This window comes from Sarcophilus harrisii, chromosome 3 (genome assembly GCF_902635505.1).
Source record: "Sarcophilus harrisii chromosome 3, mSarHar1.11, whole genome shotgun sequence".
NCBI classification, from domain to species: Eukaryota; Metazoa; Chordata; class Mammalia; order Dasyuromorphia; family Dasyuridae; genus Sarcophilus; species Sarcophilus harrisii.
Genome location: NC_045428.1, coordinates 500,245,604 through 500,389,782, shown reverse-complemented (window position 1 = coordinate 500,389,782; position 144,179 = coordinate 500,245,604). Strand labels below are relative to the sequence as shown.

Below are 144,179 nucleotides of genomic sequence, written 5' to 3'. Positions count from 1 at the left end.
TTCATGCATAAATTGGATTTAAGTGAGGCGGAGGTGCACAAAGTTGTCAGCCTCACTCTCCATTCCAGAGTCATCAGTTCAGTGGCAGAACAGAGTCAAAATGACGTGATGGCTTGATGTCCTATGGCTTCTTTGATGTCTAACCAAGCCCTAAGTGCTCCACAGCACCTGCTTCAGCTGCTTCTATGGCTGTTGGAAAAATCTGTTAACATCTGTCCATTCCCCCTGGGGAATTCTTCACATGATTGAGATAGATACCGCACTAATTCACTGGTTTGAGATCCCTCAGTTATCCTAAACCTGGTTTATTCCATTTGTTTGCCAGTGTGGCCATGTGTGGCTTCTTGTAGCCATAGATGAGAGGTAGATTAGATGGACCCCAAGAAGGAAAGCAGCCCTTAAACCAGAGATATTAATCTAACACCCTATACCCAACACACTCAGCCCTTTTTTTTTTTTTTTTTTTTAAATAAACATCCAGCCTTTCAACAATGCAAGGAGGTAGATACCATTCTTATCCCAAGGAGGATAACTAAGAGAGAAGGAGATATGACCCAAGATCGCACAGCTAAAAAGTGTCTGTGGCTAGATGTGAACTCGTATCTTCCTACTCAAGCCCAGTGTTCTGCCCCATTTTGCCACCTAAAGGTCCTAATGATGAACTGATTTACCCAAAGTCTCATAAAGCTAGGATTTAAACTTGAGCCTCCTCAACCCCTCAAGAAGGCAAGCAATTATACGTGAAGCTATATAAAGCATTTCCGTATGAGCCATGTCGCAAAACAACAAGAAAAATGAAGTTTTAAAAGTATGTTTCCATCTGAACGCACAGTCCCTCAGTTCTCTCTCTGGAGGTGGATAGCATCAGTTTCTGATGTGACAATATTAAGGATGTTGGTAGCTTTTTCCCCCTTCTAGGCCTTCCGTAACCGTTCTGTCGTTCCCACAGAAGTCATTGCCGGGCCACATATTTACAGGGTTTGCTTCCCTGGCTGACATCAACAAGGGATGGCCTGTAGCAGGACCAGCAATGCGGGGGATTGCTGCCCTTCCCAGAGTTCTGGGGCTCACCTTCCCGGCCTCGATTGGTGGTCCTGTGAAGGAAGGTGGATCTCTATTCCCAGTGATTTCTCCCCATCATGATGCCCACTGTGCCTGAGCTGGAAGCAGGACTGGTGGTCTGAAGGATGTTCTGTTCCCAAGGCTCTTGGGTTCAGAGTCCCAGGCCGTTTCCACTTGGGCCTCAGGAAAGGTGGTAATGATGCTTTGACTTACCTAAGATAAGCTGCTTCTCTTCTCCCTATCCCCTAATTTTCCAAGTCTCTTTCTCTCAGTACTTTGCTGCTTTGCTGGCTCGCCTTCCCTATTGAGGGCTATTTGGCCAACAATTGATGGAGAAGAGGGTCCTTTTCCCACACAAGCTGCTTCTAGAACAGTTGTTCAGATTAGCAGAGCACTTTGGAGGTTTACAAAGAACCTGGATTTAGGAAGTAGGAGTTTGAGACTGGCCCAGTCACTGACCAGTCACCTCCCTTCTTTAGGAGGCTGTTTGCTCATTTGTACACTGAAAAATGTACTAGAACCAGGTTTTTCCCACCTTAGACATTCTGTGTTTTAAAATCTAATGTCTTTTTCAGCTCTGGCCTCCTGAGTGTATTATGTTCTTACAAACCACTTCAGCAAGATTTGAAACACAAGAATATCTTGTTAATTCTCAGTTAACCAGAAAATTTAGTAACTAGAGGGTGCCCCATCTCCTTGTACAAGTCAGTTGATTTAAGTTTTAATTTCTGAATCAGGATGAGCAGTTCTCATTGGGGAAGAAATCCACTTTTTGAAAATGTCTTTTGCTTGACCCCTTATGTGAAACTTAGCTCCCAAGATTGCCACATAGCTCACAACTCTTTACCATGCCAAGATATGGACCTGCAGGTGGAAAAGAGGCCTCAGGATACTTTCTGATGCCAGATGGCAGCAGCCCTTCCTTAGGCCATTGGGTATTCTCTATTTTTAATCCATGAGCTACTGCTTCAAAGTACATCATACATGTAGACTTCCCAGGTACCTCTGCATGTGTATAATAGTAATTCAGCAAAGCTATAGAGGCTTACTATTTTTTTTTATAACTGGAAGAGACCTCAGAGGTTATCAAATTCAACTTGAATATTGTCACAGAGGAGAATTTGATAAGCATGCCCTCTGATCTTCATTCAAGGTACTGATTTTTTTTAAAAAAGTGAACAAACAGGATGAGAAACTTGGAGTCCTGTAATATTCTACTAAAGACATCAACTTTAACATAACCCTAAAAAAGCCACTCTTTTCTATTCTACAGCATTCACTGTAAACTTTTTTTGGACTTTAGAATTCCTGACATTCTTAGAAAGTCAATTGTTTTCATCTTCAATTATTTGCCCTTCTTTCTTCAACTTAAAAAAAAAAAAAAACAAATTGATTTGGTCAGTGAGTTCCCTGTGCCCAGACCACTCCCATTTCTCTGTGTCTGTTTTGTCAAAATTTGAGAGCTTCCCACTACTACTGAGCTAACTTCCCTCGGCAGAATTTTAGACCATGGGATGTAATGCTGAATCTTTCAAAATTGGTTCTCTCCAAATCTAAGATATGCATCAGACCACATGAACTTCCCCTCCTTATCTACTTTAGCAACTAGTTATTTTTTATTGATCAAACAATTAGGTCCTCTCCTAAGTTTTGTCTTCACCAGACTACTTAACATCCCCAGCTCCTTAAGGCAAGCTTCATGAAGAATCATAGGGTTGGGAGGGACATAACTCTTGGCTCACTAATCCAAGTCATATTCAAAAGGATTTCTCATTATAATATACCTGACAGCTGGTCATCTGGTCTTTTCTTGAAGGTCTTTGATAAGCAGGAACCTGCCATCTCCCAAGGTACTCTATTTGATTTGGTCTATTCCATTTTCAGGCAGCTCTAATAATTAGGAAGTTTGTCCTGACATCAAACCTACATTTGCCTTTTCCCAGTTTCCCCTCATTGCCCCAAATTCTGTTCTTTTCTCCCTAATCTCTGTCCTTTGGAGAAAAGAATGGTAAAACAGGGCTTCTCAACTCATATTACACTTACCTCTATCTCCATCTCCTAGCTCCTTTGGGAGGAGGACTGATGTCCTCCACTCAAGGATAAATATTTTCATATTTGATTGGCGCTTCATGATCTAGTGTTTTTAAACACTTATGAGTCATCATTCAAATCCCATTCCTTACGCTTCCTTACCCTATTCCTCATTCTTATCCCCCTCAATTCTCCTACTTCAAAGTTCCAATCAAATATCACCCACCTCTTTCACTCTACCCTCAAGAATTCCTGTTCTATAGGCAACAAACTTCCCCACATCTTAGATTCCTAAGTTCTTATTAAAACCCAGCTCCCCCAATAATCATAGCCTCCTTTGTCACCCTTTCCAGCATTATAACTTATTCCCTTTGACTCACTAGTCAAGGTAGGGGACATAGAATACTTCTTGCTACCCTTCGCTGCTTACAGGTTTTCTCCCTACCTCTAATATCAGTAATTTTCTTCCTTAAAAGCTCATACTATTCATATCTACCACCAGTTAAAATTCTTGTAGTAGTTGTCTACAGACTTCCAGGTCATTCTCCTTCCTTCAATGAGTTTAGAATTTCTCTCTCCAAGCTCTCATATGAGGGGGATTTTCCCTCAAACAACTTAGTCACTCAGTTCCTCAACGTACTCACTTCCCAGGAGCTACTCCTCCATTCCATCTCAGCCAGATGCAAAGATGGTCATATTTTGATCTTGCCATCACTCACAAATGAACCACCTCCATATCCAAGAATTCTGAAATCCCTTTATCCAATCATAATTTATTAGCTTTTTACCTCTGTCTCTTCATCCACACCATGACTCCCAATTCCTTGACCCCTCAGTTCTTTCCCACTAAACCCACTCTTTTCAAAGGTACCAATGATCTCTTAGTTGCCAAATCTAATAGTTTTCCCCCTCATTCCTCATTCTTTTTTACTTCCTGGCAGCTTTTGACACTGCTCATCACCCCTTCCTCCTTGATAGCCTCTTTTCTCTAGGTTTTTTGGAACACCACTCTCTCCTAGTTCTCCTATCTGTCTGATCACTTTTCAGTCTCCTTTGCTAAATCCTCATCAAAATCACACCCTTTACCCATAAGGTGTCCAGGGTTATGTCCTGGGGCTGGCTTCTCCTTTCCTTCTATACTGCATCATTTGATGTTTATAATTGCCTTCTCTATGTTGACTTTTCTTAAATCTATGTGTCCTACTCCAACCTTTCTGCTAACCTCCAATCATACTTCTGCAATTGCCTTTTAGACATCTCCAGATGTTCAGTAGATATCTTAAACTCACTGTTTTCAAAACTGAACTTAAAAAGTTCTAAACTCTTTCTATCTCCAAAATCCCCCGTTTTTGTAGAGGGTAACCCCATCATCTCAGTCCCTCAGGCTTCCAACCTAGGAGTCAACCTGCATTACCTATCCCTTACCCCTCCCTGTCACCCCCCAAATCCAGTCTATAGCCAATGCCTATCAATTTCACCTTTGTCATATCTCTCCAATATAGATACCCCTTCTCTCCACTGACATTACAGATATGAAGATCCACTCGATGGCAGATAATGAATCAGAATTAAGAAATCCCTTGATGAGAGTATCAAAACTGGCTTGAAGTTTAACATAAAAACTCCCTAAGATCTTGGCAACTGGTCCTATCATTTCCTGGCAAAAAGAGGAAGAAGAAATGGAAATAGAGTCAGATTTTATATTGTTGGGCTCAAAGATCACTGCAGATGGTGACTGCAGTCATGAAATTATAAGATGTTTGTGCCTTGGAAGGAAAGCAATGGCAAATCTGGACAATATATTAAAAAGCAGGGACATCAAAGCAATTTTTCCAGGGTTTTTTTTTTTCCAGTAGCAATGTATGGTTATGAGAAATGGCCTCTCAAGTATGGTCCAGTTAAATATTGAAACTGAAGCTTAAATTCTTTGACCACATGAGAAGATAGAACTCATTAGAAAGACCCTGATGTTGGGGAAAAATTGAAAACAAAAGGAAAAGGGAATGTCAGAATGAGATGAATAGATAGTGTCATGGTGGCAGCAAACATGAGCTTGAACAGACTTTAGGAAATAATGAAGAACAGAAGAGTATGGAGTACTATAATCCATGAGATCACAAAGAATTGGACATAACTCAGCAATAACAATGACAGAGATTAAATGACTTGCGCGCACAATAGTAAATATATAAGACAGGAGTCAAACTCAAGACCTCTTGATTCCAAACCTAGCACTCTATCCATTATGTACACTTATTATTGTTCAGTTATTCAGTAGTGTCTGGCTCTTCATGACCCTATGGACCACCCTGTCTATGGGTTTTTCTTGGTAAAGATACTGGTGTGATTTGCCAATTCTACAGTGAGTTAAGGCAAAAAGAAGCTACATAACTTGCCCAGGATCACATAGAAATCCTAAGTGTTTTATTTGAACTCAGGTCTTCCTGACTCCAGGCTCTGTTTAGAGGAATACATGAGTACAAATGTGGGACAATGACAAATGGCCTTTTGCTGCACCATCCCATAGCCAGTGTTCCATCTGGCTCCTGCCTTGGCTGTAATCTTAGTTAAACCATGGAGACTGGGATTGGTTCCACAGCTCAAAGGAGGATTCACATCAAGTCACAGAATTTAGGAGGGACGTCTGACATCATCTCATCCAAAGGGTTCTTCATTTGGAATCCACAGGGTTTGGAGGCAGGGACCCACAAACTTGGACAAGAACAAAATTCCTTCTTTATTTTTTTCTAATTTTTAGTTTTCTTTGTAATCTTGTTTTTTCTTTTATGCTTTTAAACATATTCTGAGAAGGTTCCATATATTCCTCCCATCTTCCAGAAGGGTCATGGCACAAAAAATGTAAAAAAAAAAAAATCCCTGGGCTAGTCCAAACTCTGCCTCAGTGCTTGAATCCCATCATCCTTGACAAGTGGTCAGTTTCATAGAGACAGAAGGGTATCTTTAATCCAATTTTCCTGCCTAATGCTTGGCCCTTTTCCACATTATTTCAATGAGCACAATTGCCATCATGCTTTTCCTTGAATATTTCCCATTTTGTAAAACTCACTATTTTATGAAGAAGGATATTCCAGATTCAAACAACTTTGATTGTTGCTGATTTCTCTTCTGGGGGTATATAAAATAGGATCATATCTTGTCCAACTCCAGATTGAAGACACTGAAACCCAGAGAAGGACAATGACTCACTTAAAATCACCTAGACAGCAAGTGGAAAATTCAGACTAGAACCCAAATCCTCTGACTCTAAATCCAATGTTCTTCCACTGCACCACACTGCTGCATAAATCTGTTCTCTCTTCTCTATGCCAGTCCTTCAGTGATGGAAGGCTGCCATTTTATTTTCTCTAAGTATTCCTTTCTGTAGGCTAAGCTTTAATTCCTTTAATTGATTCTTATATGACATGGTTTCAAGTCAAGTCAAGCCAATAGGCACCTTCTATGTGTTAGGTACAGTGCTAACACTGGGGATGCAAAGAAATGCCTCCCCAAATGTTTCTTGCCCTCAAGGAGCTCACAGTCTAATGGATGAGACAACATGCAAATGACTATGTACAAACAGATATAGACAAAATCAACTGGAGACAAGTCTCATAGGGAAATTATGTATGAGGATTCAGGAAAAGTTTCCTACAGAAGGTAGAACTTTATCTGGGACTTGAAGGAAGCCAAAGAATTCAGGAGGAGATGAAGAGTGAGAGAGTTCTGGGCATGGGGGATAGCCAATGGAAATGTGTCATGGGGACCCCAGGGCTCTTATAGCCCTAGGTATTCACATATATATACAAACATGTGTTGGTTTTGTCCTAGAACATACTACCTTCCTCTAGGCTGCTTTGGACCAGACTTGATGTAGACGCACACCTGGGGATCCTGCTAGAGCCCATGACTTACAAGCAAATGCCCTTTAGAAGCACAACCTCAGTCATCAGCATTCACCCAAGAGTAGTCACACTGTGATCGTACCATTAGTCACCTCCCTCCCTCAGAGACTGAGCCTTGAATTGTGTTCAGAGATTTTTTTCAGTTGTGTCCAACTCTTTGTGACCCCATTGGGCGTTTTTTGGACAAAGATATTGGAGTAATTTGCCATTTCCTTCTCCAGCCCATCTTACAGATCAGGGAACTGAACCCAAGTCACTGGGTTAAGTGACCTGCCCAGGATCACAGGTAGTAAGTGTCTGAGGCCAGAATTGAACTCAAAGTCAAGTCTAGCTCTATCCATTATGCCACCCATCTGTCCCCTAGAAACCTAGTCTAATGCTATTTAGGAAATAACAAAAAGCTCTTTACATACTTTAGTGTTTCCTGTGGGCAAACTCTTTCACTGTACCATACATAACCATGCACTTGAATGATTTTTAAAAATGCATTTTGTTCTCTACAGCACCACTTGAAGGAAATATGTAATGAATCCTATTTTTTTTAAATTGCAAAAATTATAAAATTTTGAATTTGAAGTAGTTTAATGGAGTCAGCACAAAAAAAAGCTTCCAGAGTTCTTAAGTGTCCGTGTTATCTAAGGATATGCTAGTAAATGTTTAGCAACTAGTTCTTAGAAAAAGTTTGTTTCATCTGAACCATCAACATGCTTTTTCATCATTTTCTTAGATCTAGACCACAGGTTTCAGACTTACAGTACATGCTGCCACAAAACTCCCAAGACCCAAACCAGATTAAAATATATTTGGGAAATGTTTAGCAAAATAAATAAAAATGCAATACAACACAGATAATGTTAATTTGTGGTTTTTTTAGTAGGGGTCTGTTTGTATTTGAGTTTGACATCACTGTCTGGATCATCCACGAGACAACAAATCAAGCCCTGATACATTAGTACTTGCCAATATCTGAGATACAAATGATTACACTGGGTATTTAGCAATCGATTCTCATTAGCCAACCTACCCCTGAATGTTATTACTCATTTTACAGAGGTGAAAAGTTGGGCTCAGAATGAGCAGATGGCTTAACTAAACTATCTGAGTCAGGAGTAGAACCTACTCCTCTTGATTCTTAATCTAATTTTTTTTTGAAGTGATAAGGATTGAAGTAGATGGCTGTGAAATAGGAGGAGCAGGGTTCAAATTTTTATTCTGACACTCCCTGTATAATCTTGGGCAAATCACATCACCTCCTTTTGCCTGTATTCCCTCTGAAGGGTTTGAATCAGAAGATATCTGAGAACCTTTCCAGATCCTGTAATTCTATGTACCTCAGAAGGTCTTCCAGTTCTAGACCTATGGTCCTCTAATCCTCTGTATTTCTGAGGGTCCCAGTTCTGAGTCTCCATGATTCTATGCCCCTTTGCTGCCTCCTGATACTGCAAAATTGACTTAATGGAGATGTACGAGGTATTCGAAGTGGTAGGTCTCCCTGTAACAGTCTTGATGCACTGTGTTATTAGTGCTTGGAGGTGATCCTGGGTTTTCTGAGGCCAAGGAAACACAAGCTCCAGCAGATTCTACTAACATGGAAAAGCCTTGAGTAGCATCCAACAAATCTATCATCCAAAGACCAGCCTAGCCAAGCAGAGAGTTGAATCCCCAGAAGGATGGCCACCAAAATGTGAACTATTTTTGGCTCAAGCAACTCTATTAAATCAACCAAGGTGTGGAAGGACCTGCAATCTGGGGGAAGATGGGTAAGGTCAGAATCCTTGAAGTAGGCCATAGTGACCCATCTAACCAAGTGCTAATAGAGCCTGAGTCTCCAAGCAATCAGATTATAGCAAGGCCGGTTGCCATTTAGACTGGGGCTGGATTTCCTGATTTCCCATTGGCCCATCACCTGTCATGTTCCTTTGGTGTATTAAGTTCATATTCTCCTTTCATTAAATTTCAACTCAAAAACAATTTGGAGTTTGAGCCAGTGGTCTGAATGTTAATTCTGAGTTTTGAGGGGAAATTTTCAGAATGAACCTTTGTCTACCTTCCCTTTTCATTTGATAATAGCCACATAACTATCTCTCCACGAGGAAAGCTCCCTCAGGCCCCTTCCCTCAGCGATGTATGGGCTGTTTGGATAGAGCCCTGCCTATAGTTTAAGCCCATCTGTTTTCTCCATTCCACCCCAGAGCTCTGTCCCTCTGTGGTTTGCGTCATTCCCGGAGACATGAGCCAACTCCCGCTCTCCTCAATCCACCCATTTCAGTAACTGTCTCGTTTCAACACATCTCCTCCTCCCCCCCACCCCCCGGGGTACCAGATGTGAAGGGTCAGCTTGGCAGTAGAGCTGACACAGCGACACCTGCCTCCTGAGACAAGCCAGCTGGAGTGGCTGGGCACAAGTTCTGCTGATCCAGGTCATTCCTTGGGGGACTGGGAGGGTGGGAGTTTTCACCCCCAGCAGCCTTCTCACCCCTGAAGCAGCCCCATGGGGCCCATGAATTAGGGTTTTGTTATTTTGTTTATTCAGAGCAGCCAGAGGTAGCAGAGACAATCCCTGTGGAGAACTTCTACCTTGCAAATTTGGGCTTGTCCAAATCAAGCCAACACCTTAGAAAGGACACCTTCCCTGTTCTCTGCTAAAGAGCTCCCTAGTCAAGTCAAAGCAACAAGTTTTTAAAGAGTAACAGTGGGTCAGACACTGTGCTAAGGGCTGGGGCTGTAAAAATAGGCAAAACAATCCCTTACTCTCAAAGAGCTCACCTTCTAATGGGAGAGACAACAGTGTCTATACAAGTAGGTACAGAGTAAATCTACAAGGGAGAGGATCCTTAATCTCAAGTTCTTGAACTTTTGAAATATCTACCTATCATGCATCCATCCATCCATTTATCCATTAATAAAATTTTATCTATTTATCTCTCTGTTTCTCATCTGCCCACCTGCCTATAGATAACTAGATATTATAGTTGGCATCCTATCTATTCCTATCCTATGTATTAAACTTAATGCTTTTAAAAACATGCTTTTGAGAAAGGGTCCACAGTTTTGCCAGACTGCCGAAGGAGTCTATGACCCAAATGAAGCTAAGAATTCCTGTGTCTACGATAATAAGTTTTAGAGCAGTCAGGTAGTGCAATGGATAGTGTGCTGATCCAGGAAGCCAGAACATCTAAATTCAAATCTAGCTTAAGACATTTAGTAGCTGTGTGACCTTGGGCAAGTCAGTTAACTCTGCCTCAGTTTCCTTATCTGTGAAATGAACCCCAAACAGCATCACAAAGAATCAGTCATGACTGAACAACATCGATAATTTTTAAAAACCTTAATCACAGAATTTCAGAGCCAGAAGAATCCTTAAAGGTGCTTTTGTTTAACCCTTCCTAATAAATATTCCAGGACATTATTAATATCCATGTGACATTAACCAAGTACCTTCCTATTTCAAAGTCTCAGTTTCCCTGTTTGTCAAATGTAGATTATGATATAATTGCATTCTACACCTTAATCACGAGGAAAGCATCTTTGAGAACTTTAAAATGCTATGGAAATTGGAGTTTTTATTGTTATTTCACAGAGTGAGAAACTGAGGCTTGTAAAGAGAGGGTTGTGTTAGTGAGACAGAAGAAGCCACTTATTATGCTTTGGGATCCGAGAATGTCAAGTTCTGCTGCTCCAGCCTTTATGTCTTTTCAATCTATCTCCCATGCCCGGAATAATGATGATGATGATAAGGATAATTGCTAGCCTTTACATAACCTTTTACAAATATTATCTCATTCTGTCCTCACCACGGTCATGGGTTGTTGTGCTGTTACCCCCATTTACAGATGAGGAGACTGAATCGCAGAGAGGTTAGATAGCTTGGCTGATCAGTGCCTAAAGCTGGATTTGAATTCAGGTTTTCCTAATTCTAGGTTCAGCTTTCCATTAGCGATGGCTCCCTTGGCCTGTACTTCTTACAGTCCTTAAATTGAGACCTATCAAAAACCTTAACTTAAAAAGATCAAGATCTCCCTCTATATCCAGGGCCATCTCTAGTTGTTTTGAATGAAGTCTATTTGGCTCTATCTGGCTCAGATGGACTCAGATGGCACTAGAAGGGAGAGTGAGGCAGGTGACCTTGTACAGCCTTCCCTCACTTAAATGTAATTCACTTGCATGTTGTTGCATTATCTCTCTGATGTCATGGTCCTTTGAGAAGGAAGGACAAACAACAACAACAGCTACTCAGGTGAAAGAAAAGCCCTTTGGATTGCCTTGCTTATTTCCTTACTGCTTTTTCTCTCCTCAAATTATATTTTATTTGCTTGTAATGAATTACTTAGCTCCAGGCTTACATGGACTGGAAGATAAGCCCTCAAATATCATATCTTGTTGTTTCCTTAAGCTCCCACTCAGAATTTACTCTGGAAAATCTCCTATGTCTAGATCTCCCCTGATAGGTGTAAGAGGATATCTCCAGAGTTCTTGTAAAAGTACTAAATGTGCTTGTAAATGTCCCCTTCAGGACAGCCTTTATTTTGCCTTGTAGAAAACGGAAAAAACTGGCAGAAGTCCATAAATAAAGGCAGAATTCACATCAGTGATCCTCAAGCTAGAACAGAAATAATACAATTTTATTCTTTTTGGTGGGTCCTTCCTTTCTATAGGATCCTAAAATCCTCAAGATATAACATATCACCCCATGTTTTGTAATTCCCTCAGAAAGGAACTGAATTTGAGGTTGACAGTAAGGCAATCCACAAAGCCTCTGATATTCTGCTGTCTACTTTCCCATAGGGTTGCACACTATCTTCCTCTCATTCTGTCCCAGGACTGTACTTGTAGTGCTAAATTCTTATTTCCTAGAAAACAAATACACTTTAGGGCTGCTAGATAGATAATATTGCTGGAAATAGCTAGTTGGGGCCTGAATTCAAATTTGAACTCAGACTCCAGCTGGGTGATCTTGAACAGGATCAAATGAGAGTATTTGTAAACTGTGCTTCGCACCTAGTAGGTGCTATAGAAATGCTTGTTCCCTTTCCCAATGCCTTGACATTTGGGGAAATCTTTCTCTTACTCCACAGAAATCATCTGAAGACCTGGATTTTCCTAAAAGGAAAACTTGGGGCTGCTAGACAGGCACCCTGTCCCCCCTTCTCATTAAACCCACACCATCCCAATAACACCCAGTGGTGAAGTACCAAGCCCAGACTCCTTGTCTCCATATTGTGACTTGATTTCTTTGTAACATTGTCTGGGAACTTTTCTCTAAGACCATATAAGTAAACCATTTCTGCCCCTGTGGCAAGGAAGCCATTAATGACTCTCCTGGGAGCTCTCCATACCAAAAAAAAAAAAAAAAAAAAAAAAAAAAAAAAAAAAAAAAAAAAAAAGTGAACAGAAAAAGTCAGGGAAGTCTGTTGCCTTTTATCAATCAGCACAGAGAGGACTTTTGCAACATTCCATCTTCCCAGGAATTAGCTGATTAATTTTGGGGCTAGCTCCTACTACGGGTAAAAGCTATTCTTCAGGAAATACCAAAGGGTGGCTCCAACCAATTGATGATGGAGACAATCCTAGTCAATGAGGCTTCATTAGGAGATGTCATTTCTCTTCTCACAGGGGGCCAATGAGCAAATAGGTGTGTTTGTATCCTCCCCAGGGAGATGCTTTCAGAATTTTCAAACAAAGGCTCACTACCGAATAAAGTCATTGATCTAATCAGATAATTCCATAATAATAATAATAATAATAATCAGTTTCTTATATATACGTATATCTTCTTTCTTCTTTATTATTTGTAGACTATAAGCTCCTTGAGAGTAGGGACTGTTATTGTTTAGTCTTAGTATATCCAGCCTCTAGAATGAATCCTTATACATAATGGGCATCTTATTAACATTAATTTATTAAATGGTATTATGTAATCTTGGGCAAGCTAGACTACTACTACTAGCTACTACTACCACTACTGCTATTGCTACAGTTATTGCTACTGCTACTACTAGTCACTCAAGTCACTCAATCCCCTTGTCCCTATTGTGCCCATTGCTGTTGGAGTTTAGAGCAGCTGTTCTCAAAGTGTGTTCTGAGGACCCATGGGTGTTACCCTTGTTAGGCATCTATGCGGTCAAAACTATTTTCATAATAATAATAATTCCTAATAACAATGTTACTTGCCTATTAAAATAATACTCTTCTTTCCAACTATATATCTGTGTGACACTGGATTTTCTTCATTTACTTCAACCAAAACAACAAACCGCACAGTCTGAAAGTGAAGCAGATATGAGAAACCAGCTGTCTTCTATTAAGCCAGACATTAAAGAGATTAGCAAAAATATGTAAGATGATGCTGCTCTTCTCACTACATTTCTTTTAAAAATATAGTTGTTTTTCTTTAAAAATGTTATTTATCTTAATATGCAAAGGGATTATTATTATTAAATGAATTAATAAATATATATTTAATTTTTTTTTTTAGTTTTAATGTTAAATATGGTATATATGGTATATATATATATATATATATCCCACATAAACAAAACCTCTTTGGGAAGGGTCCTCAGTAATTTTTAGAGTGTAAAAGGGTCCTGAGGACAAAACGTTTAAGAACCAGTGTTCTAGATCATTGATTCCCAACCCCATGCTGTGATCTCCCAAATCATCAGGCATCTATAAAAAGCTCACAAAAAAGCCTCTGGAAAGATTCAGAGATTGAGTTTGATTTCTAACTGTCAAAGCTCTCTGTGTGACCTCAGGCAAGGGAGCATGCTTCTATAGCTATGAAAGCTTTACAAAGTATTGTCACCAAAAATGCAGGTAAGACAAGTATTATTAACTCCATTTTCCAGATGAGAAACCTGGGACTAAGAGTAAATTGCCAACACAACTGGAAAGAGTCTGAGTCAGAATTTGAACCTGATATTCCCTCCCCCTCTCCAAGCTTACTACTCTATTATACCCTGTTGCCTATACCACACCCAGTGCTACCATCATGGTGTTGCCAAGAATCCCTGTAATGGAGTCCTTTTCAAGGCCTGCTTAGGATTATAGTATCATATGATGATTATAGGTCTGGAAGGGCCCTTACAAGTCATTGAGTCCAAGCTGAGGAATCTTATGGATACCTTCCCAGAATAATGTTTTTAATCTCATTAAATAATTTAACTTCAGGGTAGCTAGATGGCACAGTGGATAGAGCACCAGCCCTGAAGTCAGGAGGACCCGAGTTTAAATCTGGCCTCAGACACTTAATGCTTAATAACTATATGACCCTGGACAAGTCACTTAAGCCCAATCACCTCACCAAAACAATTTATTAATCATCAAATTAAATTAAACTTATAGGATAGCAAAGGGAACCAATTATATTAAAATAGTTATCAAAAGAAAAAAAAAGTTCTGAGGTGAAATCAATGAAAAATAAGTTCCCACATTAAGCAGCTAGGCAATGATAAAATGAACAGAGCCTGGAGTCAAGAAGACCTGAGTTCAAATTCAGCCTTAGACTCAGTAGCTGTGTGACCCTGGACAAGTCTGCCTCTACTACAGCTGCTGCTGCTGCTGCCACTATTGTTGCTGTTACTGCTGCTACTATTACTACTGCTGCTAGTGCTACTGCTGCTGCTACTACTCCTACTGTTGCTGTTACTACTGCTGCTATTACTATTGCTGCTGCTGCTGCTGCTGCTACTGTTACTATTGCTACCACTACTGCTGCTAGTGCTACTGTTGCTACTCCTGCTGCTGCTACTGCTACTGTTACTACAGCTACTACTACTATTGCTGCTGCTACTGTTACTACTGCTACTATTACTGCTAGTGCTAAAGCTGCAAAATTAAGATTTGGCCGAGTCCTCTTCTTATTTTTAATTTAAGTGATTTGCCTAAGCTCACATAGTAACTATATAGCTAGAATTTGATTTGAGTCTCCTTGACATCAAGTTCAGAACTCTTTACCCTGCTCTATACTACCTGTTTAGAGTCCTTAGTTCTAATCTGCCCTCAAGAAGGCCTAGTGAATAGGGAATTGGAGGCCCTTTAAAGCCTGATACTGCAGAGCCCTGGCCTGAGGAGCAGTAGAGTTTGAATCCCTACTCTGATTGTTTCCTTTGTGACATTAGGCAAAATACCTACCCTATCAGAACCTTAGTTTTCTCTTCCTCAACATGGTAGTGTTTATCTTTACATTACTGTGTATCTACATTGTAGCAATGTTATAAGGAAAGGGTTTTTTAAATCTTAAAGATCTGTGAGAAAATAGGTTTTTAAAAAATTACATTCTATGGTGAGACTAATGAAAAATGACTTTCTGTATCCCAAAGAGAGCATAAAAAAGGGAAAAGGACTCACATGTGCAAAAATATTTGTAGCAGCTCTTTTTGTAGTGGCAAGAAACTGGAAGCTGAGTGGATGCCCATCAGCTGGAGAATGGCTGAATAAGTTATGGTATATGAATGCTATGGAATATTATTGTTCTATAAGAAATGATCAGTAGGTTTGGGCTTATACCCCAAGGAGATACTAAAGAAGGGAAAGGGACCTGTATGTGCCAAAATGTTTGTGGCAGCCCTGTTTGTAGTGGCCAGAAGCTGGAAAATGAATGGATGCCCAATTAGAGAATGGTTGGGTAAATTGTGGTATATGAATGTTATGGAATATTATTGTTCTGTAAGAAATGATCAGCAGGATGAATACAGAGAGGATTGGTGAGACTTACATGAACTGATGCTAAGTGAAATGAGCAGAACCAGGAGATCATTATATACTTCAACAATACTATATGAAGATGTATTCTGATGGAAGTGGATTTCTTTGACAAAGAGAAGATCTAACTCAGTTTCAATTGATCAATGATGGACAGAAGCAGCTACACCCAAAGAAAGAACACTGGGAAATGAATGTAAACTGTTTGCATTTTTGTTTTTCTTCCCAGGTTATTTCTACCTCCTGAATCCAATTCTTCCTGTGCAACAAGAGAACTGTTTTGGTTCTGCACATATATATTGTATCTAGGATATACTGCAACATATTTAACATATATAGGACTGCTTGCCATCTAGGGGAGGGGGTGGAGGGTGGGAGGGGAAAAATCGGAACAGAAGTGAGTGCAAGGGATAATGCTGTAAAAAATTACCCTGGCATAGGTTCTGTCAATAAAAAGTTATTATTATAATAATAATAATAAAAAGAAATGATCAGTAGGATGATTTCAGAGAGGCCTAGAGAGACTTACATGAACTGATGCTGAATGAAGTGAATAATAGGGGGATCATTGTACATGGCAACAATAAGATTATGAGATGATCAACTGTGATGGACTTGGCTCTTTTCAACAATAAGGTGATTCAGGCCAGTTCCAATGGTCTTGTGATGGAGAAAGCCATCTGCATCCAGAGAGAGGACTGTGGAGACTGAATGTCAATTGCAACATAGTATTTTCATCTTTGTTGTTGTTGTAGTTGTTTATTTGCTTTTTTCTCATTTTTTCCCCTTTTGATTTGATTTTTCTTGTGAGACATGATAAATGTGGAAATATGTTTAGAATTACACATGTTTAACCTATATTGGATTACTTGTCTATGGGAGGAGGCGGGGGAAAGGGAGGAAGAAAAATATGGAACACAAGTTGAAAACTATCTTTGCATATATTTTGAAAAGTAAAAAGCTATTATTAAAAAATACAATGACCTTAGAAGAATTAAAATTACAGGAAACTTAAAGGACAATGAAAAAATTCACGGTGGATCCATATTCATATGTATAATGGTTAACTTCCAAGCTCTGTACAAATGCCAGGATTGGGTTTTTTTAAATCATTTTTATTATTTGATACTATGATGGAGCAATAGGTGACTGGTGTTGAATGAAAGGTTTTTCACTATTGAGTTGCCAATAAAATAATAAATACTTGTGGGATCATAGATTTTGGAGCTAAAAAAACAAAACAAAACCACACCCCTTAAAATCCATGGAGAGTAGACACCTCATTATATGGATGAAAAAACTGAAGCTAAGAAAGATTGAGTTCCTTGCCTAGGTCAGGCACCTAGTACATTTCTGAAGCATAATTTAAACTTGGGTCTTTCTGACATCAAGCTCCTCACTGCATACTTACTAAGTAGGCACTTAGATGGAGCTCCAGCTCTGGGGTCCGAAGACAGGGTCCTGGCTCCGGTGCTTTGTATCTGTATGACAATGAGCAAGACACTTAGCTTTACAAGGTTTCCCATTGTGACTTGTAAAATGTTGCTTGGAGTAATGGGAAATATGCTAGATTTAGAGTAAGGAGACTGGGGATTCACAGCCTTACACTTACTAATTGTGGGATGCATTAATTGTGGGATGCAAATCACTTCACTTTCCTCAGTCTTAATTTCCTGATTTTTAAAGTGGGAACAATAATACTTGTGCTATTTACTTCATAGAGTTGCCACAAAGAAAGTGAATGAATGAATGATGCATTTATTAAACACTTACTGTGTTCCAGGCACTGTTACTAAGTGTACTACTAACAAATAAGAATTCCCCAGCTTCAAGGAGTTTACATTCTAACAGGGAAAGAAGACAACAGCACCAGAGGAGTGGTGGCCAGGGAGGAATGTTTTGGACAGAGAAATCAGAGGGAGGGTGATTGGAATTATAAGATAACTGATTGAAATGTCCTTTCCAGGAATGGTTGTGTTGATTGGATTTCTGTTTTCAGAGCTACAACTGGAAAGATGGGAGGAGTATTCAGGCACATGGAAAATGTGCCTGGGAAGTGATTATGGCTAAGTTTGGCCAAAATGCAGTGAATCAGGCAGAAGCCCAAAGTCCCAGAGTGGGAGGTGAATACTGGAGCACTGGATTGTGGTACTTTAATACGTTTTTTAAAATTGATACAGGGTTTTATTTTTGGTAACTTTTTTATTTTTTGGTAGATAGTATTTTATTTTTTTCCCAATTACAAGTAAAGATAGTTTTCAACCTTCTTTTTATATAAGATTTTGAGTTTTCCTGCCTCTTGTCCTCTTTATCCAAGACAGTTAGCACTATGATGATAGGTTATCTGTATACAATCATGTAAACATATTTCCACATATTGTGAAAGAAGAAGCAGAACAAAAGAGAAAAGCCACAAAAAACAAAAACAACAACAAAAGGTAAAAGCCCTATGTTTTGATCACCACACAATGTTGCTGCTACTGTGTGCAATGTTCTCTGCTTCTGCTCATTTCACTCAGTATCAGTTCATGACAGTCCAGTTTTGTTTTGTTTTTTAAATCAGCCTTATAACACAATAGTACTCAGTTATATTCATATAAGACTCTTTCAGCCATTTCCCAATTAGTAGGCATCTCCTCGTTCCAATTCTTTGCCACCACAAAAAAAGCTGCTATAAATATTTTTGTTTATGTGGGTCCTTTTCCCTTTTTATGATCTCTTTGGGAGACAGACCTAGTATTGATGTTGCTGGATCAAAAGGCATGCAGTTTGATTGCCCTTTGGGAATTAGTGATGTGTTTTATTTTTATGTCACATTTTCCACTGTATCCCCTACCACACCTCTTTTAGAGATTAATAAAGAATAATAAAAAATGAGCAAAAAAAAAAAAAAAAAAGAATTTTTTTTTTTTGTATAACTAACCAACACATCAGTAAAGTCAGGCATTAAATATAGTATTCCATATACTCATGATTCCCCACTTCTAATAAAGGAAAGTATCCTTTTTTCTTCTTTGGGACCCAGCTTGGTCATTATAATTTCATAGCAAGATCATGGTGTTTTGAAGATAGCTAGGAAATAATATGGTAGGTCTGAGTTCAGAAGGCTTACTGACCAGGGACCTGGGTCCCCAGGGTGAGAGGTTGAGGCTGGAACACAAGAGCAATGACAGCTTGAAGATGGCGGGCCACCATGCTCAAGTGCTTTGTAAGCCTTCAAACCTGGGATTATAACACAATGGGGACAATGCTTAGAACTGGGCTAGGTGCCATGATGGTTGTAAGACATAAAGGCAATATCTCTGCAAATCTGGCTGGAGAGATTAGAAGCTGTGTGTGGAATGATGCCAGATGGTGCAGATATCAGAGCTACACTTTGTAAAGTGGAAAAAGAGGGGCTCTGTAAGGGCTTAAGAGAAAGTTTGGGGGAGCAACCAGAGCTATCTCAGGGAAGGCTTTCTACCGGAGGGGGCATTTGAGTTGAGCTTTCAAAAATAAGCAGGAATTCAAGTCTGAGGATAAGGAAAAAATGGTACCCTCAGGTCAGGAATGGTAAGCAAACATGCAGAAGTAGGTGGGAACACAGAATAAGGGGAGGACAGTAAATGTGAAAAGGTAAGTTGGTTCTGGAGCGTTCGTTGTTGTTCAGTCATTTTTCAGTCACATCTGACTCTTTGTGATTCCTTTTGGGGTTTTCTTGGCAAAGATCCTAGAGGGGATTGCCATTTCTTTCTCCAACTTATTTGACAGATAAGGAAACTGAGGGAAACAGGGTGAAGTGACTTGCCCACACAGCTAGTAAGTGTCTCAGATGGGATTTGAACTCAGTCTTCCTGACTCCAACCTGGAGCTCTCTGTATTGCACCACCTAGCTACCCCTCTGTATTGTGGTATACCTTAAATGCCTGGAAAAGGAATTTGAACCTGTAGCTAGCATTAGGGAACCAAGTAGAGAAATGATCAGCCCTATGCCTGGTGGAACCAGTACCCCAAAGAAAGGATGAGCAAGAGGATGAGTGAGAGGTAAGCCCCCTTTTCGAGGTAAGCCCCCTTTTCTTCTGCCTGCCTGGCCCTGTCCCCTGCCTTCCCCAGGAAATAACACTGAACCTAACCTGAGAGGCTCAGAACTTGGTGCTGAACTTTTCAGTTAATAATGTACATGGTACATTTAACTTGATTGAGTCTCAGTTTCTTTAACTGTAAAGTGGGAAGAACAATGCCTACACTTCCTGTACCAAAGAGCTCTGAATTTGGAATAGGGAGATTTAGGATCCAGTGTTGATTCTCCTATTTAGTAGCTGTATGATCTTGATCACTTAATCTTCCTGGGCCTCATCCATCACAGGATGGGGCTGACTAGTTCATACAGAAGATCCCTATCTTCTATGAAATGTGAGAATGTGAGAACATTGAGGGTACAGAACAGAGAAGACAAGTCAGCAGTTGTGGATTGTACCCCTAGCTCTGACAGTGACTCCCTGAATAGAATCATCTCAAAGGTCCTATTCCAAGTCAATTTATGACCGATTTGAGTGGTCTAGAACTGTGAGTCATTATTATTTTTAGATTATTATATTTTGATAGTGATTATTATTTGAGATCATAGGATAATAACATTTAGAACTGGAAGGGAGTAGAGATACCTTTGTCAACATCTAGATGGGCATTTTTAAGATTTGTAAAGAATTTCACATTCATGATCTCTTTTGATCCTCACAACCACCCCTAGGATTTAGGTGCTGTTGTTAGTTGTCCTCATTCTACAGAAGAGGAAACAAAATTAAAATGACTTGCCCAAGATCACAAAGCTATGAGAAACAAGATGGGAATCCATTATTTTATGTCTCATGCTCTTTTGATTTCACCATGTTGCCTCACATAGAAGGTACCTTGAATGGGAGGTATTTTCACTTGGTGTCCACTGATTCCTAAGGGACCTAGGGATAACTGTCAGGGGTCTGTGAGAAAAAATGAAGTCTTTGATTTTGACTAACCTCTTGCTGAAATGTAATATTTCTTTCAATTATTTGAAGTCATGATTCTGAGATGGGCTCCTTAGCTTCACCAGTCTGCCAAAGGACTCCATGGCACAGAAATGGTTTTAAAAAAATCATTCTAGCCCAAGCCTCAAATTTGACAGCAGAAAACTGAGATTTGTTAAGTGACTTGCCTGATGTGACACAGATAGGAAGTAGCAGAGTTGGGATTCAAATCTAGGTCTTTTCATTTCAAATCCGAGATTTCTCCCCCTGTAGGCAAATTCTATTCAATTGTCATAAATGTAGGAATTGTTTTTCCTGGTGTAGTGGGTAGAGTGCTGGGCTTGAAGTTGGGAAGACTCCTCTTCCTAAATTCAAAGTCAGCCTTGGATATTTCCTAGCTATGTGATCCTGGGCAGGTCACTTAGCCCTATTTACCTCGGTTTCCTTATCTGTAAAATGAACTGGAGAAGAAAATGGCAAACCACTCCTGTATTTTTGCCAAGAAAACCCCAACAGGGGTCATGAAGAATTGGCCACGACTGAAATGACTGAATAACATTCTTTCTCTGTCTCTGTCACACACACAGGCACACACTCAGATACACATAAACATACACACACCAGCAGCAGCAGTAGCAAACACTGCCAGGTGCACAGTTGAGTTTTTCCAAATTTCAGGAGCAAAGAATGAATGAGGGCCAACTGGCTGATCCCAAAAGCCTCTCCTCACTAATTCAATCTGCAAACGCTGACCAGGGACTGTTTCAGGGCCCAGGACCAGGATAGCAGGCGGCCTAAGGCGGCTGCCTTGGCTCTGGCCAGGAGTGGAGCCTTGGCCAGGACAAGCTGAGGTTCTCCATATGGCCTCAGGCCTCATCCCTAGGTCCCACTGGTTTGAGCTTCTCACAGGTCCTGCTGTGGGGAGAAAGGTTTGGGGGTCCCAGCCAGCTGGGTGCATTTGTGTTATTCTTTAGATAAGAGATGGAGAAAGCTCATTCCTAGTGTTTCTAAAAAGCACTGAATTTCAGATTTGGGTGGAACCTTAGAGATGATTGATAAGCTGACTTTTTTATAGTCAGGGAAACTAAGGAGGAGTAGCAGTTAGGGATTCAGAGGGCATAGGTTCAAATCTCAGCTCCACCTGTGTAACTTTGGACAAATCCCTTCCCCTTTTCTTCTCTGGCTTTGTTCCTCATCTGGAAGAAGAGGGCTTTGGATTACATAATCTTCAGGATTTCAATCCAGTTTTAAATCCCCAGATTCAGAGAGGGTAAGGAACTTGGCCGGAGTCACACAGCAGGGTCGTGGCAGAGCTGGGACTCCTTGTCCAGTGCTCTTTCTATTACACCATACTACCTCCCTTGCTCCCCATCTCACACTCAAAAGGGTCACCTCCAGGTTAGGCGGAGGCCATCCTGCCTCCGAGAAATAGTGCAGGTGACCTGCCAAACCTGCACTTATACAGTTCCCCAGGCGGCCGGCCTTGTTAGAGCTGTCCATGTGCCTTCTCCTGTTTATGCGTTTTGGCTTGGAGCTAGTGCTGCCAGACCCCCTTGCAGAGGTCTGGTGAATGAGAGGAAGGGGATCTGCCAGTTCTGTCCAGCCCCAGTGGGAGGAGGAGGATCGGTTTTCTGCTGGTCACCTGAGTTTCCCAATCTCCCCTTTGGACTCAAGAGGGCAATGATTCCTTCTTCTGCATCCCCTACAATCTGTCTCCCAAGGCTGGCCTTTGCTCCCTGGAATCAGCTCTCCCTGCCCTCACACCTGCTCAGCCTCATTTCAGATCCTTTGGAGGCTTTTAGCTGTTTGGAGACTGTTGCCTACCCCTCCTCTCCTCCCACCTTCCAGCACGTTCTCCAGCCCTCAGCGAGTTTCTCCTTCCTGACTCCCGGGACACATTGCTCTCCTGTTCTGACCCGACCGTCCTTCCCCTGTTTCCCCTGCTGGCCTCTCTCCTCCATCCTGAGAATAAGCACTAGTTTTCCTCTAGTTTCTGCTCTCAGCCATCTCTGATGCACAGAGTTCGATCGTCTCAAAATAAACTAGAAGAGCTACAAGGACCCTTGAGGGGTCCTTCTATGTGATAGGTGAGGAAACTGAATGATTTGTGTGGGGTCGGGCAACCAGCGCCAGAGCCCAGACTGCCCAAAGATAGCCTTCCTTTTGTTGTGCTCAGTCTTTCTCCAGCCTTCCTAGAGGCTTAGGCTGGATCCCTCCTGTGTGGTATGCTTACAGTATTTGTATGTAGGTCTAACCCTCCATTCCCCTTCAAATTGTAGGGCAAAGGCTGCCGGTTTTTTTTTTTTTTTTTTTTAAGCATCTTTTAACATACTTAATATTTGATGGCTAAACATCACACCTACACGTATTTGCTGAAGTACAAAATGTCAGAGGTGGAAGAATCCTTAGAACAGAGAATGTCAGAGAAGAGAAAGACCTTAGAACACAGAATCCTACCAAATTCTTTTTATGACGCAGACATGGTATTGATACTTAAACTAGTTAAGATCAAAACAGAAAGAAAATTATAGATGAATTTCCCTAATGAATATTGATACAAAAATCTTAAATAAAATATTAGCAAAGAATTACAGCAAGTTATCCCCAGAATAATACACTATGACCAAGTAGGATTTATACCAGGAATGCAGGGCTGGTTCAATATTAGGAAAACCATTAGCTTAATTGACTATATCAATAACTAAACTATCAAAAATCATATGATTATCTCAGCATAGATGCAGAAAAAGCATTGAACAAAATCCAACACCAATTCCTATTTAAAAACATTAGAGAGTATAGGAATAAATGGTCAATATGGTTGAACAAATGGTTAAAATGATCAATAGTATCTATTTAAAGCCATCAGCAAGCCTCAGATGTAATAAGGATAAACTAGAATCATTCCAATCAGGCCTGAAACGAGGTTGCCCACAATCACCATTACTATTTGATATTGCAGTAGAAATGTTAGGTTTGGCAATAAGAAAAGAAAAAAGAGATTAAAGGAATCAGAATAAGTAAGGAGGAAATAAATCATCACTCTTTGCAGATGATATGATGGCATACTTAGAGAATCCTAGAGAATCAATTACTAGAAACAATCCACAACTTTAGCAAAGTTGCAGAATACAAAATAAATCCACATAAATCATCAGCCTTTTTATATATTATCAACAAAGTTCAGCAGCAAAAGATACAAAGAGAAATTCTATTTAAAATAACTGTAGATAATATAAAATATTTGGGAGTCTACGTGTCACATTCCACATGCCACAAATAAAGTCAGATCTAATCTCTTGGAAAAATATTAAATACTCACAGATAGGCTGAGTTAATATAATAAAAATGACAATACTACCTAAATTAATCTACTTATTCAGTGCCATACCAATCAAACTCCCAAGAAATTTCTTCACAGAGCTAGAAAAAATAATAACAAAGTCCATCTGGAAGAACAAAAGTTCAAGAATTTCAAAGGAATTAATGAAACAAAATGCAAATGAAGGTAGCCTAGCTGTATCAGACCTAAAACTATATTATAAAGCAGTGGTCATCAAAACCATTTGATATTGGCTAAGAAATAGAGTAGTTGATCAGTGGAATAGGTTAGGTTCACCGGACAAAATAGTCAATGACTATAGTAATCTAGTGTTTGACAAACCCAAAGCCCCAGAATTTGTAATAAGAATTCACTATTTAACAAAAACTGCTGGGAAAATTGAAATTAGTACAGCAGAAACTAGGCATTGACCCACACCTAACACTGTATACCAAGATAATCTCAAAATGGGTTCATGATTTAGACATAAAGAATGATATTATAAACAAATTAGAAGAACAAAGGATAGTTTACCTCTCAGAAAAGGAAAGAATTTGTGGCTAAAGAAGAACTTGAGTACATTATTGGATGCAAAATGGATAATTTTGATTATATTAAGTTAAAAAGTTTTTGTACAAGCAAAATCAATGCAGACAAAATTAGAAGGGAAGCAATAAACTGGGGGACATATTTACATTCAAGGGTTCTGATAAAGGCCTCATTTCTAACATATATAGAAAATTGACTCAAATTTATAAGAATTCAAGCCATTCTCCAACTGATAAATGGTTAAAGGATATGAACAAACAATTTTCAGATGAAGAAATTAAAACCATTTCTAGTTATATGAAAAGGTGCTCTAAATCTTATTAATCAGAGAAATGCAAATTAAGACAACTTTGAAGTACTATTACACACCTCTCAGATTGACTAAAATGACAAAAAAAAAGATGATAAATGTTGGAGGGGATATGGGAAAACTGGGACACTAATACATTATTGGTTGGGTTGTGAACTGATTCAACCATTATGGAAATCAATTTGGAACTATGCCCAAAGGGCTATCAAACTCCATATACCTTTTGATCCAGCAGTATTTCTACTGGGTTTATATCCTAAAGAGATCTTAATGGAGGGAAAGGGATGCACATGTGCAAAAATGTTTGTGACAAGAAACTGGAAAGTGAATGGATGTCCATTAGCTGGAGAATGGCTGAATAAGTTATGGTATAAAATGTTACGGAATATTATTGTTCTGTAAGAAATGACCAGCAGGATTTCAGAGAGGCCTGGAGAGACTTACATGAACTGATGCTGAGTGAAATGAGCAGGACCAGGAGATCATTATACACAGCAGTAACAAGATCATATGATGATCAATTCTGATGGAATTGGCTCTTGTCAGAATGTTTAGATGAGTTCATTAGAACTAGCAATGTATTAATGTCACAATTTTCCCACATACCCTCCAACATTCTTTTTTATCTTTTCCAGAACAAACATTTATTGTCTGTTATGTGCCAGGACTAGTGCAAAGTGCTTTATTAATATTATTTTATTTGATCTTACAATAATTTTGGGAAGGTAGGCACTATGATTATCTCCATTTAATAGTGAAGGAAACTAAGGCAGAGAGAAGTTAAATGATTTGTCCAGGATCACATGGCTAATTAGTGTCTGACACTGAATTTGAACTCAGCTCTTCTTGATTCTAGCACTCTATCCAACAGCCCTTAGAGAATACCTGGGTCAGCTCTTTATAGGTGAGAAAATTGAGGTTGGCACAGGAAGGGACTAAGTCCCCTCATTCTAAGTCTAGTGCATACTTTGCCTTTTGTGGCCTTTCCAATGTAGATTCTAATACTTGTCCAGTTTCCCATGATGGTTGTGAAAGCATTCTAGAACACAGAATATCAGAGCTGGGAGGGCCCTTAGAACACGGAATGTCAGAACTGGGAGGGCCCTTAGAACCCAGGATGTCGGAGCTGGGAGGGCCCTTAGAACCTGGAATGGCAGAACTTTGCTGTGTGCAATGTTTTTCTGGTTGTGTACAATGTACAATGTTTTCCTGACTCTCTAGAACTCTGGAACACTACAAAAATGAATTGCTTTCATGAGGATCCCTCACATGGAGAGAGACTGCTTCTATCAGGGACCATAGAACCTGGTTCTTCAGCTGTTGGAGAGCAGAGAATAAAGAACCTTGTCTGGGTGGCAGAGAACAAGATGGCATCCGTGCAGCAGCCCAACTTTCCGCCAGCTCCTGGAGGATTTCTCAACCAGAAGCAGGCAGCTTGCCTGAACCAGCTGCCACCCTGACAGTTTTCCCACCCCTCCCCCTTTGATGGGCCTGCCCACCTCTGGAGCTCTTGCTGAGGCTAGAAGCGTGATTTCCAAATGACGTAGCCCATGTGGTCATTCCTGGGCCTTCTCACACAGTTGCTGTGATTTTACACGGCTTCATTAATCCCCCTGGGTGGGCAGTATCATCAGCTGGGACCTCGGTTCTTAGGCAGAAAGGCAGGGACAGAACATAGGCCCTTCTCCCCTGGCCTGGAATTTAGAGATCCTCACTTAGTTTTTGAAAGGACATACAAGACCAGAACTAGAAGAAACCTTAGAAGATGGAACATAGAATATCAGAGCTAAAAGGTACCTAGAATACAGAGCACTTAAATGTTAATGCTAAAGGGACTTAAGAATATAGAACATAGAATATTTATGCTGGAAGGTACCTTAAAACAGAGCATAAAATGTCAGCACTGGAATCTAACCAGAGAATGAGTCAGTTAATCAATCAATACTTATTAAGCACCAACTAAATGCCATAATCTAGAATATAGAATGTCAGGGCTAGAAGGAACCTGAGAGATCATTTGTTCCAGCCTTCTTTTGCAAAGGAGGAAATTCAGAATGACCCAAGATTACCAAGTGAATCAGGGCAGAGCCAGAGTTAGGGCCCAGGTGTCCTGGACTTTCAGACAGGTGGGGGATTTTTGTTCTTTTGTATTGCCTAGACCATAACACTATCAGGAAAAAGTTCAAAGACCTCAGCCAGACATCCAGTACCTGGTACATTATGATACCTGTCTACTTCTCCATGTGTATTTTTCTTTCCTCCCTTCCATGAAACTCTGGTCAAACTAGACTCATTGTCCCACACAATTTTGATTTTTTTTTTAAAATGCTGGCATTTATATAGCACTTCACAATCTCATTTGAGCCTCACAACAATCCTGGGAATTAAGTGCAATGATTTATTTCCATTTTACAGATGAGGAAACTGAGACAGACAGAGGTCAAATGCCATGCCCAAGTTACACAGCTAGGCAATGTCTGAGATTGGATTTGAACAATGTTCTTTCTGATGCCAATGATACTAATTCCAGTGATCAATCAATTGCTCCACCAGTCTTCTTTCTATATCTATGTTGATGCTGTTTTCCTGCCCCAGAATTCAGCACCAAAATTTACTAGGCACTTTCTATGTGTTATTTTATCTTAGTGATACAAAGATGAAAGCATCATTCTCTACCTCCAAAAGGATTACAGTTTCCTGGTGTATACTTCAGATTCTTAAATTGTGAGTTATGAATGTCTGATTTGTATACATATTTTATATACCTATATACCAGGGCCACATAAAAATTTCTTTGACAAAAAGGTATCACAAGTAAAAAAAGAAGTTTAAGAAGCTCTGATATGTACCATACAAAAATCATCATAATACCAGGTCAATGTGGCAGGGCAAAAACTGCTTCAGGTAGATAGGCAAGTAAGGAAGAGAAGGGAAGCAAGACAGAGATAGAAAGAGAAAGACATAGAGGGGGCAGAATGAAGGGAGGAGGAAGATGGAGAAAGAAGTTGGGAGGGACAGAAGAGAGGAGGGAAAGAGAGAAAGAGAGAGAGAAACAGAGAGAGACTGAGACAAAGACACAGAGAGAGAGAGAGACAAAGAAAGAGAGAGAAACAGAGAAAGAGAGACAGAATAAAGAAAGATGGACAAAAGAGAGGAAGAAAGAGGTCAAGCAAAAGGGGGGAGAGAAACAGAAAGACAGAGAAAAACAGAGTAGAAAAAGAGGCCGAGACAGATTCAGAGAGAGTAAAGGAAAATGGACAAAAAAAAGAGGGAAAAAGAGAAGCTTGTTTTCTTTCTGATTTCACACCTGTGAAGATGACACGAATGGGCCAGAGATGCTGAAGGTCAGAGGGACGTTGCCAGGTCGCCAGGAACCTGATAATGTGAAGGGAAAACTAGTCCAAAGTCATTGTGTTGTTTAATTTTTTTAATGACAGCCCATTGAGTGTGTATGAGGGGGAATGATGGAACTTTGGAACATGGTCCAGTTCACCTCATTGACTTTACAAAGAACTACATCCAAATAATTCCCCAAAGAAAGATGCCTTGGGGTTATAACAAGTTTCTGGTTGAGAACTCTCTCCCAATGTCTAAACCAAATCTCTTTTCCTGCTGAGCTTGAGAAAAATCACAGTGACTAGAGATTGATCTTTCTTGTTCTAGTCTCAGTGTTCTTTTTAAATCTTTGTATCATTTGAACTTCTGCTCCTGCCACAAGAAATTGGAAGAATTTGGGGAAGGGGAATTTCTCACAAAGTCTCTCTGGCTTGTTCTCCCTCTCCCCATGGAAATTTTGGGATAATTAAGATATGACTCATTTTGCTCTTTGCTAACAAATTCTCAGTTCCCCTGCAAGTGCTAAGGTTAACAAGATCCCAAATATAGAAAAGGTTTTATGTAACCAGATAGAAAATGCAGTATGGACTCATTCAGTCACCTCCAAAAAATCTCCTTCCTAGAGAATGTCAAGAGAAGCTAGGTGGTGCAGTGGATAGAGGACTGGACCTGGACTTAAGAAGACTCATCTTCTGAGTTTAAATCAGTATGCAGACATTTACTAAGATGGTAAAATGCCGGATTTGAAGTTCTTTCTGACTTCAAACCCAAAACTCCATCCATTGCAACATCTACTTGCTTCTGCTCTCATGAACAATGAGAGAGAACATTGAGTGGAATGGGGCTGTGACATGATCCAAAGGTATCTGGACCTTTTAGTCTGGAGAAGGACAGGGTAAGCCCCTCCTCACTCATCCACGGTGAAGGCCACGAATGTATGCACAAAGATGGATCTGCTTTCAGATCAAGAGGAAACAAATCACTTAGTCCCATTTGCCTCAGTTTCCTCATCTGTAAAATGATCCAGGAAAGGAAATGGCAAACCACTCCACTATTCCTACCAAGAAAATCCCAAATGGGGAGATGAAGAGTGAGACAGGACTGAAAATTTGTTGAACAATGACAGAAATGCATCAGACACTGTGCTAAGCATTTTATAAATGTTATCTCATTTCATCTTCACAATGTCCCTTTAAGGTTGATACTGGTAGGATCTTCACTTTTACAGTCTGGCCAAACACTGGTCCAAACAAGGAAGTCAGGAGACAGAATGTGAAGCTCAGAAAATACCTAATAAGACAGTTTGGCTGGAACCTAGAATGTTTGAAGAAGAATAGTGTATGATAAGGTTAAAGGATAGTTTGGAATCACATTGTCTAGGGCCTTGAATCCCTGGCTGAGGAATTTATATTTTATTCTAAGAGGAATAGGGATCCCTTGACGTTTCTTGAGCAAGGGAGTGGCGTAGTTAAAACTAGCTTCAGGTAGATTATTTTGGCAGCTTTGTGGAAGATGGTCCAAAAAGGAAAGGGATGTCCACATCTATGGGATAATAGTATTTGTACTAGCTATCTCCTACGGGTCATCTGAAGACTAAACAAGATAACGTGTCTGAGTGCCAGTCTGTCCAGAAGTCTCTGGGTATCAGTCTTAGGCCAGGTTGATGGATTGCTCCAGCAATCTCTTAATTCAGGCTCAGTGTTGGGATGAAATGAGCTACTGGATAATCATTGGACAGTTAAGAATAGCAAGTTTATTTTGAGCTATCACAGCACAGAAACGCAAAAACGATATAGTGACACAGCCCCTCCTCATATAAACACATCTGGTTAGCTAGAGACCTAAATGAACTGATATTAAGTGAAATGAGTAGAACCAAGAGAACAATGCACATGGCAACAACAAGATTATAAGATGATCAATTCTGATGGACCTGGCTCTTTCAACAGCGAGGTGATTCAGGCCAGTTCCAATGGTCTTGTGATAGAGAGAGACTAATACCCAGAGAGAGAACTGTGTAGCCACCGAACTCCCAGATAAGGAGACCCAGCTTAATTAGTTATTTGAATGAATGAATAAACAAATTAAAAAATAAGTAGTTAGATAAATGAATGAATGAACAAATACATTAGTAGATAAATGAATGGCTGCATAAACAAATATGTAGATGGATGAATGAATGAATAAATAATCAAATAATGGTTGAATTAAACCATAGTAGTGATTGTGTACAAGTGGAGAGGTGACAGAATCCATAAGATTTAGTATCTAATAAATGTGAATGAGAGAAGAGAATTATGGATGACTCAGAAATTAGGAACCAGGTGATAGCAGTGTGGGCAAGGGAGGAGAGTACTTTAGAAAGACATAGGATAGATGAAGAGGGGAAGGATGAGTTTCATTTTATGCGTGTTGACTTTGAGATGCTAATGAAGCATTCAGGTAGAGACGTTTAGCAGGCAATTGGTGACTTGAGACTGGAATTTCAAGGAAAAATTAGATTCAGATGACTAGATTTGGGACTCATCAGTGTGACATGATAATTGAAACCATAGGAGCTGATGAGATCACCTAGGGAGAGAGTGTGGAGAAAGAAGAGAAGAAATACCAGACAGATACTTGGAAAAGATACATGCTCAGTGGATAGGAGACAATAATGAACCAACAAAGGAGGAAAAAGGACAGGTTCCCTAAATAGGAGAGCCAGAAGAAATCAGTGTCATAAAAGAGAAAGGAAGATAGACTATCCAGGAAAGATTGGCTCACAGCCTTGAAATCTTCAGAGGTTTCAAGTGAAACAAAATATGAGAAAAGGCTATTGGATTCAAATGCCTACAAGCACTTATTAAGCACCTGCTGTGTGCCAGGCACAAAAGCTTATCCCAGTACATCAGCTCCTGACTTCTAATAGAGGAATATATAACACTTACATGGAAATGTTAGTCAGGGAAGATGGTTCTGATCTACCAAGTCCCAGAGATTGGGAGTGGAGCCAAAGGGCTCTTTTCAGTAACAATGGTGGTATTGATTTGATTATTGTTTCCAGATCTAGAGGTGAGGAGTGTTGGGTAGGGAAGGGAAGGGAACACGAGTGGTAGGAAGGCAAATGGTGTCCTAGTGAGTAGATAAATAAGAGATGAAGCATGATCTGCAGTCAGCTAGTTTGGGTGAGTTAGGAGCATGGAAAAATCCATTAGCCACCTTGGAGAGAGCAGTTCAGTCAAAAGGCAGAGTCAGAAGTAAGATAACAGAAAATGCTACCTACATTCAGAGAAAGAACTATGGAGTCTGCGGATTGAAGAATAATATTTTCACTTTTTTGTGGTTTTTCCTTTTGTTCTGTTTCTTCTTTCACAACATGACTAATGTGGAAATATATTTAACATGATTGCACATCTATAACCTATATCGGATTGCTTGCTGTCTTGGGAAGGAGAAGAGGAATATTTGGAACTCGAAATCTTATAAAAATGAAGGTTGAGAACATCTTTACATGTAATTGGAAAAAATAAAATACTTTTTTACAAAAAAAGATTATAAGGAGGAGAGAAATGTGTTGGGAAGTGAAGTGGGAGCATTGAGCATGCTTGAGAGTTTCAGTATAAAAGGGAGGCAACATATAGGATGAAAGCCTGAGGGATGTCCAAATCAACTAATGGTTTTTTGTTTTATTTGTTTTTAAGGATTGAGGATCCAGACATGTTTGTAGGCATAAGGGATGATCCAAACATTAGTAAAGATGACAGAGAAGGAGGCAATGCTCAGCGGGGCAAACTGAGGAGTGAGTTTTTCTCCCTCAGCCAAAATATCCCTGGGGGATGAGATAAGAAGAAAGGAGAGCTAGGCTATAAGAAGAGGGTTTAGTCTTTAATGTATATTTTTTCCTTTTGTGAGGCAATTAAGTGACTTGCCCAGGGTCACATAGCTAGGAGATATTAAGTGTTTGAGGTTAGATTAGAACTCCAAGAGGGGTTAGTCTTGACTAGGAGAAGATATATTTTTTTTTCTCAGAGATGAAAACAAAGAATGAGAGGAAAGGAGAAATTCTCTAGGGGTTTTGAGGTGAAAAGTAGGAGAAAGGAACTCAGTTTTCTCAGTAAAGCAAGGTCATTTAATGAGAAAGAGGGTGAAGGGGGAGGCAGATGAGAAGGAAGGAGGAACACCCAAAGGGAAGGACAATCAAGTGTGGAACAATGAAAAGATTGCTCTGCAGCAGTGAGAGCTCAGTTAAGATCAAGTAATATGAACTTCAAATGGAATATTATCTATTCTAAGTAAATGAGAAAGTCACAAAACAAAACCAGGAGGTCTGAGCAGGAAGGTTGTTACTAACTAGAGGATCTTTGTCACTTCTTTTCCTCCTCTTCTCAATTGGAGGTCACTTAGTATGGGGAGAAATATAGAGCTCTAGGAATCAGGAGTCTGAAACTGCCGTTTTGGTGGTTTCTGAACCTGAGCAAGACCGGAGTCATTAGTTTACTCAATCTGTCAAATAGATTCAGCAATTTTCATCCTCTGTTAAATGAAAATGATTTCTAGGGTCTTTCATTACTTAGGAATTTTATATTTTAAGGTCATTTCTCATTCTAGCAATGTTTAGTAAGATTTTCTATGGACCTCTTTCTCCCTCTCTTTTGTCCATCTTCCTTTATTCTGTCTCTCTCTCTGTCTCCCCCCTCTCCCTTCTGTCTCTGTCTCCCTCTTTCTCTATTTCTCTCCCTGTTTCTTCTCTCTGTCTGTCTTTGCCTGTCTCTCTCTCTCTCTCTGTCTCTATATGTGTGTCTTTCTGTGTCTCTGTCTCTCTTCTTCCTCCTCCTCCTTCTCTTCTTCCTCCTCTTCTTCTGTCTTCTTCCTCTTCCTCCTCCCTCTCTATCTCTCTTTTACTCTCTCCTCCTTCTTATCTTCCTCTAAGTCTCCAATTCTCTCTTTCTCACTATCTTTCCAACTCTGTTTCCAATTTCTCTCTCTCATTATCTCTGTGGTTTTTTTTTTTTTTTTGGCTCATCATTATCTATCTTTGTTTCTTCTTGTTTTCTCTCCCCATCTTTTGCTCTCTCTCTCTTCAGTGTCTCCCTCATTCTTTGCCTGTCTCTCTATCTCCATATCTCTCTCCAATCTCTCTCTTTCTGTTCTCTCTATACTTTTCTACAACTCTTTCTGTATCTTCTTATTTTGATCTCCTATATCTTTCTATCTCTAGCCACACTTTTTTTTCTATTCCCATTTCTCTCCTCTCCTGTTTCAACATCTCTGTGTCTCCTCAGTTCTCTCTGTCTCTGTTTTTGTTTCTGTTTTTGGCCCTGTCTCTGTCTGCATGTGTGTCTCTGTCTCCCTCTCTCTGATTTTGCCTCTTGTCTCTGTCTCTTTATCTCTGAGTGCATGTCTCTGTCTTTCTGTCTCTCATTCTCTAGTTCTGCCTCTCTGGTTCTTTGTCTCTGTCTCTCTGTTTCTCTTCTACCCCAAATCTCTTTTAAAGTTGGAAGGGATTTCAGAGCTCATTTGAAGTTTCTCTCCTTCCCCATTTCTTTTGTCCTGTTTCTCCCATCTCTTTGTCCTTGTCATTTGCTCTATCCATCTCTCCCTGATTCTCTCCCAAGTCTTTTCCCCCTCCTTCCTCCTCCATCTTTCTCCCCATCTTGCTCTCCATCCTGGTCTTTCTCAGTCTCCCTTCCTGACCCCTTTTTCCTCACAGAAGAGAGCACTGTACCTTCCATGGCTGTGAGCTCACTGCATGAGTCACAGACCTTTGCAGCCAGGTCTCCACCCCCACCCCCCAAGATCTCCACTCCCTGGGCCCAGTGGAGCAGAGCCATAAGTAGGCCCATGAGCTCATGCTGGCTCAGCTCCGGGGAGGGCAAGCTGCCAGTTTTGGCCCACAGCCCCCCAGGGGCATGACTGGCAGCAGCTGGCAGGAGCCTGGCCCGAGGGGCTGAGCCTGACTGGGACCCTAGAGGGCAGCCTGAAATGCCTGAAACCTCAGGAATAAGCTCCAGAAATAGTTGGTCAGATGGGTGAAGGGTCTCCGGCCTCTGCATCAGGAGACATGGGTTAAAGTCCCAACCCTGCCGCTCATCAGCCATATAATCTTGGTCAAATCCCTGGCCCTCTCTTTATTTCCTCGGATTTGATGCTCTTACAGATCATTCCAGGTGTGCAATTCTATGAGTGTGGGTGAAAAAGGAGAAGCACAGATAGAGCTGAAACGGGGTGGAAGGAGTCCGTGGAAGGACATTGGAAATAGGATGGATCGATAGAGGTGATCAAGCTAGAGAGAGAGAGCATTTACCAGGCACAAACTATATGCCGGCCACCACACGAGCTACAAACAAGCAAGCAGTCCCTGCCTTCAGAATGTTCATGTTCTTTTTGGGAAAGACAACACATAAAGGGGATTTGGAAAGAGGGAGGTCTCTCTGTCACAGATAAGAAGTGATCCGGAAGCCAGAGTCCCTACAAGAGAAAGCCAACACTGACTTATCAGTAAATCTGACAGAATCCAAATTAAATGTAGGGAAGTGATGTTTTTAATAAAATAGCATAACTGGAGCATCCACAAAGTGATTGCCTCTGTATTTGGGGGGGAAATTGGGAAATATTTGGCCACAATAGGCCTCCTTTGCTTCCTTTACAATTTTAACTTGTCTTTGGCCCATAGCAATTCAGTTCTGTGGCCTCCCATCTCCTGCCCCCCAGATTATCTCTGGGCCCCAGCCCGGCAGGCTGGTATGGCACTCCTCCTCTCTGCCTCCTGGCCTCCAAACAATCATCCAGTAAACAACTGTTAAGTATCTGCCGTGGGCCAGGCGCTAGCTAAGTGTGCAGGAATACAAGTGATCCCTGCTCTCAGGGAGCAATCTGTCGCTTAGAGCCAGGCAGGGGACACCGAATGGGCCTAGTGACTTGACTGGGGTAGGTGCGGCCAAGGGGTCGTAGGAAGCTTTATTTCAGAAGGCCGCACTCAAGGTGAACCTTGAAGGAAGCTGAAGAGTCTAAGAGGCAGAGGAGGAGGGAGGGTATTCCTGGCATGGCTGACGGTCAGTGCAAAGGTACTGGAATGGCAGATGGTATGCTGTGTGAGAAACAATATGAGAGCCATTTTGGCAAGAGAGCGGTGTGGGGCTTGTAGATTTGGGCCAGATTGTGAAAGGCTTTGCATTCTAACAGAGGAGTTGATATTCGATCCCAGCAGCTTCTGGAGTTTGTTGATCAGGGGAATGGCATGTAGGAAAATTACTTTTGGCATCGGTGTAGAGGATGGAGGAAAGGAAGGAAATGAGCATTTATTAAGCGCCTACTATGTGCCAGGCACTGTGCTAATACAAATACCCTTTGGTCCTTATAACAACCCTGGAAGGGAGGTGCTATTATTATTCCCACTTTACAGATGAGGAAACTGAGGCAGAACAAGGCTAAGTGATTCATCTAGGATCACACATTTAGCAAGTAATTAAGGCTGGATTTAAATTCATATCTTCCTACTCCAGGACCAGTGTCCTATCCACTATTCTACCTAGCTAGGGAGAAACAAGATAGGATGTTATTTCAGCCCAGAGGATATGAGGGCCTGAATTAATATGTTGGCTGTGTGGGTAGACAGAAGTAATCAGATGTGGACAATGTTGTATAGTAGAAATAACAAAATTTGGTGATTGAGTGAGCTAGGGGTAAGTGAAAATGAGAATCTAGGATGGCGGCCAGATTATGGATCTAGGATACTGCAAGGATGGTGGTACCTTTGACATAACAGAGAATGTTAGAAGGGAGTGATCTGGAATGAAAGAATGAGTTAGATATATTGACTTTTAGATGTCTCTGGATCATACAAGTAAGTAGACTGTTGATGATATATGACTGATGCTCAGGGGATAAACTCATCTGAATGTATGGATCTGTGAATTATCTGCACAGACATGTCATCCAATGCCATGGGAGCTCATGAGGTCAATGAGAGAGAGTGTTGGGAAAGAGAGAGAAAAAAAACCCAGGACATATCTTTGAGAAGAGTCCATGGTTGGGGATGTCATATGAATGATCCAACCAAAGAAATGGAAAAGGAGTAAGCTGGTAAAGAGAAGGCGAACCAGGAAAAAGCAACACCAAGAAATCCTGATGAGGAATGAATGAATTGGATTGAAATGATTTTTTTTCTTTGCTCCTGTGCCAGAATGTTGGAATTCAGGGGAATTCAGGGAAATCAGAAATGAATGATTCCCATGGGCAGTGAGGTGACTCATTGCGGAGTATGTCAGCCCTAGAGTCAGGAGGGCCTGAGTTCAAACTTGATCTCAGATACTTACTAGGTTTGTGATGACCTTGGGCAACTCACTTAACCCTGATTGCTTCCAAGAGAAAAGAAAAAGAATGAAAAAAGAAATAAAGAGAGAGAAAGAAAGGAAGGAAAGAAGAAAGAAGAAAGAAAGAGAAAGATAGAGAGAGAAAGAAAGAAAGAAAGAAAGAGAGAGAGGAGGGAGAGGGAGGGGAGAAGGGAGAGAAGAAAGAAGGAAGGAAGGAACGAAGGAAGGAAGGAAGGAAGGAAGAAAGGAAGGGAGGAAGGGAGGAAGGAAGAAAAACAAAGAAGGTAGGAATTAACTGTTCTCTTCCTGTCATAGTCCCTGGATAAAGTCATATGATGTAGGACTTAGAGTTGGATTTGCCTTCAGAAACAATCACTAGTTATTCTGCAGATAAGGAAACAGATCCAAATAAAAGAAGAGGCTTCCTCTCTAACTATTAAAAAGTGGCTTTGTATAGAGGGAAGAATACCAGATTTAGAGTAAGGAGAACTAACAATGATATTTACTAGCTATGTGGCCATGTGCAAGCCACATTAAGTCTCCGAATATCATTTTCCTCACCTATGTGGAAATAATAATCCTTGCACAGATTACCTCATAACACTATCTTAAGGAAAGAAGAATCTTAAAGTGTTCTAGAAATAAGACTTGTTGTTATTGTGACAGGGTCTATAACCTCAGTAGTCTCCATGTGGTCTTCATAAATAAAGATGGTAGGAGGAGAGAACCCAAAACCACAGCCAAACACTGCAAGTTTCCATTGCTCTTCCCTACTAGTCTAGAACATCTATGAAGGCAATTGTCTTTCCTAGGTCTCTCACATACATATTAGACACTCTCTAAAGGACATTTTGAAGGCTTGTTGAATTAATAATTAATAACTATAATAGTTACAGTTAACTATAATAGCTAGCATTTATATGGTGTTTTAGAATTTACAAGCATCGTACTTAGCATGACAAGTGCTCAGTCAATATTGGTTGTATTGTCAATTAATGTCAAATGAGGCATAATACAGGAGGTTATATGCTTGTTAAAGGTGTTGTCACTATCATTCAAGATGGCTAACAGAAAATTCAAGTGCAAGAGGAATTCCCTATAGATTCATTCATTTATTCATCCATCCATCCATCCAACATATGCCGAAGCTCCATGTGCTTTGCTAGTGAATACCCAAACAAAACAAAAAGGCAGTTCTTTTCACTCAAGAAATTTTTATGTGATCATGGACACGTAAGTACATAAAGTAGATATACATATCAAACATTTACTGATAACAAATCATGATTTCAGGACTCCTATATTCAATTATGAAGGAGTCAATTACAGTTTAAGAAGCTTTGCTCTAAGTCAATCCTCTTAGAGTCCCAATTTCCAAGTTTATTCCATAAACAAACCATTGTGGAGGGCTCTGAGCTAAAACAGAATTAGCTAAGATGACCTCTTGTCCTCAGGGAGCTTTCTTATCTATCAATAACTTTAGACTTTAAGACAGTTTCTTAAATGCCATAATCATCAAGAAACTCTTATTAAAGAGAACTTAGTAAATGCATTTAAATATATCGTTTTTAGGAATGGAAATTATGTTGATTGCATCAAGCCTTGGGACATCTTAAATGAGATTTCTGTCAATCTAAAGAGTTTGCTTAAATATGCACATGGAAAAAAAACAAATAGACAAAATGTCCAAATGATGATGCATGATTGGAGAGCTGGTCTACCAGTATTTCTACCTCAGACACTCACTGCAGATGGACAATTTTAGGGCTAGAATTGAAGAGGAGAGAATTGAGCTGCATTGGGTTCAAAAAAATACATAGCTTTCTCATAGACCCAAATCTTCTTGTGAAACAAAGGCTTATCTCATTAACATCTTCTGGTGATGCTTTTTGGGGGTGGACCATGGAAGACCAAACTCTCTGAAAAATTAAAATTGTTAGCCACCTTTAGGGGCAACGTGGAGAGATGTGGTAGGCATAAATGGGCAGATCAGGAATTAAAAGGAAAAAAACAGTGTGAGAGGGAACACCAAAAAGATATATGAATAGAAAAGGTAGTGATGTGCCATGAACTATGAGCATCCAATGAAATAATGTAAGCAAAGAACCTTATAAATGTTAAAGTATTGTACAAATGTGATCTGTTGTAGTTATTTCTATGTCTGCCTTTCCCTCCATTAGATTGCATTTTCCCTGAGAATAGGGCCTACATTATATCCATCTTTTTATCTTTGTCTCTGGATTTGAGGCATACTAGTTATTCTCTAAAGGACACTATGAAGGCATGTTGAATTAATAATAATAACAACAAATATTTATATAATGTTTTAGAACTTGCAAGCATTGTATATAGTTATCTCATTTGGAAATTATCATCATGCCCTTGTTACCATCAGCCCTGATGCATAACATTTGTCCTATGAATATTTGTTTATATTGACACGGCCATATGAGCTATGTGCTAACCACTGCAAATAGAAAAGTAAGACTACCTCTGCTCTCAAAAGACTCATGTTCTAATGGGGGAGATAAAACATATGGAAGGTTTTAGCTACAAGTTAGATGGAAGGGTCCCATAGTCCTTAGGAAGACAGCTGCAATGGTGGTGGTGATAGCTCATATTCGATGCCATTTCCACTGATAAAATCCTCTCCATTTCTGATATTAAAGCATCTCTTTTGTGGCAAGAACTTTGTTTTCTGGGTCTTCAGTAGCTGGGGCTGCAGCACTTGTAGGGGCCCTTACCAGGCTGCCTCTTCAACGGGGATTGCTTTCCATGACTAAGTGCTCCAAGCTGGAAACAGGGCTGTTCTCAAGCTTCCTGGGTTTAGTCCTGGGCTAATTTTATTAGTAACTTAAGGGAGATGGTAGCCAAGGTGATGATGGTGGTTTGATTTGCCTGGCATATGCTGCCTTCTGTCCCTCTCTCAGAGTCTCCTCCTGATTCAGTCAGACTGATTTGCTCGCCCTGTGTATGACAAGTGATTGGCAATTGGTGGAGATGGCTGTCCTCTTCTCCACCGCCATTGCTTCTCCAGATGAGGTCAAAGGTTTCTTAGAGGTTTTCATGTAGAAGGCTAAGGGAATTTAGGCTGTAGTAGGGATTCCAATTGGAGGTTATCTGAGATCCCTTTCACTAGCTTGCAAGGTAGCATAGTGGATAGAGCATTGGAATCAGGAAGATTCATCAGAATTCATTCTAGCCCATCTCAGTGCCTGATTATCTCTGCATAATCAGAGATTTTTTTTCTTTTCTACTTTGTCCCCATTTGGTTATTTTTCTCCATCCCCCAGTCACCTTCCAATTCTCTTGTATATGTTTTCCCCCTCCCATTAGAATGTAAGCTCCTGGAGAGCAAGACCCCTTTTTTGGTTTATATTTGTATTCCCTGTGCTTGTCACATAGTAAAGTGCTTAATAAATGTTTAATCTAATAATCTACTTTAATCTAAATCTAGTCTAATTTCGTAATTCTTTATCTGTTAAATGAGATTAGACCAGATGGTCTCTGAATCTCCTTTCAGGTCTAGATCTAAGAGATAAACTTTTCTCTCCTTCACTCAGCCAGAGACTCTGTGGGGACAGGGGCCACGTTGTCTCCTCCCACGGGGCCATGCATGGGGTTTGGCATCCCCCAGGGATGCTCATGACAAGGCGGGAGTGGAGGGAATGAGAGACTGGCTGACAGGCTGACAGATGGAGCACAGTGGGGGAGCAGGGCGGTCGGGTTAGAAGGTGCTATTTGTGCCAGGTGGGTATATGGAGCCTGGGCACCTCCAGCCAGGGCTATTTTTAGAAGTTGTGTTTGCAGGTTTCGTATTAATAGTGCCTCTGTCCTTGGGCTTGGCTCCCAGAAGCAGAAAGAGAGAGAGAGAGAAACAGAGACAGAGAGAGAGAGAGAGAGAGAGAGAGACAGAGACACAGAGACACAGACACAGACATAGAGAGACAGAGAAACAGGGACAGAGAAAGAGAGAAAGAAAGAGAGAGTGAGAGGGAGACAGAGATAGAGAGACAGAGAGAAATAGACACACACAGAGAGACAGAGAAACAGGGACAGAGAAAGAGAGAAAGAAAGAGAGAGAGAGAGAGAGAGACAGAGAGAGAGACAGAGACAGAGAGAGACACTCAGAGACACACAGAGAAAGAGACAGAGAGAGAGAGAGAGAGAGAGAGAGAGAGAGAGAGAGAGAGAGAGAGAGGTTAAAAGAGAAGGAGGGAGGGAGGGAGATGGAAGGAAGGGAAGGTGATTTTTGAGCCCTTTCTTTTTAGTACAGTATAAAAATTAGCCCTGTTCTCCATCCTGGACTGAGGGGTCTTGAGGTCAGAACTCTAAACTCTATGTATAAGAGGAAAATAACAGGGAGGAAACAGTTCCCACACTTCCAGGGCCCCCCTGAGCCTAATGGGAGACACAGGACATACACAGAATGGATCAGAATGAACTCTAACCCTGGCCCTGACTCCGACTCCAGTCCTAAGCTGAGCCTTGACCCTGACCCTGCCTTTGAACTGAACGGAGACCTTGGCTCAAGGTTGAGTTTTGACTGTGGACACAGACTGGGACCGACGGCTAATTTTAGAGAGATCCCACCTCTAAGTGTGACTTTAGACTGATCTCCTAATCTGGGCTCTAGCTCACAACATACAATATCAGGCAGATGTTTGTATGATGCTCTGACCTACGTGCGCATGTGGGATCTCAGACACTCTGGAGGAGAGTGGGGATGGTTTGGTGCAGTCCATCCTCACTGCTATTCAATGCAATAAAAAAAATTAAATATCTCCTCTGGGGCAAGCGCTGTGCCAGATAGTGGGGATTCAGAGTGCCTGCCCTCAGGAAGCTTAGGTCTAGAATGATCCCAACCCAGCCAGAGTACGTCACAGTGGGAGGGGCAGCTGGTGGCAGAGTCAAGGCCCAGAGTCAGGAAAATCTGACTTCAAATCTAACTTCAGTAACATTGATTTTGTGACCTTGGGCTTAAGTAAATCACTTAGCTGCCCTTTGCCTCAGTTTCCTCATCTGCAAAACAGGAATAATAATAGCTCTACTGCCATGAAGATCTCAAATGAGGTGATATTTGTAAAGCATTTAGCACAAAGCCTGGCACACAATGGGTGCTATATCCATCATGCCTTTGTCAGGAGGGAGAGCTGGGGGCTTAAGCCCTTGGTTGGTCTAAGGGGGTACATTTCCTTACAGCACTCAGAGAACCCAGGAGTTCAAGGAATAAAACTCTGGCAGGTGCCCAGGAAGGGCATGGGAGAGGGGGGAGGATGGAGTTTGTGGTTGTTAGCTCTTATTATTATCATGGACTCATAAGAAGAATGGTACCTTAATAGAAAAGTCCTGAAGAATAAGAAAAAAATAGTGTTTTTTTTTAAAACAGAAAAATCAGGACCTGTTGAAGTTGAGCCACTTTGCTAAGATTTTGTGATTTAGGATCGGATCTGAACAGGACTCCACTGTCTGTGGTAGTGGTCCCTTGCCCAGAAAGGATTTTTATAGCCAAGCACAGACACCTTACTTGCACCTCTCAAAGCAGGGTTTGAGATCCAAGCAAATAGTACCTCTGTGATGCCCTCTGGGGTAACCATTAAGGAACATAGACCCTCTGCCTTCACTCCAGAGCATTGCTGTATCAGAAGTGCTCATTCCCGCAACTAGAATCCTCTGTGAGGTGAGAATTCCAAGCTCTCAGGGACCTCAGTTTGGTTCAATATCCTTCCCATCATCCATGCATCCCCAACGGGAAGTCATCCGGTCTTTGGTTGGTCTCATTTAGTGGCAGGGAGGTCACTACAATTTCACAGTTCTGACTGTTAGGAAGTTCCTCCTTTGTAATCTCTCATTCCTCCTTCATCCTGATTCTTCCCTCAGGGCCAATCAATCAGGACAAGTTCTTTCCCCACACCTTCAGAATATTTGAAGACCTATGGATGTCATTCCCTTCTTGGAGCCTCAATTTCTGTATGTGTACAATAAGACTAAAGAATCTTTAAGGTCTTTTCTGGTTCTAATTCCTATGATTTAGGGATTTTCTTTTCCTCAGTTTCTTTGGATGATTCTTGCTTGACATTGTTCCTAGTTCACCATGTTGATCTCCCCTAGAGATCATCACAGAACTGCAGAATATCACAACCCAAATGCAGGATTCCAGTTCATCACAGAATTGTAAAATATCAGAACCCAAAAGAACCCGGAATGTCGCCTCACATTTTGCAGAGAAAGGAAAGGAGACAGGAAATGTTTTGCTCAAGGCCCCATACATAGCAAGCCAGTGACATTAAACTCAGGTCTCCTGATTCTAAGTCTGGTGATTTCTACATTGATCTTTGGGGTGCTCAGTGGCTAGAGCACTGGCACTGGAGTGAGGAAGAATCTGGTCTCAGAGGCTTACTAATTGTCTGATCCACTTAATTTTTGCTTGCCTCAGTTTCCTCACTTGTAAAATGAGGGTAATAATAGCACTTATTTCCTAGGGTTTTTGTGAAGATTGAATAAGAGAATATTTGTAAAGGGCCTATCTATCACAGGGCCTGGCACATAGTAGGTGCTTAGTTAAAAATGTGGCCCCAACACCCTGGGGGATGAGGGTGGGGGTGGGGTGGGGTATGGAACCTTGGCCAGTGGCCGCAGGCCCTTGCCAGTCCTCTTACCCTGCCCCCCACGCTCAGCTTTTGCTTTTTGAGTAAAAATAAACAGGTCCAACAAGCTGGCCCTGTTCTCCCCCCTCACAGCCCGCTGCCCCCCGTCAGCGCCCACAGATCCAGTTGCAGGCCCGGCCTGGCTGGCTGGCTGGTGGTAGTGGCGGAGGAGGGGGTGGAGAGGCTGGGGCGTCTGGGCCTGGGCCATTGGTTCCCAGAGCTGCTGTCAAAGCCAGCTTTGTCCCTGGCCTCAGCTCCCCCCCAAGTCCCCGAGGCCCATACGATTTTAATTAGCGTCTGGTTACAGACTGGGCAGATGTGGAATCCACAGGGCGGGAGAGCCCCAAGCGAATCAAAGCCCCCCTTCTTTCAGGGGGCAGGGAGCAAGAGCCTCACAGGGCCCCCCATCTCTCAGTTCCTCACTTTTCTCCTCACCGCATGATTCTTATATATTCCCCTGTCTCTTTTATCTTTCTCCCCAAAGTTCCCACCCTGCAATCCCTCAGACCCCTCCATAATCCACCAAACCCACCTCTGACAAAGCCCCTTCATCCTTGACCCAAACTCTAGGGAGACTGATGTACCCACTAACATCCCCCAACCCTGACTTCTTGCCATAGTTCCCCACCCACCCTGCTTCCTACTCTCCATAGCCCCTGCATTTTCCCATATCCCCCCATATCAATCCCTCTTCCACACATTCCCACGATCCCCCCCCCAACATTTCTCCTAGTTATCTCTCTTTTCTTCTCTATATCTCATAGGTACTATATCTTCCTTCATCTCTTCTCTATGAAAGACCATTCCCCCTGTAGCCCCCAAGAAGTCCCAATTTTTAGTCTCCATTCCCACTTCAGGTTGTAAAGCTTTTTGGGGAATGGGAGAACAGTGAAGAAGCTGAGGGAGGGCAAGACCTTCTTCCCCTACAGGTAAACTCATCAAGGCAGTGCCCCTTTCCTCAAGAGCCCTTGGTCTGTGTCGGGAGGGAGAGCCAGTGGCTTAAGCCCTTGGACAGTCTAAGGAGGTATGTTTCCTTACACCACCCAGAGAACCCAGGAGTTCAAGGAATAGAAATCTGGCAGACGCCCAGTGTGGGGCATGGGAGAGGGGGGAGGGATGGAGTTTGTGGTAGGGACATAAAAATGAAATCCAATCTCCATAATCGCCTGTTCTTGCTTGACAGGCATGTTTCTCTCTCTGTCTCCATCTCAGCTTCCTGCTTTGCTCTCCTCACCAATCATTCCTCTCAGGGACTGAGAAAAGCCCCCATCCTCTGATCCTAACTGGAATCCCCATCCCCCTTAGAGAATCCCCCCTGCCCCTTACAGAATCACAGAATCTGAGTTGAGAGGGCCTCTGGAGGCCATTAAGTCTTTCACTCTACACCAAACCTCCAAAGTGGTCAGTCTGCCTTTTCTTAAAGATCTCTACCACATTCTGAAGAATATCCAATTCTGGATATTTTAAATTGTTAGAAAGTTTGATGTCGCCCATATCTGTCTTCTTGCAATTTCTAGCAATTGGTTCTTCAGTACTTTGGGGCCAAGAAGCACACGTCTAGTCCCTTTGTCACCTTCAAATACCCAAAGTTAGCCATCACATCTCCCCCATCTGATCCTTAGGTGGAATATACTTAAGGCCTTTTGTCATCCTGATTGACCCTTCCTGGACACACTCCAGTTTATCGATGTCCTTTTTAAAATGTGCCATTCAGACCTGAACATGATACTTGAGGTGATCCATTTAGAGTACAGTGGGCTTTCCTAGTGATGGTTGCTATACATTAAGACCCAGTCAAAGGTCATATTAGCTCTCTTAGTTCCTTCCCCCCAATATGACACTGTTGATTCATGATGACGTTAGTCTAGTAAAATCCCAAGATATTTTTCAAGTATACTATTATCTAGTCACACACCTTCCAACTTGTACTTATGAATTTTGTTTTTGGAACCCATTTGTAATACTTTACATAGATCCCCATTAATTTTTTTCTTATTTTATTTTAAAAAGTAAGTTTTTATTGATGTCTTCTCATCATCATTATCCTTCCCCTTTCACATTTAAAGCAAATAGTATTTTTTAAAAGGAAAAATAGTCAACCCAAGTGAATCAATGCATTGAAAAAGTCTGAAAACATGTACAACGTATAATACTTATGGACCTCCATCCTCCATGAAGGAGTAGGAATGTTCTGTTGTGTCTCTTTATTTGATTCTGGCTTGATCTTTATAACTTCATTAAATTCACTTTTGATTTTTGGTATGATTTTTGGCATGAACATTTTCATGTTGCTGTTACAGTCTATATTGCTTTCTTAATTCCTTACATCTCTTTTCATCAATTCATGTAGATCTTTCCAAGATTCTCTATATTCATCACATAGACCACTTCTTAGAGCATAGTAATATTCCATTACATTCATGTACCGCAATTTGTTTAGCCATTAGCCAATCAGTGGGCATCTAATTTGTTTCTAATTCTTTGTGATCACAAAAAGTGCTGTTCTAAATATTTTAGTGCATATGGAGACTTTCTTCTCATTCATAGAATCTTTGGGATATAAGGAAGCATATTGAGGATATATGTCACTAATGGAATTTCTGGTTCAAAGGGAATGAACATTTTAGCCACTTTATTTGCATGATTCCAAATTGCCATATTCATTAAATGTTATCTTGACCAATCTTGCAGACTGCCAAGATTTTTGGGGGGTCCTGACTGGATCTTCCAATACATTTGCTATCTCTTTTAGTGTTTGTGACTTCTGCAAACTTTAGACATTTGTAAATTTATTAAGTAATTCAATTTAATCAATATTTATTATGCATCTGCAAAGTACTGTGTTATATGTCAGAGAAACAAAGACAAAAACAAAATGTTTTTACCCATCAAGGAGATTATATTCTGTGGAGCAAAGTTTTACACAAACAAAATCAGCAGAAACAAGATTAAATCTTTACAGCTAGTATTTCTGATAAAGGTCTCATTTCTAAAAAATATAAAGAACTGTGTTAAACTTGTAAGAATACGTGTCATTCCCCAATTAATAAATTGGTCAAAGGATATGAACAGACAATTTTCAGATGATGAAACTGAAGCCATTTATAGTTATATGAAAAAATGCTGTAAATCACTATTGATTAGAGAAATCCAAATTAAAACAACTCTGAGGAACCACCTCCTATTTCTCAGATTGGCTAAAATGATAGGAAAAGAAAATAATAAATTCAAACAACATCCATTTTGTTTTGCATAATATTCTCTAGTTCTTCTTTGGTCATAAATTCTTCCCTTAGATAGATAAATTATCCCTTGTTCTCCTAATTTGTTTATGATATCATGCTTTATGCCTAAATCATACACCCATTTTGACCTTATTTTGGTATGAGGTGTGAGATGTAGGTCTATGCTGAGTTTCTGACATATTATTTTCCAGTTTTCTCAGGAATTTTTGTCAAATAGTGAGTTCTGGATGATTTTCTAGGATTCTCTAAATATATCATATCATTTGCAAAGAGTGATAGTTTTATTTCCTCATTGACTATTCTAATTTCTTTAATTTCTTATTCTTTTCTTATTGCTAAAGCCAACATTTCTAGTACAATGTTGAATTATTATTCATTTATGGGCATCCTTGTTTCACCCCTAATCTTTTTGGTAATGTGTCCAACTTCTCTCTCTATTACAAATAATACTTGCCGCAGGTTTTAAATAGATATTGCTTATTGTTTTAAGGAAAACTCCTTTTATTCCCATGCTCTCTACTGTTTTTAATAGGCATGGGTGCTATATTTTGTCAAAAGCTTTTTCTGTATTTATTGAGATTATAATATGATTTCTGTTGCTTTTGTTATTGATATGGTCTATTATGGTAATAGTTTTCCTGATATTGGACCAGTCCTGCATTCCTAGTATAAATCCCACTTGGTCATAGTGTATTATCCTGTTGATAAATTGCTGTAATCTCTTTGCTAATATTTTATTTAAAATGTTTGCATCAATATTTATTAGGGAGATTGGTCTGTAATTTTCTTTCTCTGTTTTGGTCCTTCCTGGTTTAGGTATCAGTGCTATATTTATGTCATAGAAGGAATTTGGCAGTACTCCTCTATTTATTTTTCCAAATAATTTACATAGTATTGGAATTAATTGTTCTTTAAAAGTTTGGTAGAATTCACTTGTGAATCCATTTGGCCCTGGAGATTTTTTCTTAGGGAGCTCATTGATGACTTGTTCAATTTCTTTTTCTAAAATAGGACTATTTAAGTATTTTCTTTTCTTTTCTGTTAACCTGGCAGTTTATATATTTGTAAATATTTATCCATTTTGGTTAGATTTCAGACTTGGTGCCATAGAGTTGGGCAAAATATCTCCTAATTATTTAATTTCTTTTTCATTGGTGGTAAGTTCCCTTTTATTTTTGATACTGGTTATTTGGTTTTTTCTTTCCTTTTTTCTGATCAAATTAACCAAAGGATTATCTATTTTGTTAGTTTTTTCATAAAACCAACTATTATTAGTTCAATATTTTTCTTAGTTTCTATTTTACTAATCTCTCCTTTGAGTTTTAAAATTTCTAATTTGGCATTGGGATTTTAAAATTTGTTCTTTTTCTAACTTTTTTTAGTGGCACATCCAATTCATTGAACACCTCTTTCTCTATTTTATTTATGTAGCTATTTAGAGATATATTTGTCTGCATGTCATAGGTTTTGGTATATTGTCTTATTATTGTCATTTTCTTGGATGAGATCATGGATTGTTCAGTGATTTGTTTTTTGACCCACTCATTCTTTAGAATTAGATTATTTAATTTCCAATTGATTTTTAGTCTCTCTTTCCCTGGACCTTTATTGAATATAATTTTTATTGCATTGTGGTCTGAAAAGGCAGCATTTATTATTTCTGCATTTTTGCATTTGATTGTGAGGGTTTTATGCCCTAATACATGGTCAGTTTTTGTGTAGATGCCATGTACTGTTGAGAAAAAGCTGTCTCTATTCAATTGTCTCCAGACTTCTATATATCTAGGCTTTCTAGGATTCTATTAAACCTTTCTTTCTTCTTTATTTTGTTTATATTTGTCTGATTCTGAGAGAGGAAGATTGAGGTCTTCCACTAGAATAGTTTTGCTATCTATTTTTTCCTGTAATTGGCTTAAAATCTTCTCTAGGAATTTGCTTGCTCTACCACTTGATGCACACACATTTAATATCATTACTGCTTCATTATTTATGGTACTCTTTATCAAGATGTACTTTCTCTCTTTATCTCTTTTAATAAGATCTATCTTTACTTTTGCTTTATCTGAGATCAGAATTGCTACTCCTGTTTTTTTTTTTTACTTCAGCTAAAGCATAATAAATTCTGTTTCAGCCTCTTAACTTTATTCTGTATGTGTCTCTCTGTGTCAAGTGTGTTTTTTTGTAAATAACATATTATAGGATTCTGTTTTTTAATCCATTCTACTATTTGCTTCCATTTTATAGGAGAGTTCATCCCATTCACATTAACAGTTATGATTACCAGCTCTGTATTTCCATGCATCCTATTTTCTCTCCTATATATACTTTTGTTTTCTCTTTCTACCTTGTCCTTAGTCATAGGGTTTTTTTTAACCCATTCCATCCAGTACCTTATCTTTTATCAACCCTTCCCCTCTTCTCTTACCTTTTCCCTTAGTGTTTCTGCCCTCCCTTCTATCCTGGCCCTTCCTTTTCTTTTCCTCCTTTTCCAACTGAATAATTAAATTATTCCCTCTTAAAGTCAAAACTGATGAGATCAAGTTTGACACAATGCTCATCCACCTCTTTTCCCCCCTCAATTGTAATAGGTCTTTTACATCTCTTCATGTGAACTAGTTGTTCCATTATACCTTTCCTTTTCTCTTTTTCCAGTTCAGATTGTTTCCCACTCCTTAATATCTTTTTCTTTGATATCATTGAATCAGGGATCATTCATAACCACACCTTCAGTCCATGTGATGCCCCTTTCTGTCTGCCCCAGTGACAAAGTTCTTAAGAGATATAAATATTGTTTTCCCATCTAGGGATATAAACAATTTTACCTTTATATATATATATATATATATATATATATATATATGCATATATATAGTCTCACACCGCCCCACCCTCCTCCCATTTATTTTTCTATGGTTCTCTTGAGTTTCATGTTTGTATATTAAATTTCCTATTTAGTCCTGGTTTTTCAGTTAAAATCATTGAAAGTCTCTTACTTCATTTAAGCTCCATCTCCTCCCCTGAAAGATGGTGCTGAATCTTGCTGGGTAATTAATTCTTGGTTGTAGCTCAGGTCCTTTGCCTTCCAGAATATGGAAGGCAAATCCTCCAATCCTTTATTGTAGAAGCTGCCAGATCCTGGGTAATTCTGACGGTAGCTCCTTGATATTTGAATTGTTTTTATCTGGCAGTTTGCATTACTTTTTCTTTGAGATTATAGTTTTTTAGAGTTTTGCAACAATGTTCCTTGGGGTTTTCCTTGTAGGATCTCTTTGCAGAGGTGATCAATGGGCTCTTTCAATGATTTTCTAGAATATCATGTCAGTTTTCCTTAATGACCTCTTGTAGTATGCTATCCAGGCTCTTTTTTTTGGTTATAGCCTTCAGGTAGACCAATAATTTTTAAATTGTCTCTTCTGAATCTATTTTCCAGGTTGGCTGTTTTGTCAATGAGGTATTTCACATTTCCTTCTGTTTTTTCATTTTTTGTTTGTTTGTTTGTTTGATTGATTCTTGCTGTCTCACAAGGTCATTAGCTTCCATTTACCTTGTTCTAGTTTTTAATGTGTGATTTTCTTCAGTTATCTTTTGTATCTCTTTTCCCATTTGGTTTATTCTGCTTTTTAAGAAGTTGTTTTCTTCAGACAATTTTTTTCCTTCCTTTTCCAAACTGTTGACTCCCTTATGCACATTTCTCATTTCTTTTCTCATTTTTTCTTCTACCTCTCTCATTTGCCTTTTGAAGTCTTTTATGAGCATTTCCAACAAGCCTCTTTGGGCTTGAGACCAATTTATATCACTCTTTGAGATTTCCTCTGTGGACCTTCTGTCCTCATCTGAATTTATGTTTTGGTCTGCTTTATCATCATAAGTAGCTTTCTATGATCAAGGTTCTTTTTTGTTTCTTGCTCATTTTATTTCTTTCTTTTGATATTTCCTTTTTTTTTTTTTTTTTTTTTTAACTTTTAAGGTGGAACTTTGTTTCTGGAGTAAAGGGGGCTCTGTCCCAAGGTTCCTGTGTATCTGAGCCTTGGTTTTGAGCGCAGGGATCCCTTGTGTTGGCAGGGGATAACTTTGTTTGTTCTTTTCAGGAAACAGCCTGATTTCCCAAAGTTTGCCTTCTGAGCTGGAACTAGAAGTTGCCCCTCTGATTTGCTCCTCTACTGAACCAGGATTGGGGGGTTTTAGTTGCTGATTTGCTATGATTAAGCCCTCTCACTGGCTTTTCCAGAGCCTGTATGATTTGGGCTGAACACCCTTTTCACCCCAATGAGATTGAAGTTTTTTCAGTCTATCTTTATCTGGAGAGAGATTTCATTCCACCAAATTCTGTTCAGAGGCTTGATTTCAGGTGGTTTTTTGAGGGAAAGTAGGAGAGCTCAAGCAGCTTTCTGACTTTACTCTGCCATCTTCAGTGATCTGCCTTTTCAAATCCCAAATGGAAACTGACATTCTTTAGATCCATTTGAAGGCTCTCAAGTATATCAATCTATCAATAAACATGTATTTATTGCTTACTATATGACAAGCAATGTATCAAATACTGAATATACAAGTACATACAAAGAATTAAATAATCTTTATTCTCAACAAATTTACATTTTAAAGGGTGTTTAATTTTTGTATTTGGTAATACCCCTGTGCCAAACCACTATGATCTGGGCACATGACCCTCATGGTCCTATAGGCAGAGTAGTTGAAGCTCAGGAGAAACTTGACCTTTACCTTGGGGTCAGTTATTTTGAGAGTCCCTCAAATATTAGTTATACATCCTTAAGTATCTCAGAGTAATGAAGCTCCAGGATGGAAGCTTTCAGGAATATACTAAATTTAGGCAGGGCAAAAAGTCCTTATAGTCCCAATTCTGGACAACCTAATTTAATGTTATTAATAACATCGTAGTCCAATGATCACTCATTTTGTCAATTCCATGTTTTAAAAGCCACACACACAACTCTTTATGGTCTTGTGCACCCTTCCTCCTACCATCCTCGGAGTGTATATTTGCATGAACAGCTGAATTTGCCTAAAAAACCATTGGGACTATCCCGATCATCCTCCCAAATTTCACCAGTTGGTCTACTGCATGGTGGTGTGGTGGGGGAGACCCATCACAAAAGCCTGACACCACCCAAGTGAGATCTGGCCCCCAAACAGGGTCTACACAAGCTAGTCCTAGGTCCAGATTACAGCAGGACCATTACCTCCTTATTCCTGGAATTCATTCCTCTTTTAATACAACCCAAGATGACATTACATTTCTTCACAATCACATTATTCCATTGAGTTACACTGAGTTTGCAAACTACAATATTTGCCTCTTCTACCTGGGAAACTGACTTTTTAAGCCCGAATATTACACTTTTACAGTGATTCCTATTAAATTAGTTGGATAGGCCAGGTATACACAGAGGAGGTCAAAACTGTAGGAAATACAGTTCTGAAGTCATTGAAGGATAAATTCCTAGGACAAGGAGAAAATCTTGAACTTCATTTGTGCTTATTGGAGGACATGGACAAGAGTCCATGATCAGCATGAATTAATTGTGAAGTGCATCATTAGAAGGAATGATTATATAGATAAGATCATAAGTTGAATATTTTGAGTAAGGAAGAGCTTTATAATACTCTGTGCTAATCAACAGAATGAGCTGCCTCTAGAAGTCATAGACTCTTTCTTATTGGAGGTTCCAAGGTCACAGATAATGGCTTAATGACCATTTGTCTGCCATGTTGTAGAGGAAGTTTTCTGATCTAGATTAGATCACATAGCTGCCGACATCCCTTCCAACTCTGAAATTTTGTGATTTTTCATCTACTTATGGTACCCACCCCCCTTTCATTAAACCTTTGTCCCCTAATTCTCTTACTGAGCCCCTCATCTCTTTAAAACATTCTCATTCTTTCACTGTCTCAGCCCCTCCCCCTGAGTTTCTCATCTCTGCTCCCAAATAATATTTATAAAGCGCTTAGTACAGTGCCTAGAACAGATCAGGTGATTACATATGCTTATCTCCTCTCTCCCTTCCCCTCCTTAGTCCCCATCATCACTATCACCATCACTCCTACCATCACCACCTCTAAATCAAGAGAAGGAAAATGCATTTCATCATTTGTTCTCTGGAACCAAGATTAGTCATTGAAATTAATCTGAGTTTTGTTGCCTTTCTATTGTTTTTGTTTACATTATTTAAGTTCTTCTAGATATCACCCTTCTGGTTCTTACTTCGCTCTGTGTCAGTTCATAAAAGTTTTCCCATATTTCTCTTCCTTGTCCGCATTCAGTATTCTTTATAGTGTAATATTATTTCTTTCCATTCACATGCCACAATTTATTCAGCCATTCTTTACTTGGTAATATTAATAATAATAATAGTGAGCACTTATGTGGAACATGAGGTTTGCTAAATGCTTTACAAATATTTTTTTTTCCTGAGGCATTTGGAGTTAAGTGACTTGCCCAGGGTCACACAGCTAGGAAGTATTATGTGTCTAAGGTCAAATTTGAACTTGGGTCCTCCTCACTTCAGGGCTGATGCTCTATCCACTGTGCCACAAATATCTTATTCTTACAATAATACTGGGAGGTAGATGCTATCATTATGCCCATTTTATAGGGGAGGAAATTGAAGCAGAAAGAAGTTAAGGACATTAGTCAGTAATTCTCAGGTCACAGCTCGTAAGTGTCTCAATCTTCCTGACTCCAATTCAGCCTTTTATCTATCTTCACTGCCTCAGCTAGAATTGGATTCAGGAAACTTGCTGTCAAATTCTGTCTTTGATAATTTACTAGTTGTGTGTCCCTGTATCACTTCTCTCTTGTACAGCTAGGGAAATGCATTAACTATTGATAGAAAAATGCTTTTTGTTGAAGTTGTGAATATCATCCTGCTGCTTCTCATTTTACTGCGTCAGTTCCTACAAGTCTTCATCCTTTTCTCTGCATTATTCTTATTCATCATTTCTAATGATTTATTATTTACATTCCATAATTTATTCATCCTTTCCCACTTGGGAACTATCTATGGTTTTGTTTTGCTATGAATATTTTAGTGTGCATGGGACCTTTTTTCCTATCTTTGGCATACCTGGGATGTGTCCAGTAACAATAGCTAGCTCATAGATTTAAAAGTGGATGGAACCTTTGAGAGGTAATTTAGTCCAATCTTCTATTTTATCATTGAGGAAACTAGCTAAAAAGGATAAAATAGCTTGCACAATGTCAGACATGTTGTACAGTTGTCTGTCTCAAAATAGCTTATTGAATTTTCTTACATGATTTCAACTTGTTTTTCAGAATGGCTGGATCGAGTCATACATCTATCAATAGTCACAGATTTAGATCTGGAAGGTCATCAAGTCCAATTCTCTCATTTTATAGAGGAGAAAACTGAAGCCCAGAGGGGTTAAATGATTAGTCAGGATCACATAGCTGGTAAGTGTCAGGGTGGAATCCAAACTCAGAACTTCCTGACTCCAAACTCAACGTACTGTCTATCCACTATTCCATGCTGCTTCTCAACTTTGTTTGGGAGGAATACAGACCTTGGGACATCTATCTTCCCTCTTCCCTTCCTCCCCCCTCAGCTGACCTCAGCTGGCTTTTGTTCCCCGGGGCATCTTCTCTGGGATAGCAGGTGTTGCTTTGATCCCCCCAGTGCCAATCTGACATCACTGCCCTTGGCCTGAGGGGGCAGAATCAATTTGCTGTGGGGCTTGGGTGCAGAGATCACCCTGAACTGGTCAGATCAGAATCAAGGAATAATACTGTGGCCAGCCCATCTCCTCTCTTCCTCACCATCCTAGTGTTGCAGCCCCAAGCTCCCAAGTCCTGTGGACCTTTCCTAGGAGGGATAAGAAAAGATCCACCAGAACTTAAGCTATTGGTCCTATATCAGACAAAGAATAGAGGGTAAAGACCATTAGGCTATGAGTTAGAGGCTTGAGTTCAACTCCTGGCTATTTTACCATCACTTCACCAAACTTCTGTTTCTTCCTCTGCAATAAATGAAGAAATAACTATGCTATCTACTATATAGGGACAAGGGCTTTGTAAACTAAGTTTTGGTATGAAAATATTATTTGTGAAAGTGTGAGTTCCTAGCAATGGATTTCCTTAGATTCTGCCCCTTAGACTTTCTCAGATCCAAAATTCCTGCTCTGGAGGAATGGTTCAAGCTATTTCTAGACAGCATGGTGCAGAGGGAAGCTCTGTGAGTAATAAAGAAACTGGGTTCTAGCCACAGTTTTGTGAGACTTTGGGCAGACAATTTCCTTCTCTGGGCCTCAGTTTGCTTATCTGTACCATAAAGCTCTAACATAGGATCTGGAGCTGGGAGAGATTTTTAGAATTTTCTGTTCTGAGCACTAAGGTTCCTTTTAGTTCAGTCTTTCAGGGATCTAATAATTCTAGTTTTGACATTCTGTGTACATTTGTAATCTATGTGGCAATTCATTATTGGTCTCTAGCTCTTTTCTAACATTAAAAATTCTACACATGACATACATAGAAAGTCACAGGATGTCATAGATGCAATTGTAGAACACAGAATTCAGAATATTAAAACTGAAAGGAGCTTTAAAACAATATTAGGGGTGGAGTGAAGTTCATAGAAGTTTGGAGCTCAAAAGGGCTGAAGCTCAGGGATTTGCTTCTTAAGCCTATCTTTACTTTCACCTGTAGCTCCAAGAACCTGTAATATGTGCAGAGACCATACTCCAATAAAACCTCAGCAGATGGACTAAACCAGGTTGAGGATACTCGACAGGTCTCACACCCATCAGGGAGTTAGGGGAAGATGTCTACCCCCAAACATGTGAACACTTCCCCTCTCCCTCCCCAGTGGAACGAGCAGATGAGAACAGTTTGTTCCAATGGCCAAGAAGGAGGCTGACGCAGGTGCTGTGGAGTACGGAGAGCTTAGTCAGACATTGAAGTCACCAAGGTCGTCCACTGCATCCACTGCATGTCATGTTGACTTTTGTCTTGCCACTGAACTTGGACAACTCTGGGAGAGAGTGAGGTTGATGGCTTTGCACAACTCTGCCTCTTTTAAATCCAATTCATGTGCAAGTCTAGAGATTACCTGTGATGCTGTTGGTCCCCTTCTAAAGTAAAAGACAAACATCCACATACTCCTTACTATTCCCCTTTACATAGTGTTTTCCCTCATCAGAATGTAAGCTTCCCGAAGGGAAGGACTGTCTTGCTCACTGGGATTGGTATTCCTAGCACTGTAGTTTATGCCAAATAAGGGCTTGATAAATTCTCTGTCTCTCTGTCTCACTGTCTCTCTGTCTTTCTCTCTATCTCTATCTCTGTCTCTGTTTCTGTCTCTCTCTGTCTGTCTGTGTTTGTCTCTCTTCCTCCACCTCTTTCTCTGTCTGTCTGTCTTTCTGTCTTTCTTCCCCTCCTCTGGGTTCCAGTTCTTTGTGTGTAAAATGAGACAATTTACCTAAATGGTCCTTAAAATCCCTTCTAATTTTAACATTCTATATTTTGAGATTGATTGTAGAGCTGACATGCTAAACTCTAAGATCCCTTCCAGCGTTGGCATTCTAGGTTCTCAGATCTGACCTTTTCTAGGGCAATGGACTGGGCAATGTGATGGACTGAATGACAGGATGGATCTGAAGTCCAGTAACTTTGGTTTAAATTCTGACTCACAGAACCTCTGTGACTTTGAGCAAGTTACTGCTCTAGGCCATCCTCAGTTTCCTTATCTGTAATTGAGAGATTTGGATGAAATTATGCCTAAAGCCCTTTTCATTTTTAAATCCTATGATGTTATGAGTCTATGAAGAGCTGCTATTGTGTTTGGACTGGGCCCTGGGCATTTCTATCACCCCAGGCTGGCCACAAACCACAGCCCAGGCCTGGGGTTCTTGGAAATGCTTCTGTTCTTTGTATCCCTTCTGCCCCCAGGGATGTGGGGGACCAGGTCAGATAAGCCATTTTAGAGGAGCTTGAGGAGAATAGAGACACCCCCAAGAGATGGCCAGAAGCCATTGATTTGGCCTGGTTTAATAGCCGGAGCCAGGATAATTCAGGGCTTTCTTGGAGAGGGATTGTAAAGGCAGGAGTGAGTGATGTGAACATAGGGGTTTATTAATCTGAGTATCAGATCTGAATTGCTCTGTTTGTAGAAATCATTGAATTCCAGATTTGGAAGAGAACTCAAAGGTTATTGAGTCTAACATAAGTTTGTTTTTTTGTTTTTGATTTTGTTTTTAACGTCAGCAACAGCTCATAACATGGTTAATAAATGTATATTGAATTGAATTGAATCTGCATTATGTCTTCTTGGTTTCAAAGTCAATTATCCATCTACTACACCATACTGCCTCTTAAATCACGAATAATTCTAATCTCTTTTCCTCTAGGCAAACTTTGAGATCTTTGAATAAATATATAAATAAATATATATAAAAAATATAAATTAAATATGGTAGAATCCTCCAGGCATGCCAATGATTTCCTGGGAATGTCACAGCCTGTTTGAGCTATAAGATAGGAATAGTATCATTGGTTCAACTTACAGAGTAAAAGTGAATTTATTAAATTACTATAATATGTTTTTATCAAGATTGTGAGTGAAACTCCTCTAGTAGCTGATATAAAATATTAAAAACATACTTCAAATACATAGCTTTATTTATTTTTGGCATAATCTGGAAGTTCCTTACCATTCCCGCTATCTCTCTCTGGATGCACAGCTGTTGATCACTATTGTGCTTTGGGGGAAGCAGCAAGGTGCAGTGGAAATATCATTGAACTTGGAATTTCAATGGAAATATCATTAGATCTCAGGATCTAAATTCAAATCCTCCGTCCTTTGCTACCTTTGTGGCCTTGGAGAAATAACTTCACATTTCTTGGTCTTAGTTTCCTCAGCTACAAAGTGAGAGAGATTGGAGATGACTTCCAGCCTTGGAAATATGATGGAGCCTAAGCAGAGTGCAGTGGGACTATTCCCTCTCAAGTCTTGGAAACTATGTTTCTCAATGAACTCATTCAGATATTAAAAAATGTAGCAATATTTTGTATCATTTAATAGAGAGATAATATTAGGATACAATGGAGACAATGATGAAGAGTGAAAAGATCCCCTTCTGAAACCTGTTTTAATGCACCTGAAGGTGAACCATATCAGCTTTGGGGGGGTTATCATGTCACTCTGCTGACTTATGTTGTGTTTTTGATCCACTAAAATTCCCAGACAAACTAACCTCTAGCTCTTCTTCTCCCATGTTGTACTTATGAAACTTATGAAACTGATTTTCGAATCCATGTTAGGACTTGATATTTATCCTTATTAGATTTTACCTTCTCGGATTTAGCCCTATCATTCTATCTTCATGAACTATTTTTGGATCATAATTATATCCTCCAAGAGGTTAGATATCATTCCCAGATTCATGCTATCTGTGGATCTGAATGGCATGCCATCTATTCCTCTATCCAAATAATTTATTAAACTGTGGATTAGCACAGGGACAGATCTCTGAGACATTTTTACTAGAAACCTTTCTTGAATCTAAATCAGCCCATCCACACAATCTTTCAATCTGGCCATGAGTCAATTCCAAAATCTGTGCTTTTATTACTTAACCTACATCTTTCATCTTATTTATATGAATTACATGAGAAACTTCTTCAAATGATCTGCTGAAATTCAGCAAATGTCTAACATTTCCTTGATTTATCTGCCTAGTACCCCCGATTGAAAGAGATTATAGTGCAATTAGGATTAGTTTCCGGTTTACTGAATACTCTGAGTGGAGGATTATACGCCTTTTGGCTGGTCAGGAGTTTTCCTTATTGGCTGAGGGCGGATCTGGATTTGGAAGAGAGGACCAATGATATTTGTTCAGGGAGCCCAGTGAGCACATCTTAAAGGGTGTCTAAATTCCTCTGAAAGAAAAGTAACATTTTCCTCCAGGGTTTAAAAGGAAGTAGACCCTCTGGATCCAGAGAAAATTTGGAAGGTCAAGTAGGCTCCAGAGAACCTTAGTCCACATTACTTGCCCAAACTGCCTTCTGAAGTTATTTGGATAGTAGATCTGATTCACTGAATGCAAACAAAAGTCTCTCCCCTCACCAAGTTCTGATCCTCCTGGTGCTCTCTGAAATATTTCTTACTTTAAATCATTTTCACTCGGTCCTAGACATTCTCCTCCCTCAGATTTGGAGGTACCAAACTGTCCTGGTTCTCCTACTCTTTCTTTGTATGATACGCCCTTTAGGAGAGGTCCTATTCCTTAAGGCTGGAAGGTTTGGATGGCTGACTCTTAGCTAAGCTCTCTGAGATCTGGAGTTCCTGCTCAGCTTCCTAGCCAAGGCAACAAGATTGTAGAGCAATTACTCAGCCCAATTACTCAGCCCTTGGTTCACAGCGCTAAATGTCAGCATGCTCTCAGCTCCCCAGCACTGGTCCCTGCCCCAGCCCAGACATCTCCATCTCTCTCAATCTTCCCATAGGATTGAGCAATCCCTCCACAGCCTCAACATCTTGGCTAGGAGAAGATGAGTGAAAGCTCCAAGGCCCCAAGAGCGTGGACAGGAGAGGATTCTCCTGGGAGAAGAAAGATTGATCCAGAGAGAATATTATATGCTTCTCTGTTGCTGACTCCTCATCCTCCATCCCTTTCCTCCTAAGGCATATCATTCATGGTCTTCCTCTCTTTCCCTTCACTTGTCCTTTAGCAGTTCTCATCCATTCCTATAGCTTTAACGACCTACCTCTTTTAGTGTCTCCACTCCTGACCTCTCTTTTGAGTTTGAGACCCCCATCTCTAACTATCTACAGAAGATCTCCACTTATATGTCTTATGTCAAAATGACCCTAAACCTACTTTTATGCTGTTTTTTACTCTAAACCTGCTCCTCCTCCTGATTTGCCCATAATTCATTGATGCTGCCATTTATATTTAACAACTCAGAATTGTCATTGTCTTTTCCTGTGTCTTTTCTGAGCTCTGACTTTCTCCTCTGTAGAAAGATGTGAAAACTATTTGCTCTACCAGCCTGGGGGGTGGTTAGAATGAGAAAAGTGTTTTGGAGGAGGGTACATACTTCATTAAAAATAATCCCTCGTATTTCTTTGAGGTGAGTGGGGAACTTGCCCCATCCCTGAGAGGAAGAGAATACAAATAACCTTGTCTTCCTTTTGGAGATGAGGAAGTTGAAATTCAGAGAAGACAACTTGCCTATATCATTAAGTGCACAGCTGAGCCATTTCTTAAATCCAACGCTACTGGCTCTAAATCTAGCATGTAGAGATCTCATCTCAGCAATCCCAAGTCTGGAATGCTTTCTCACCTCCTGGATTTCAACTAATTATTCCATATTATTTTAACCCACCCTTCCCACTCCAAAGATTGCCTTCTTTGATTAAAACACACACATACACACATACAGAGACACACAAAACAAATAACCAAAAAATCCATTGAATTTTGGAACTGGACTTTCACTTCCTTCAATTTCACTTTCAGACTGCTCTGATCTCTAGGGCTGGGAAATGTTCTTTTGATAAGTTTACTGTCTTTGACTCTGGGCAGGAGAAAGCACAATTAGGATTAGGTTGGGGTTTACTTAAAACTCTGAGTGGAGGAGTTTATCCCTCTTAGCCTGTCAGGAGTTTTCCTTATTGACTGAGAGTGGGTCTGGAATTGGAAGAGAGACTCTCCTTTTTTTCCCTCCTCATTTTAGCCTCCTGACTTCTCTGACTTCCTTTAAATTACAACTAAAATCTCACCTTTTATAAGACGCCTTTCCCAGTCCCTCTTAATTCTAGGACCTTCCCTCTGTTGGTTTCCAATTTATCCTGTATATAATTAGCTTGTATATTGTTGTTTTCTCGAGGTCAAGGACTATTTTTGCCTTTCTTTGTATCTCCAGCACGTAGGTCAGTGCCTGAGACTTAGTAGACACTTAATAAGTACTTGTTGACTGACTGACCAATTAGATATTAAGCTTTTTGAAAGAAAAATAAAAAGGCTGGTCATTGCCTTTTATATTCCCTGAAGGAACAGACAGATAGTAGATGTTCAATAAATATAGGTTGATTAGGAAAATGTATAGTCTTCCTTAAAGTTATGCAAGACTATACAATGTTTAGGTGAGTCACTTCTTCAAACTAAATTCAGTATGGGTCCTCTGTCAGCAGAGGTCTTCAAATGGAGGTTGGATGACTGTTGAAGATGTTGGAGATGGCAGTCATACTCTGGGTTTCCTTTGAAATTCTTTTCAACTCCAAGATTCTATGACATTATTAAAGAGATGATTTGTGAGCATGTAGAAAAGGAAGCAGTGATCACTAAAAACCAGCATGGCTTTGATGGAACAGGAAGGTCTCTGCAGGTAAAACTATGACTAGCAATTTTTTGCATCCAAGATAAAATCACTGCAAATTGTGATCAGATAAAAGAGTGCAGAGGGATGAAAATGGGGCTAGGGGGTGACTTTTTTTTTTTAATGTCATCTCTGTTAAATTTTACCTTCTCAGATAATTTATTTTTGTTGTTCAGTCATTTCAGTTATGTTCAAATCATTCAGTCATGATCCGATTTAGGGTTTTCTTGGCAAAGATAATGATTTTCCATTTCCTTCTCCAGCTCAATTTACAGATGAGAAAACTGAGATAAATAGTTAAGTGACTTGACCAAGATCACATAGTTAGCAAGTGTCAGAGGCCAGATTTGAATCCAGGAAGAGGAGTCTTTCTGATTCTAGGGCAGGCACTCTATTCACTGTGCACCAAGTTTTAGCTGCCAAGATCTTTTTGGGTTAGCTTTCTGCTATCCGACACACTAGCTATTCCTCACAGCTTTGTGTCATCTGTCAGTTTGACAAACATTTCATCTCTACCTTTATCCAAGTTGTGGATAAGACTGTTAAAGTGCACAGGACAGGTATAGTCCTTAGGGTTTTCCACTAAAGACTTCTTTCCAAGTCATCATTCATGACTATTCTTTGGGTCCAATGTTTAACGAATTTTGAATTATCTACCAAAGCACTCTTTCTGACCACATCCCTACATCTTGTCCATAAGAATAAAACAAATATTTTTCATCTTCTTTGTTAAAATCTATGCAGAATATATTTGCATTACCCTCAATCCACCAGTCTAGTATCAAAAAAGGAAATTAGTTTAGAATAAAGGAAAGGGGTTGAATAAAGACTTCCCAGATTCGTCTTCCTTTATCCTTCCATGACCAATTCTTGATGAATGCAAGATGGCTCTTTGTGGTTATTGCTTTAGTCTCTATCATTTAAAAATACATTCTGGAATTTTGCTAGGAATCAAGGAAATCTCACTGGCCTAGAGTTTTCAGCCTCCCCTATCTTTCCTTCTATAGTGACTAAGAGATTAGACTAGGTGATTCCAGTTCTGAGATTCCATACATTCTGTCACTGCCACCATAAGCCTCCAGAGCCTAAAAATATCTGACTTGAATCCCTGACCCTCAGAAGTAGATAGTGAAAGAATCTGGAGCAGCATTAACTACATGGGAGAAAAACTGATGAAGAAAGTTTCCCACTAGGTAGAACACTGGACTTAGAATCAGGTTCAAATTCCGGCTCTTGACACTTCTTTTGTTAGCTCTTGGCTTCCTTCTCTGAGAAGAAAGGGGGGACATGAGAGCTGTCTCCAAGTTTTGAGTGAATTCTCCTCTAAAAGAGGGATTAAACATGTTCTTCTTGGCCCCAGAGGATAGAGGTTGCAGAGAGGCAGATTTTGGCTCTGATACAACAAAAATTTTCCTAACAATTCAAGCTGTCCAAAAGTGAAAATGGGCCACCTTGGGAAATAGTAGCTCTTGGAAGTCTTTCAGGAGGATCTAGATAACATCTGGTTGGGGATGTTGGTTGAAGAGAATTCTTTTTTTTAGGGATTATTTGGTCTCTTGCGGTTCCTTCAATACTCTGAGTTGTGACTCTGTAATTGAATGGTCTTTAAGATCTCTCCCAGCCCTGCATTCCATGCTCTCAGGCTCTTCCCAGCTCTGACATTCTATACCTTATACTCTAAGTTCTCTTCTAGCTTTAATTTCCTATGTTCCCTGGAAACTGAGTGGATGCTCATCAGTTGGAGAATGGCTAAATAAATTGTGGTATATGAATGCTATGGAATATTATTGTTCTGTAAGAAATGACCAGTAGGAAGATTTCAGAAAGGCCTGGAGAGACTTACATGAACTGATGCTGAGTGAAATGAGCAGGACCAGGAGATCACATTGTGCACGGCAACAACAAGATTATATGATGATCAGCTGTGATTATTTGGCTCTTTTCAACAATGGAGTGATTGGAGGCATTTCCAATAGACTTGGGATGGAAAATGCCAACTGCATCCAGAGAGAGACTATGGAGACTGAGTGTAGATTGAAGTTTAGTATTTTGTTGGTTTGTTTGCTTGTTGTTTTTCCTTTCTTGTGGCTTCCCCCCTCCCCCATTTTGGTCTGATTTTTCTTGCACAACAGAATAAATATGGAAATATGTTTAAAAGGATTGAACATATTTAACCTATATCTGATTGCTTTTTGTCTTGAGGAAGAGGAAGGCAAGGGAAGGAGGGAGAAGAATTTAGAACACAAAGTTTTACAAAAATGGTTGTGGAAACTATTTTTACATGTATTTGGAAAAATAAAATACTATTGAAAAAAATCCTATGTTCATGTTCTAAGATTCCTCCCATTTCTGATATTCTGTATTCTAAGTGTCTCCCCAGTTCTGACATTCCACCAGGTCTCTTCTAGCTCTGAAAGTCCTATATTTCATGTTCTAAGATCTTTCCAGTTCTAATGTTCTATATTCCATTTTCTAACAACTTTTCTAGTTCTAACATTCCATATGCCATATTCCAAGATCTCTTTCAGTTCTAGCATCTTATATTCCATGCTCTAAGACTTCTCCCAACTCTGACATTCTATGTTCTAAGGATCTTCCCAACTCTGACATACCATCCTCCTCCATGTTTTAGTACCCCTTCCAGCTCTGATAATCTACAATTCTCTCACATTGCATTAAAAGGGCTGCTCCCTTCCATTCTCTGAATATGAAGAAGGGATGTTCGGAGGCTATCCTGAAGTAGGAAAGACCACATCAGGGCTTTTGAACAAATACCAACTCTTCTCAAGGCCAGTATCCATGATAATGCAACTTCTTTATTAATATATAATAATTATATAGACTTCATATATGCAAATATCTAAGGCTCTATTATAAGGTCTTGGTCTCTTTGTCTGGGCTGGCTGTCACCTTCAGCTCTGCGGCCTGGGCTCGGAAGACGTTCCAATGACCTAGAAGAAAAAAATTGAATAAATTAAATTTAATTGACATTGATTGGTTAACTTCTTATTGCAGACAAAACCCTGCACTTGACCCTGGAGGAAAGATTCTGCTCATATAAGAATGACCTTCAAGAAGCTCGGTGTCTAGTAGGGAAGAATGGAAAAGAGAGGAGGATTGGTGGGAAGGTGGGGTAGAATCTGGGAGTCTGGAGCACCTTAACATTCCTAGAGTCGGATAGTGCCCAGGTGGTTAAGTGTCCAACCCCCATTCTCCAAGGCATAAATGAGATTGAGTTATTATTTGGATTCCAGGACAGTGGGCAAAGGAATAGATTTGTTTTTAGATCTATGTTGGAACCTTAGCAGCTTCTCTAACTGGTCTCGGAAAAGTCATTTCTCCCTGAAACAGAATGACATTATAAAAAGAAAATAGGATTTAAACGTCAGCATACCTGATTTCAAAGCCAGATTGTGTTATTTACTATATGGGTGACTTTGAGCAAGTCCCTCTATTTGTCTGGGTCTTTGTTTCCTCCTGTGTAAAGTGGAACTCATCATTTTTACATCCCTTGACTTCCTCATAGGATGGATGTGAGGAGGGAATATATATTGGTTCTCTTGATACTTCCTCTTTACTTGTGACAGGCAGGATTTGAATCCAGGCCCTTCTGATTCCAAGACTGATCTCTCTTCTCTACCTTCCTGCCTCATACAATAGCTATATGATATCAGGCAAACCAGTTTCACTACTCTGAGTCTCAGTTTCCCCATTTGTTAAATGTGCCCCTGCCCTTACAGCGTTGTTGTGTGGTGAGGCTTACAGGGCTATTTAAATGGGAATTTTTGTCATGATTTATGCTCTATTTCCTTTCCCTACTCCTTGACATGACTTTTCTGCTTCATCAATTCCACCTTTCTGTTCTAGGGCAGGTGGTTGGTACAGTGAATGGAGTGCTAGGTCTGGAGTTAGGAAAACCTGAATTCAAATCTAGACTCAGATACTTACTAGCTGTGTGATCCTTTTTGCCTTAATTTCTTCATCTGTAAAATGGGTATAAAAATAATCCCCACTTTCCAGGGTTGTTATGAGAATCCAGTGAGATAAAATTTGTAAAGTGCTTTACAAACATTAAAGTGCTAAATAAATGCTAGCTATTATTAGGTATCTCTTCATTTCCCATCAGGCTGTACTCATTTTAGATTTTGAAATCTTATAGGATTTGCTGTTGGCAAAGACCTCAGAGATCATCTAGTCTAATTCTCTTATTTTACAAAGGGAAACAGACCTAAAGAAAGTAAGTGAGTTACTTGAAGTCATACAAGGAGTATCCGAGTTTGGTTCTAACCTGTTCTTTTGATTTAAAAACAGATTGCTTTTTTTTCTACCATCCATGACTCTTTTGTACCCTTGGCCATCCCTCAGAGTTAAAACCTTCCTGTCACAGAAAAATGTGGACTGCCCACTCTTTCATTGAGAAATCCCTGGCTGGGGCCTTCTGCTCGATCTCTGTGCTGGGAACTGACGTCAGGGCCAGGGGACGGCCCACCCCCCAGCCTCTCCCCCCAGTATCCTGGGGCTCCTCCAAGAGGAAGGCCTGGGTTCCCCCCTCAGCCCTGCTTATTCTCTCAGCCACACTTCCCACCACCTGGACAGCCTCACTCCCTTCCTTGGCCAAGAGGATTCTAGAGTTCAACCTCCTCCAAGAAGACTCCTTTGATTTATCCCACCTGCTGCATATCTTTTCATTTGTTTCTCTAAATTCAATTTGCATGAATTGCTGGGGCAGCTAAAAGTGCCCTGTATAGAACATGGGGCCCAGAGTCAGGAAAACCCATCTTCCTGAGTTCAATGAACTTCAGACACTCACTAGCTGTGTGACCCTGCCCATGTCACTTAACCTGTTTACCTCAGTTTTCTCATCTGTAACATGATCTGGAGAAGGAAATGGCAAACCACTTTAGTACCTTTGCAAAGAAAACCCCAAATGGGGTCTTGAAGAGTGGGATACTACTGAAAAAATGAAAAATGTGCTGATATATTAGGACTGGAAAATGAAGATTACAATGTTTCCCCTAGCTCATGGGGCTAGGGCCTGTGGTCCCCTGAATGCAGGGACTAAACCTCCCTTCAAAGGCTGGGAGCTCTCTAAGTTAGTAACCTTCTCAGACCTTGCTAATGTTAGGGACCAGTCTCCCCCCACCCCTTGCCCCAGCCTAGGATTCCTAGAGAGCAGGAATCCTGTCTTTGGGGGCCACTTGAGAGTCCCCCTCATCCTGGGAAGGGGCTAGGAGTGGCACTTGGCCCACCTTCATTCGTCCGAGTGATGAGCCGGAAGTTTTGTGCCTCTTCTTTGAATTCTTGCTTCCGAACTTTCTTGATCTGAATCAGATGAAAAATTCCTGGGGACAGAGATGCATGAGCAGTTATTCCTTGGGGAAACTCCCCAAGCTATTCCATCCACCAGCAAGGATTAAAGACATGCGTCTGTCCCATCTCTGGGTTCCAGACCCCAACCCATTCATTCAGCAAAGACTATTAAGAACCTCCCTGGTGCAAAGCACAGTTTAAATAAGATGTGACTTCTGCCCTCATGAAGGAGTAATCACATAAAATGATTAATATTCATTGAAAGACAAATGCATTAGAGTTTCAAGAAGCATGGGGAATTTAAAAGCGTTACACAATTAATTATCCAAAGGCAATCTAGCCTCTTCTTCCTTTTCAATTCCAGGCCCAATTCATTGTCCTTCTGTCCTCTGTCCAAGATATTTGTACTCATGGACCATCTCTATGTATTGTTCATCCATCTTCACAGGATTATAAGCATTTTTCATCTGCTTAGTTTGTCCTATGTAGAGTAGGCCAAAATCAAGCTGACCACAAGTTCCTCCCTAAAACAAAAGCCCATCTTTTTTATCAATAGTATTTCCATGAAGTATATGACTAAAACTCATGGAATACCACAATCTGAAAAATTAAAATGACTACTCATCCAAAGGGCAATGAAGCACAATGTATGTGAAAAGTTGGCAAGATATTGCAGAAGAAAGCACAAAACACAGTATATTAGTAAATACTCAGCAGCTATCTCTCCAGAAAAAATGCATATATACATAAAATATTTCATATAATACAAATGTACATATATATGTATATAGACACAAGTTTATTATAAATTTTACTGATATAAAGAACTTATAACAGACAATTCATAAATTATAATAAAATAAATGACTTTTTGGTAAATTCCCATTGATCCCCACAAATGCTTTCATTGATTTTGGCTGAACTCTTGTTTCTGTAATCTATTTATGATCCCATCCCAGTAATTCTTTTCCCAAAAGTCTATTGTCATTAAATCTGATCTGTGATTATGGTTAAATGATTTCTTATTCTTTTATAAATTACATTCATTAAACTAGAATCTCTAAGCATCCATACTACTGATTACAATACCACTGTATACTTTTTTGAGTAGCTGCAGGGATTAAAACATTGCTTAACTCTACACTATCTGCAAAATCCCCCAAATCATTCAAATTAGCTTCATCTTTTAAAATCTCACTTAAATGATGTTTTTTTCACCAGCTAATCATGGTGAAGTTAACTTTTCATGTGGCCAAGAATCTGGTTCTAATAAATCAAAATAATTAAAAATTCTTTCATCACTGTTTCTGTCCGATAAAAGACATAAATTCATGTGTTGGATTATATTTTCTAGTTACATACTCCTATTAGTTTACTATTTTTTAAAATGGAATTTTAAAAACTTATCTGACTTAGTCAAATCTTCAATTTGAGGTTCATGCTTTCTAGTACCAATCTTTAAATTTTCCAGTTCTCATAGTGTGTTTAGTTTTTACGTCTTCTAAATGTTAGATGATCTTGACTGCAATGTATTTGAAATTGATAAAAGTTCTACAAGAATGTCAATTAGCAAAGCAAGGTTTTTCAAGAAATTATTGTAATTAATGAAGAAAAGAAGAAGAAGAAAAAGAAGAGGAAAAAGGAAGAGGGAAGAAGGAAGAACAAGAAAGAAGAAGGAAGAAATAAGAAAGAAGAAGAGGAGGAAGAGGAGGAGGAGGAGGAGAAATGATGCAGGTTATATGACTTTTATAGCAGCATGCAAACTATAGGAGGCCTATCTTAGACTGGACTGATTTTAATAATTTCATTTTCTAGTTCCTTAGCTACAGTTTCTAGCTTACTAGATTGGTGATGAAGAGAGCAAATATTAGCCAGAAATATTTTAAGATGATTAATTTGTTTTTCTCAAATACTGAATAATTAAGGGATGATTTAAACAGCACTGTGATGATTTTTTAACAATGTTGTAACTGTTCCAGACTTACTTCCCATCATTGTCTTAGTATCATCAGAATCAAAAACCATAACAAAATAACATTCACTTTTAAATATTTGTTATTAAAGCCAAATCCATTTAAAATAGACAAAAATGTATTGAAAACTTGTCAGTCACTTGCTGTCCACTATGAAATGGAGTCCACTATAACACTGAACATAAAGGATGCCATCAGAGAGAATATGGGACTGAAAAAGAAGGTGGACCAGTTATGATAGACAGAAAGAGATCACCAATGGATAGCTCATATGTTCCATTGGTATTCATTCATTGTCAATAGAGCTAAAGATGCTTCAAGTTAAATTGGAAGAAGCTTATATTGGGTAGATAGGTGGCCAGACTTGGAGTCAGGAGGACTTGAGTTCAAATCCAGCCTCAGACACTTACTAGCTGTGGGACCCCGGGCAAGTCACTTCACCCTTTTTGCCTCAGTTTCCTTGTCTGTAAAATTCTCTGGTGAAGAAAACAAACCACTCCAGTATCTCTGCCAAGAAAACTCCAAATAAGGTCAGGAAGAATCGGACATGACTAAAAAATGACTGAACAACAACCAAAAGCTCCAATCGGCTTATTTGTAGGGTTTTAACTGCCAAACAGAAGAGTTTATATTTGATTCCAAGAAAATCATTAGAGTTGGCTGAGATGGGGAATGATATGTACTTTAGAAAAATCACTCTGGACATTATGTAGAAGATGAGAGAGACAAGTCAGGAGACCAAGTGAGACAGCTCCTTCAAGTTACAAATCAGAAAACTGAGACTCAGAGAGGGGCACATGACTATAAATGGCAAGGGTAATATTTGAACTCAAATGAACTCTTCTCAAGGCTTACTGTCTCTGTTGCCTTCAATGGAGCCTTATATATCGTTGTGGTGGGTCTTTCACCATCCTGATTACTCTCCTCTGGCTAGAGTTCTATCTATCAATGTCTATCCCTATAATATTGAAAACTAGACAAGATATTCCAGCTAAGGCAAGTGAAATGGTCAACTGCCTTGTTTGAGATACAACCTGCAAGTCAATTTCATTCCTGATTTTTTAAATTACTGAACACACAGCAGACCTTTAGTAGTCAATGGTTGTTGGATAAATGGATGAAACTTGGGGTACCTCCTCACTCCTCTCCCATCCCTAGCATTTAGGAGGACAGACTGAAGTGCCAGATCAAGAAGGACCCCCAACTTTTATACATCTCCTATGAAGCATTTTACAGCACCTAGAAATAATCTACATGTCTATATAATATAATCTATTTTTGCCTTTTCCTGTAGCTCTTTTGAGATTTACATCTGGCCTGATGAAAAAATGAAGGCAATAATTATTTCCCCCAATTTACAGATGAGAAAATTAGAGGAAGTGACTACTGGATATCTAATACAAGATGAAGCTCCCAGTAACTGCTTAATATGAATTAGCTCCATATCCTCCCTTCTCTTCCCCTGTCAGCTTCCCTTTCTTTGTACTCATCACCCATTCCTTTGTTCTCATTTCCTTTTCATATGAGTACAAAATACTTTGTATATCACCTTTTCATTTTTCCTTCCTTTTTACTCAACTTCTTCTTCCTTCCTTTGTATAGTCAGCATCATCCTCTGGGATCAATTCTTGAGACTCTGATTTTGAAACTCTCTTTACTTAGTACTCTGCATCCTACAAGCAATTTACAGGCATGTGGTTCTTCTCTCGGAATCTGGGCTAAGAGCAGGAGCTAGCGAAGAGGTAGAAGGGACTTCAGTCAAATTAAGGGATATTCACAACCTTGGCCCTAGATTCATGGAAATTACAAGGAAATGAATGTGGGGGAAGAGAATCTTTAGAAAGGGTGGAGGGGAGAGCCTTGGGCTTCAGCAGGGGATAGTCTAGTCTCTGCCACTTTTTAGCTGTGAGACACTGGGCTAGTTACATCAGCTATCCAAGCCTTAGTTTTCTCATCTCTTAAATTGGGAGTAATAGTATTTATACTACCTAACAGAGTCATGGTTAGGATCAAAGTAGATACTGAATATAAATCACTGTGCAAATCTTAAAGGCTTTACAGAATACTGCATTAGCTTATCTCTGTCCTTTTTTTGTGTATGTTTTACCCCCTTTTTTAGTTACAGGGTGCCTGTGACTTAGATCAAAGTTTCTTAAACTCTGGATTGTATTATCCTACACATTTTTTCTACATCTCTTATAAGACATCTTATATGGAGGTCATAACTGAATTGGGGGGAACGAAAAATTTGGCATCAAATATTCCACCAAGATTTAATTCTTTATATAAAAATTAACAATCATATCCATCTAATTAGCATATAAATTTGCTTTTATCCTTAATACATGGTAAAATTGTAGATATACCAAAAATTGTTTTAAAATAAACTTCTTTATAATTGAATGTAAATATTTGATTGCATACCTATTTTTGTGTCTGTATACTGGGGCTAAGTAAAAATTTCTCAGGCAGAAAGGTGTTGAGAATGGAAAAAGTTCAAGACTCCCTGGCTTAGACTGTGTGTCTAGTCCCTTATAGAATCACAGCTTCATAGACTCTCAAGAAGTGTATTTCTCTCACAGAGAAGGATTCTACACTATGCTATTCTGGACAGAGGAATCATCTAGTATATATTTGAATACTTCCAGAGATTGTGAACTCACTCCTTGTGGTAACCCACTCTATTTTTAAAAGTGAATTTATACACATTCATTTGAACAAGAATTACTCTATAACATACGCTGTTCATCTTTTTTTTTTTTTCAAAAAAGACTGATGACATCACAGGATGATATCCTGACTTGAAAGTGAATCAGCTTGAAGTGAAACAGTGCTACACAAGGTGGTCAGCCTCTCTGTCTCCTCCAGAGTCATCAGAGTCCAGTTAGCCCATTCAGTTGTGGGACAGCTGGTGGTTAAAAAGTTCTTCCTTTTATCTACAACTGATTTTACAGCATTACATTCCATTCTAACTAAGAGAAAAGATGATACATACAGAATAGATCAAAGCTAATCCCAGAAGAGAAGTCTCTGGCTACTGAGAACCGGAAAGACCTCTTTCAAAAGGGTGGGATTTGAGTTGAGTATTAAAGGTAGTCTGGGCAGCTTAAGGCCACACAGGAGGAAAAGGGATCTATACTTCAGTCATATCAATATAAAAGTCCATCTTTAGAATTCCCTCCTTTCTACCCTCTACCCTAGTGTTGTTTCCTAACACTACTGCTCCACAACCGTGATCTTTATGCTTTCAGGGGCTCCTAAATCCTTCTAACTTATGATAACCCTTGAGATATTTGAAGACATTTATTATGCTCCCATTTCTCCCAAGATTTCTATTTTTTCCAGGTTCCTTAACCCATCCTTTAAGACAAAGTTTTGAATTTTTACCTGATTCATATTTTCTATAGCATGCAGTATGAACTCCTTAGCCTGACATTCGAGGTCTTTCAGTTCATCTTCAGACTCTTGTTTTTAGCAGTATTTCCTACAACTTGCTCATGCAAACCTTTCAGCCAGTCAGGCCAGCCTCAAAGTGTCCTGAACAAACCAGAATCATTCTTACATTTCCTCACATCTTCTCTCCCTCCTAGAATTTCTTCCCCCTTCCTTTTTGCTTCTTCACAACTACATAATCTCAGAATTTGGACATACCTCAGTAGGCATTTAGTCCAATGTGTACCTGAATAGGACTCCCCTCTTCCACATGTTCTTTTCTCTTGGATGTCCTCCAGTCCCTGAGCTTCCATGACACTGTCTGACCTCTCCTCAGGTTTTTCAGCTAGACCTCATCCATGTCAAAGTGACTTTCTCTAAAGCAAGTCTGACCATATAATCCTTTACTCAATAAACTCCAGGATTAAATATAAAATCTTTGGGCATTAAAGCTCTTCATAGCCTGATCCTATTATACCTTTCCAGTTCTCTCTACAATCCAGCCATATCAGTTTATGTACCTTTCCCTCACCCATGACCTTTTCTCTGATCTCTGGGACTTTGTACTGCATGCCTGAAATGGTCTCACTCTTTGCCTTCCCCTCTCAGCTGCCCAGACTACCTTTAATACTCAACTCAAATCCCACCCTTTTGAAAGAGGTCTTTCCTGTTCTCAGTAGCCAGAGACTTCCCTTCTGGAGTTATCTTTGATCTATTCTGTATGTATCTTATATCATTTTTTCTCCTTAGGTAGAATGGAATGTACGGCTGTAAGGACATTACAAGGCAGAATGCAGAGGGCAAGAGTTAGGTTTTTTTGGTCTTCCCAGAGCTTAGCTCAATGCCCTGGAACATGTAAGTGCTTAACAAATGCTTGTGGATTATTAGTTGGTTGGTTTTACAGACTTTGCTCTAACCTACATCTCTCTGAGGGAACTCAACACTCCTAGAGAGCTTATTCCACCTTTGTACATCTCTAACAGTTGGGAATCTGTCTTAGATTAAATTGAAATTCACCTCTCTGAAGTTCCTACATCAGCATCCTCAGCCCATATGTCCCTGGGTCTGCCTTCTGAGGTCAAGCTGAGAAAGAAAATCTACATCAATCCTCCATGTCCTTCAAAGCCCAACTCAAACCTGCTCTCCTCTATGAATCCTTCTCTGACTACTTCAACTGGCAGCAATTTCTTCCTCCTCTAAGTTCCAAATGGTATCTACTTTCTGTTCCTATCATTTGTCTCTGGGCATTTATATTTACATGGATTTTCCCTTTAGAGCCTTGTACTCTTATTTGACTAATAACTTATTAACTGGGTAAATGATTTGTTAAAATCTTTGAGAGCAAAATCTGTGTCTCACTTTATATTCCTGTTCCATCTGAGGCAAGAAGAGAGGTGGTAAGAGAACACTTAAGTGCCCACAATGAATTCAATTCATTTGTTCCAGACAAATTATAACCCAAGAAACTTAAAGAAATTGGCAGGTGCAATTGCTAAGTGATTGCTGATAATCTTTGAAAGATCTCAGAAAATGGGAGAGATGATTATCAGAGAGAATATGGATTTAAAATTCAAAATGAGGTGAACTCAAATAAACTTGGCTGGGGGAAATTTGCTTTGTTGGACTATACACATTTGTCTTTTTGTTTTCTGCTTAATTGAGGGAGAGATATAAAATAATAATATGAATAATAATGAATGAATAATGAAATGAAATTTACTGGGGGGGGGGGGAGGGGGAGAGAGGGAGAGAGAGAAAAAGAGAGAGAGAGAGAAAGAGAAATAGAGAGAGGGAGGGAGGGAGAGAGAATGGGAAAGATGCTATAAAATTGAAGATAGTCAAATGCCTTGAATTTTAAAAAAAGGGGAGGCAGCTAGATGGCGTAGTGGTTAGAATACCAGCCCTGAAGTCAGGAGGATCTGAGTTCAAATTCAGCCTCAGAATCTTAATACTAGCTGTGTGACTCTGGGCAAGTCACTTAACACCAATTGCCTCAATAAAAACAAAAAACACTGGGACCTGCAAACACAAGTTTATGAATTTAATTTCACTAAATTTCTTGAGAAATTCAAGAATATATTTTTAAAGAGATCATTGTAAGCATTTAGAAAGGGAAGCAGTGATAACAAAAGAACCACACAACATTGTCATGGCCGGTCATGGCAGACTAACTTCATTCTGTTTTTGAGAGAGTATCCGGAACAGTAGGTCAAGGGAATGCTATAGGATTTCATTGAAGAATCAAACAAAGTCCCTTCTTTTCTTGTGGACAAAGTGGAGACATGTGGACTAACTGGTTGTACAGCTGTGTGGATTCAGAATTATTTGAATGGATGGACTCCAAAAGCAGTAAAGTAATAGCTCAATGTCAGCTTGAAGAAAGCTCTCTAGAGGAAAACCCAGGAATCCAATACTTGCCGTTTTTAATCAATGAGACAAATGGCATAATTGTTACGCTTCTCCTTTTTGCAGACGACACAAAGCCCTATTGAAACCCCAAAGGATTTTGATGGTCTAGAACTATCTAGGCTTAATTAGTGATAAAATCTATGTAAAATAAATGTAAAGTCACAAAATCAAAGACTGCAAGAGTTGGAAGGGATTTTGGAGGTCTATTCTAAACAATAACTGAATAGCAATCCTTTATGCAGCATCCTTGATAAGGGAGATATAACTTGTGTTGGAGGAATTATTACAAAGTAAAGTTCACAAGGCAGAGTCACTGGTGCTATTCAGATAATAATCATCATTACAGATAAATATTCCAAATACCCAGACAACATGATGTCACGGAGTCCAGGGGCAGAGAACATTGTCTCTTCAAATTCTTTAAGTCTATGATTCCAAAATTCTGTGGTTCCGTGGTCCCATGAATCCTTGATTCTAAGGGTCTATTATTTCAAGAAAGCAGGACTGAGAATCATCCAGGTGGCTCACCTTTTACCAGCTTCCATATGTAAATCTCCACATAGTCAGAAGCTTCCTGCTCCAGGGCAATTCGTCGCAGGCTTTCAGGACTTGGAGAGACCAGGGTATGGACAAGTACCTGACTGGGCCCGGCTGGACATTTGGTAGTACTGACCTCATCACTGGGGTTGGTCTTGTCCTCTGGAAGAGACAAAGGATTAATTAGTACTCCTGTTCTCCTCCATGCTCCTCCTTCAGGTTTGGCTCTAGACATGATGGAAGGAGGCGACTTTCTTGGAGTGTGATTACTCCAAAGCCCAGGTATACTTCCTGGGACTGTGCAGGCACTCTCTTTAATTTAAAATTGCCCTCCATATTGAAATTTTCCTTAAACTTTAGGCAAGAATACCTAAGATGTAAATGATGATACTTTCACTAAGTAATGATAATGATAAATTATCATTTATGATTATTTATGAGAAATAATATCCAACACATAATGAAAAATAATGATACTTGCACTGAGGCCCTCCCAATGCTTCCCTATGACATGGAGGGGACCCTGGGATCTCCAAGGTAATGTCAGTGGAGTGCAGCTTCTAGCAGATTCTAACCAAGTTGAAAAAGTCTAAGGACAAAAAGATCCAAAAAGATCTTGACAGATTAGGGAAGTGGTGATGAACTCAAATAGAAAGCAATTGTTGTATTGCATACTGACTTAGAAAGCCACCAATTATCATCATATATGCTTTATTGTATTTTATTAAATATTTTCCAATTTTAATCTAGTTTGGACCACAGAGTCTCATGGGGCCTATGAGCAATATGTTTGACATTTCTGGGCTAGAGTATTGGAATGAATCTAATAATGAAATTAAATAGAGATAATGTAAACTCAGACTTAGGTTCAAAAAATTGATTTCACAAATACAAGCTGGGCACAGTTTGTTTGAAAAAGATCTGGGGGTTTTAGTGGACTACATGCTAAGTGTAAAATATGATGGAGAGAAAAGCCAGTGTGATCAAGGGTTATGTTGAGAGGCATAAGTGTTTGGGAATGACTCACTCTACTCAGCCCTAGTCAAACGACACCTGGTGTATTGTGTGGAGCAATCAAATTTGAGGAAAAACATTGAGAAGTTGGAAAACATCCAAGGGAAGGAAAACTAGGAAAACACTGGGTTCATACCATGTCAGGAATAGTTGAAAGAACTGAAGAAATTTAGTTTTTCTTTAGAAGGGACAGTGGTCTCCAGCTATTTTGTAAGTCAGGTCCAAACATGAAGTATTTCCATAAAAATCTCCTTATTGGTAGAGAGAATTATGACTTGACATTGTAAGCTTGCATGAGGAACTAAAGCCCTTGTAGAGAAAAGAGATTCTTTTTCCTTTGTGTTCCAAGAAAAGTCTCCAGGCAAACAAGCTGGAAAGGTGTTGAGGCTCCAGTTTGTCCCATGTTTTCTTTCCAAAATCTATTTTCCTTTTCTTCTCAGAGAAAATCTAGTACCACATATGTTCTATCTTGGGGCACAAATTTGGAAGAATCTCTCCTCTTTAAAGGATTACCAAGGGAATCAATTCTACTAAAATATAGTTATTAAAAATATTTTTTAAATAGAGTAATTAAAAATATCTTTAAAAACAAATTCATGGACTTGTTAAGAAGCCTCAATCACCCTGCCCTGAACTAAAATTCTCCCCATAACACATTCTTCAGAGAAGGAAAACTAGGAGCTGAGACATCCAGAAGTGTATAAGTAGACAAAAATCTGAGAAAAGAACCAATGGTAAAATCCACAATGTACAAAATGTAGACAAAAAGAAAGAAGAACCAGACATCCTAAGACAAGAAGACAAACAGGTACCACTGAAACTTGGTGGGATGAAACATGTAACTGGAATAAGTCTCTGGATGAGTTTATCTTATTCAGAATAAACAGGGCAGGTGTGAAATGAGATATTAAGGAGGCAGGATCATGTGAGGAAATAAATCATTAGAGAACATAGTGGAGAACATTTAGATGATGACCAAAATAGGAAGAAACAAAAACGATTCTAACAGTGGAGTATACTGTAGACCACTTGGACAGAAAGGGTAAAATGGATGAGAAATTTGGGAAACAAGTCCCACAAAATGCTAGTTACTCAAAGACTATCACAAATAGTGAATAGTGAGCAAATCCATTTGTCCAAACAGAGATCAAAAAGAAAGCAGAAGCATCAGTCAGACTAGAATATGCCAGACAATTTATTCATAGAGAATGATTTTCCCCACTAGTAATCTCATCTGACATCAATATATAACATGTAGTGCTGGGGACTTCAATTATCCAGCTCTCTGCTGGAGTTCTTGCTAAGAGCAGAACAACTAATAACTTCATGGTCTGTCTTAGTGATAATTGTATCTTTCTTTCTTTCTTTCTTTCTTTTTCTTTTTCTTTTTTTTTTGCTGAGGCAATTGGGGTTAAGTGATTTGTCCAGGGTCACACAGCTAGGAAGTGTTAAGTGTCTGAGGCCAGATCTGAACTCAGGTTCTCTTGACTTCAGGACTGATGCTCTATCCATTGCACTATCTAGCTGCCCCAATAATTTATCTTTCATAAGATGAGGGGAACTGACAAAATAGAATTTTATTCTGTATCTAATTCTTCCAACAGGAACTGGTTGCTAAGATAAAGATGATAGGAACCTTGATGGGGAGAAGTGACCACCTCTTCTTAGAGTTTGTGATGGAGGAAGAAAATAAAGCCGTATGTGATCTGATAAGCACCTTAGATTTTGGAAGAACAGATTTCAAAGGATTCCAATAAAGAATAAGTGGAATACTATACATTTTCTCCAAAGGGGAGGTCAGCTGAGGATGGGAGAAATTCTGATGACACAAAAGGAAATGAAAAAAGGAAGTTGTCAGAAGAAACGAAAGTGAATTCATAGAGAATACATCATCAGGTGGAGTTGTGAATTGATCCAATCATTCTAGAGAGTAATTTGGAACTAAGACCAAAGGCTTATAAAAATGTGCATACCCTTTGATCCAGTAGTTTCACTGCTGGGTCTGTATCCCAAGGAAATCTTAGAGAAGGGAAAGGGAGCCACGTGTGCAAAAATATTTGTGGCAGCCCTTTTTGTAGTAGCAAGAAACTGGAAGCTGAATGGATGCCGATCATTTGGAGAATGGCTGAATGAGTTATGGTATATGAATGTTATGGAATATTATTGTTCTATAAGAAATGATCAGCAGATTGATTTCAGAAAAACCTGAAAAGATTTGCATGACCTGATGTTGAGTGAAATGAGAAGAACCAAGAGAACATTGTACAAGGCAACAACAAGATTATGTGATGATCAATGTCCTTTCAACAATGAGATGATTCAAATGATTCCAATAGATTCGGGATATAAAATGCCATTCACATCTAGAGAGAGACCAATGGAGACTGAATGTGGATCAAAGCATAGTATTTTTGCATTTCTTGTTGTTTGTTTGCTTTTTTTTTTTCCTTTCTCATTTTTTCTCCTTTTGATCTTTATTTTTTGTGCAGCATAAAGAATATGGAAATATGTTTAGAAGAATTGCACATGCTTAACCTACATCAGATTGCTTACTCTCTTGGGGAGGGGAAAAAGAAGAGGAGAGGGAGAAAAATTTGGAACACAAAGTTTTGCAAAGGTGAAAATACTATCTTTCCATGCATTTGGAAAAATAAATTACTATTAAAAGAAAAAAAAGAATACACCAACCAACTTTGCTTTTAAAAGAATATATGCAGAAGATGGAAGCCATGGATAGATAACCATAGGAGCATAAATTTAGAGCTGGAAGAGACTTTTGAGGCCAGTAGATCCAACTCCATTATTTTGTGCTGTTCTTCTGGAAAAGTGCCTAACACATTGTAGGCACTTAATAAATCCTTGTTGATTTATTGGAGAAAAAAATAAATGAAATATGTGAGCTAAATGACAATACAGATTAGATAGATTTGTAATGGGATCAAGGGTCAGCCTCAAAAAGTAGTTTATAACAAATTAATAGGAAGTCTTTAGTGTAGTGCCCCAGAGACTAAGCTGGACTTAGATAAAGGAATAGATAGCATGCTAATAGAATGTGCAATTGGCACAAAACTGGGATGTGAGCTAACGCCCTGGATGACAAGAATCAGGATCCAAAAAGATTTTGAAAGGTTAGAAAATTGGGCTGAATCAAGTCTTACATGGGATAAAAATATTGACTTCACTTAAAGATGTGGGGAGATATGGGCAGACCTCAGTTTGCTCAGAAAAATATCTGGAAAGGTTATGGGCTGCAATCTCAAAATGAGTCAATTGTGTGATGTGGCAACCAAAAAAATAACAATGGGCTTGGATAAGAGAAGGCTGGTCTTTAGAAATAAGGAGCTGATCGTCCCTCTGTATTCTGCACCTAGTTAGTTCTGTGTGACACAGTTTACCAAGAATATTGATAAGTTGGAGAGTGTCCCAGTAAGGGAAACAATGATTATGAATGACTTTGAGTCCATGTCAGGTGTCAGGTGGAAGCAAAGAGGAACTTTTGACGTGACAGCTGGCCTCTAGGATGTCACACGAATGACATTGGTTCTTTTGGGGCTCAGAAGGGAGAACCAGGGACAGTGTATGGGAGTTAAAAGATAGAATCGGGTTTGAAATTCAGGAAAAGCGTTCAAACAATTAAAAGTATTCAAAAATGAAGTGAAGTGCAATGGGTTCCTTTTAACTGGAGGTCTTTGGCAGTGGCTGAATGCAATGACCACTTTTGTTGCAGTGGAGAGTTGGTTTTGGCTAGGGATTAGAGGAGATGGTCATGGAGGCCCTATCCATTTCAGAAATTCTATGATTCTGGGAGATCTGAAAGTTCAGAGACAGATTTTGCTCCAAGTGAAAAATGGGAAATCCCCAACGAGTGATCATCCAACCTCCATTTAAACAATTCCAAGGAGAGGAGCTCACTTTTTTTGGACAGCTATGAGAGCTAAGACATTTTTCCTTATTTTGAGTCAAAACTCTATGTCCTCTAAGTACAGGGCTGAGGAATGGTATAGAAAAAGTGCTAGTCTGAAAGAAAAGAGAAAGGGGTTCTTGTCCTAGCATTGTCCCTGGTTGTCTCTCCAGGTGCATGGGGTCAATTTCCTTCTCTAGTTTTCAGGTTTTCTTTCTGCATAATAGAGGTGATGTTTACTTTTATTTTTTTATTTTTGTTTTTGAAGAGAAGAGGCTGGATTTAAACACATGTTTTCCTGATTCTAGGGCCAGTGTTACATCCACTGTCCCACCTACCATCCCAGTGGTGAACTTTAGAAAGTGCCTTCTCACCCTCACCTTTATACTTAGGTTTAGGTCAGTGAGTGTATGTCTCATTTTGGGATCCTTTCTTCTCATGCTCTCTCCTGCCCCTGGGACCACATCCTACTGGGCAGTTCTTTCTCATATCTGATCTTCTGAAATTCCCAATCCATGTTCCTTTGCCTCATCCTTGGTGGAAATGGAATATGCCCAACCCCCTTCTTGTCCCGAACACAGCAGTGAGGGGTATCAGAATAAGAACCCCGGAACCATGATACCCGAGGTTTGTTCCGTGAGATGTCACTAATTAGCCATTGGGTCCCATTTCTCTCTTTTAGATAACCTTGAATGCTCCTTCTAACTCTAAGATCCTAGAGTTCTATTCTTCTAAGAGTTCATGATAAGGCTCTTGATTCTTTTTTTTTTTTTTTTTTTTTTTTTTTTTTTTTTTTATTTAATAGCCTTTTATTTACAGGATATATACATGGGTAACTTTACAGCATTAACAAGGCTCTTGATTCAAAGATTCTGTCATCTCCCCCCGCCCCCCATACACAAACATATTTAGTTATGTATTTATGCATGCCCTTTGGAGGCAGGGGGCTGGCTGGCTGCCTTTCTTTGTATCCCCAGACTTTATCACAGTACTTGGCACATATTTGGTGCTTAATGAGTGATTGTCCACTCGAATTCCAAGATTCAGAGGTTCTATGATTCTAAGATTCTGAGTCAATGGTCCTAGGAGTCTATGTCATTTTAACTGCATGGCAAAGTTTGCAAAAAATTTATTATTTCCTTTGATCCCTGTGAGAGAGGCAGCTGGGTGGTGCAATGGATAGAGCACTGGTCCTAGAGTCAGGCAGACCCGAGTTCAAGTGTAGCCTCAGACAGTGACCCTGGAAGGCACTTAACCCCCCTTGTCCCCCAAAACAAAACAAAAAAACAACAGCTCAGTGAGGTGGCTAAGGAGGAAACTGTGGCTCAGAGAGGGGACCCCTGCGCCCACAGTCACAAAGCCAAGTGCCAGAGACACGTTTTGAGGTGCTCTCTCCTAATTCCAGGTCAGTCCAGGACTCTTCTGGGGTCTGTGGCTGTTACAGCTCTGAGACTCTGGGGGCCTCAGCTGGTGCTCCCACCTCCCTCCCGCCTCCTTACCTGGGCAGATCTTACAGCATTTCCCTTCCACCTTCTCTGGGTAGAGGCAGCCGTACTCCCTGGGGCAGGTCACCCGTTGGCAGTCCTGGCGGCCATCTTGACAGGTGCAAAGGATGCAGGGCAGGGGCCCAAAGGAACGGAAGGCCGGGTGCCACACCTCCCCATGGGAATACGTCTTCCCATTGTACATGCAGGCTGGAGGGGAGACAGGCCTGAAGTCAGAGCCGGGCTCTCCAGAGTGGGGGACAGAGGAGGAACTGGGGAGTCCTCAGTATGAAGGGGAAGATCCACCTTCAAGTCAGGGGTTCCTAGTTTCTTTTTGGGTCATGTTCCCCGCACTAGTCTATTAAAATTTATCGAATGCTTCTCAGAATCATTTTTTAAATGCATAAAATAAAACACAGGATTACAAAGAAAATTCATTATATTGAAATATATATAACAAAATAAAAGTTTTAAAATATAACTCCAGGTTAAGACCCCTGCTTCTAGATCTGGATAATCTACTCTATGACTTTTCTATGACAGGCTGCTCAGTTCCTTCCTTCCTTCCTTCCTTCCTTCCTTCCTTCCTTCCTTCCTTCTTCCCTCCCTTTTTTTCTTTTTCTTTTTGTTTCTTTCCCATCTTCCTTCTTTCCTTTCTTCCTTTCCTCCTTTTTTCTCTTCTTTTCTTTATTTCCTTCCTTCTTTCTTCCTTCCTTCCTTTTTCCCTCTTTCATTTTTCTTTTTCTTTTCTTTCTCTCTTTTTCTCTCTTTCTTCCTTTCTTTTTTCTTCCTTCCTTCCCTCCTCCCTTCCTTCCTCAGTCCCCCAGTCTCACCACACTAAAAGTGCAGCAGCCCATGGTCCCAAGGCCACTACTGATTTATTGATGGAGCACTTCTCTCTTGTTCCATTTCCATTGTGGGCCAGATTTCCCCTCTCTAGGCAGCCTGATAGCCCTCCCCAACCAGGAAGTCTCTATGTTGATTCCAGACTTATTGTGGATACTCCACTGACTTTAACCTTCCTGTATCTCAGAACTCCAGAGCTCTTAGTCACTGACAAAACCAGCAAAGACTAGATGAAGCGCCATAATGGAAGCTTATGGCATGCACTCTAGCACTGGGAGGGAAGGTATAACCTCTGAGGTGTCTCCCAGCTCTGAAAGTCTGATTCTGAGTCTGGTTTCCTTTTAGTTTATCACTCGATTTTCTTGGGGTTTCCCCTGCTTTGTCTTGGCCCTTAAGGATGATTTTCCCAGATGCTCTTGAGAAACATCCTTAGTTTCCAAACCCCTCCTCTATCTCAGACTGCAGTGCTGTTTGGAAAAGAATAGTCTAAGAAGCACTCCTACTTTCTTTACCTATCCTGCTTCACTTTAGCACCCTGGTCCTTCACCAATGATTGGAATCAGAGAATGTCAGACTGCTGGGATCTTAGAATTACAGCATCATAGAATGCCAGAAACTGAGAATCATAGAGTCAGTTATAATCATAGATTATCAGAATCCCAGACTTGCAGAATATTAGAATCACAGAATGTCAGAACCTTAAGTGTATAGAACTTTAGATTCACTAAGGGGGGGGGGGGCGTGCAGAGTGTGATAGTAGCTCTCCCTTGCTGTGTCCAGTCTCCTGAAAGAAGGCTTATGTCTAGATTAAGGCAGAATGGTATCAGGGAAAAAGTCCCAAAAAAGTCAGGAGTGCTGGATTCTAATCAGAGATCAAACTTAAAAGTGCCCTATAAATACAAACTAGCTGGGTTAACTTTAGCACATTCTCTCTTTTCTTCTGAGCCTCAGTTTATACATCTGTCAAATGAGTTCATTGACCTGGATGATTTTTAGGGTTTCTTCCAGCTCTGACATTGTGTGCTAGGGCCCCTTTTAGCGCTGACATTTTAAGTTCTAAGATCCATAGAACATTTTATGTTCTAAGGTTCCTCCCAGCTCTGACATTGTATTTGTGTTCTAAGGCCCCTTCCAGCTCTAACATTATGTATTCTAAGATCCTTCCTGAGCACCAGCATTCTGGGGTCTAAGACCCTTCCCACCTCTGACATTCTGTGTTCTAAGGTTCTTCTTGGCTCTAACATACTCTGTTCTAAGTCCCTTCTAGCTCTGACATTCTAGATCCTAAGGTCCCTTCCTTTCCAACAGTCTGTGTACTTATTCCCAGAGCCCACTCAGGTCTTACCTTTCTTATGTTTCTCTTTGAGGACTATCTTGACGGTGGTACTTCCACTGCCCTTCTGCCCAAAGTGTCTGGGGATGAAGCCCAGGGAAGAGCTGAGGCCTGTGGGCGCTGTGGTTCCTGGTGCCCGCCGGCTCCCACCCTGGCTAACACACGGGTCCTGAGAATGCCTCTGCAAACACGCAAACAACAACAAATGCCCAGCCTGATTCAAGGGCCTGGGGCCAGATGGGAACCCAAGAAAGGCAGCTGAGGTGAGAGCCCCACAAGGATCCAGGGAGAGCTAGAGAGCTCTTCTGCCACCGGTTCCTAGGGCAGCAGACGGATGAGAGGGCCATGGAGAATTGGGACGTCTCCCAGGCCTGTCTGGGGTAACCAGGTAAGAGCACTGCATTCCTAGAACACTATGAAGTTCTTCATTCACTATGACTCCCTTTGTGAATAGTCTCTATTCAACACTTAAAAGTTTTCCTTCGGCTCCCTCATCCTGTCTTTTCTGAGCACAACTCACCATGCTCCCTCCCACCAGGAGGGGACTTATTTCCCATCTCCATCCTTTGTCTGTTGAAGCCTCTTCTTTCCTTCAGCTCAAGTATTGCTTCCTACCTCTCATATACATTATGTTCTAAGGGCCCTCTCAGCTCTGACATTCTGTGTTCTAAGGGCCCTCCCGGCTCTGACATCCCGTGTTCTAAGAGTCCTCCCGGCTCTGACATCCTGTGTTCTAAGGGCCCTCCCGGCTCTGCCATCCTGGGTTCTAAGGGCCCTCCCAGCTCTGACATTCTGTGTTCTAAGGGCCCTCCCGGCTCTGACATCCCATGTTCTAAGGGTCCTCCCGGCTCTGACATCCTGTGTTCTAAGGGCCTTCCCAGCTCTGATGTTCTTTGTTCTAAGGCCCTCTCCTAGCTCTGACATTCTGTGTCCTAAGGTCTTTTCCATTCTGGTAGTCTATGATTCTGATTCCTCTTGTACTTAATCTTCCTTCCTTGATCCCTACACCCCAATCCCTCTCTTAGAGATCATTCTTCTCAAAACTCTCTTAGAAGTCTGTGTGGTTTTCTTCCTTATGGTATACTTATTTTCTGTACTTTTTAAATAATTATCTATTAGATTGTAAGCTCCGTGAGCTTTTTCATCTTTGTGTGTCTCGTGCTGAGCACATAAGTATTTAATAAATGTTAATTAAATTTCATTATCTCATTCAATCTTTACCATGACTTGATGAAGCAGAGGGAACATTTTATAGATGAGTTATCTAAGATCAAAGAGGTGAGTTGCCTCTTGTTACCCAGCTAGAAAGTTTCAGAGGTAGGACTCAGATTGAGGTGATCTGGCTCCAAATTTGGCACTCTTTCCACTGTACCATCCTCGAGTCATGGGAGGCAGCCAAGGATTATGTACTTCAGAGGTGCCATATTTGATCTAGGATCTGGAGCTAGCAAGGGCCTGGAACAATGAAATTCTTTACTGTTGTTTAGTTATTTCAATTATGGCCAATTCTTTGTGACCCTATTTGGGGTTCTCTTGGCAAAGATACTAGTATGATTTGCCATTTCCTTCTCCAGCCATTTTGCAGATGGGAAAACTGAGGCAAATAGGATTAAGTGACTTGGCCAGGGTCACACAACTAGTAAGTATCTGAAGTCAGATTTGAACTCATGAAGATGAGTCTTCCTGACTCCAGGCCTGGCACTTTATCCACTGTTCCATCTTGCTGCTTAATAGCCTATAGATTAAGTTCACTTAAGAACAGGCTCACCCATTTCAAAGGAGATGGATCAAATTACTTTTGCTCCCTCCAGACAAATCATAAATGTGTCTGGCACATAGTAGGTGCTAAATAAATGTTTATTGTTTGACTGACTAACCAAGCTGTTGTCTCTTCAGCACCTTTTCCTATGTGACCGGGACTAGACTGTCCTGGACCTCTCTATGTCAGGCAGAAAGTATAGTTTGTGGATCTAGGTTTGGAGAGCTCAAGATACTGTGTCAGAGACAATTTTACTACTGGCTGTCTGTCGGGAGCAGAGTTTATATCGTATAAGGGAAAGCTTTCAGCGGAGAAAAAAGGGAAGGGGAAGAGTGTGTTCTGGGGCCAGACAAGCTCATATTCCTGACTTTTACAATCTCTGAGCTTCACAGACACCCTGGGACTGACTGCAAGTGAAGGAAGGCAAAGGAAGAGACATGATTAAGGGACTGACCCTTGGAAGGGGAGGACGAGGGGAAGATGATGAAGGGTGGCCATTCAATGCCCTAATCTGGCCAGCGGGGAGTCTGCATCATTCTGGGCTAAAAAGAAGCTGGCTGCAGAATCAGAATCTTAGCCTGTTGGAGCTGGAGTGAACCTTGAGACATAGAAGACGTCACAGGCAGAGAAAGTATTCTTTTCAGAGCTGTCAGTGATGGGAAGGGGCAGCTAACAGAATGAGGGGTGGAGCCAGTAACCCAAATAAGCCTGAGAGGCTAGAAAATGGAGCTAACTCCAATAAGATGGAATTTAATGAGGTTCAATAAATTCACAAAATTGACTTCATGGGGATGAGATGGGGAAGCCGTGCTTAGACAGCAGTACGTCCAAGGCTGTGGAGCTGACCGGCTCAAACTGGCTCATGTGAGCTGATAGTTAAAGTTTCAGTGTGAACCTTTATATTTCAGAAATTAGAAAAAAATAGTACAAATCAAAGCTTTACTTATTGTTTTGGTGATTGTCTAGGCATAAGAAAGTGAAGGAAGACATAATACTACTGGTTAAGCTGAGAAGTATATTGTGCTTTTTGGAAAGACATTTGTTAAACATTTACCAGCACATCCCTGAATATGTCTGAAAAAGATCTCAGAGTTTTTAGGAGTTTACTGTGAGTCAGCAGTATAAGTTGGTTAACAAAAAAAGGAACAGGATCCTGGGCTTCATGAAGAAAGATATAGCCTGTCCCTCTTTTTGCTGTCCTGGCCAATCCACATTTGGATTACTGTATTCAGTTATGGGAGCCATCATTTAAGAAGGACTTTGGTCATCCAGAGATCATTTGAAGGAAAGCAACTAGGATGAAGAAGAGTCCATGCTATACCAAGGATCCACTGAAGAAAGTGAGCATGTTTATTCTGGTGAAGAGAAGATAAAAGGGGATATGATAGCTGTCTTCAAGTATGTGAAAATACCTCATAGGGAAAGGGAATAGATTTGTTGGATAGAGTTGGCAAAACCAGAAGTAAAAAATTGGTTTTTGAATCTTGTCTCACTTTCTTTGTAATTTTTTTTTCTTTATAATCTTAAGCAACTAGCTAAGTAGGGCAGTGGAGGGAGCACTGAGCTTGGAATCAGAAAGGCTCATCTTCCCGAGTTCAAATCCAGCATCAGCCACTAGCTGTGTGATCCTGAGTGAGTCACTTAATCCTGTCTGCCTCAGTTTCTTCATCCATAAAATGAAATAGGAGAAGGAAATGGCATAGTATTTGAGTATCTTTGCCAAGAAAACTCCAAAAGGAATCTCAAACCAATCATTTCTTCTACCTGGATCTCAATTTCTTTATGCACAAAATGAGGAGGTTGGAGTAGATGGCCTCTGGGGTCTTTTCTAACTCTAGATCTATGATACTATGGAATATAAGATAAATAAACTCCTCTTTTTAGCTTTTTCTTTTGATGGGGTAAGCCCAAATCAACTTATCTCCCTTGAATGGACACGTGCCTAAAATCCCAGTTCTCATTAGCTCAAAAGCTTAAATCATCTCTGCTTTTCTACTTCTCTGAATCCAGCAGGTTCCCAATACTGGGGAAAATTTAATGTAGGCACCCAAACAATTTCAGCCCTTTTGCAACCTGAGTTCAAGCAACCCACAACCTCAGTCTCCCCACAGCAGGGATTATCAACATTATTCAACATACCTGGCCAACTGTCTTTTTTTTTTTTTGGCAAGGCAATAAGGATGAAGTGGCTAGTAACTAGTAACTATTAAGTATTTGAGACAGAATTTGAACTCAGATCTTCCTGACTCCAGGCTCAGTGTTCTTTGCCCTGTTCCCCTGTATTGTCTTTATCATGTGTGTGCTGTTTCACCCCATTTGACTCCAATCTCTTTTTATAACAGAGACCATAGAGCTTTCATCTTAGTCTCCTCAGAGTCAAACCCATGTCTGGTAACTTACTTTTTTTGTCCAGATCTGCACTTTCACTGGTGTAAGGCACTTCCAGTGAGGAAACTGCCTTCACCAATGCAGGCCTGACAGTCATCTGGGAAACTGAAAAGTTAAATGACTTGTCCAGGATCACACAACCAGAAAGTGTCCAGGGCTTGACTTGAATTCAGGTTTTCCTAACAATGGGGCTAGCTCTGTTTAATCAATGTTTGTTTGAGTTGAACTGACTTGAAACTAAATGGACAGAACTTTGTGACTGTGGTTGGACAGGGAAGATGAGGAAAAGGGAAGAGGTAGAATCAGCATCTTAGTGTTTGGAGGCAGGTGAGAGAGAAGAGGGAATTGGGAAGAGTAGCAGGTTCTAAAACAGGGTGAGAAATCAAATTGTACCAGGACCAAAGCCACACTGGGGATGAGCATAAGAAAGATCAATCACTCACCACTCCTCGGTACAATTGCAGGGTTTCCTCCTCAGCTGATTTCTCATATGACCCATCTGAAAAACCAAGGTGGAAACAGACTCATTGGTGTTGTGTATATAAACTGAATTGTTTCTGATTTACCTTTGGGTGGAAATCTTGGTTTTTTTTAAACTATTTTTTCTTTTAAAAAAACTGAAAATTTCACCTTTTCAATGGGTGAAGGAGATGAAGGAAGGGAAAGAATTTAAAATTGAAAACAAAATTTAAGTATTCTTTCTCTCTCCTTTCCATCCTACCACCGAAGAAAAAAAAGAAAAACAAAATCTTAGTAAAAAATATACCTAGTCAAGCAAAATAAATTTCCACACTGACCACATGAAAATGTATATCTGAATCTGCACCCTGAGTCCATCACTCTTCTGTCAGGAAGTGGGTAGCAAACTTCTTTATTAGTCCCCTGGAACAGAGGTGTCAAACTTGTGCCCATCAGCAAAACTCCCTGAGTGCTGCCCCAATTAGATTAAAATGTAATTGGAAAATGTTTAACAAAATAAATAAAAATGCAATACAACACAGATAATGTCAATTTGTGGTTTTCTAAGTCAATATACTGCCCTCCAAGATCTGTTTCTATTTAAGTGTGACAACACTGGAATTAAGATGGGTCTTTGCACTGATCAGAATTCTGAAGTCTTTCAAAAAATGCTTGCTTTCACCATGTTGATGTTATATAATTTTTTTTGCTTCTACTCACTTTATTCTATAATAGTTTACACAATCTATTAATGGCATGTTAATATTATAATACAAATATAATTTATTCAGTCAATCTCCAACTGATGGGCCTAACTTTAGCTTTCAGTTTTTTGCTACCACAAAAAAGAGCTCCTTATTTTTGTACTCTTTCCTTGATCTCTTTGAAGTATAGATCTAATAGTAATATAAATGGAGCAAATAATGTCACAAAAATTTAATGACTTTTTAGCACAATTCTCAATTTTTTTCCACAATGACTAGACCCATGCATAGCTCCATCAATAGTCCATTAATATAGTTGTTTTCCTGCAGTCTTGCCAACATTTTTTGGACATGTCTTTTCCCTTCATCTGCCACCTCTTCATACTGGATCATCCAGATTTCATCTATAATCCTCTCTAGTTCCTTACCTTCTCTGCTGGGCTAGAGAAATTAAAGTCCCGTGAATGCTTTCCAAAATCAAAACCTTCTTTTAGCACTTCAGAACCAAGTTTAAAAATGTAGCTAAATCTCCTGTGAGTTCATCTGTCTCTTCACCTTGCCTCTCAAAAAAAGGGTGTATCTGGGCTGTGGGCAAACTGATGATTTGAAAGAAGTGAAAAGTCATAATTAAGTGGAGTCTTTCAGAGGAGGAAGAAAGGATGAAGAGAACCAATTGCTGAAAAAGAGGTTCCTAGGAAGCAACCACCCTATCTTAGAGTCTATGGTAGAGGCAGTCTGATCTGATAAACCTAGATTGGGGGAGAATACATTCCAAATTGTACTGAGGGCATAGGAGCAGGATTCCATGACCTAAAATGCTACAGAGTTCCAAGAAGGATGGGTAATTCTAACAAACAGAAGGTGCAAAGACGAATGATTCTGATGAGGAGGAATAAATAGGAGTCATTTAATGAGACCATGTGGGTGCACAACTTACCAACTTAAGATTTAGAAAAGATATGTAATTTCTCTTGATCTGGATAATAAAAGAAGTTGGTGGAGCCTATTTTATCATGCATCCAAAGGCAACAAGAACCATCATTTTATGGACCATCTGGTTGACTTGCATTGTAGTGCTCATGATAGGTTTGCAAAAATGAGTATGAAAATAATTTTAGCTCAGCTCACATGTGCCAACATCTGTTTTAGAAGATGAGGAATTAGAAAAATTCTATGAATTACTTGTTAATCTTCTTCTAATTGTACCAACCAAAGTGTCATATATAATAACTTCAATAAAAAGATGGGCAGAGGGGAATATTGCAAGAAAACGAGTTGAAAAATATAGTTTACGAATATGATGATTTCAAAGCTTGTAAACTACACAGAAGATTCATACTTTTTGTACTACAAATGCCTTTCTTGAGAAAAAGAGATCCTAGACAGTGAATAACAAATATTACAAAAAATAAAATTATTGTTTAACAATTTAAAAAATTGGTTACAAATGTTGGACTTATTTTTCAAATTAGCAATTTAACTTAGAGCAAATGTCAAATTTAGTATCAAACTAGAGAAATAAAAATTGAGGCAATTTCTATATGTCCTATTTTTGAAAAGTGTTGATGCCTTAAAATAGGAAATGGATAAAAGAACAAAATCAAATACTGATTCTTACTATTTCCTAAAGAAATTTAAGCTACATAGATCACTAGTCATAATGAGACCAAAATGGTTTCAAAACTTCCTCTATCAACCAATACTTGAACTTAATTCCTAGCCAAGAGACATGGTAGCTACAGGTAACATTGATTTAGAAAATAAGCTCATTGTAAACATTTATGGAGGAGAATGGTGGAAAATTTTAAATAGCATAAAATGATAAGAACAAGTAGAGGAAAAAAATTAAATGAAGTATGGTAAGAAAGCTAATCAAGCAGAATTATTCTGAGAGCTTTTAAGCATGATACTGGACCAAGTAAAACAATCAGAAGAAAATTTGTAAAGATTTTTATAGCACTTTTCACTATTAATGATAGTGGAGGCATGACTGGTTTAGACTCTCACATTGTAATCTTGGATATGCTATATAAGGAAATAGAAACAGCACAAAAAATATGGCAAGAAGTTAGAATACATCTAGTAACATATAAAAGGAAACTCATGCTGAAGGCAACATAATTTTAATAGTTTTAAATAACTAATTCTCAACATATATGAAAAAGAACCAAAGACATTAAAGTCTTGAGAAATTTTTATACATTAATATTACAAAAATGAAATGGGAAATCATAAACAAATGAGCCAGATGTCCGCTTTTCTATTTCTAATAGGTTTGTATGAAAATAACTTATTCAAATATCAGGAACATATTTCATAAGGGTTTGAAATGGGAACAGTCAGGCTTTTGTAAACTATATTCTCTAATGGAACAAATTTTTATACTTACAATAGATTGAAAGATGAAAAGAATGCAAGATTTTACTGTATCTATAGCTTGGTTGATTGAATCAGAGCTTTCGATTCAGCAGAGCAAACACTTAAAAGATCTCCAACAAGGTAACTGCCATGAACATATCAACATCACACAAAATTCCTTGAAAGATGTAACCACAGAGATAATTTTGTTCAATGACCTTCTGGTTATTTTTATTGAGTAAGGCATAAAACAGAGATATGGGTACCTTCCATAGATCCTAGAGGTAGCTAGGTGGTGCAATAAATAAAATGCTGGACCTGGGATCAGGACGACTTGAGTTCTAATATGACCTCAGACACTTACTAGCTGTGTGACCCTGGGCAAGAAACTTAGCCTCTGTCTGTGACAGTTTTCCTCATCTGTAAAATGAGAGAAATAATGATATGCTAATCTCCTAGGATTGTTGTAAGGATCAAATGAGATAATATTGTAAAGTTCTTTGGCACAGTGCTCAGCACATAGCAGGTGCTATATACATGCTAGTTATTTTTTATTATTATTACTTGCCACTATTGGGAAAGATGTTTAGTATGAGTGCAAAAGAAAGAGAGATTCTTTAAAACTGGTGAAATTTTCAAGAAGCTCTTGTTTTTGAATGATGCTGTACTGATTGCATCAAGCCCCAGAATGTAGTAGAAAAAGATCCATAATCCGGAAAGGTTTTGTCCCCACAGGGGACTGTCCCTACAGGAAAAAGCAAGTGAATGAACAATATCTGTTATCCAGAGTAGAATAAACATTTGGAAGAATGATCCATAGAACGAGTTCATCCTTCAGTATCTTGGGCAAATACTTCAAATAACCATGAACTCAACCCAGAATTGAAGAGGAGGAAGAGAGTGGGTTGGGTTACCTTTGTGAATGGAACAGTTTTAAAAACCCTAAGATTTCCCAAACAAAGGCCCATCTTCAGATGATAGTAAATGATTGTGAATCAAAGGAGACCAGTCCTTTAATTTGACAATTAAAATTAAGTGTCACCCAAAAGGTAATTGAGAGGTACATGCTGCGTGTAAGCTTGCTGTAATATGTTACAAATGAATTGGGTAAAAGTTGCCTAAAGGATATTTTCAGAGAGATCTAACACTAAAAAGAAAATGAACTTGTCATGTCCTGAGAGCAAGGGCTGACTATTGAATGACTAGTGTATTCTGTTAGTTTCCATGCAACATCAAAATACCTAAAGAAAAGCTACTGGATTGTTGGGTGAACCTCTTTTGTAGAATTTGTGGGAAGACATTAACATGAATCACAAAGGATAGGTAGACATGGATAGGTTGTGACAATTTTTTTTGAGAGAGTACCTACATCGAGGAGATCACAGACCCACAGAAGCATGTTCTGGGGATGAATGCACACAACAAGGCAAATAACATAAGATCAATACAAAAGATTAGCAGAAACCTGTGACAATAGTGTCAGTAGTGTTAAAATCCAAAATGAGCCAAGATTCATAAGAAATGCTAAAGACATTGAAAAGAGCTTTGAAAAAGTCAAATAACTTTGAAAGATTTAAGAAATTTGATCAAGGGAATAAACAACCATGATTCTAGAGGACTGATTACAATGACCTGCCCATTCACTGACAGAGAAGTGATGTGTTAAAGGGGAAAAATGAAACATACCTTTTTAGACACCTTGTGTCCACAGACTTGTAAAGATAGAATGAAAATGGCTGATGGAGAATGGAAGCCCATGTTAAGTCAGAAGATAGTAAGAGAAATCAAGCTTCCTTCAACTAGTTCAAGTCATCAGGCCTAGAGGGATGATATCCCATAGCACGGAAAGAACTGGGAGAAGTGATTGGAGACCTATTTTTGACAATCTCTAAAAAATCATGGAGAATATGAAAGAACTGGAGAGGACATCTAGACACAGAGGAGGGCAACACTTGTCCCTATTTTCACAAATAGGAAGAAAGTAGATTTATTTCATTTGTGGCTAATAAACTTGACGGCCATTATTGGCAGAATTTCATAAAATATTATTAAAAGGCATATCTGTAAGCATTTGAAAATAAAGTGGTGATCCCATGATCTAGTATGAGTTAAAAAAAATCCTGCCAGATTTATCACATTTTGGTTACTAGATTGGTAGGTGACAAGAATGCTATCCAACTCAATTCTATAAGCAGTTAAATGACTTACTAGGTGCTGAGTATATAAACTTAGGAAACAGTGGCTGCTCTCAAGGAGCTTACATTCTGCTGGGGATTGGGAATGGTAGTGCATAATACAAGAATAAAGGTAAATAAATACATATGGGCACAGAGTAATAATGCTAACAACTTGAGGGATCAGGAAAGGCCTCATATAGAAGTTAGTACCTATGCCAAGTTTGGAAGGAAACCAAGGATCTTGGAAGTGAAAGCAAGGAGGGAGAATATTCAAACAAGGAGGATGATTTATATAAAAGTGAAATAGGAAATAATCCTGGTCTAATTATGGTCGATCTGAATATCATCAAGACATTTGATAAACTCTTTCCTTACATAATAGGGAAATATGGGCAAGGTTGAGTGGATTGAAAAATGATTAAATGAATGACCAGATTGATAGCCTAAGAGTTTATGAATCAATGTTGACCCAGAGGAAGGTTGCTCATGGTGGATCTCAAAGGACAGGATCTGTCCTTGAATTGGTTCTAACCAATTTTTTTTTGTCAGTAACTTGCATGAAGGTCAAATAATATACTTGTCAAATTTGAGTATGATAGGGGAAGGGGATAGGAAAGGAAAGAGATAAATTTGATAAATTAAAGCATCTGCAAGGAGGGAGATCAGAATGGGGAAGGGATCAGAGATATGAGGATAAGCTGAAAGAACCAGAGAGAAGAAGCCTTAATGGGGTATTACCCATCTTCAGACAGTGGAATAAGGGTAAAGCTATGTTGTTAGCCAAGACAGAAGCTGCAGGACAACAGATTTTGGGTATTAGACAAAGCTCTGTAACAATGAGGCCTTTCTAAAAGTGAAATGGGATGCTAAGGGAGATAGGAAGTGCCCCATCACTGAAGGATTATACACAGAGGATCCACTGCTATCTGTGGGCATAGTGTAGTGGGGATTCCTTCTTAGGGACAGGTGGCCTTTTATTTGACTCAGAGATTTTGTGGTTCTATATTCAGACATGATAGGTAAGTCTCACTGTTAGCAGAAGAATGCTAGGGACAACAGAATTGGTATACAAAGCTCTGTAAATGAGGCTGTCTAAAGTGAAGATCGATGCTATAGAGATCAGGACTGACTCCATCAGCTAGAAGATTATACACAGTAGGCATCCACTGCATCTGATGTCTATAGTGTCGTGGGGTTCCTTTCTTAGAGGACAGTGGCCTTTTATTGACTATAATTCTGTTCTATATTAATGATGAGTCTACTCTAGAAAAAGATCATAATTTAAAAATTCATGACTTCTCAAGTCACTCAGTCAGACTGACCATTGCTTATGTAAATATAGGTGCACTCCCGCTCTATGTCACATTTCTGGGTCCTCCTTAGCTAAAGTCTTATCTATATCATACTATATATATAGTCTCATACTAAAAATGTATATTTAAAATCTAAAGCCTCTTGCAGTCTGACATTCGTATGTTTTAGATAACACTCCCACATTCCCTAGTGGTAGCCCCATGCTAGCAACCCAAGCTCAGACACCACAAGTCTCAAGGCAAAGGTAAATGCCTGCTGAGCAGCCTGTTTTCCAACAGAGACCCAACACCTAAGCTCCACTCTAGTGTAGCCATGTACAAACTGCTCGACCCCTCGTGAGCTCACTCCTCCAGAGAAGTCTGTTCTACTCATCCTCCCAGCCAGCTAAGACCAAACCAAGCTCCATTGTTTAAGACCATGAGTCTCTCCAAATCTGTCACATCCCACCACCTACTGCAAACCATGGATTATTCTCTAACTGGTCAGGATGTCAGGAGAGCTTGTGGGAAAGCCAGAGTCCGTGTGAGAGTGAATACCAGAAAGAAAGAGTGAATTGTGCTGTACCATGGAAAGACCGGCCTCTGAGGCTAGACTAGCAAACAGGGACTCAGCAAATCTGTCCACATCATTAGGACCCCATTTCCTCATCTGCAGAAGGAAATATTGTAGCCTGATCTTAACGACAGAGACCTAACTCTCTGTCCAATGATGACCAAGAAACACCAAGGGGAGAGAGGAAGGGTAAGCAAGTATATGGCATAGTAGCAGCATCCCACCCTGGGGAGGATGGGTATCCCAGGAGACCGTGGCTCTGCTACCAATTCATTGTATGAATTTTGATCATTAAATTGATAACTCCCACTTTTATGGTGTTGTAAGTTGGTAAACACTGTGAAGGTATTAATATGATATCATTAGTATTGTATGAATAATTTACAGGTTCAGTTTAGTGTTGAGGTATTAGTATGGCAATTTTACAGATTCAGAGAAAGTAAATGGCTTGCTTAAGATCATATAGAATTATGGACTCAATCTCAGGTAAACTGGCTCCAAACTCAATGAAATCCTGGCTTCCAATATATCATAAGCTTTTATAAAATACTTCTATAAAATGAGGGATTTGGACTAGGTGACTTCTGAGGACTCCTTCCATCTCTGGTTTGTCCCCAATCTTACCCCTTGCCATAGGAAAGAGAATCAAGCCTTAAACTCCCTGATCCAGACAAATATCTAAAGTTGTGTTCAGTTCTGGAGCCATACTTTAGGGATTATCTCAAAACTAGAGCATATCCAAAGGAAGGTGATCAGGATAGGGAGGAACAGGATGTGATGTCACATGAGGATTGAATGGGATTCTTGAATTAATAGACCTCACGCTGGACTTCAATTCTTGGCAACACTGATTAATGAAATGGTGAGTAGCATGATGAACCGTTTTACTTAGAACAGATCATGAAAGGCTAACCTTTCTTTTCTTGACTAGACAACTCAACTGGTCCATAGATCAGAGGTCAGCTGTAGGCATAGGGTATCTACATTTTAGCAATGCAAATGAAAACTCTCTCATTGCATTCTTGTAGAAAAGATGGAGAGACATGAATCAGGTGATGATACAATAATTGGGCTTGCCACTAGTTGAGTGGGCAGACACAAAGAGAGAGATCAAGGGTCCAATGTCAGCTTAGCGTGGATTGACTGCTATGGATCTGTGGCTGGCCCTGTTTTATTTAACAATTATATTAGTGACATGGATATGATCTTAGATGGCTTGCTTAACAAAACTGAGATGATACCAAAATGGGAAGGAAAGATAACACACTGAATATCAGGGGTCAGGGTCCAATATCTAGACATGCTGGAATGAAAATAAAACAGAATAGGAATAAAAGTAAAGTTTTACATTTGGGTTCAAAACCCCAGATTCTCAAGTATATGATGGAAGAGGCATAAATATTTAGTTCATTTTAAAAAGATCTAAGGAAGCCAGAAGTCACTAAATTAATAATACTAAGCATTTATGTGGTGCTTAAGGGTTTGCAAACTACATATGTTGCCTCTTTTGATCCTCTCAACAACCCTGTGAATGTTTCTATTCCCATTTTACAAAGGATGAAGCTGAGGATGGAAAAAAGGTTAAGTAACTTGCTTGATATCATATAGCTAAGTTTCTCAAGTAAGATTTGAAGGTCTTCCTGACTCAATACTTAATGTACTGTACCACCTCACTGCTTAAATTGTTCATACTCTGACCCAGAGATCTCACTTACTACTGAGAGCAAGGAGGTGAAGAACCAAAATTGAAAACAACACTAAGGAATGGTCAGACAATCTGAAGTAACCAATCTCCATCCGAGAAAACTGACAGAGCGACCCACCTCGCTGCTCTCAGTAGAGAGACAGTGATAGAGTACTTGGAGAGACCGCCAGATGTGGTAGATTTGGAGGTTTGGCTTTTGGTTTTTTTTTTTTTTTTTTTTTTTTTTTTTTTTTTTTTTTTTTTTTTTTTTTTTTGGTTTTAGGCTGTTATGAGGGAAGGGGTTGGTTTGGTTTGGTTAATGGGAGGAGCATATCAGGAAAGGACTATCGTGTAAAAATAAAAGACACCCACTAACAAGCTCCAGATGCATTAACAGAGTGCTCCAAGAGGCAAGAAAGGTAAGGCAGCAGAAGTATTGAGAAAGACAGTGTGTGGTGTTAGGGTTCTTACAAGGTGCTAAGTAAGTGGAATTGAGGAGACAGTGGTTAAATCTAGTTTGGCATTGATTTAATCCTACAACAAATGATGGTTTCCTAGTGATATAATGATTGGTGTATACTCAGTGTGGAATACATAAGGAAAAGCTGTCAGGGCCAGAAAGGACAAGCGCACTAGAAGCTCTCAGAGGCTGAGACAGATTCATTCCATTTTCCACCTTTGTGCTGGCTGGAGACATTCAGAGGGAGCTGGAGGCTGAAGCTGGCAGAGGCAAAGGACTAGTGGCAGAGCTCTCGGAACCAAGGAGAGAGATGGGCCTCTATTAAAGATAACTGGGCTATTTTGGAAGAGACACTAAAAGACTGTACTTTAATTCCTGGCTGCATTTGTGATTATTGAACTGAAACTAAGGCTGCCTCCAGAAGCCCCCCAAGAAACTTGCTCTCAGAGAAGATTACATTTTAGAGAAGAGAACATTACAGTGTGAGGTTAGAAAAGTAAGTCACTGGGTTCTGTTTCATCAAGCCATAGCTGGAAAATGGCAATCAGTTCTGGGTGCTATTTTTAAGGAAAGAGGTTGACAAACCGGGCACAAACAGAGGATTAACCAAGATGATATGATGCTTGGAGATCTTACATATGAGGATTGGTTCAAAAAAGTGGGAATATTTTGCCTGGAAAAGAGAAGATTTAGGGGAGACAAGATAGCAGTCTTCTTGTATTTAAAGGACCATCACAAAGAATAGGGATTGGACTTATTATCTTGAACCCAAAAGACAGAATTAAGATCAAAGGGCAGACGTTGAAAAGAGGGAAAGTTTAGGTTTGATGTGAAAAAAAAAAACCTTCCGGAAAATTAGCTCCACCTAAAAGTAGCCTGGGGGGGCGTGGTTACTGGATTGTCCCCTTACTGGAGATCCTCAAAGAAAGGGCAGGTATCCCTTTGATCCCTTTGGAGTATTTATAGAAGGGATTCATGTTTAAGAAAAGGTTGGCATAATAATCTGTGAGACTACTTCTAACTCTGATTCTGTAATATTTTATATTCTAAGATCTCTTTCAAAAATGGCATTCTGTTCTAAAGTCCCTTCCAGATCTAATATTCTATGTTCTGAGATCTCTTCTAGCTTGCTTTCTTTGTTATAAGATCCCTCTCAGCTCTGACAGTCTAAGTCTTAAGTGTCTTCTGATCCTAACATTCTGTGTTCTAAAGCCCCTTCCAGTTCTCATATTCTGTGTTCTAAGGTCTTTTCCAGAGCTGACATTCTGTATCTTAAGGTCTCTCCTCGTTCTAACATTCTGTGTTCCAAGGCCCCTTCCAGTTTATTCTGTGTTCTAAGGTCCCTTCCACTTCTGATACTCTATATTCTGAGGTCCCTTCCAGTTCTGTCACTCTTTGTTTTAAGGTCCCTCTAGCACTGACATTTTATGTTCTGAGGTCTTCACTTATGACATAATGTATTCTAAGTCTTTCTAGCACTTCCGTGCCATATTCTGAAGGGATGATCTGGGACAACCACATAGGTAGGTTTTGGCTTACCTTTGCAGGTGTGACAGCAGGAGTCAGGCACTGGGACAGGTGTGGGGCAGCTGGTTTCAGGACATGTCATGAGGCCACAGTAGATTTGGCCTTCCTGGGAAAGAGAACAGGAGCAAGTTCAGTGATTAGGTCTGTTGCTCTTGGGGACTAGACAGGATGTCAAAGCTGCAATAGACCTGAGACCATAGACCACAGAATATTCTACCATGCTGGAAAGGGCCTTAAAACAGAGAATAGAGAATATCAGCGTTGAAAAGAGTCCAAGAAATCCTCTAGATTGTTGAGATATAAGTGTCCCAAGAGTGAAATTTAAGGTCAGAAAAAGCCAAGGTCAAGTTCTACTCTGATATTTTTCACTGTCTGTCAAGGAAGTTACAACCTATATCCATTCCTACATTACGTACTTGCTCCTGATCATTTCACCAACCCTCTGCCTTTACTTGAAGGAAAAAAAAAAAAAGATCTGCTATTTTATGTTCTAAGAGCCCAGCCAACTCTGACACTGTTTCTAAGCTTCCCCCCACCCCAGCTCCGACATCCTGGGTTCTAAGGGCCCTCCCAGCTCCGACATCCTGGGTTCTAAGGGCCCTCCCGGCTCTGACATCCTGGCTTCTAAGGGCCCTCCTGGCTCTGATATCTTGGGTTCTAAGGCCCCTTTCAGCTCTAACATTCTGTGTTCTAAGGGCCCTTTTAGCTCTAACATTCTGTGTTCTATGATCTAGGGTCCCTTCTAACTCTGTTATTTTCTATTCTAAGGTTTCTTCAAGCTGACATTTTATGTTCCACATTTTAAAGTCCCTTCCAGCTCTGATATTCTATGGTCTAAAAAAAAAATTACCAAGTGCCCCCATCCAAATTTGTGGTTTCTTCTCATCCAAGGGGCAGCTTACAGGTGTGAAATTATGGTGTGTGCGGGCATGAGCTGTGTGTATACAGAGTGATCTATTTCACCAGTCTGGGACGTGCTGAGGAGGGCAGAACCAGGGAATATTTGGATTGGTAAAGTTTCCGAGGCCAGGAGAGGCCGTGCTCAGCAGTTTTCACCTCTCTCTTTTCCCAAGGCGCTGGAATGGCTCTTTAAGCAAAGCCACCACAGTCTCCTCACCCAGACGCCTTCCTGGCATCCACGGTCCCTCCAGATCTGGGGGGACTCAGCACAACGGCAGGCTGTGTGTGCGCCAGTGGGCCGCCTGTTCTGGAAGGGCAGAATGTGGCATGGTGTGGCCCTCGGGCTCCAGGGGAGTCAAGGGGGCTGAAAGTAGGTCACTCCTCGAGGCTGTCCCTGCTCCTGATTCAGTGGGCACTTTGGGACTCCTTGGGAGAGGAGACAGTGAAAGGATCTGGAGTGGGAATCGGAATAGCTGCGGGCCTTCTCTCCCCACTCCAACCCAGGAAATAGCTAAGCCAAAGAGAAGGGCCAACAGAGCTGAAGTAGAGAAAGCCTTGGACAGTGGATTATACCACCTGGGAGACTTAGTGTCTACTTTATCACTGACTTTCTGTGTGTCTTCATTTTTATAGGAATATTTACTAGAGGATAGAAGGAAGAAAGGTAGGAAGCAGGAAGAAAGGAAGGGAGGGAGGGAGAAGGGAAGAAAGAAAGAAGAAAGAAAAAAGGGAAGGAAGGAAAGGAGGCAGGGAGAAAGAAGGAGGGAGGGAATAAAATATTTATTAAATGCCTATCATGTACTAGGTGCTATGCTAAACACGGTACAAATCTCAGTTAATCCCTATTATACCACTGGGATATTATTATTTCTCTCATTTTACATTTGAGGAAACTGAAGCAGGTAGCAGTTAAGTGACTTGTTTAGGGTCACACAGCTAATAAATTTTGAATGTGGATTTGAATTCAGAGCTTGCTGACAGCTAGCCACGGTTCCACCCAAATGTATCAAAGAGGAGGCCAGGTAGAAATGACAACTGTCATCAAGTACATGGAGCGCTACTTACTGTTTATGTGGCCAGGTAAGTCACTTCACCTTGGGGGGGGGGCATAATTATTCAACTGGAAAAATGACTGGCCCAGACCAGAGGGACTCAAAGGTCCCTTTCAGCTCCCAGTCTATGATGCTTTAAATAAACATTCAGAAATCACCTGCTGGATGCACCAGGCTCTATGCTGGGTGCTAGCACAGCAGAGATCTCAAATTCCAAAGCACTAGGTTTGAGTCCTGCCTTAGACGCTTTGCTGAGATTCCACCTCTCTAAGGCTCAGCTGCAGCTCAGCTACCTCATTCAGGGCAGTGTGGGAGTCAGCCTCAGGGATGTGGACTTGAACCTCACCCACATCTGTGTGTGTGTGTGTGTGTGTGTGTGTGTGTGCGCGTGCGCATGTGTGCATCATGTGCATCATGGTCCAGCGTAAGGGTCCCTAACCCAAAATATAAAAATTTGTTTTTTTAAAAATAGTTTGATAATTTCAGTGACTGGCTTCCTTTCTCATCCATAAAAACATTCTTCTGAGAAAGGATCCATAGGTTTCTTCAGATTGACAAAGGGGCCCAGGACACTAAAAAAGTTAAGGACTTTGTGCAGAAAATGTTGTGCTGAGGAATGGAGAATCGCAGTTCCAGCAGTTTCTAGATATATAAGACCCTGAATAAGTTGCTGAATTTTGTACCTCAGTTTCCTCATCTGTAAATCTCAGATATTAATACTTGCAATACTAATACTACTTCTTATTGTTGTTTTAAAGATAAAGCTTTGAAGTACCTTTGAGTACTATAAAAATGAATTGGTATTATTAGAACAGATGAAACAAAGTGGGGATCCTCTGTCTGAAGAAGAGAAGAGTGGAAGGAGGATCCTGAGTTATTGTTGAGGTATCAGGTATGTATTGTGGTGTCAGCCCCCAGAAACATACCTGGTACCTCAGTTCTGTGGCCTTCAGAGACAATGGGAGTCGTTTTGATCATGAAGATTGACCCTGTTCTCAGTCTCCTGAGATGGGCTTTAAATTATAGCATAAGGTACCCTGAGTAGACAGAAGGTAGAACTTCTTAATCTCTCAGTTTGGTGTACTATGTTTTAGTGTCCTGGTCCCATTAGTAGTCTAGGAAGGCCTATGGACCTATTTTCAGAATTGGGGTTTTAGATAAATGAAGGAAAGGCTAAATTTCAGTTAGAGGCAAGTATAAGTTCAAATGTCATTCCCCCCAACTTCATACAAGTTCATGATTCTCCTTAAATATTTCTCTAGATATTCTCACTCTAGAGACTGGAAGCTCCAACCTAGGATCTCTACCAAGAAAATCCCCAGTGGGGGCTCAAAGAGTTAGACAAGATTGGAAAACAATGGAACAATAAAGAGAACAGCGACTGTTCTCTGCTCAGAGAAGGTGCCCTTTAAGGGCAGAGGCCACATGTCCACTTCAGCCTGTGGGATCCCTGAAGGTAAGGGCAGCATCTCCATGACTACTTGGTGACTGATTGCATGGCTGACATTTTGGGGTTCACTTTAAGGTGCCTCCTTTCTGCTTAATTAAGGTAATAGATGCCTCCATGCCCATGGAAGAGCTAGAAGCAGAATCCAGACCATCTTCAGAGAAACAAGCTGGGCCCAGGGCAGAAAGGTTCTCTCCCATCCCTTGGTTCTCCCAGCTCAGCAGGCCTGTGAATGGCTATTTCTGTGTGTGCTACAGGGACGGGAAGGAGACGTTGAACACTGATGCATGGGGGGAGGCAGAATCCAAAGGGCTTGGCTGGCAAGGGAAGAAGGGGCGGGCAGGCAGCGGAGGATGAAGGGCTTGCTGGGGCCAGCTAAACAATGGGGAATAATAATGATGACGATGATCATAACTGACATTTCTACAATGCTTCAATGTTCCCCAAGTACGTTTCATCTCTCGGCTCTTTTTGATCCTCACTGCAGCCCTGCTGAGGTGGGTAACGTCACTATTATCACTCTTGTTTTACTGACAAAGAAACAGAGGGTCAGGGCAATGACATGACTTGCTTAGGATCACACAGCCAGTCAATCAGCATAGTCGGGATTCAAGCCTGACACATAAACATGTCAGAAGTGGGAGCAACCTTTTCATTTTCCATATAGGGAGGCTCCTAGCAGTCAAGTGATGGGTTCAGTGTCATTGAGTAGTGGGAAACAAAGCCGGGGCTCCTACTCAAGCTTCAGGGCTCCTACCCTGAGGCCTGCACCTGGTCACAATGATCCTGATAATCGTGAAGCTAATAACAGCTAGTGTTTGTACAGCACCGACTATGTGCCAGGCACTTGTTAAGTGCTTTATAAATATTATTTTATTTTATCCTTACAAACAACTCTGGGAGGTGGGTACTATCATTATTCCCATTTTACAGGTGAAGAAACTGAGGCTAAATGACATGCCATGGGGATAAATGACTTGGGTAGCTCAGTGACTCAAAGGATAGAATGCAGGTCCTAGAGTCAGGAGGACCCAAGTTCAAACCCAGGCTCAGACACTTACTAGCTCTGTGACCCTGGGCAAGTCACTTAACCCTGTTTTGCTTTAGTTTTCTCATCTATAAAATGAGCTAGAGAAAGAAATGGCCAACCACTCTTGTTTTTGCTAAGAAAACCCCAAATGGGGTCACAAAGACTCAGATATGACTAAAAGCACCTGAAGCAAGGAACTGAGACTGGATTGGATGTAGGACTTTCTGATGGTGGACCTCATAATCTATCACCAAACCACCTAGTTGCCTTGGCTTTCATCAAAGCCTGTTACTGGGCCTCTCAGGGCATGGTCCTTGATACCAGTATTGCACATCCTGGAGGATGTCTCTGCTGTCCATGCTACTACCGAGAACTCATACAAGAGGGGTGAGCATGTGGGAGCAGAGAATGGGGAGAGAAAACCAGAAACACTCCCTCTTCCAGAGCACTTGATAGTATGAAATTATCTTCTTTTGTCATCTCTGTTGGATAAGTGATATCATGATCATTATCTCCTTTTTGTAAAGGAGGAAAATAAGATGCAGAGAGATTACAGTGATTTGCTTTCAGTCACACAACTTCCAGATGTCAAACCCATGTCTGGGGTTTTCTTCCATATGCCGTACTTTGTGGGGCAGAGCCAAGGCGGTGGGAGAGAAGCCAGATTGTTGCCTGAGCTTCCCCAGGCTCCCTCAAAAATAACAATAAGCCAGGACCCTAAAAGGATTCTGGAGTGACAGGATCTTTAAAAAGATGGAGTGAAGGAATTTTCTAGTGTAAGAAAACTTAGGAAGACTTTAGGAATGGTCTGGCTTACATGTAAAAGTATGGCCCAGTGCAGGCTGTGTCCGGGCCAGCATCAGGAGGCCCCACAGCACAGAGTAGCAACCAAGGGCACTTGGTCCTGACTCAGCAGGCCAGTGGCACAGCAGCCCCAGCAAAGAGAAGGTAAATTGTGCGCCCCCAAACCTTGGCACAACAGTTGTGACTAGGGCAGGCCGTCCCAGTGCAGCGGGCAAGCCAAGACCCCTGGAGGCCCTGCTGCAGAAAGTCAGTGACCCACCTCCACTATACAACAAAAGAAGCTTGGGACAGTGCTCCCAGAGCAGAGCTCAACTTTAAAAGTCACAAAATAGGCTAAAAAACAAGCAAAAAGAGCCCTGACCATAGAAAACTACTATGGCAAAAGAAAAGATGGAAACAAACCCAGAAAAGGGCAATAATGTCAAAATGCCTACATGCAAAGCCTCAAAGGGAATGTGGATTGGTCTCAATCCCAAAAGGTCTTGGAAGAGTTCAAAAAGGACTTAAAAATCAAATAAGAGAGATAGAAGAAACATTGCAAAAAGAAATGAAAGGTATGCAAGAGGGAGTCAAGACTTTGGAAAAGGACAAAAAGTGAAGAAAACAATTCCTTAAAAAATACAATTGGCCAAGTAGGGAAAAAAATCCACTGAGGAAAATGTAGAATTGCTTAAATGGAAAAGGAAGTACAAAATATAACTGAAGAAAACAATTCCTTAAAAATTAGAATTGGGCAAGTGGAAGCTAATGACTCTACAAGCTATCAAGAATCAGTTAAACAAAATCAAGAGAATAAAAAAAATAGAAAAAAGGGGAAGCAGTAGTTAGAGGCCAAACACTGGTGGAAAGAGACAGGGTAAAATGAGACAGAAAAGTATAAATAGGGAAAAATAGGAGGGAAATATACAGTTAGTAATCACAACTATGAATGTGAATGGGATGAACTCTCCATAAAGTAGAATAGCAGAGGGGATTAAAAACCAGAATCCTACAATATATTATTTATAGGAAACACATTTGAAGCAGAGAGATATCCACAGTATAAAGCAGTATATCTTATGCATCAGATGAAGTAAAAAACAAAAAACAAAAACAGGGGAAGCAATCTTGATCTCGGGTAAAGCAAAAGCAAAAACATATCTAATTAAAAGAGATAAATATGGAAACTACATCTTGCTAAAAAGTACCATAAACAGTGAAATAATATCATTACCAAACATATTTGCACTGTGGCAAAACATCCAAATTCTTAGAGAAATTAAATGAATTCCAGGAAGAAATAGACAGTAAAACTGTAGTTGTGAGGGTCCTCCACCTCCTTCTCCCAGAACTAGATAAACCTAAGTATGCGCGCGCACACACACACAATCCAACAAAAGAGTTAATAGAATTTTAGAAACATTAGACGTGATAGATCTCTGGAGAAAATTGAACAAGGATAGAAAGGAATATACCTTTTCCTTAAAAGAACATGGTACCCACACAAAAACTGACCATGTTGCAGAAAAACAGAATTATTAGATGGATTCTTCTCATATCATGATGTAATAAAAATTATGTGCCATGATAGGTCATAAAAAGATTCATAAAATTTAATTAGAAATTGAATAATTTTACTCTAAAGAATGAATGGGTTAAGTAACAAATCATAGAAATAATAATTTCATCAAAGAAAATAACAATAATGAGACAATATATCAAAATTTAGGTATGCAACCAAAGAAGTGCTTTGAGGAAATTTCATATCTCTAAATGCATACATGAATAAAATACAGAAAGAAGAGATCAATTAATTGTGCATGCAACTAGAAAAGCTAGAAAAAGAATAAATTTAAAATGCCCAATTAAATACTAAGTTAGAAATTCTGAAAATCAGAGTAACAAAATCAAAAGTAAGAAAATTATTGAACTACTAATAAACAAAAAAAATAAAAAAGATAAACCTTTGATTAATTTGATTTTTTAAAAAAGTTAGGAAAAAACCAAATTACCAGTACCCAAAATAAAAAGGATGAATTCATCACCAATGAAGAGGAAATTAAAGCAATAATTAAGAGCTATTTTGTCCAACTGTATGCCAATAAATCTGACAATCTAATCAAACTAGATAAATATTTACAAAAATATAAATTTCCCAGATTAATAGAAAAGGAAATAAAATACTTAAATAACCCTACTTTAGAAAAAGAAATTGAACAAGCCATCAACAAACTCCTTAAGAAAAAATTTCCAGGGCCAAACAGGCCCAGGTTTACAAGTGAATTTTACCGAACATTTTAGGAACACTTAATTTAATACTATATAAATCATTTGGAAAAATAGGTGAAGAAGGCATCCTAGATAACTGAAGAAAGCATTCATTTTATGACACAGATATGGTGTTGATATCTAAATCAGGAAGAACCAAAGAGAGAAGGAAAATTACAAGCCATTTTCCCTAATGAATATTGATGCACAAATTTTAAATAAGATACAAGAAAAGAGATGACAACAATTTATCATGAGGATAATACACAATGATCAGGTGGGATTTATACCAGGATGTAGGAATAGTTCCATATTAGGAAAATTATCAATAAAATTGATTACATCAATAACAAAACTACAAGAAATCATATGATTATCTCAATAGATGTGGAAAAACGTTTGACAAATTCAGCACTATTCCTATTTTTAATAGGATTATTAACAATAGAGACCATAGGAATAAGTGGAGTTTTCCTTAAAATGAAAAGTAGTATCTACCTAAAATCATTGGTAAGCATTTTATATAATGCGGATAAGCTAGAAACTTTCCCAATAAGATCAGGACTGAAACAAGGATGCAATTTATCACCATTGTTATTCAATATTGTGCTAGAAATATTAGATTTAGCAATTAGAGAAGAAAAAGAAATAAAGGAATGAGAATGGGCAGCGAGGAAACCAAATATCATTCTTTTCAGATGATATGATGGTATACTTAGAGAATCCTAGAAAATCAACTAAAAAACTGCTTGAAACAATGAACAATTTTAGCAAAGTTGCAGAATATAAAATAAACCCAGATAAATCATTAGCATTTCCATATATTATCAACAAAATACAGCAGTAAGAGATAAAGAGATTCCATTTAAGATAATTGTAGACAATATAAAATATTTGGGAGTCTACCTACCAAGACAAACCCAGGATTTATTTGAATGCAATTACAAAATACTTTTTAGAGAAATAAAATAATTGCAAAAAAGGAGGCCTAGCCATATTAAATCTAAAACTATATTTAAAAGCACCAATGATCAAAACTATTTGGTACTGACTAAGAAATAGAATAGTGGATCAATGGGATAGATTAGGTACATAAGACTCAGTAGTAAATGACTATAGTATTCTACTTTTGGGGGGAAAAACAGACTCCAGCTTCTGGGATAATAATTCAGTATTTGATAAAAAAAAAAAAAAAACTGCTGAGAAAACTGAAAAACAGTATGGCAGAAACTAGGCATAGACCCAACTCACACTATTCACATCTATAAAATTGGCTAATATGACAGAAAAGGAGAATGCTAAGTGTTGGAAAAGATGTGGGAAAACTGGGACATTAATACATTATGGGTAAAGTTGTGAATGGATCCAACCATTCTGGAAAGCAATGTGGAACTATGCCCAAAGAGCTATAAAACTGTACATATCCTTTGGTTCACCAATACCATTACAAGGGCTATATTCCAAAACAATCATAAAAAAGGAAAAGGATTCATTGTACATAAATATTTATAGTAGCTGTTTTGTAGTGGTAAAGAATTGGAAATTGAGGGGATGTCCATCAATTATGGAATGGCTGAACAAATTGTGGTATATGAATATAGTGGAATACTATTGTTCTATATAAAATGTTGAACAGACAGACCTCAGAAAATCCTGGAAAGACTTACATGAACTGATGCTGAGTGAAATAAGCAAAGCTAGAAGAACATTGTATACAGTAACAGCAACATTATACAATGATTAAATATAATAGACTCATGATGGAAAATGATATCCTCAATCAAAGAAAGAATTATGGAGAATGAATGTAGATTGAAGCATATCATTTTTACTTCAAAAAATTTCTTATCATTTTTTTCCTTTTCTTCTTTTACAATATGACTAATGTGGAAATAAGTTTAACATGATTATACATGTATAAACTATAAAAGATGGCTTGCTGTCTTGGGGAGATGGAGTTAAGAGAGAGAGAGAAAATTGAAAACTAAAAACATTATAAAAATGAATGTTGAAAATTATCTTCACATGTAATTGGAAAAAATAAAATATTATGGGGGGGGGGGAGGAAGAAAAATATACCCCATTGCTTTTCCAGGAAATAATAATAACTATCATTTATATGGTGCTTAAGGTCTTCAAAGTACTGTACATCAGTGTCCTCCTTTGATCCTCACAACAACCCTGGGAGATAGGTAGTATTCCCTTTTTACAAATGAGGAAACTGAGGCTGAGAAACTAAGTGACTTGCACAGGTCACACACAGCTGTTTGAGACCAGATTGAAAATATGCTCTGTCCTCTGGTCTCTACATTACTCCTAACCAACGCCATTCCTTCCATCCCATCTTCCACTTTCCCATGCTGGAAGATTGCTGTTCTCTCCCACCCCATTATAGTTTAATTGTCTTTTGCCTCTTTTTATCACCAGTGCCAAGCACAGGACCTGACACAATAAATGTTTATTGATTGATTGGAAGAGAACAAGGAGAAACTTACCGAGCAGCTGCAAAAGACACACTGGTTGGTCTGACGGGAGGGAAAGAGCTCTTGGGTGGTGAATGTATCCCCCTGCTGGTAGGTGGTCCCATTGTATTGGCACGACTTCAGGGGGGCCCGGAGCCCCGATGGGGTGTGAGGTTCTTCAGAGAGATTACCGAAAAGAAGGGAAAGAAAACGGAAGGTTCTTTCCAATTTGAGACATTATCTAGTCATCCCAGAGAGCCCACAATTTTTGCTAGAGAGCATCTCTTTTCCTCTCAGTGTTCTCACATCTTCTAGGAGACCCAGATTCACCAGGATTGGCCCTTTTGTGTCCTACCTTCTAAGGCTTCAGAGCCAGTCTGACTGCGCTTGCTCCCTTACAAAACCCATCTCCCCTCATGACGCTGATATCCATGTGCTTATTTTATCTACCAGTGCCTGATGAAAAGCTCCCTCAACATGGCAACATCCCTTAGGACCAAGAAAAATGTTCTGCCACAGTAAGCACTTAGTAAATGTTTGTTGAATGAAATAGATTTGAATAATTCTCTCTCTCTCTCCCTCTCTCTCTGTCTCTCTCTTCTCTGTCTCTCTCTCTCTCTCCATATCTCTCCTACTCTCTGTCTCCTCTGTCTCTGTTTTTTCTCTCTCTCTCTTGCTGTCTCTGTCTGTATCTCTGTCTCCATCTCTCTCTCTCTCTCTTTCCCCCTCTCTCTCTCTGCCTCTTCTTTCTGCCTCTGTCTCTCTCTGTCTGTTTTTCTCTCTGTGTGTCTCAGTTTTCTCTCTCTCTCTCTGTCTCTTCTATCTCTCTTCTCTCTCTCTGCCTCTGTCTCTCTGTTTTTTTCTCTCTCTGTATCTCTCCTTCTCTCTCTTCTCTCTCTCTTTTTCTCTCTCTGTTTTCTCTCTCTCTTTCTCTCTCTTGCTGTCTCTGTCTCTGTCTCTCTCTCTCTCTCTCTTTCTCTCTCTCTCTCTCTCTCTTCCTCCCTCCCCCCCTCCCTCCCTCCCTCCCTCTCTCCCCCCATCGGGGTCACTTGACTTGTCCAGGGTCACGCAGCTAGTAAGTATCAAGTGATTGAAGGATGATTTGAGCTCGGGTCCTGCTTTCTCCAGAGCTGGTGCTCTATCCCCTGTTTCATACAGCTGCCCTTACAAAATACTTTTCTCACCACAGTCTGGAGAGGGAGGTATTGTGTACATTATCACCACCACCCCATTTTACAGATAAAGAATCTGAGGTTGGGGCTTATATGACTTGCCCAAGTGAGAGCCATGATTTGGGCCCAAACTTCTCCAGAATCCAAAGCCATCACCCTTTCTGCGATAACACAGGGCTGCAACAAAAAGTCACCTACCTGAGACTGCGGGAGTCTGTGTGTCTGTAGTCCACATGCACATTAATATTCCTCCTTCCCTGAATCCTTCAAATACTGGAAACAGCTCTCATATCGCCATAATTTTTTCTAGTGGCTTAACACTTCTAGTTCCCCAGTCAAGCCTCATATGACCTCATATGACCTTCAGTCTCATCATAGCTGACCCCCTCTGTGCATGCTCCGTATTATCAATGACCTTCCTATAATGAGTCTAGAAATGAACTTTAGATGTGGTCTGATCATGGCACAGAACAGCAAGACACCCACTCTGTTTTAAATGCTATGAATTATTGATAGCACCAAAGGGCATGTAAGTTTGAGGGGAGTTGCCACATAATGTTATTAATTCAGGACTTTTGTTCCACCTCACTCATCCAGACTTTTTCATAGCCATTGGGTAAATTATATTCCCAATTTTCTAATACTAGGACAGTGGATTAACTAAATCTACATGCTGGATTTTGGTCTTTCCTCCTCAAATCTGTATTAGAATATATGTCTAGAAGGACCTTCAGAAAATGAATATCCATGTTCTTCTAGCACAAGAATCTTCTCTTTAAGGAAAAGGAGCTTACATGTGCAAACATATTTGTAGCAGCTCTTTTGTAGCAGCAAGTAACTAAAAATTGAATGCATGTCCATAAATAGGGAAATGGCTGAATACATTGTGGCATATAAATGTAATGGGATATTACTGTTCTGCAAAAAATGATGAGCAGACTGATTTCAGAAAAGCCTGGAAAGACTCAAATGAACTGATACTAAGTGAAGGGAGCAGAACCGGGAGAAGATTGTACACAGTAACAGCAAGATTGTATGATGATCAACTATGATCAACAACTCTTTTCAGCTACAGTAACCCAAGACAATTTCAGGAAACTTGGGATAGAAAATGCCATCCACATCCAGAGGAAGAACCATGAGCCTGAATGTGAATTGAAGCATCCCACTTTCTCTTTTTAAAAATTTCTCACGTTTTTTCCTTTTTGTTCTGATTTGTCTTTCAAAACATGACTAGTATGGATATATGTTTAAAATTATTATACATGTACAACCTATATCAGATTGCTTGTTGTCTTAGGGAGGGGAGAGGTAAAGGAGGGAGGAAGAAAAAAATTTGTAACTCAAAATCTTAAAAGTGAATGTTGAAAACTATCATATATAAGTGGAAAAATCAAATAGTATTGAAAAAAATTTTTTAAAAGAAGCATGGAGGGGCAGCTAGTTGGTGTAATGGGTAGAATACCAGTCCTAAAGTCAGGAGGACCTGAGTTCAAATCTGGCCTCAGACACGTAACACTTCCTGACTGTGTGACCCTGGGCAAGTCACTTAACCCTAATTGCCTCAGCAAAATTAAATAAATAAATTAAAATTTTTTTTTAAAGAAACATGGAATTAAAGGGAGGGGAGATGAGTGAGAGGTTAGGGAGACAAAAAGTTAAAGGGAAGAGAAGAAGAAAGGAAAGAAGCTAGATTTTGGGAGAGAGAAAGCCTAGAGCCAGTAAGGAAGGGAGATGTGGAGCTGAGGAGGAGGCTGAAGCTACTTACCCACACACCGAGGGCAGCATTGCTGAGGCTCCGTCACAGGCTGAGGACAGTGCACAGGTGGGCAGTGGAGACGATAACAGCTCACGTGGGCACTCTATGGAGAGAAAGAGCAGGCTCAGTTGGTTGGCACCTCACAAAGCCCTTAGTGAAGGAGAGAGATGGGAAAGAGACGCAGCTTTCTCAGTTGGGAAGAATTGATCTGGGACCAAAGCAGAACCTGGGACTTGTGTTCAAAAGGCTACCCTAAGGTCAAAAATACTCAATAAATCATAGAGGGTTAGAAAGTCAGAGATAAGAGGGGCCTCAGGGCACAGAATGTAAGCACTGAGAATGACCTTGGGATGTACATGTCAGAGCTGGGAGGACCCTTAGAACACAGGATGTCAGAGCTGGAAGGAACCTTACAACACAGAATTTCAGAGGTAGAAGGGAGGGATTTCAGAAATACAACATCAGAAAGGGGAGCCAACTTCAACATATAAATATTGTATATTAAATCTTAAGGAGATATTAGAGGCCATCTGGTCTAGTCCCTTCATTTTAAGGATTTCAAAGCTGTGGCTCAGAGAGGAGAAGCTGTTCATCTAAAGGTACCCATGTAGACAGTGGCAGGGCAGGAACTAGAAAAACTTGTAAGCTCCAGGAGGGCCCTATAGGGGCGAAAAAAAAAAAAAAGCAATTACCTACATGATATTATCTGAGGAATGCTAGTTTGACTCCTTTAACTTCTCCTGGCATAAGAGTTCTTAACATCCCCAGAATGACTAGATAGAGTATTGGGCTTGGAGTCAGGAAATTTCTTGAGTTCAAATATGACCTCAGACACTTTTACTAGTTGTGTGACACTGTTTGCCTCAGTTTCCTCATCTGTAAAATGACCCAGAGAAAAAAAATGGCAAACCACTCCAGTACCTTTGTGAAAAAGAACTTAAAAGGTGTCACAATGATTTAGACTTGACTAAAACAATTGAATGATATAAGCATTAAATACCCATTGGGATTCTTCACATGAGATCTTTGTAGAAGCAGCTAGCTGGTACAGTAGATAGTGCACTGAGGCTAGAGTCAAGAAGACCCAAATTCAAATTAGGCTCAGACAATTACCAGCTATGATGCCCTGGGCAACTCACTCAGTTCCTTGTGTGATTCAGTTTCCTCAACCATAAAATGGGGATAATAATAACACCTCCCATTATTTTTGCAAGGATCATATACTATATTTGTAAAGCATGTAGCATGGTGACTGTACATAGTAGATATTATGTAGTAGAAACTAGTTAGGATTAGGATTATTTGTCCAACAATTCACAGTAAATTGACAGAACAGGAGGATTTGAAACATGGTAATACTGACATTCCCTCCTTAAAGGAAAACAGAAGACATAAGAAAGTTGCAGCTAAATGGAGAAATGGTTCCAGGCTGTTCTTAGAGCATCAAATGAAGTAGCTAGTCGGATTGGTTTCATCATACACCAAAAGGCAGAAGGAAATATCATTTCATGGAAATGGAATACTTGGACATCTTACTTTGAAGAATTTGAAATAAGCATGAGCAAAAAGACCATCATGAAGGCAAGTAAGCATGGTTTATATAACAACATCTGTTACAGAAGTTGAAGAGATAGAGAAAATCTAGGAAGATCATTAATGTCAAGTCAACATTCACACTCATATTCTGTGACATCAGCATGAAGATGGACACAAGCAAAAAAAGTGAGAAATATGTTGAAAGATGAGGTTTAGGGTTAAGATATCAAAGAGAGGAAAGGCCCATAGAATTCTCACTAAGTTTATAATACAGATTCTGAATATTTTCTTTTAGAAGTCTTTCCTCTTCAAGTTTTTATGACACTGCTCTCTCCTGGTCACTACTTAGTTTCTTTTTCTGGTTCTTCAGGACATGCTTACTAACTATGGGTGTCCTGCAGGGACTTCTCCTTGCACCCTCTTCTCTTCTCCTTTTAGGTTATCTCACTTGGTGATCTCACCAAATATGGTGATATAGTTAATGTGAATTCTGAATTGTTTTAATGATTGGATCTAAAGACATTGAACCATTAATGTGTCCCACAGCTACAGGGGTCCTCAAACTTTTTAAATAGGGGGCCAGTTCAACATCCCTCAGACTGTTGGAGGGCCGGACTATAGTAAAAACAAAAACTTTGTTTTGTGGGCCTTTAAGTAAAGAAACTTCATAGCCCTGGGTGAGGGGAATAATCGTCCTCAGCTGCTGCATCTGGCCCACGGGCCCGTAGTTTGAGGACCCCTGACTTAAATGATTCCCAGATATATATTTCATTCCCCTTTCTGAATTGCAGTCTCAGAATATGCTGAATATGACATGTGCCAAACAACATGAAAAAGACACTGCCTTTATATTAGTGAAAAACAAATGATTGATTAGTGGAAAATAAATGAATTGTTGTAGAATTCATTTCTGATTCATCTGAAAGTAATCACCTTATCAACTATGTTAAAGAAAAGACTAAGAAAAAATACCAACTAGAAGCAAATACAAAAATGAGATGTTGTGGGTAATTATAATAGATATAATTATATATAATAGATCCAATTAAATAAAATAAATCCAATCTGATCTGTTCAAAAAAGGTATTCATATATAGGAGGTGGATAAAGGAAAGGATATTGAGTTTAATTATATCACAGCCTTCAAAAGTGTAAAGTAACCAATATAGATTAAGAGGCCTAAAGATCCATTTCAGCTGGAAGTTTACCTGCTTTCTCAATCTGTCAGGGAGATATAGTAGCCACGAAGAATACTTTTAAAAAATATAAGTTCATAAATATGGGTAAGTGTATATATATTATACACAGATATGTATGTATGTATATATTCATTTATAAAGTGTTAAGGACAAGAAGGGTCTTGGGGATTGCTTCACAAAACAACAAACAGCAGTTAGGGGCAAAACAAGTTGCAAAAAGATTGGCATGATACCCAAATATTTAAGACCACAAGAGAATTTAGAGTTGAAACTGGAAAGGCAGCAAATAAGGGAAAAATTCAAAGGATCTACCAACATTTCTAAAATAACTGATTTTCTTATTAATTGCAGTGTATTTTTGATAACTCACTGGTGAGCAAATAGCATCTCAAAAAACAAAGTTAGGACTCATAACTAAACCCCACATTTAGGTATCTCGAAAATGGATTTCAAAATTGTGTTGCCTCTAGCACAGATTTCCTCTTATCTAGTTCTAGCTCAGCTACATAGTTGGGAAAACAAGGGGAGAGGTTATCCCACATGTATGATGAAGTTTTCCAGAATTACTTGCCCATTACTAGTATGGTTTCTTAAAGTTAGTGATTATCTTTTGAGGAGGAGCTAAGTGGAGCAATGGATAGAGCACCAGGCCTGAAGTCAAGAACATCTGAGTTCAAATCTGGCCTTAAAGACTAGCTTGTGAACTGGGCAAGTTTGAACAGGACACAACTGTTTGTCCCAGTTTCTTCACCTGTAAAATGAGCTGGAGAAGGAAATGGCAAATCACTCCAGTGTCTTTTCCAAGAAAACCTCAAAGAGAGTCACAAAGAATTGGACGTGACTAAATAACAAAAAAGGTGAGATCAACATCCTAAATGTTTTGGGGAGTGATTGCTGAGTTTGGGAAATAGAATGGGGATGTACAAGAAAGAATGGGTATGGGGCAGTTATTGAGCAAAGCTGGTGTGGCAGTGAGGGAGAGAGAGGAAGGACATTCATGTGAAAACCACAGGAACTGATTCTTGGGAGTACATTATGAGGGAATGAGTGTAGTAAGCCAGGAAGAATGTCTAGATATGGACCTTTGGACCTGGAATTGATTCTATATTTAGAGTAAGTGAATAAATTTTGAGGTTTAAGGAGAGTAGGTTCTAGGACTAGGCAGAGGGAAGGCTAGATAATCAATCTCCTACCTGGGTTGATGGCCTATAGTGAATCTGGGTCCTAGTGACCATCTTCATTGAGTGATGCCAGCCCTAAAAGGTAATGAGCAAACTAAGTGGCAAAAGAGTTAGTTCCCAATAGCATCCATATGAGAAAAGAGTGTTGGGGAGAAGTCAATAGACGAGTGCTCAAGCTTAAGTGTAATTAGTGGCAAGTTGTGAAGTGCTTATGGGTCCTTGTCACTGTCAACTCCAGTGGTCAAGGAGTAATTGGGAATTGAGGTCAGCCAGATATAGTTTGACCTTCAAAGAGATCGAGATTGTCATCTTCCTCCTCTTGGACAATATGCGGCCAGAGCCTCTCAATCTCTCCATCCAAAATAATAGGAAAATGTTCAGAAGGAGTTGCTAAGCAAGGATATAGCTGCTGTTAATTTGGTAACACGGTCATCATTATTTAGTGCTATTAATGATGACTATCCCCAAGACCTTAAACATCTTCCATTATAATCCAATATATTGATCACAGGGCAGAACAAACACATGTAAGCAGACTTCCAAGAACTACGTTGCTTTGTCGTGGTCATCCCTCCTGTGCTCCCTTTAAAACATACTCGGTTTTGCAGTCATGGAATAATGACTAGTTTAGACACTTAGGATATTCCTAATACTATCTATGGCTTATAACAAGTTTCAAAAGGTTAAGTTTCCTTTCCTCTATTGGCTGTAGCTTCTGCTTTTCTGATTCCACAACACAACTACCCTGTAGTAGAGGTAATAGATAGTACAGTAGACAGAGTGCTGGGCTGCAAATAGGAAGACCTGAGTCAAAAACTGGCCTCATATTATTTGCTAACTGTCTAACCCTGGACAAGTTAACTAATTTCTAAGTTTCCTTAATTGTAAAATGGGGATCATATGGCACTTACTTAGCACTTACTGAAATAATATTTGTAAAGTATCTAGCACATAGTAGTACAATATAAATGTTTATTCTCTCCCCTTTCCTTAAACTTATATACTTCCATATATTTCTATAAATATATCCTAAAACTGCATTAGCTCTCTTAGCAGTGCTTATTTACATACTTTGTCTTAGCTAGGCAAATTTAAATACCATTTCCATTTTCTACAATCTCCTCGTTTTCTGCTTCCAGAGATGGACAGCTTCCCTTTTTCTCTTCTTGCTCATTAGGCCTGTTTCCATTCCTTGGGACCGTGGACCAGCATGGGGATGTCCCAGTTTAAAAAAAAAAAAGAGTAAAGAAAGTTTCTTCACAGTGTAGACTGGTGCATTTGACTTTTTTTTTTTTTTTTTTGACAAAATTCAAGTGGTGTGTTTTCAGAAAAGAAACCAGCAATCTCTAAAAGCATGGTTCCATCAAGAAGAGAGTATACCAGACAAAGCACATGTCCTTTTCTGATAGAGTTATTAAACTGGTAGGCAAGCAGATTAGGTGGTGCAGGGAGTAGATTGCTGGACCTGAAGTCAGGGAGACTCATATTCCTGAGTTCAAATCTAGCCTCAGACACTTGCAAATTGTGTGAACTTTGCCAAATCACTTAATCCTGCTTTCCTCATCTCCTCATCTGTAAAATGAGGCAAAGAAGGAAATAGCAAACCAAGCCAGGATCTTTGCCCCAAGAAAACCCTAAATGGGATCCCAAAGAGTTAGACATCACTGAAATGACTCAACAACAACAGACTAATTCCAGATTGTTCTAGAAAGTGAAAAGCACAAGCATTGTATTCTTTGTTTATTTGTTCTGAGGCAATTAGAGTTAAGTAACTTGCCCAGAGTCACACAGTTAAGTGTTAAGTGTCTGAGACTGGATTTGAATTCAGGTCCTCCTAACTCTGGGGCTGATTCTTTATTCTCTGCACCATCTGGCTGCCCGAAGCATCAGATTTCTTTTTTTATATATATCTATTCTTTCCAAGCATTAAATTTCATCGGCATTTTACAGTCTTAAAATATGCTGGTAGATAAGAAGCAAAAAAAAGCTAGATGATAGTGTAACTAAGGCAAATTCTGAATTAATTAAATTTAATGACTATTCAAAGACATTGGTTCATTAAATTTATTGAAATCGATGTGGAGGGACTTCTCTAGAAGAATACCACAAGGCTCTGATATTAGCATGATGCTATTTCCATCAATACTCTAGTGAAGGCATAGATCCCACAGCTGTACCCCACTTGGGCCTTCAGCTTCATCTGAAAATTCTTCCCTTCTCCAGAAATCATTCCAAGATTAATTCTATGATCTACCTGCCTATTTGGTGAGGAAGTGAAGGGAGGAAACTGAGACCTGGGACTATACCCAAAGCACTGGGGGAAAAAATCCTGGAAGTGAGACACTTAAGACCAATTCCTAATGATTTCTCCATCACCAGAGATCTTTCAGTTGCCAAAGACTTGTTTTAATCTTTACTCTGACTGATCCCTCTACAGCCTTTGACACATTTATAAATTATTTTCTTCTGGATAATCTTTTCTTTATTGTTTTTTTTTTATTTTTTGTGATACTGCTCTCTCCTAGTTGATCATCCTGTATGACTGACCACTTCTTAATCTCTCTGGTTGTTTCTTCATAGAGATCATGCACCCTAACTGAGTGAAGGTCTGTCTTGTTTGGATGAAACTTCTCTTCTTCTTTTATTACATCTTCCTAGCTCTCATGGGTTCAATTATCATCTCTTTTGTTGTTGTTTGTTGTCCAGTCATTTCAATCCTGTTCAACTTTTTCTCACCTTATTTGAAGTTTTCTTGGCAAAGATACTGAGGTACTTTACCATTTTGTTCTCCAGTTCATTTTACAGATCAGGAAACTGAGGCAGACAAAGTTAAGTGACTTGCTCAGTTTCATGCAGCTACTAAGTGTCTGAGGCCGAACTTGAACTCAGAAAGATGAATCTCCCTGACTCTGGCTCTGGCCAATCTATCCACTGTGCAACCTAGCTGTCCAGTGTACATAAATGCTCCAAATGATTTACAGATATATACTTTTAGCTCTCATCTCTGTCCTGAACTACCGCCATGCATCCCCAACTACTTCTTGGGCATCACAAATTCATCATTTCCAAAACAGAACTTTATACTCTTCCCTCAAATACTCTCCTTTTCTAAACTTCCCTGTTACTGTCACCATTTTTCCAGTCCTCCAAGCTTCCATTTCTTGGAGTCATCTTCAATTCCTCTCTCCCATTCATCGCACACAGTCAAATTCCTGACCAAGTCTTCTTGTTTCTATTTGTTCTTTCTTTCATTTCCACTCTCACAGCCACTATTCTGATATTGGATCTTATCACCTTGTGACCAAGATGTTTCAATAGCGGTCTAATTTGTTTTTCTGCCTTTAACCATCTCCTCATTCCAATCCACCTTCCACTCAGCTACCAAAATGATTTTCTTAAAGTGTAGATCCGATCATATTACCTCCTTATTCATTAAACTTCTCCTGATTCCCTCTAGTATAAAAGTCACTATCTGGTTTCTAAGTCCATTTTAACCTGACCCCCTATTACCTTTTTCTTCTCTTTACACTTTAATCCCTTCTGCATTCCCTAAGATTCAATGGCACTGGTCTTCTCGCTGTTATTCACAGTGCAGAACAATCCAACATCTGACTCAGTGCCTCTTCACTGTCCACTGTCTCCCAAACTTAGAAAGCTCTCCCTTCTCACTGATGTTGTCGAGGTTTCCTGGCCCCCTTCAAGAATCACCTCAAATCCCACCTTTAGCTCCAGCCCTTTGCTAGTGCCCCACCCCAGCCCCCACTGGTGCCTTCTCTCTGAGATTACTTTCTATCCATTCATCTTGTTTAAATCTCAAATGCAGAGTTGGTTGCAAATTGCCTCTCATTGAAATATTTTTGCTTTTCTTGGTATTCTCAGCACACTTATTGCTGTATCTGGCACGCACTCAACAATTAAAAAAATGCTTGTTGGCCCATTGACTGGATCAGGACAATGAGGAGGATTCAACCTGAGCAAGTTGGGGACTCCCAGAGCTTACCATTGCCCCAACTAAAAATAAAAGGGGGGGAGAGAGTGTGGGGCTCCTGGAACATTTTACTTCCTGGACTGACAAAAAAGAGTGGGAGATAGTGGGAATCTCTGGGATTCTGTCTCTTATGCAAATTAAAGAGAAAGTTGCACCAAGAGGAAGAGGGGGGTGTGCCTCAGGGGACCAGCTCTGGTTGAGACATAGCCCCAGATGTCCGAAGCTAAGGAACACCTGCTGTTTGTCTCAAGAGCTGACGTCAGCACCCCCCACCCTCCACTCACCCACCCATCCATCCACCCACTCCCTCCTCCCTGAGAACAGAGACAGCAGGCCTATTACACCATCAGGAATTATGTCACAAATGCATTTGGCTTATGGCCAAGAGACATTTCAGGCTTTGGTGCAGCAGCCCTCTTGTAGGGGGCCAAAGAGCTCTGGCTACAAGGGAAGGGGGGTCTTGGTTAGGTCATGGCATCTACCACTACCCCACCTCTTAGTGAGTCGTCACTGGGGCAAAGTCTCCGAGCTGGAAAGGACCTCTGAGACCAACAGCGGTTAGAGGAGAACCAGGAGAGAGCTGTGTTGCAAAAACCAAGAGAAGAGAACGTCCGGGAGAAGAGCATGGTTGAAAATGTCAGAGGCTGAGGAGAGGCTGAGAATGATGAGGATTGAGGAAAGGTCATCAGATCTATCAATGGAAAGAAGGCACTTCTGGTCCAATTCCCCTCATGGGATGGACAAAGAAACTGAGAACAAGATGAGGAGAAGGGATTTACCCATAATTCCACAGGCTCTAGGTAGCAGAACTAGGACTTGAACCCACGTCTTCTAGCTCCAAATGTTTATTGGACTATAATTTCTTTCTCGGTAAAATGAGTAGATGGCAAGCAAAATAAATTGCCCCAATGATTGTACACAAATGTTGTTCTTCCGTCATGTTCTGTGACCCCATTTGGGGGTCTTGGCAACAGTAGTAGAGAGACTTGCCATTTCCTTCTCCAGCTCATTTTATAGAGTCAGTGACTTCCGTAGGATCATATAATTTGTAAGTGTCTGAGACAGAACTTGAACTTGGGTCTTCTTGACTCTAGCCCTAGTTCTCTAGTCAGTGCACCTCCCCATTCCACCCCCACCTATCTCATGCATATCCTAAATTCCTCTGTATATTGGATAAATGGTATATTTCATTATTGGTCCTATTAGGTGTAGGATGGGAAGGAGAGAAAATATATTTTTGTTAATTTAAAAAAATAGAAAGCAATGGAATACCACAGATGTGAAATATTACATGAACTTTCAGACAAGGTCACTGTATTTTTAATTTAATTTAACTGTTCAAGAGTTCTTTCATGGAGCAGGAGTAATCTGTAAATGTTGTAATACAAAAACAAAACCCACCCACAAAACTGAGAATGGAAATATGAAAAAAAATGAGGGGGTGGACATTAACTGCAAAGGGTAGCCAGATCTAATTCTTATGATTTTGTGCTGCTACAGTATGCAAAATGTCCTTAATTCCTTGAAGCTGGGGACTTTGCTTAGTCTCCCCTGAAGCCTACCGCTGTGACATCGAGGCAGAGTAGAGAGAGCCTGTACCAGCCTTTAGACATTCTTTCTAGCACTTAGAAGCTGGGCAACTATGGGTTAAGTTCACTTAGGCTTTTAGATCTAAAGGGCCTTCATTTTTAAAATGAGAAAATGGGGATAAAATCTGAGTAACGTCCTCATGGGGTTGTTGGGAGGATGAAATGAGACGATGTACTTGGCCAACTTCAATGCATTATACAAATGTCAGCTATTATTTGCCTTGAACATTTGAAGTGCTTAATTAATGCTTGTTGATACTCTATAGCAGACTGTATCATTACTGTCATACACTCTTGACAGGAAGACATTAAGAATGCAAGGTCCCACTGTGCTTATTGTTCATGGACTATTAAAAAAAAAAAAAACAACATTTGATCAGGAGGGCAAGATGCAGTCTTTAAAAATCTCCTCCATCTGTGAAGGATGGAGGTGTTTATGAGATCACAAAAAATTCTTAAGAGAAAGGCAGCTTGGCAAAGTGGTGAGAGAGCCAGGCTTCTAATCAGGAAGGCTGGGAGTTTAAGTCCCACCTTGGATACGTACTGGCTGAGTGACCTAGAACAAAGTCTCTTAATTTTTCAGTGCCCCAGGCAACTCTCTTAAACTACAAATTGTTCATATATATGTATATGTATATGTATATGTATATCTACCCACACACATGCACATGTGTGTATTCAGCATTTAGTTTTACTAAGATATGTCACAAGCACACCAGATATTAAGGATTTACTCAAAATATTCCAATGTGAGACATTTATGAGTGGATCCAAAGTGAAGTAGATATACTTAAAAGGAACCAAATGTACAGGATGACCAAAAGAGTGAAAAGATAAACTACAAAAAAAGGCATGTGAATTCAGAAAATATAATATACAATTTTGACTCCATCAAGCTTATGATAAAACTTCACTTTCTCCCATCAGTAGAGAGTAGCTCTACTGGCAAGACTATAAATTGTAAAAAAACAAAAAACAAACAAACAAAAAAAACCTTGTGGATCTGCCCTGGGATTTTCCTAATCTTTGAAATCTGAGGTTCCCCCTCCCAACTAATCCCCCCTCAAAATTCCTTAAAAGATTAGAAAAAGAGTGTTTTGTTTGATGATTCTCAATTAATATCAAGAAAGAAATATTATAGGAAGACATATGGGAACCAAAAGTGGTTCATGGAAATGGCATGGAATCCAAAAGAAACAAGGGAGTTTAGCTTTCAGATAGGTTTGTTTGAACATTATTTTGATATCTCAGAAGATTAGTCTCCTAATCGAGATATGTAGCCACTCATCAGAGATATCCTCAGTGTCTAGCATGAAGTAAGAGTTTAATAAATGCTTATTTGATTGGATATTAGATTGGAGTAGATTGGCTTACTTATCTACACATACATAAAAAGTGGGTGAAAAACGTCTACTGGCTAGACCATGTTACATTTATGATACAAGGCAGCTATGTGTACTAGAGTACTGTACTTCAGAGTCAGGAAGCACTGAGTTAAAATCCTTCCTCAGATTCTTCTTGCTAGCTCATTTGATTTTTCTGAGCCTCAGTTTCCTTGTCTGTAAAATGGATATAATAATTATACTTACTCTGCAGGGTTGTTATGAGGATCAAATGAGATAATATATGTGAAATGTTTTACAAAACCCTAATGTCCTTTATACAGATGAACTATAATTAGAAAGGAAAAAAAGAAATAGAGTTGCAATCAGAAAAAAAAAAAGTGAACTAGCTATTTCATGAGGGAAATGAATAAACTTGTACCCAATTACCCACAAAGAATATTGGTTCTAGAGTCAGAGAAGCTGAGTTCAAATTAATCTGGCCTCTGATACTTGTGTGTGACCTTGAACAAAATTCTTAACTTCCCAGGATATCAGTTTCCTCATCTATAAAACAAGGGAATTGGATTCAATGACCTCTGAGATCCTTCCCAGCTCTAGAATCTATGAACCTATGAACTCGTTTTCCCCATCTATCCTCAACACATTGGATGGACATCCTATGGCAGGTTTATGATAAGATATGAACAAAACAGGTACAATGGAGAGAATATCAGGTCTAGAGTCAGGAAAACCTGAGTTCAATGACCTCAAAAATTTACTAGTTATACCACCCTGGCCAAGTCATTTAACCCCTGTTCACATGTAAATTGAACTGGAGATGGAAATGGCAAACTACTCTAGAAACTTTGCCAAGAAAAACCAAATGGGGTCAGAAGGAGTTGGACGTGACTGAAAAGAATAAACAATAAATGGACCAAAATGGTGCCGGATGAGTAGGTGTGGAAGGGTTGTGATGTGCACAGTTGGAGGAAGTCTCCACATTGATGAGCTTAAAAGATTTAGTGAAAGGTTAAAGTATAATGTGATGTGATTTGGTTTGACTTTCTACAAAATTTTTTAACGAGAAAACGCCTACACTAGAAGCTCGGGCTCTGTCCCTAATGAGCTATGTGAGCTCCTGAAGGGCAGGAACTGTATTTGTGTCTTTCTGTGTATCCTCGGTGTTTGGAGCTGGGCCTGGCACATGGCACATAGGAAGGTCTTAATAAATGCTATTGATTGACCATGTGACTTCAGGCAGCTCACTTTATCCCTGTGAAGCTCAGTTAACTCATAGGATCCTGCAAATAGAACTGGAAGGTATCTCAGAGGCCATCTGGTCTAACTCTCATGGTAGAGAAGGCCAAGGGGATTCACAATTTGTCCAAGATCACAGAGGTACAATAGAAGCAAGCATCAGATTACCGATTTGCCCAAGATCACACAGGTCAAGTAGTAAGTAAAGAATTCAAGCCCAAGTCCCCTGACTCCTAAGGAACTGATCTTTCCACTGTACCATGCTGCCTCTCAATGGGAATACAAATTCAAGAACCTCACATTATGCGATTGATCTATAAAATGAGTTGATAATCTCTGATCTGCCTCCCTCACAGGATTACTATGGAACTCAATGAATGAGTGAATGTTCTTGAAAGCACCAACTTACTATACAAGTAGGACAGAGAATAATTAGTATTAATTATCATCACTATTTTTATCATAACAACTGGAATTTATATGATGCTTTAAAGTTTGCAAATCACTTTACAAATGTTAGATTATTTTATCCTTACAACAACCATGAGAAGTAATTGCTATTATTTCTATTTTAAAAGTGGGAACACTTATGAGAGAGTACGTGACTGGCCTTGGGCCACTAAGTTTGTAAATGTCTGAGACTGGATTTGGGCTCAAATCTTCCTAATTCCAGTCTAAAGTTTTCTCCACTGTGCCACCTAGCTAGTTAAATAGCATCTTCATCATCAGATATAATTTGTAGGCACTGAAGGAAGAATAGAAAAAGTGCTGAACATGACGGCAGGAGGTATGGATCATTGTTTAGTTCTGAAACTTGCCAGGAGAATATTTTTTAACCAGGTCACTAATGTTCTCTGAGCTCTTTTCATGTTCCTTGCTCTCTACTGGTACTTCCCTATGGGATCATTCCTTTTACTTTCAGTTTTCAATAACCTTTCTTTTTTGAAGTCTGTGCAACCATTTGGTAATATGCTCTCCCTTTCCTTGTTGCTGTCATATCCTGGTCTCTGGGTCATTCACCCGAATGTCTCAATGACTTTCATACCTGGCTCACAATTATACTTTCTACTATTAATAAGGATTCCAATATTCATATCAACAATTGGCCTAACCATCTGATCTCATAATTCCTTAACCCTTTCAAGTTCAGCAACTTCTTTCTCCATCTCCCATTATAGTTACACACCAATATTGCCACACATGATACCTCACAATCTCTTAAAATTGTACCCCTTGAAATGCCCTTCTCCATCCACAACTTCCCACCCTTTTACTCTCCCACTCTCTTATTCAGTCATAAAAAAAGGGGATTTTATCATCACCTTCATCACCTTGGACCCAACATTCCTATTCTCCCAATCCAGCTTCTCCACTTTGGCTTTAACAGCTTCCAAACCCAGCTTTCATTCCTATAGTTGGTTTCACTGGCTATAACTCTCAAATTTCCTGCAATGTGGTAATCCAAGACAATTCCAATAGACTTGGGATGGAAAATGCCATCCGCATCCAGAGAGAGGACTATGGAGACTGAATGAGGATTGAAACATAGTATTTTCATTTTTTGTTTTGTTTTGTTTACTTTTTCTTTCCTGTGTTTTTGTCCCCTTTTTGGACAGATTTTTTTTTAAACAACATGATAAACATGGAAATGCCTATCACTGTAGATTCTTAATAAATATTTGTTTATTGATTAGTTCCCTTCCATATTCTCCAGGATCATGTTTCAGCTCTACTGAAGCTTAGATATCTACTACCTTTCTACTGGTTCTTTCTCATTTGCTTACAAACATATCAAACCGCTTATTATCTTGGAAAGGGGATAGGTAGAAGCTCCTCAAAAATTTGAAACACAAAATCTTACAGAAATATGCATTGAAAACTATCTTTACATGTGTTTAGTAAAATAAAATACTATTGAGAAAAAATACTGTGGAAAAGAAAAAAAAAGATAAGGCTTAGACATTATCTTTTCATGACTTCTCTCCTAGTTTTCCCCAAATTACTTTGTTCTTCCTCCCAAACTACTTCATATTTAATCTTTGTATATATTTGTTTTTTTTTAATTCATATTTAAGTCACAGTTTTTTATATATACTCATCATCTTCCCATTAGAATGCAACTTCCTTCTGAGAAGGGTTTTTTTCATTTTTTTTATCCCCATTTCCTAGACCTCTCCTTAGTAGTTCTTAATAAATATTTGTTGATTGATTAGTTCCCTTCCACATTCTCCAGAATCGTGCTTCAGCTCTACTGCAGCTTAGAAGGCTACCTTTCTACTTGCTCTTACTCATTTGCTTACAAACATAGCTGTCTAAACCTTAAAAATAATGATTCCTTGAGCTTTCATAGGATCTAGATCAGAAGAGACTGGCTATCAAGTCCAACTCTCATTTTACAGATGAAGAAACTGAGGCATAAATACATTAAATGGCTTGTCCCAAATCACAAGCGTATCAAGTACCAGAGGCAGAATTCGAACCCAAGCTCTCTGATTCTAAAGCCACTCTTCATGCTATATCCATGCTGCTTTCATTCTACCCCATCCGGCCTCTATCCCATCTCTTTCCACCTCTTTACTGTCTAACTCAGTGGTTCTCAAAGTATGGTCTAGAGAATCCTGGGGATCTCTGAAACCCTTTTAGAAGTTCTACAAATTCAAAAATAGTTTTTATTTCCAATATGGTAAATTCTATAAATATAATCCAGATAAACAAAAACGCTTTGGAAAGATCCTCAATAATTTTTAATAGGATAAAGATACTGAAAACAAAAGTTTAAGAACCACTAACTTATTGGGAAAACTCTAGTCTACTTTCTACTTGTTCACTTCCCACTATGTCTTTAATTCCTTGCAATCTGACTCCTATCCCAAAGACTTAATTAAAATTATTCTTTGAAATGTCATTCAATCTTATTGTTTCTTTTCATTCTTCACCCTCTTTGACTCCTTTGCAACTTCTGACATTGTCAATAAAGCCTTTCTCCTGGATACCTCCCCTCCTTCAACTTCAGAATCATTCTACTTCCTGGGTTTTCCTTCTGCCTTTTAGAATGTTCCTTCTCTGTCACCTTCAGTAAATCCTCATCCCTTTCATTACCCCAAAACTAAGCGTTCCTCAAGCATCCATCTTGGGCCCTCTCCTTCCCCTGGAAAACTCATTCACTCTCATGACATCAACTGCTACCTTATGCAGATAGCAATATAATGCCTATCTAATGCTAAATGTCCCCTTTCTCTTTTCCTACTTAATTCCCACCCATTAGTTAGTGCTACTGTCCTATTGAGACCTCAGAGAACACTTTGTTCTGTATTTCTCCTCTGCACTTCTCCTATATTAGAAGACATTTTATCTGTGTGTCATACCCAACTAATAGAGAATAGGATTCATCTAAATTTGGTATCTCCTTCAAAACGAAGTATAGTTTCTGAAACATGCTTAATCAATATTTTGATTTTATCACATTGCTTGCATTCTCAAAAAGGTAGGAAGAGAAAGAAGGAGAAAATCTGCAACTTAAAATTTTTTAAAGCAAATGCTGATTATTATGTAATTTAAAAAATAAAATTTAAAAATATTTTGAATGAATATTGTAATAATATCTAACATTCATATAACATTTTAAGGATTACAAAGCACATTGTTTCAACTAATAGCATTAGAGATGGGATGTGACCAGCTTTGATTTTTTTTTATGCTATGAGACCAAGGACCTGATCTAAGAGTCGGGAAGATTTGGATTAGAATTCTGCCTTTGACATATATATATATATATATAATATATATATATATATAATATATATATATATATATATTCTGTGTGATCTGAGATAAGTTTTTAATCCCTCTGTGCCGCAGGGGGAACTTTAAGAGTGCAAGTTGCAGAGAAAGTTCTGATCTGTGGCAAAAGAGTTAATTTCCTTATTGGGAATTCCCTGGATTAATGAAGTCCTAAACCTGGTAACAGCAACAACAATGACATCAACAATAACAACAAACAACATTTGTACTGACGTAGTCTAGAATGTGGGATTTTTAATTTCAAGTCAAGTGAAAAGAACATTTGGCTTGAAATGAAATGAAAATTAAATGAAAAATCCCAGATTCTAGAGCTAACTCCAATACTTATATGCTTTTTATTGCTGTTCAGTCTGACTCTTGTAAGCCCATTTGGAGTTTTCTTGGCAAAGATATTAGGCTTGCCATTTCCTTCATCATCTCATTTTACAGGTGAGGAAACTGAGACAAACAGGGTTAAGTGACTTACCCAAGCTTACACAGCTAGTAAGTGTCTGAGGTTAGACTTGAACTCAGATCTTCCTGACTCCAGGCTTGGTGCTCCACTGTGCTATTTAGCTGTCCTAATTTAGGGCTGTAACCCCCTTGTCCAAAGGAGGAAACAGTTCCAGAATGGGGGGAAGTGACTTACATGGTTACCTTAATGCTATGTGGTAGAGCATGACAGAGCTCTTTCACTATAGCACACTGCCCCTCATATAAACTGAGCATTTTGTAAATTAAACAGCTAGCGATGTCCTATGGTCTATTGGAAGAAATCACTTTGCAAATTTCTAATAGGAAGAACAGGAGCCTCCACTGTGAGGTTGGGCATAGCTGGGACCTTGCAGGGTCTTAGGACCTCTAAAAGTCCCTGCTTTGTGGGGATTTTTTAGGTAGGTGTGCATGGCCATGTTTCCAGGTCCAGTGGAGGAGAACGGACAACCTACCTCAGAACAGGTGCAGCGCAGACAGTACATCAGCCCCTGTGGCTCCAAGTAGGGATGCCAGCTCTCCCCCAGAGCATATCGCTTCCCATGGAAAAGGCAGAACATGTCAGGGCCTGGAAAGACCAACCAATCACACATTAGTAGTCCTCAGGATGGTGTCTTCATCCTGTCTATAGGAATTCTTCATTTATTTCAAAACTCAATTAAAACTCAGCTATCCCACTTCCCCTCTCAAAAAAAGGACTCTATCTATATATCATATATGTTTGCATATATTTTTATAGACATGTCTTCCTAATGGAATGTAAACTCCTTGAGGTGAGGGATTATTTTATTTTTAACTTTGTATACCTAGAACCTAACCACTATTATTCAATATTGTTCTAGAAGTGTTGGCTTTAGCCAAAAGAAAAGAAAAAGAAATTAAAGGAATTAGAATAGGCAACAAGGAGATAAAACTATCACTCTTTGCAGAGGATCTGCAAAGTAGTTAGAGAATCTTAGAAAATCATCCAAAAACCTAATTGAAACAATTAATGACTTTAGCAAAATTGCAGGATATAAAACAAACCCAAGCAAATCATCAGTGTTTCTATATATTACTGACAAAGCCTAGCAGCAAGAGATGGAAAGAGAAATTCCATTTAAAATAACTGTAGACAAAATAAAATATTTGGGTGTCTATCTGCCAAGGCAAACCTAGGAACTATAGGAACACAATTACACAACTACACAACACTTCTCATACAAATAAAGTCATATCTAGAGCCTAGCATACAGTAAGCATTTAATAAATGTTCATTGCTTTATCTCTCCATCCCTGAGGTATCCAACTTGAGATTCACTTCTTTGCAGAGTGGGGGAGCACGGAGTGGCTTCCTCGATTAGTTTAGTTTACACTTATCTTTATCACAAAACTCAGGAGCTCCTGGAAAGGCCCTTAGGGACAAGACTAGATCCTTGCTTTCTTTGGTATAAGTATGAGGAAACACCCTTTATCCATGCAAGTAAAGCACCTCTTCTGCAAGCTGTAAGGTAGAGAGTTGTTTGGAGTACTGAATCATTAAGAAACCTCTCCAGCATCACATAGCCAATAGGCACCAGAGGCAGGACTCAAATCAAAGCCTTGCTGGCTCCAAAGTCAGCTCTTTATCCACTCTGCCACTCTGGATCTCATTGGAAGGACCTTTAGAAATAATAAAATCCTAGAATCCCAGAGTTGGAAGGGACCTCAGAGATCAGCTAATACTGATACTTGAATAAAAATACTTCAATAAAAATTCCTTCTTTAATGACATATAATTAATCAACCAACAAATATTTACTAAATGTTTCAGTTTTCACAATTGTAAAATGGGGACAATAATGGCACTTATCTCATAGAGTTGTTAGGAGAATCAAATAAGATTATATTGTAAAGTGCTTAGCACAGGCTTGGCACATAGTAGGTGCTTAATAAATGCTTGCTTCTTTTCCCTTCCCTTCCCTTATCATGTGCTTGGCACTATTCCAGGATTACAAAAATGAAAATGAAACAGTATCTTCCCTTTATCAGGAGAGACAATATGTACCCATAAAAAATATGAAAAAGTAAATACAAAGAATTTCAAAGGGGAAAGAGTTCTGGATTAGGCAAGGACACAGTGGGTTTTGAGACTGGCTTTTCTCATTGGCATAGGAGAGGGTTGGAATAGATCCTCATTAAAGTCTTTTCCAGGGCTAATATTCTATGCTCTCTTCTTTGGAGTCCTTTCTCTAAGTCAGACTGTTCTCCTGATAATGAAATCCTTTGGTGTCCAACTGAAGACCTCCAGGAGACGGTCTGTCTCTATTCCTTGGGGTAGTCTATTCCAATGGCAGATATCTCTGACTGCTAGAAACGATTTCCTTTAAACTAAGCCTGAAACTGCCTCTCCAAAGCTTCTAGCTTTGGCTCCAACTTCTGTTCTCTGGGACCAAGCAGAAGAAAGCTGCTCCTATATTATGTGAAATGATCTCACCCAATTTCAATTTGTTGGCGAGATGGATTCAGGTTTGGGGGAGGGGGAGAGGGAAAAGAGATGACTTGTTCAAGGTCTTGCAGATGAAGTCGTGGCTGAGTCCTGAGTGTAAATCTCCAGGTACGAGATCAGGGATCTCTCATCCTTGGGACTTCTACAGTCCTTTCTATCTGTTCCTGGCATTTGCTTGATCCCTCAAATATAGAGCCCCACATGGAAGACGATTCTTCTTACTCTTATTGGAAACTCTGTCTGCTTTTAATGTAGATTGAAGATATATTTAGGTATTTGGTGAATTTAAGCAAGTTCCTGGGATCATAGATATAGAACTGGAAGGGACTTTAGGACCAATTTAATTAAATCCCTTCATTTTACAGATAAGGAAATTGAGGTCCAGAGGGTTTAAGTAATTTCCCAAATGTGACACAGTAAGCAGCAGAGCTAGGATTCAAATTCAGGTCCTCTGATTGCAGATCCATTACTCTTTTTGTAACTATAAACACTGAGGCTCATGTATTTGCTCATGTTGGATGAGGATTTATAAGGCATGTTATAGATGGAATTCTCATTCGGGTTAATAGATGCTTTGACTATAATAGCCTTCTAACTTATTTCCCTGTTTCTATTAATAATTAATTAATAACTGAGAAATTATAATTGATAATATCTATTTTTAGGGCTATGTATATTATATAATTATATAAATATAATTGATAATATCTATTTTTAGGGCTATGTATTATAAGATATAAAACATATAAAATTCATTAATAAATAATAATTAATTAAAATACATCTTTATGCCAGGTGCTGTGCTAGCTTTGGGAAAAAAGTAAAGGAACCAGACCTGTAATTTCATTGATATAGGGAATGTCAGGGGAAGGGAAATGACTTCACCAAGTCAGTTTGACATCTTTATAATGTAAAAGTCTTAGAGATTTGCCTAGAATACTGAAAGATTAAATATCTTGGGGAGCTTCTTATGGAGTTACTATAAGGAGATTAGGAAAAGCTTCAAGAAGGATGAGATCCCTGAACTGAACTTTGATGGAAGCCAGGCATTGGAAGAAGCAAAAATAAAGATACTTTGAGTACCTCCTTTTAAAGTTCATTGTTCTCCCTCTTTTCATAGTTAATTGTGTGCTTGTTCTTTTACCATAAGAAGGTAAATTTCTTGAGAATAGGGAAATTGTCTCATCTTTTTAATTCCCTAAATCAAACCTGGTGTCTTGTACATAGTAATTCTTAGTAAATGTTTACTGAATTATTATGTGCTTATATCCTTTATATTATATTTTTCCAGCTCTGACATTCTATATTCTATTCTGTGGTCCCTTCCAGCTCTGTTACATGATGCTCTAAGGTCTTTGTGGGCTCAGGGGTGGGGAGTGGGAATTAAAAACATTCTTTGATCTCAACTTCTTCCCAGTTCTAATGTATTAAGAATTCGTTGAGCTATAACATTCTCTACTTTATGACTCCCCACAGAACTTATAGAAGAACTTCTTGTCAGGGTTCCTGGGTCAATATAATGAATAAGCAGCCTACGGGAGGCATGATTAGACATTAGTTCATGTGAAAAAGATCTGGTGGTTAGAAAGGGCTAGTGAATCCCTGAGGTTCCTGGCAACTCAAGTGCTAACTTGATCTTAGGGTCATATAGTCAATCAATTTGTCAATAAACCTCTTTAAATGCCTAATATGTTCCAGGCACATAAAAAGGCAGTGTTGAAGACTAGGAAAGAGAACAGTCCTATTGCCTTCTGTCCCTGCAAGAACTCATTGGAGTACTGTGTACATTGAAGGGTACACTTTGAAAGACTTTTCAAAGTCTTGAAAAGACTTGAAAAGACTGTTTGTTAGACAAGACATTAAACAGGAGCAGCAAGGTAGTACAATGAATAGAGCACTAGGCCTAGAGTGAGGAAGTCCTGAATGCAAATCCAGGTTCAGACATTTACTATTCCGATGATCCTGAGCAAGCCACTTAAGCTCTGTTTGCCTCAGTTTCCTCATCTGTAAAATAAGGATAATAATAGCATCAACCTCTTAGGGCTGTTATGAAGATCAAATAAATTAAACATTGTAAAGGGCTTAGCACAGTACCAGGCATGTAGTAAGAATTATATAAATATTAGCTATTATTATTAATATTATTGCTTACAGGGCAGAGACCAGAATGGTAATGGGACTACAGATCATGCCTTAGTATGCAAGGTTCCCCAGAGGACTGGCTTAAAGTATCAGCCTCAGAAGGGAGATGGCCAAGGCCAAGTATTCCAAGAGTGTCTTGTGGAAAGGGTATAATGTATTTTACCTGGCTTCACCTGGCAGAATGAAAAGAACTGACTGCAAAGTGCAGAGAGGCAGATTTCAGCTAGAAATAAGGAAGAACGTCTCAATAATGAAAGTAACTACTAATTGGGAGCAGAGAGCTCTGGTAGCTTGTTGGAGAATCGGAGAGATGATTCCTGTTTCGATAGCTGGATACAAGTTGATCTCCCGAGCTTGGAGATTCTCTGAGTTCCTCTTGATTCTCATTTAGAACAGTCATCCTTCACAAGGTGCGATGAATACGGGCCATTGGAGACAGCTCCAGTAGGCTCTCTAGAGCTGATTGTCAAATTTTCAGCATACTTACACCTTACTGCAAAGCCGGGCTTGATTTATTGATTTCTTAATTGTCTAGACTTTTAAGAAGTGTTGGAAAAAATGTAAGTAATGCAGGTTAAAATTAAAAGTGTGTCATGTATACTTTTTTTGGGGGGGGGGGAGGAATGACAATTACTAAACATTTAAAAACACATGGCGGAGCACAGATTTACTAATATCTAATCCAATAAGCTTTCCACTTCACCTCCAACTTAGATATAGACAAATGCCACTTGATTAAGAGGAAGAACTCAGCTCTCTCTTATATAGTCATCATCTCTATAATATTCTGGAGAAGAAGGTGAAATGGCCTTCATTTGAACACTTCAAGAAATGGGGATTTCACTCCCTCTTTAGGAGTCTAGATTTTTTGTGAGATGGCTCTTTCTGTTTTCCTGTCTCTGTTTCTCTATCTGTCTTTCTTTGTCTCTATCTTTCTCTTCTCTCTGTGTCTCTCTGTCTGTGTCTCTCTCTCATAGCTAGGAAGTCCTTCCTTATTTTGGACACTTTAAGGTAGCTGTGCTCTCCTTCTTTTATCAGTTCCTTCAAATGATGCTAATTACAGCCCATTCATGTGCTTTCATCCTACATGAGCCTAATTTGGATCCTTCTATAAATCTTCCAATGGCATTGGGGGGGTGGGGGGACATTCCTCCAGACCTCTTCACATTGCACAGATATCAGTGGAAAACTTCCTTATACCGAACTCAGACTGGCTCTTTTTATATCCCTTTTCATGGGTCCCAGTTCTGCCAGGGGATGGCAGTGAGGGTGAGACATACAAACAAAATCATCAAATGTCAGTAAGGGAAGAGATTTTAGAGGCCATCTATTCTAAACCCCTTATTTTACAGTTGGGAAAAATGAGGCTTGGTGAGGGGAAATGACCTATCCAAGGCCATATGACATAGTAAAATTGTGGTAGAGCCAGGTCTAGCCCTGTTTCCTGATTCCCAAATCCATGGTTCGAACCACAAAAGGCTCAAGCTAGCAGGATCCTAGAAGCTCCTCTCCTCCTCATCCCTCCTCCCAACTGACAGACATGGTCTATGGAGAGAATGCTGGATTTGCAGACAGAAGCCCTGAGTTCTCATCTTGACTCTGCCCCTTATGAACTATGTCTCATTGGGCAAATCCTTTAACTCCTTTGGAGGTCCATTTTCTCTTCTCTAAAATGAGTGGTTTAGATTAGACAATGATATCTGCACTTCATTTCTAAATCGGTCTTTCATTTGGGCTTGGGGCAAAGGTAACAAACAAATATGAAGTCCCTACTATATGCCAGGCACTGTACTAAGCATTTTACAAGTAACTAGGAAAGTATCTTTCCTTTCTTTCTTAAATTTTTCTAAACCATTCTGAGTCTCTCTTTTACCTCCAGATTATACTTATCTCTGTCTACATCATCTGTCTCTTCAATAAAGCTCTGAAGGCAGAGATTTGGGTGGGGAGACGGCATTTTTTAATCTTCATATTCCTTGTATCTTGTACTTAGTGGGCTCTCAATAAATAAATGAAAAATAAATAAAATTCAATTGAATAGGAAAATGGTGTGACTTGCCCAAGTTCACATGCACTTAGAAGCTGAGAAGCTGAGACTCAAATTCCTGCTAACTCTAAGTCCGGTGTTCTTTCCACTAGCTAGCCCATGTTTGCCCCAGGAGGGCCCTTTGGAGACCTGGAGATGGTATAATTTGCCCACCCTTGAGTCTGTTTTCTTCTGGGCAACTAAGGGGACTTGCAGGTTCACCCCTTTGGTCCATGGGAGGAGGCCCAGGCAGAGGCGGTGGATCCTGTTTCCAGTGAGGCTGTATCAAATTTGCTGTGTTTATCTCTGCCCGGCTGCTGGCAGGGAAGGGGCCGCCTGCTGGGCCTGAGGTTCACATGTTTAAAGCCAGACCAACTCTCTAAGGAGTGAATAATGTCTTTATTTCTCTGTGCCTTCCCCCCTTTGGGCGGGGGGGTGGTGGTGGTGGAAGAGGGAGCTGTTGCAACACAGCAGAGGACTAAGCTTGGGCCTGAAGGAACACAGTCCCACCTTCTTCTGGGACATCCCCTACTCAGCCCAAGCCTTCTGCCCCTGATGCCAACTGGCATGGCCCTCTTGACCGGACCCTCCCTCACCCAATTCCTCCTTCATAAAAGTGAAGACAGAGGGAGTGCCTCAGTCAATGCCCAAGCCGGGCTACCCCCACCCCCAAGGTGGGGAGGAGGGAAGAAATCAGTAGAAAGAGAGGAAGGGGGTAGGGATGGGGGACTGGTCTCACCCCGGGAGGCCTCTCCACTGCCACAATCTTTGTCTCCCTCCTTTCTTCTCCCCAAGCTATCTAAGCAGGAAAGTATGGGGGGATTTACCCAGGGCTACCTCTCTTCCCAAAGAGGTCAGTGACCCACGTTGGTACCAGGGCCGAGGGGGGAGAGGAAAGGTAACTGAGCCAGCAGGATGTCTTCAAAGTTCCCCTAGCATTGGGATTAACACACTGTAATTCTCTTATGGGTTTATCACAGAACATATACCTATAAAACACAGTAATAACACATTTATAAGTACATTAGAGAATTATGAACTGAGCTCTTAGGAGTGGGGGCTGGGGGTGAGGGAGGATTGTAATCACCATGGAGGATCAGGAAAGGTTTTCTGGAAGAGATAGCATCTGAATAAGGCTTTAAAGGCAGAATAATAATTAAACAGTCAAAGGGTAAGGATGAGGCAGGTTCAGACATAGGAAGCACAACCAGCAAAGAAACAGAAGTACGAACTTGCAAGACTGAGAACAGTCCAGTTTGCTTAGAATTTATAGAATAGATTGTAGGAAGAGGTTCAGTTATATGTCCTGAGGACAAAGATCAGGTCATATTCATCTATAAAATATACTATGGTAGAATGAGAAAAGCTGGTGCAAGGGACAGAGTAAAAAGCCTGAAGTCAGAGATTCATCTTTGTGAGTTCAAATTCAGTCACACACTTCCTAGCTGTGTGACCCTGGGCAAATCACTTCACTATGTTTGCCTCAATTTCTTCATTTCCTCCAGGCCCAGTTGGAGAAGGAAATGGAAGTAACTCCAGTATCTTTGCCAAGAAACACCCAAATGGGTTCAGTCAGACATGACTGAAATGACAGAACAACAAAACATAAAAGATATTCAGAGCTTCTCCTCCATCTCTAAACTTTACCTAGAAACTATCTCTCTCCTCTTTCCAGAACACACAAGTCTCATTCAACTCTTACTCCCTCCTCTTTCTTTTCTGCCTTTCCACTCTTCTTCCTTCTTTTTGCTCCTTCTATTTGATCATCTCACTTTCTTCCTTCTCTTCTTCCTCTGTCTTCTCCACTTTCTTCTCTTCCTTCTCTAGCTTTCTCTCCTCTTTTTTTAACCTCTTTCTACTTCTTCTATCCCCACCTTATCTCCATGTTCCTCCTCTTCCTCTTCCAAGTCATGGAGAATTTGGGGTAAATCAATTTAATAGTGATAACATCTCCCATTTCTATAGCACTTATAGATATGTAAAATACTTTCCTCAAAAAAAAAAAAAAAAGCCCTGTGAGGTAGGTGGTGAAAATACTATCCCCATTTTACATCTAGTAAGTTACTTGTGTATCATGATTCCACCCAAATGCTTCACTTTCCCAGTCTCTGTTGACCAAAGTTGGAACCCTCCACATAGTTCTATTGTCTCCACTGAGAGTTCCACCTGTCTGGCTTGGTCCTCCAAGTCCTTCACAACTAGATCAAAGAATTTAAAACTGAAAGGTGCCTTAGAGGCCATCTAATATGATGGATCACATTAATTTTACAGGTGAAAACACTGACTCCTGGAAAGGTGAAATGACTTGTCTCATCTAATAGGGAATAGGGTTAATTAGAAGCTTAGTCTTCTGGCTCAAAAGCTAGTACTCTTCATAACATGTCCATGTTCTCATACCCATTCCTTCAAGCTTCAGCCTTAGCTCACCTACTCTGGGAGTTCACCCTGAAAACCCAGCCAACAGCCTTTCCCTTCTCTGATACTTTTGAGTTTTTCTGGGTAATTAGGACAATCTCATGGACTATATTCTCCTGCCTTGAAGAAGCTTCCTGAAGGCAAAAGCTTACTCTCTTCCTTTTCCTGGCTGCCCATAGTCTGTATTCAGCATGGGAAACTGGTTCCACTAAAGGAAGCTCAGGCTAAGGACAGAAACAGGAATAAAAAAAAATGAATATATGAAGGAAACTCATTCTCATTTAGACGGTATCCTAAGCAGACTCAGATTACATAAGTGTCCTTTCTGTTTCCTGGGGTTCCCCCAAACTCCTATAATACTATTCTCTTCCCTTGTTATTTCTCTCTATGCTATTTCTTCCATTTGTCTTCCATTGTTACCCAGTATCCTGTCTTGCTCTTCCCTTTTCTTAACATCTCCTGAATCTCCTCCTTCCCTTTCCCTGTATCTCTGCTCACTTTCTGCTCCCTCTTATCTTTTCTCCCCATTCCTACTCCTCTTTCTCACCTGTAATTTTCCCACTGCTTTCCCCTTCTTTCTCCATCTCTCTCTCCTTTCTCCTCCCTTCTCTCCCTATTCTTTCATTTTCTATCTTCCTTTCTTCTGCCTTTACTACTCTCCCTTGCCCTCCCTCTCCCTCTTCTGTCCTCAATTCTTTCTCCTAATTCCTTCTCTCACTCACATCCTCACTCTTCCAAAACTCTCTCTCCTACCCAGCCCTCATTCCAATCTCCCTCTCCTACTCCTTTCTCCTCTTTCCTTACTTCTCTCCCCATTTCCCTCTCCTCTTTTCCTCTATTCATTCCCCCCTTTCTTCACTCCTTTTTTCCCTTTCCCCACCCTACATTATAGAATCTTATAACTAGAGGTCATCTAGTTTCACTTACATTTAAGAAAGAAATCCCCTGGTATGTCAGAGGTCTGTCCCTCTCCCTCAGGATGAACTCCCCTCTCTTCATTGCTCCTCCTTTCTCTCCCTTCTTTTCCCCACCTTTCCTTAACAAAGTTGCAAAAGCAGCCCAAAATAAATGATTTCTAGTAGAGTTCCACTTGGAGATCTGAGAACACTGACTATCAGGGCTGGAAAGAGGACTTTAGCAGAAAGGACACAGAATCTTGGAGTGAAAAGAAACCATAGAGACCATTTGGCCAACTCTCTTATTTTACTAGGTAAACTGAGACTCAGAGAAAGAAGGAAACTAAATGCCCAATTTCCCACAAACACAGAGCTGAGCTCTAAAGCTAGTGTTTAGGTTTATGGGGGCCTCTTGGCTGGAAGCCTCTGCTCTCATTTTCCTGAGGATGGGAGAACATGAAATCACTTTAAAGATTCAGGTGAATCTGAGGGGAACATTCCCTTACTAACACACAGAAAAGAGGGAAAGTCCTTGGAAGCACCTTTTTGTGAGAAGTTTTGGAGATGGGGCAGTTTTTCGGTTGTGGAGGCTGATTTGGACGGAGTCTCTCCTGGTGAGATAGGGATGGTTGAGATGATCTCCGGTCTCATGCAGCCCCCTCCCCCTTGCCTTTTTCCGAGCTGCCCCCCTCAAAGCGGCAGTTCTTCTCCAGCTAGCCCAGGCGGGCGCCAGTGCGGCTGGCTGGGGGAATTTGAGAGCCCAGGCAGCTGGGAACAGGTGCAACAGCTGGAACAGCTGGCGCCTGCTCTGCACACTTTGGAGAGTGTGTAACAGAGACCTCTACCGGCCAGAGAAAAGAGAGACCGATGCTGGGCCTGGGAAGGATATCTGGGGAAGTCAGGCTTAGAGCGGAAAGATTTCTAAGATCCAGTCGGCCCTACACTCACCCAACTGCGAATATATCTGGGAAACGAGGTGGGTCAGCCTACAGTAGTGTTACCCCCAGGGGCCTTGGGGAGAGGGCCAGGGGAGAAATTGGGTTCTCTGCCTTCTCCTCCACACCTGGGCTTCCCCTGCTCTTGCTACTCATCCTCAGGTTCGGGCTGTCCGGTTTGTACTGCAGTCTCTGTCTGTTCTATCCCTCTTTGAGATTCAGCCTACTAGTTGGCAGTCTGGTCTCCCTGCACCCTGTCCCCAATCCAATCCACTCTTCTATGGATCTGTGATCCCATCAAGGTGAGGGATCCCTCTAACAAGACAAATCAGTCATACATCCTGTGTACCTCTTAACCATTGCCTCCTATAAATTTACCATAGGGTATGCTCAAAATGCTGGTTCTCCCTCCCATTTTCTCGAGCAGTCTGGTCTCCCTGCACTCTGTCCCCAATCCAATAGAGTATCCCTATGGATCTGTGATCTCATCAACGTGAGTAATCCCTCCAACAAGACAAATCAAGCCATACATCCTCTTACCATTGCTTCCTATAAGTTTACCATAGGATGCATTCAAAATGCTGGGATCCTCCTCACATTGTTCTTATGCTGGGACATATGGACAGTCCATCTATTCTTCTTCACTATCATACCCCCCCACCCCCTGAAAAAAAAAAAAAACAAACATTCCTCTTGCTTCTTTTGTTCAATACTGCTTAATCCCTTGCTCACCCATCTTGGACCTCTCCACTGCCCTTTGGGAATTCCCTTGTTTCTATATGACTCAAAATCTAATAATATCATTAGAAAAATATTGATTTAAAAAAGGATGAGATTACTTGATTTAAAAAAGGAGAAAACTGAGGTCCAGAGAAGGGAAGTGGCATCTCAAGTCTTATATCTGGGTAGTGGTAGAACTAGAACTAAAATTTAGGTCTTCAGATTCTAAAATTTAGGTCTTGCCACTAAAGCTGCCTAGGGTGTGATGTGATGTCCCACAGCAATCTAGTTTACAAATACACTTCCCCAAGCACCTCACTTTTAGCCAAAAAAACAAAAGGTTTTATTTCACAATCATAACTAGGATGTAAATAGCTGAGTTCCCTAGAGAAAGAAACCAGTGATTGATATTCACACCACAGTGTCCAGAAGGGACACAGGATCTTGCTAAAATGTGGAAATGAATGGGGGGTGGGGACTTTGAGCTAGATCCTTAATATCACTTAAGATTGTCCTTTCTTTACAGAGTCTTTGAGAGGTCATAATGTCCATCCTGTCCTTGATAGTCACAGATAGAATCTCAGAGTTGAAAAGGGCCTCAACTGGGAAGATATCTGCAATCTGTTTGACATGAGGTTTCCCAGTGACTGTTTAAAGCCTTCCTGAGAAAATCTCCTAAAAGTTTCATTCTCTAGGCTAAACATCCCCTCTTCCTTCAAGGCACAGCCACCAAAGTAATCACCCAAGAATCAGTGAGTTTTTTCCCAGCTCACACATTTCACAGGGAAGGACCCATTTCTAAACAAGACAACTGAGACCTCCACTCCAGTCATGTTTCCCTCCAGAAGGTAGAGATTCCTTCCTTATGCTCAAGGGAAAGAGAATGCTAATAAAAATGATATAGAAACATGACTCCCAACTCCCTCATCAGTGTTAATTATGCTCGAAGCTGCCTATTTAGCAGCACCCAAGGCTTGCACCAACCTATTCAGTTAATCAAGCATGGAGTACTTATTATATACTAAGTTTTGTCAAGTTCTGAAGATACACAGAAAGATAAATGGAAGGTTGCTGCCCTCAAGGAGCCCATATTTAAGTAAGGGAAACAACAGGCACAATCTCCTTCTGCCTAATGTGCAAGTGTGCAAGTTGGTAGGCCCCTGGAATGGCTTGGTGTGATTGGCCTTTCTTGGAGGGAAGGGGACATTGGGGTGGAATGTAGAGAGGGGAGGAAGCAGGGTCCAGAATCGGTGCTTGATCCGGGCCTGGGGTAAGAGTTTGTCTGTGAAATGACAGAGACAGGTGGTATTCCTCCATCCCACCACTCTAACTCAAGAAACACTTAACCTACACTGAACCTACTGGGAGCATCACACCCACAGCGCAACATTCATGACAACCTATCACCAATGATGTTTGGAGATTACAGGGGACCTGAAGTTTCAGCAGGTGGTTTTCCATGAGAATTAGAAGGGCTCTTGGAGAGCATCTTGCTCACAACCCTCATTTTACAGATAAGCAAACTGAAGGAAAGGAATAGCCCATGAAAGTTGGTTTCAGAGTCAGGTTCCAAATCAAGGATTCTTTCCATTGCCATTTGGTAAGAACCATGTATTAAGGGGTCCTGAGGGTCTATAGTCAATTTCAAGGAATAAAAACAATTCCTTGACTTCTAAAGAGCTTCTCCCCATACTAACAGACTGTCTTTCCCTCCTTGAGAACAGGGACCTTGTCTTACCCATATGTTGTATCTCTTCTGGGCTCGGTACACCATGGACATCTCATAGATTTATGTGGAATTGAATTGATGTAATCTGTCTTGCAACCTTACTCCATTCCTTATACTTATGTCACAAATGGAAAGACTGATTCAATCAATCCTCCTCATTCAAGTGGACCTGACTATGAAGCCAGAGACCCTGTCCCCGTGCTCTGCTGTGTGACTCAGAGACAAAAGCCTCTCTGAGCCTGTTTCTCCGAGGCATGAGACAGCTGTTGGCATCCTGTACCATTGTCATCCTGGGACAATGAACCCTGTACAATCAGACCAAGACCAATATGCTAATGTAAAGTTGTTGGAAGCCTAAGTCGTGGGATCTGCAGGGAAAAGAAAAAGCCTTTCTGCCTAAAATTATTTCCATACCTACCCATCAAACAATGTCTGAAATTTCACTATTAAGGTTTCACTTATTCGAGTTTTATTAGATTCACAGGTCCTGGAGAATCTTAGAAGACAGAATGAATGTCAGAGCTGGAAGGAACTTTCGATCATAGAATGCTAGAACTGGGAAGAACCTTAAAGTACAATGTTAAAGCAACAAGAGACCTGAGAACCTGGAATGTTAGAATAGTAAAACATAAGAACTAGGCAGGACACTCATTGAACAGCTGGGAGATCCAAAGTAGAGAGAGGAAAGCGACTCGCTCAAACTCCTGATTCCTAGTCTATGGTGCTCTCTACTATATCTCATTGCCAGATATAGATGATAAAAGTACGATGAATGTTACAGTTCTCTGAATTGAGGGGATAAGAAAGAAGAGGAAGCCTAAATTATAGTATAGGAAGATAGTCAGAGAGGGCTTCATAGAAGAGGTAAGACTTGAATTGAGCTTTGAAGAGAGAGATCCAAGAAATCTCTATTCTGGTTCAGAGTCTGCCACTAATCTGACTAATCAACTTGGGCAAGTCATTCTCCCGAGCTCCATTTACCAAATGAGAAGTTTGATCCCAAAGGTCCCCTTCAGTCATGACATTCTAAGCATCAGCTGTGTCACTCCTGAGTAGGCTGAGAGGAGGGGGGCATCCTTGATGGACATATACACCCAGAGCACATCTCAGCACTAGTACCCAGCTTGTCATAAGGTTTCTGGTAAAACTGCCTTGAAAATGTCTTTATGAAAGAAAGGCAACTCTCTGTGACCAGTTCATGACAAAGTTCTGTCTCTGTCTCTGTCTCTCTCGTCTGTTTCGGGGAGAGTTTCTGTCTCTCATCTCCCTCTTCCTTTGTAGCCGTCTCCTCTTTCATCCTTTCTCGTTGCCTCCTTCTTTCTCGGCTCCTTTCTCTCTGTGTCCGTTGGTCCGTCTCTTTCTCACCTCCCTCTCCCTTTGCAGCTGTCTCTTTTTTCACCCTCTCTTCCTTTCTCTGCTTCCTTTTACCTCTCTCTCTCCCCACGCCTGCCTCTGTTAGTCCGTCTGGGTGTCCGTCTGTCTCTGTCTCTCTCCTGCCCACACCCAGCAGTCCCAGAACGGGGGTCGGAGGTGAGTTGAGACCCGGGATCAGGGGCTGCCCCGAGCCCAGCCTCTTCTCCCAGCCCCTGCGTCTCTGCGCTTCATGCCGTGTCTCTCTACTCACGGGTCCGGGGATGGGTGTCCGAGGGGAACCAGAGAAGGACAAATCCCAGCAAGGAAGAGAGGACTCTGGCTTCGGGAACCATTCTTCCACCTCCAGACCCCGGGCAGAGCCGAACAAGGAGGAGAGAGCAAAGGCAAGGGCAGGGGCACGCGGAGGTGAGGGGGAGAGGGCGGGGCGGGAGACAGACGGACAGACGGAGACACAGGGCGGGACGGGAGAGGGTCTCTGAGCACCTCGCAGCGCTCGCGCTCCGCGGCGCAGAAAGGAGGGAGAGGAAGAACGAGACGCGTGCGAGAGCAGTAAACTGACAAAAGGAAAACGAAGCGCTCTGTGGGAAGGAGCCGGCGAAAAGGGGAGGGGAGAGAGGGGGAGGAGAGCGGAGAGAACGGGGAGAAGCTCCGAGCCGGTCTCCCGGCTCAGTGCGCGGCTCGGAGGCAGGCTCGGGCGCTCGCCGGGGTCTGTTCTAGGCTAGTCGGGGCGGGAGGGCTCCGGAAGGCTGCGCAAGGACGAGGGCAGAGACCGAGGGAAGGGGAGACGGGGAGAGGAGCGGGGCGAGAGGGCGCGAGCAAAAGCAAGGGCCCCGAGACAGCGGGCAGAGGCGAGGCTCCGGGGCCGGGCAGAGCCTTCGCGAGCCGGGGCGAGCGGCGGCGGGAGCTCGGAGCGCGCACGGAGTCCGCCTGCCAAGCGCGGCCGGCGCGGGGCTCGGCCGCATTTGTACCTTGCCGCGGGGAGCTCCCTCCCGGCCGCCTGGCGCGCCCTCAGCTCAGGCGCCTCCTGCAGGGAAAGCGAAGAAACTCTGGGGACTGGCCGTCCGCAAAGCCGGCCCCCTGGGCGTGCGCGCGTGTGCGATGGGCGTGCGTGAGTGTGAGGCGGGCGGGCGCGCCGTCAGACGGACAGGCGGACAGCGGTGACAGCGCGCGGCGGGGGAGGGGGGCCGGGGCTCGCGGGGGAGGGGGCCGGGGCTCGCGGCGGGGGAGGGGGCCGGGCTCGCGGCGGGGGAGGGGGCCGGGGCTCGCGGCGGGGGCCGAGGCTCGCGCGGGGGAGGGGCCGAGGCTCGCGGCAGGGGGGCCGGGGCCGAGCCCGAGCGGCGACCCCGAGCCAGGACAGAGCTTCCCCCGGGGCAGGGGCGCCCTCGGCGCGGGGGCGAGTTAGAGCCCTGCTGAAGTGCAGTCTTCCCTTTCTCCCTTTCTCTCTCCCCTTTCCCCCTCCTTGCTTTCTCACTCTCTTTCTTTCTCTTTCCTTCTCTCCGCTCTCCCTTCCCTTCACTCTTTCATTTCTCTCATTCTCGCCCCTTTTTTCTTTTTCTTTCTCTTTCGCTCTTTCTTTTCTCACTTTCTCTCGAACTTTTTCCCTTTTTTTCATTCTTTTAGTTTCCTTTCTCTTTCCTTCCTTTCTCTCCCCCTTTTACTCTCATCCCTTCCTTTCCTCTTTTTTTTTTTTTACTTTTTCTTTCCTTTCTCTCAGTCTCATTGTCTTTCCTTCCTTCTCACTCTCATCCCTTCCTTTCCTCTTTTTTTTTTTTTTTTTCCTTTCTCTCAGTCTCATTGTCTTTCCTTCCTTCTCACTCTCATCCCTTCCTTTCCTCTTTTTTTACTTTTCTTTCCTTTCTCTCAGTCTCATTGTCTTTCCTTCCTTCCACTCTATCCCTTCC

At 40.1% G+C, this 144,179-nt stretch overlaps 1 protein-coding gene across 2 annotated transcripts; it reads right to left on the bottom strand.

Moving 5' to 3' along the window:
• Positions 1 to 63,529: 63,529 nt before the first annotated feature.
• CHRDL2 (chordin like 2) lies at positions 63,530 to 143,343 on the bottom strand. 2 transcript variants are annotated; one of them, XM_031961403.1, is made up of 11 exons: positions 143,247 to 143,343; positions 128,030 to 128,142; positions 111,237 to 111,330; positions 108,330 to 108,472; positions 98,367 to 98,460; positions 87,563 to 87,618; positions 82,985 to 83,153; positions 80,809 to 81,003; positions 74,386 to 74,556; positions 65,983 to 66,075; positions 63,530 to 63,684 (listed from the first exon to the last, which is right to left on the bottom strand). In XM_031961403.1, exons 2-11 carry the CDS (start codon positions 128,132 to 128,134, stop codon positions 63,605 to 63,607), a joined length of 1,200 nt encoding a protein of 399 aa, XP_031817263.1. In that variant the 5' UTR covers positions 128,135 to 128,142; positions 143,247 to 143,343; the 3' UTR covers positions 63,530 to 63,604. The 2 variants fall into 2 exon arrangements, with proteins under 2 accessions (XP_031817263.1, XP_003764708.1); XM_003764660.3 differs by having other exon boundaries at positions 142,529 to 143,336.
• Between the last annotated feature and the right edge of the window lie 836 nt (positions 143,344 to 144,179).

Excerpts from the sequence above, each read along its gene's own strand:
- CHRDL2 (XM_003764660.3), bottom strand. The coding sequence starts at position 142,610 with ATGGTTCCCGAAGCCAGAGTCCTCTCTTCCTTGCTGGGATTTGTCCTT. Across the intron at positions 108,473-111,236 it reads ATGCTGCCCTCGGTGTGTGG|AACCTCACACCCCATCGGGG; the intron begins GTAAGTAGCTTC and ends ATCTCTCTGAAG. Across the intron at positions 63,685-65,982 it reads CATCACTCGGACGAATGAAG|GTCATTGGAACGTCTTCCGA; the intron begins GTGGGCCAAGTG and ends TTTTTCTTCTAG.